The 142,968-nt window shown below is 39.9% G+C and overlaps 6 protein-coding genes across 10 annotated transcripts in view; 3 read left to right on the top strand and 3 right to left on the bottom strand.

Annotated features, from left to right (window-relative positions):
* The window catches only part of LOC135477604 (probable proline iminopeptidase), a 19,278-nt gene extending 6,714 nt beyond the window's left edge, over nucleotides 1-12,564 (top strand). For both annotated transcript variants that reach the window (XM_064757769.1, XM_064757768.1), the window contains 2 exons: nucleotides 955-1,099; nucleotides 10,630-12,564. In XM_064757769.1, coding sequence (XP_064613839.1) covers nucleotides 955-1,099; nucleotides 10,630-10,740 — 256 coding nt within the window. In that variant the 3' untranslated portion in view covers nucleotides 10,741-12,564. The remainder of the gene's footprint in view (nucleotides 1-954; nucleotides 1,100-10,629) is intronic.
* A 5,151-nt stretch (nucleotides 12,565-17,715) lies between these two features.
* Nucleotides 17,716-31,233, bottom strand: LOC135477742 (3-keto-steroid reductase/17-beta-hydroxysteroid dehydrogenase 7-like). Its single transcript, XM_064757937.1, has 10 exons — nucleotides 31,193-31,233; nucleotides 28,876-29,079; nucleotides 27,702-27,794; nucleotides 26,824-26,938; nucleotides 25,828-25,952; nucleotides 23,122-23,197; nucleotides 22,011-22,115; nucleotides 21,142-21,198; nucleotides 20,180-20,278; nucleotides 17,716-19,457 (listed from the first exon to the last, which is right to left on the bottom strand). The coding sequence occupies exons 1-10, from the start codon at nucleotides 31,231-31,233 to the stop codon at nucleotides 19,362-19,364; spliced, it is 1,011 nt and encodes a 336-aa protein (XP_064614007.1). The 3' UTR covers nucleotides 17,716-19,361.
* A 667-nt stretch (nucleotides 31,234-31,900) lies between these two features.
* Nucleotides 31,901-90,519, top strand: LOC135477490 (natural resistance-associated macrophage protein 2-like). 4 transcript variants are annotated; one of them, XM_064757609.1, is made up of 16 exons: nucleotides 31,901-32,367; nucleotides 57,587-57,723; nucleotides 67,104-67,226; nucleotides 69,049-69,214; nucleotides 69,876-69,936; nucleotides 71,374-71,512; nucleotides 72,035-72,190; nucleotides 74,285-74,443; nucleotides 77,058-77,105; nucleotides 77,521-77,553; nucleotides 80,618-80,737; nucleotides 81,138-81,361; nucleotides 82,075-82,231; nucleotides 85,899-85,949; nucleotides 88,163-88,192; nucleotides 89,621-90,519. In XM_064757609.1, exons 1-16 carry the CDS (start codon nucleotides 32,319-32,321, stop codon nucleotides 89,708-89,710), a joined length of 1,743 nt encoding a protein of 580 aa, XP_064613679.1. In that variant the 5' UTR covers nucleotides 31,901-32,318; the 3' UTR covers nucleotides 89,711-90,519. The 4 variants fall into 4 exon arrangements, with proteins under 4 accessions (XP_064613679.1, XP_064613677.1, XP_064613680.1 ...); XM_064757607.1 differs by lacking the exon at nucleotides 31,901-32,367 and adding an exon at nucleotides 51,616-51,717; XM_064757610.1 differs by lacking the exons at nucleotides 31,901-32,367; nucleotides 88,163-88,192 and adding an exon at nucleotides 51,616-51,717.
* Nucleotides 90,520-101,296: 10,777 nt separating this feature from the next.
* Nucleotides 101,297-106,249, bottom strand: LOC135477743 (uncharacterized). Its single transcript, XM_064757938.1, has 6 exons — nucleotides 106,234-106,249; nucleotides 105,854-105,978; nucleotides 104,925-105,005; nucleotides 104,113-104,419; nucleotides 103,221-103,330; nucleotides 101,297-101,396 (listed from the first exon to the last, which is right to left on the bottom strand). Exons 1-6 carry the CDS (start codon nucleotides 106,247-106,249, stop codon nucleotides 101,313-101,315), a joined length of 723 nt encoding a protein of 240 aa, XP_064614008.1. The 3' UTR covers nucleotides 101,297-101,312.
* Nucleotides 106,210-123,784, bottom strand: LOC135477744 (testis-expressed protein 10-like). The gene is made up of 13 exons (XM_064757939.1): nucleotides 123,663-123,784; nucleotides 122,654-122,866; nucleotides 121,405-122,087; nucleotides 119,730-119,878; nucleotides 118,676-118,779; nucleotides 117,544-117,669; nucleotides 112,319-112,840; nucleotides 111,794-112,150; nucleotides 111,072-111,282; nucleotides 110,667-110,805; nucleotides 109,332-109,489; nucleotides 108,714-108,891; nucleotides 106,210-106,425 (listed from the first exon to the last, which is right to left on the bottom strand). The coding sequence occupies exons 2-13, from the start codon at nucleotides 122,840-122,842 to the stop codon at nucleotides 106,299-106,301; spliced, it is 2,943 nt and encodes a 980-aa protein (XP_064614009.1). The 5' UTR covers nucleotides 122,843-122,866; nucleotides 123,663-123,784; the 3' UTR covers nucleotides 106,210-106,298.
* A 1,849-nt stretch (nucleotides 123,785-125,633) lies between these two features.
* Nucleotides 125,634-134,357, top strand: LOC135478000 (sugar transporter SWEET1-like). Its single transcript, XM_064758247.1, has 6 exons — nucleotides 125,634-125,781; nucleotides 127,802-127,879; nucleotides 128,656-128,779; nucleotides 130,346-130,507; nucleotides 132,259-132,378; nucleotides 133,117-134,357. Exons 1-6 carry the CDS (start codon nucleotides 125,711-125,713, stop codon nucleotides 133,219-133,221), a joined length of 660 nt encoding a protein of 219 aa, XP_064614317.1. The 5' UTR covers nucleotides 125,634-125,710; the 3' UTR covers nucleotides 133,222-134,357.
* Nucleotides 134,358-142,968: the final 8,611 nt, after the last annotated feature.

Genomic DNA, 142,968 nt, shown 5'->3' on the forward strand with positions numbered 1-142,968 from the left:
CGGGAAATATGTTCAGTCCTATGCGAATAAAAAAAACGGGCATATCGATTTGCCAGCTTTTATGACTTTCATCAGTTGTGCTAAAACAAATGTTGGCGCATTTTTCGGGTGTGTACTTCACAGATCCTACTTTGTGGAGGATGGGTCTTTGGTTCAGCGCTTAACTGGTCAATCCTGTGTGCCGAGTGACAGCTGTCTCGATACGCTGCCCAGTGAAGAGAACATCCGAATACCCCCACGGAAATACTGCTTTATGCAGTGTGCAAACATTCACAATGAAAACGACAGGCGGTATGTTTTTTCGGATGCAGTCATTGACTCATGGAAATGGACCACTGATGTCAGTGTGTGTATAAGCGTGTGTCTATATTGGGTTACGGATGTCGGCGTACTTTTCAGTTGCGCACTTTGTAGATCGGCGGCTTTGAAGGACATCGACAGTTGAGTGTTTTACTCGTTGATCATGTATACAGCGGTTACACTGTTGTATTTTTTGGGGTGACAGTGTACCGATGAAGTAACAGCGGTAATACTGCTGTATTTTTGGTTGTGACAGTACACCGATGAAGTAACAGCGGTAATACTGCTGTATTTTTGGGTGTGACAGTGTACCGATGAAGTAACAGCAGTAATACTGCTGTATTTTTGGGCGTGACAGTACACCGATGATGCTCGGCTCATGCATGTGGCTGTTTGTGCAGTATAACATTCGTTTGAAGGCCAACAGTATGGCATGCACACATGTATTTGTAAATCACATGTGTGAAAGTTACTCAGTCACTTGCCGAAGGTCGGTGGTTTACAGCAGGCACATCAGTTTCCTCCACCCATAAAACTGATGGTCTTTGTAGAAGTAAAATCTTTTGTGTATTACATTTAACAGCAATAAATTAATAAGAAATATGAAATATGAAACAGAGAATAGCTTCTTAGCAATTTCTTATTTCTGTGCAGCCACTATTTTATACATGGAGGATGGCTGAGGTCGGACACACAGCTTTTGGATGATGTGGTCAAGATTCGTCATCTGCCAGGAATCATTATTCAGGGTCGTTATGACATTATCTGTCCCATGAGGACAGCCTGGGCTCTGCATAAGGTAACTCCAGTATAGTACAGGTGTGTGGGTCGTTATGACATGGTCGGTCCCATGAGGACAGCCTGGGCTTTGCATCAGGTAACTCCAGTATAGTACAGGTGTGTGGGTCGTTATGACATGGCCTGTCACATGAGGACAGCCTGGGCTCTGCATAAGGTAACTCCAGTATAGTACAAGTGTGTGGGTCGTTATGACATTATCTGTCTCATGAGGACAGCCAGGGCTCTGCATAAGGTAACTACAGTATAGTACAGGTGTGTGGGTCGTTATGACATGGTCTGTCCCATGAGGACAGCCTGGGCTCTGCATAAGGTAACTACAGTATAGTACATGTGTGTGGGTCGTTATGACATTATCTGTCCCATGAGGACAGCCTGGGCTCTGCATAAGGTAATTACAATGTAGTACAGGTGTGTGGGTCGTTATGACATGGTCTGTCCCATGAGGACAGCCTGAGCTCTGCATAAGGTAACTACAGTATAGTACAGGTGTGTGGGTCTTTATGACATTATCTGTCCCGTGAGGACAGCCTGGGCTCTGCATAAGGTAACTACAGTATAGTACAGGTGTGTGGGTCGTTATGACATGGTCTGTCCCATGAGGACAGCCTGGGCTCTGCATAAGGTAATTACAGTATAGTACAAGTGTGTGGGTCGTTATGGACATTATCTGTCCCATGAGGACAGCCTGGGCTCTGCATAAGGTAACTCCAGTATAGTACAGGTGTGTGGGTCGTTATGACATGGTCTATCCCATGAGGACAGCCTGGGCTTTGCATAAGGTAACTTCAGTATAGTACAGGTGTGTGGGTCGTTATGACATGGTCTGTCCCATAAGGACAGCCTGGGCTCTGCATAAGGTAACTCCAGTATAGTACAGGTGTGTGGGTCGTTATGACATGGTCTGTCCCATGAGGACAGCCTGGGCTTTGCATAATTTAACTCCAGTATAGTACAGGTGTGTCGGTTGTTATGATATGGTCTGTCCCATGAGGACAGCCTGGGCTCTGCATAAGGTAACTCCAGTATAGTACAAGTGTGTGGGTCGTTATGACATGGTCTGTCCCATGAGGAGAGCCTGAGCTCTGCATAAGGTAACTACAGTATAGTACAGGTGTGTGGGTCGTTATGACATGGTCTGTCCCATGAGGACAGCCTGGGCTCTGCATAAGGTAACTACAGTATAGTACAGGTGTGTGGGTCGTTATAACATGGTTTCTCCCATGAGGACAGCCTGGGCTCTGCATAAGGTAACTACAGTATAGTACTGGTGTGTGGGTCGTTATGACATGGCCTGTCACATGAGGACAGCCTGGGCTCTGCATAAGGTAACTACAGTATAGTACAGGTGTGTGGGTCTTTATGACATTATCTGTCCCGTGAGGACAGCCTGGGCTCTGCATAAGGTAACTACAGTATAGTACAGGTGTGTGGGTCGTTATGACATGGTCTGTCCCATGAGGACAGCCTGGGCTCTGCATAAGGTAATTACAGTATAGTACAAGTGTGTGGGTCGTTATGACATTATCTGTCCCATGAGGACAGCCTGGGCTCTGCATAAGGTAACTCCAGTATAGTACAGGTGTGTGGGTCGTTATGACATGGTCTATCCCATGAGGACAGCCTGGGCTTTGCATAAGGTAACTTCAGTATAGTACAGGTGTGTGGGTCGTTATGACATGGTCTGTCCCATAAGGACAGCCTGGGCTCTGCATAAGGTAACTCCAGTATAGTACAGGTGTGTGGGTCGTTATGACATGGTCTGTCCCATGAGGACAGCCTGGGCTTTGCATAATTTAACTCCAGTATAGTACAGGTGTGTCGGTCGTTATGATATGGTCTGTCCCATGAGGACAGCCTGGGCTCTGCATAAGGTAACTCCAGTATAGTACAAGTGTGTGGGTCGTTATGACATGGTCTGTCCCATGAGGAGAGCCTGAGCTCTGCATAAGGTAACTACAGTATAGTACAGGTGTGTGGGTCGTTATGACATGGTCTGTCCCATGAGGACAGCCTGGGCTCTGCATAAGGTAACTACAGTATAGTACAGGTGTGTGGGTCGTTATAACATGGTTTCTCCCATGAGGACAGCCTGGGCTCTGCATAAGGTAACTACAGTATAGTACTGGTGTGTGGGTCGTTATGACATGGCCTGTCACATGAGCACAGCCTGGGCTCTGCATAAGGTAACTACAGTATAGTACAGGTGTGTGGGTCGTTATAACATAGTCTGTCCCATGAGGACAGCCTGGGCTCTGCATAAGGTAACTACAGTATAGTACAGGTGTGTGGGTTTTTATGACATGGTCTGTCCCAAGAGGGCAGCCTGAGCTCTACATAAGGTAACTACAATGTAGTACAGGTGTGTGGGTCGTTATGACATGGTCTGTACCATGAGGACAGCCTGGGCTCTGCATAAGGTAACTACAGTATAGTACTGGTGTGTGGGTCGTTATGACATGGTCTGTCCCATGAGGACAGCCTGGGCTCTGCATAAGGTAACTAAAGTATAGTACAGGTGTGTGGGTCGTTATGACATGGTCTGTCACATGAGGACAGCCTAGGCTCTGCATAAAGTAACTACAGTATAGTACAGGTGTGTGGGTCGTTATGACATGGTCTGTCACATGAGGACAGCCTGGGCTCTGCATAAGGTAACTACAGTATAGTACAGGTGTGTGGGTCGTTATGACATGGTCTATCCCATGAGGACAGCCTGGGCTCTGCATAAGGTAATTACAATGTAGTACAGGTGTGTGGGTCGTTATGACATGGTCTGTCACATGAGGACAGCCTGGGCTCTGCATAAGGTAACTACAGTATAGTACAGGTGTGTGGGTCTTTATGACATGGTCTGTCCCATGAGGACAGCCTGGGCTCTGCATAAGGTAACTTCAGTATAGTACAGGTGTGTAGGTCGTTATGACATGGTCTGTCCCATGAGGACAGCCTGGGCTCTGCATAAGGTAACTACAGTATAGTACAAGTGTGTGGGTCGTTATGACATGGTCTGTCCCATGAGGACAGCCTAGGCTCTGCAAAAGGTAACTACAGTATAGTACAGGTGTGTGTGAGGTTATGACATGGTCTGTCCCATGAGGGCAGCCTGGGCTCTGCATAAGGTAACTCCAGTATAGTACAGGTGTGTGGGTCGTTATGACATGGTCTGTCCCATGAGGACAGCCTGGGCTCTGCATAAGGTAACTAAAGTATAGTACACGTCTGTGGGTCTTTATGACATGGTCTGTCCCATGAGGACAGCCTGAGCTCTACATAAGGTAACTACAGTATAGTACAGGTGTGTGTGACATTATGACATGGTCTGTCCCATGAGGACAGCCTGAGCTCTACATAAGGTAACTACAATGTAGTACAGGTGTGTGTGACGTTATGACGTGGTCTGTCCCATGAGGACAGCCTGGGCTCTGCATAAGGTAATTACAATGTAGTACAGGTGTGTGGGTCGTTATGACATGGCCTGTCCCCATGAGGACAGCCTAGGTTCTGCATAAGGTAACTACAGTATATTACAGGTGTGTGGGACGTTATGACATGGTCTGTCTCATGAGGACAGTCTGGGCTCTGCATAAGGTAACTACAGTATAGTACAGGTGTGTGGGACTTTATGACATGGTCTGTCCCATGAGGACAGCCTGGGCTCTGCATAAGGTAATTACAATGTAGTACAGGTGTGTGGGTTGTTATAACATGGTCTGTCCCATGAGGACAGCCTGGGCTCTGCATAAGGTAACTACAGTATAGTACAGGTGTGTGTGACGTTATGACATGGTCTGTCCCATGAGGACAGCCTGGGCTCTGCATAAGGTAACTCCAGTATAGTACAGGTGTGTGGATCGTTATCACATGGTCTGTCCCATGAGGACAGCCTGAGCTCTACATAAGGTAACTACAGTATAGTACAAGTGTGTGGGTTGTTATGACATGGTGTGTCTCATGAGGACAGCCTGGGCTCTGCATAAGGTAACTACAGTATAGTACAGGTGAGTGTGACGTTATGACATGGTCTGTCCCATGAGGGCAGCCTGGGATAGGCATAAGGTAATTACAGTATAGTACAGGTGTGTGGGTCGTTATGACATGGTCTGTCCCATAAGGACAGCCTGGGCTCTGCATAAGGTAACTACAGTATAGTACAGGTGTGTGGGACGTTATAACATGGCTGTCCCATGAGGACAGCCTGGGCTCTGCATAAGGTAACTACAGTATAGTACAGGTGTGTGGGTCGTTATGACATGGTCTGTCCCATGAGGACAGCCTGAGCTCTACATAAGGTAACTACAATGTAGTACAGGTGTGTGTGTGACGTTATGACGTGGTCTGTCCCATGAGGACAGCCTGGGCTCTGCATAAGGTAATTACAATGTAGTACAGGTGTGTGGGTCGTTATGACATGGCCTGTCCCATGAGGACAGCCTAGGTTCTGCATAAGGTAACTACAGTATAGTACAGGTGTGTGGGACGTTATGACATGGTCTGTCTCATGAGGACAGTCTGGGCTCTGCATAAGGTAACTACAGTATAGTACAGGTGTGTGGGACGTTATGACATGGCTGTCCCATGAGGACAGTCTGGGCTCTGCATAAGGTAACTCCAGTATAGTACAGGTGTGTGGGACTTTATGACATGGTCTGTCCCATGAGGACAGCCTGGGCTCTGCATAAGGTAATTACAATGTAGTACAGGTGTGTGGGTTGTTATGACATGGTCTGTCCCATGAGGACAGCCTGGGCTCTGCATAAGGTAACTACAGTATAGTACAGGTGTGTGTGACGTTATGACATGGTCTGTCCTATGAGGACAGCCTGGGCTCTGCATAAGGTAACTCCAGTATAGTACAGGTGTGTGGATCGTTATCACATGGTCTGTCCCATGAGGACAGCCTGAGCTCTACATAAGGTAACTACAGTATAGTACAAGTGTGTGGGTTGTTATGACATGGTGTGTCTCATGAGGGCAGCCTGGGCTCTGCATAAGGTAACTACAGTATAGTACAGGTGAGTGTGACGTTATGACATGGTCTGTCCCATGAGGGCAGCCTGGGCTAGGCATAAGGTAACTACAGTATAGTACAGGTGTGTGGGTCGTTATGACATGGTCTGTCCCATAAGGACAGCCTGGGCTCTGCATAAGGTAACTACAGTATAGTACAGGTGTGTGGGACGTTATAACATGGCTGTCCCATGAGGACAGCCTGGGCTCTGCATAAGGTAACTACAGTATAGTACAGGTGTGTGGGTCGTTATGACATGGTCTGTCCCATGAGGACAGCCTGGGCTCTGCATAAGGTAACTCCAGTATAGTACAGGTGTGTGGGTCGTTATGACATGGTCTGTCCCATGAGGACAGCCTGGGCTCTGCATAAGGTAACTCCAGTATAGTACAGGTGTGTGGGACGTTATGACATTGGTCTGTCCCATGAGGACAGCCTAGGCTCTGCATAAGGTAACTTCAGTATAGTACAGGTGTGTGGGACGTTATGACATGGTCTGTCCCATGAGGACAGTTTGGGCTCTGCATAAGGTAACTACAGTATAGTACAGGTGTGTGGGTTTTTATGACATGGTCTGTCCCATGAGGACAGCCTGGGCTCTGCATAAGGTAACTACGGTATACTACAGGTGTGTGGGTCGTTATGACATGGTCTGTCCCACGAGGACAGCCTGGGCTCTGCATAAGGTAACTACAGTATAGTACAGCTGTGTGGGACGTTATGACATGGTCTGTCCCATGAGGACAGCCTGGACTCTGCATAAGGTAATTACAATGTAGTACAGGTGTGTTGGACGTTATGACATGGTCTGTCCCATGAGGACAGCCTGGGCTCTGCATAAGGTAATTACAATGTAGTACAGGTGTGTGTGAGGTTATGACATGGTCTGTCCCATGAGGACAGCCTGGGCTCTGCATAAGGTAACTACAGTATAGTACAGATGTGTGGGTCGTTATGACATGGTCTGTCCCATGAGGACATAAGGTAACTACAGTATAGTACAAGTGTGTGGGTTGTTATGACATGGTCTGTGCCATGAGGACAGCCTGGGCTCTGCATAAGGTAACTACAGTATAGTACAGGTGTGTGGGATGTTATGACATGGTCTGTCCCATGAGGACAGCCTGGGTTCTGCATAAGGTAACTACAGTATAGTACAGGTGTGTGGGTCGTTATGACATGGTCTCTCCCATGAGGACATAAGGTAACTACAGTATAGTACAAGTGTGTGGGTTGTTATGACATGGTCTGTCCCATGAGGACAGCCTGGGCTCTGCATAAGGTAACTACAGTATAGTACAGGTGTGTGGGACGTTATGACATGGTCTGTCCCATGAGGACAGCCTGGGCTCTGCATAAGGTAACTACAGTATAGTACAGGTGTGTGGGTCGTTATGACATGGTCTGTCACATGAGGACATAAGGTAACTACAGTATAGTACAGGTGTGTGGGTCGTTATGACATGGTCTGTCCCATGAGGACAGCCTAGGCTCTGCATAAGGTAACTACAGTATAGTACAGGTGTGTGGGTCTTTATGACATGGTCTGTCCCACGAGGACAGCCTGGGCTCTGCATAAGGTAATTACAATGTGGTACAGGTGTGTGGGTCGTTATGACATGGTCTGTCCCATGAGGACAGTCTGGGCTCTGCATAAGGTAACTGCAGTATAGTACAGGTGTTTGTGACGTTATGACATGGTCTGTCCCATGAGGACAGCCTGGGCTCTGCATAAGGTAACTACAGTATAGTACAGTTGTGTGGGACGTTATGACATGGTCTGTCCCATGAGGACAGCCTGGGCTCTGCATAAGGTAACTACAGTATAGTACAGGTGTGTGGGTCGTTATGACATGGTCTGTCCCATGAGGACAGTCTGGGCTCTGCATAAGGTAACTACAGTATAGTACAGGTGTGTGTGAGGTTATGACATGGTCTGTCCCATGAGGACAGCCTGGGCTCTGCATAAGGTAACTACAGTATAGTACAGGTGTGTGGGACGTTATGACATGGTCTGTCCCATGAGGACAGTCTGGGCTCTGCATAAGGTAACTACAGTATAGTACAGTTGTGTGGGTCGTTATGACATGGTCTGTCCCATGAGGACAGCCTGGGCTCTGCATAAGGTAACTCCAGTATAGTACAGGTGTGTGGGTCGTTATGACATGGTCTGTCCCATGAGGACAGCCTGGGCTCTGCATAAGGTAACTCCAGTATAGTACAGGTGTGTGGGACGTTATGACATTGGTCTGTCCCATGAGGACAGCCTAGGCTCTGCATAAGGTAACTTCAGTATAGTACAGGTGTGTGGGACGTTATGACATGGTCTGTCCCATGAGGACAGTTTGGGCTCTGCATAAGGTAACTACAGTATAGTACAGGTGTGTGGGTTTTTATGACATGGTCTGTCCCATGAGGACAGCCTGGGCTCTGCATAAGGTAACTACGGTATACTACAGGTGTGTGGGTCGTTATGACATGGTCTGTCCCACGAGGACAGCCTGGGCTCTGCATAAGGTAACTACAGTATAGTACAGCTGTGTGGGACGTTATGACATGGTCTGTCCCATGAGGACAGCCTGGACTCTGCATAAGGTAATTACAATGTAGTACAGGTGTGTTGGACGTTATGACATGGTCTGTCCCATGAGGACAGCCTGGGCTCTGCATAAGGTAATTACAATGTAGTACAGGTGTGTGTGAGGTTATGACATGGTCTGTCCCATGAGGACAGCCTGGGCTCTGCATAAGGTAACTACAGTATAGTACAGATGTGTGGGTCGTTATGACATGGTCTGTCCCATGAGGACATAAGGTAACTACAGTATAGTACAAGTGTGTGGGTTGTTATGACATGGTCTGTGCCATGAGGACAGCCTGGGCTCTGCATAAGGTAACTACAGTATAGTACAGGTGTGTGGGATGTTATGACATGGTCTGTCCCCATGAGGACAGCCTGGGTTCTGCATAAGGTAACTACAGTATAGTACAGGTGTGTGGGTCGTTATGACATGGTCTCTCCCATGAGGACATAAGGTAACTACAGTATAGTACAAGTGTGTGGGTTGTTATGACATGGTCTGTCCCATGAGGACAGCCTGGGCTCTGCATAAGGTAACTACAGTATAGTACAGGTGTGTGGGACGTTATGACATGGTCTGTCCCATGAGGACAGCCTGGGCTCTGCATAAGGTAACTACAGTATAGTACAGGTGTGTGGGTCGTTATGACATGGTCTGTCACATGAGGACATAAGGTAACTACAGTATAGTACAGGTGTGTGGGTCGTTATGACATGGTCTGTCCCATGAGGACAGCCTAGGCTCTGCATAAGGTAACTACAGTATAGTACAGGTGTGTGGGTCTTTATGACATGGTCTGTCCCACGAGGACAGCCTGGGCTCTGCATAAGGTAATTACAATGTGGTACAGGTGTGTGGGTCGTTATGACATGGTCTGTCCCATGAGGACAGTCTGGGCTCTGCATAAGGTAACTGCAGTATAGTACAGGTGTTTGTGACGTTATGACATGGTCTGTCCCATGAGGACAGCCTGGGCTCTGCATAAGGTAACTACAGTATAGTACAGTTGTGTGGGACGTTATGACATGGTCTGTCCCATGAGGACAGCCTGGGCTCTGCATAAGGTAACTACAGTATAGTACAGGTGTGTGGGTCGTTATGACATGGTCTGTCCCATGAGGACAGTCTGGGCTCTGCATAAGGTAACTACAGTATAGTACAGGTGTGTGTGAGGTTATGACATGGTCTGTCCCATGAGGACAGCCTGGGCTCTGCATAAGGTAACTACAGTATAGTACAGGTGTGTGGGACGTTATGACATGGTCTGTCCCATGAGGACAGTCTGGGCTCTGCATAAGGTAACTACAGTATAGTACAGTTGTGTGGGACGTTATGACATGGTCTGTCCCATGAGGGCAGCCTGGGCTTTGCATAATAACTACTAACATCTAAGTGAGGTGGAGTTTACATATAGATTGCCCTGCTGCTCTGGCATTTGGTTTGGGGAGTGGAGACAATACCAGTAATGAGGCAGTCTTGCACTTTTACAGCCATTTGCGTTCGTTTCACAAATATGATTTGTATATCTTTTCTGGTTTATAATGTTTGAATGGGTTCCTCATTACCTGTACTTCCAGCACTATGCTTTTCTCCACCCATAAAACTGACTGGCATCGTATTAGTGAAAAATTCTTGAGTGTGACATTATAGACAACAATCAGTGAATGAATTCTTCATTGAATTAAGTTCGTAAAGTTAAATTTAATTGAATGGTGTTTTATATTGTACTCAAGAATATTTGGCTTATATGATGGTGGCCAGCATTATGCTCAGACAGAGCTCGGGAGGGAACCCATGACATTCCGCAGGTTGCTGCCAGGCCTTCCCGTGTATGCGTACAGTTACGCTGTCACATGACAGCATGACCTATGTAACCAGTGTTCTTATCCTAGCCAGACCACTTTCTGATGTCCTGTCCTGTGTGTATTTGTTTTGCAGCGTTGGCCTGAGGCAGACTTCCATATCGTCCCAGATGGCGGACACACCTCACGGGAACCAGGCGTGGGGCAGAAACTTTTGGAGGCTGCCGAAAAGTTCAAAACACTCTGACCATAGCACAGTTAAGCCATGACTGTTCTTCCTTATTAAAACTTTAGAATGTTTCTGTACGTGTAAAAATACACATAAAGGCCTTAAACTATACTTTGGGTGACTACATACCAGTTTTTCTGATAAGAAATCAATAAAACATTACAAAAGCTCTTAAGTGACCCAATACAGTGGATGAATTAATCAGAATCCAGCAAAATGAAAATTTTAACAGCGACATGTAGTGTATATAAATAAGTTATTTATTCATCTCCTAATTATGCTGTATGGTTTACTGATTCATCTCCTAATTATACACTGTGGTTTACTGATTCATCTTCTAATGTATGCTGTATGGTTTACTGATTCATCTCTTAATTCTACTGTGTGGTTTACTGATTCATCTTCTAATTATACTGTCATTTACTGAGTCATCTCGTAATTATACTGTGTGGTTTACTGATTCATCTCCTAATTATACTGTCATTTACTGATTCATCTCCTAATTATACTGTGTGGTTTACTGATTCATCTTCTAATTATACTGTCATTTACTGATTTATCTTCTAATTATACTGTGTCATTTACTGATTCATCTTCTAATTATACTGTGTGGTTTACTGATTCATCTCCTAATTATACTGTCATTTACTGATTCATCTCCTAATTATACTGTGTGGTTTACTGGTTCATCTTCTAATTATACTGTCATTTACTGATTCATCTCGTAATTATGCTGTATGGTTTGCTGATTCATCTCCTAATTATACTGTCATTTACTGATTCATCTTCTAATTATACTGTCATTTACTGATTCATCTCCTAATTATACTGTGTGGTTTACTGATTCATCTCCTAATTATACTGTCATTTACTGATTCATCTTCTAATTATACTGTCATTTACTGATTCATCTCCTAATTATACTGTGTGGTTTACTGATTCATCTCCTAATTATACTGTGTGGTTTACTGATTCATCTTCTAATTATACTGTCATTTACTGATTCATCTCGTAATTATGCTGTATGGTTTACTGATTCATCTCCTAATTACACTGTCATTTACTGATTCATCTTCTAATTATACTGTCATTTACTGATTCATCTCCTAATTATACTGTGTGGTTTACTGATTCATCTCCTAATTATACTGTCATTTACTGATTAATTTTCGAGCTATACTGTCATTTACTGAATCACCTCCTACTTATACTGTGATTTAGTGATTGATCTCGTAATTTTACTGTGTGATTTACTGATTTGTCTCCTGATTGCATGTACACTGACATTTACTGATGCCTATAATAGTTGTGGTTAATGGATTTGTTTGCCATGATGTTGTCATCTACTGGTTCATCACCTAATTTTATTAATGTATTTATGTATTTGCATGATTGACGTTCAGCCTTTCAGCCTGGATCAGGACATAACTAGCAAATTATTCAGCCAGTACCCACTTTAATTATTAGAGAATTCCAGTCTTGTAATATGTCAGCTCAGTTTAGTCCTGACTGGAGTCAGAACTGGAGAACATGGAATTTAATTCGTGATCATGATAAGACAGTCAGTTTAGCCCTGTACCAAACAGTTGGCCCTTGTCAAAATAATACTTGCATCGTTGCAAGACCTTCTTCTTGCCCTGCTGTTTAATTGTTAAACAGGGCTGATATTCTGCAGTTCAGAGTTTGTACTTGCACAAAGCGATTGTAGGTAAGTTGATCGTAACTTAGGCTATGATTGCTCTGTGCATGAGGCCCCAGTAATAGACTTCTCTATCATAATGTGTAATACATAATAGTTACAGAGTAATTACTACAATTACACTATTACAGATAATGATCATAGTTGTGTCTCAGTCGTGTGTATAATATTTAGAAGTACATGTATGTACCCTATTTCGTCTAATTTTTGAAACACCTGGTCTGCTCATTTTATCCAGTATATATGTAATTGTAGCAGTACAATTAATTTGTATAGCTTATGTACGACAAGAAGAACCGCATCACAATTTATCAATTTACTTGATTCCCCGCTTGGACTTTTATGTTTTAACTTGAAAATATTTCACTTATACGATGGTGGTCAGCATTATGGTGGGAGGAAACCAGGCAGAAACCCACGACCATCCAAAGGTTGTTGGCAGACTAACACTAAAAAGCTGACGTTTGTAGTTTGCTTAAAGCACCATGGCTAGTTCTCCACACACCTGAAACTTCAAAATCACCATTTACAGCTGTTTATTTGTCAGGCAGTTTGTCATGTACCTGAAAATTTATGGTAATTTTCTCTGGGATCCATCTGGAGGGCTGAATGATTGATTGATTGATTGATTGATGTTCAACAGCGTAATCGAAAACTTTTCACTTTATGAATGTATTACGGCTGTTATGGATGGAGACCAGAAACAAGAGTTCATGGAGTAACCATGCAGTGCCCTTCAAAACAAGAGTTCATGGAGTAACCATGCAGTGCCCTTCAAAACAAGAGTTCATAGAATAACCATGCAATGCCCTTCAAAACAAGAGTTCATAGAGTAACCATGCAGTGCCCTTCAAAACAAGAGTTCATGGAGTAACCATGCAGTGCCCTTCAAAACAAGAGTTCATGGAGTAACCATGCAGTGCCCTTCAAAACAAGAGTTCATAGAATAACCATGCAGTGCCCTTCAAAACAAGAGTTCATGGAGTAACCATGCAGTGCCCTTCAAAACAAGAGTTCATGGAGTAACCATGCAGTGCCCTTCAAAACGAGTTCATGGAGTAACCATGCCGTGCCCTTCAAAACAAGAGTTCATAGAACAACCATGCAGTGCCCTTCAAAACAAGAGTTCATAGAATAACCATGCAGTGCCCTTCAAAACAAGAGTTCATGGAATAACCATGCAGTGCCCTTCAAAACAAGAGTTCATAGAGCAACCAATCAGTGCCGTTCAAAACGAGATTAATAGAGTAATCATGCAGTGCACTTCAAAAGGTACTTCAACAACCTCCTGATTTTAGGCCTTGCATTTGCTTCCAGTGATTTATATTTGCAGTGGTTTACATGGGTGTGAAATATCCATGAAAGGTGTAATCATGCTTCAGGGAGAGTTTTGCCTGTCACCATGAGGACAGACTTCACTTGCTCAAAACTGTGAGACCTAGAATCAAATCCAGGTTGTGGCATACCAAAGACTTCAAAAAGGACACGGCTTTCACCATATGGTAAATGATTTCAAATTTTGTCGCCAAAAAGAGCATGTTTAAAGACCAATACATTTTAATAAATACTTTTGATGTACGCCTACTGATCACCATCTTACTTTAAAACAAAACACATTTTTAAGATCAGATGTGAAACACAGTAATGGGGTGAAATTTTAAGTATTTTTCCGTATTGTAAGAATGAACCAATAGACCACGACGTTAATTTCATCTTGATTTATTATATTTTTCATAGAAATGTGGCATACCAGATATTCTTCCAAAGAAGTTTCTTAAGTTTTTCAGCAACATAGTACAAGCTGTCCTTAAGTGTGACTGGTCATGTGACTACCTCTTTGGAAATAGCTTTAATAGCTAATCACAAGATTTGTTCAAGTAATCCAGCTCTGGGATTCCAAAAGGCAAGTCCTGAATTAAACACAAATGTGTTGTATCAACAATCTTAAAATCATCATCACAGAAATACCACAAGCATCTGTGTACACATACACTGTAACTCAGGCAACTACATAACCAATAGTACACTTGTAGCAGACAACCAGCTCACTTAAAGCAGGCCAATAGCTTGCCACTGGCGCATCACTTGTAGCAATTCACTAGCACACCACACATGCCACAAGTGTGGCCACAAGCACACTTGTACCATCTGGGATGCGGAGTTACGTGCATGTATGTTATGGTCTGGATAGGGAGGCCTAAACTCATTTGGAATTAATATTCCATAATAATTCCACAGGCAAACTAGCAGCAAGCTAGTGACTCACTACAGGCAAGTTATCAACAAGCTAGTGGTTTACCACAGGCAAGCTTGTGACTCACCATAGTCAAGCTAGTCCCTCAAAACAGGCAGGCTGGTGGCACACCGCTGGCAAACTACAGGGAAGCCAGTGCCTCACCACAGGCTAGCTTGTGGCTCACCATAGTCAAGCTAGTCCCTCAAAACAGGCAGGCTGGTGGCACACCTCTGGCAAACCACAGGCAAGCTTGTGGCTCACCATAGTCAAGCTAGTCCCTCAAAACAGGCAGGCTGGTGGCACACTGCTGGCAAACTACAGGGAAGCCAGTGCCTCACCACAGGCTAGCTTGTGGCTCACCATAGTCAAGCTAGTCCCTCAAAACAGGCAGGCTGGTGGCACACCGCTGGCAAACTACAGGGAAGCCAGTGCCTCACCACAGGCTAGCTTGGGGCTCACCATAGTCAAGCTAGTCCCTCAAAACAGGCAGGCTGGTGGCACACCGCTGGCAATCTACAGGCAAGCCAGTGCCTCACCACAGGCTAGCTTGTGACTCACCATAGTCAAGCTAGTCCCTCAAAACAGGCAGGCTGGTGGCACACCGCTGGCAAACTACAGGCAAGCCAGTGCCTCACCACAGGCTAGCTTGTGGCTCACCATAGTCAAGCTAGTCCCTCAAAACAGGCAGGCTGGTGGCAAACCTCTGGCAAACCACAGGCAAGCTTGTGGCTCACCATAGTCAAGCTAGTCCCTCAAAACAGGCAAGCTGGTGGCACACTGCTGGCAAACCACAGGTAATCCAGTGCCTCACCATAGTCAAGCTAGTCCCTAAAAACAGGCAGGCTGGTAGCTCACCTGTGGCAAACTACAGATAAGCCAGTGCCTCACCACAGGCAAGCTTGTGATTCGCCACAGTCAAGCTAGTCCCTCAAAACAGGCAGGCTGGTGGCACAACGCTGGCAAACCACAGGTGATCAAGTGCCTCACCACAGGCAAGCCTGTGGCTTGCAATAGCTGTAGAACATTTGCAGCCTGCTTATACAGTATTCAAATTAAGGAAGCTACACAATTACCATGTGAAAATATCAAAATCACATCCGTAAATCACTTTTCTTCTTACACCATTAGATATACTTTTAACATACGCGCAATAATGTGTCTGTTAAGTTTTACATTGTACAGTACAGACTGGACGTGAAACCGAATGTGACAATGTCAGATGCTTTTCTTTGGCAAGGACAGTGAACCTGTAACGAAACTTGTACAAAAATAGAGCTACATAATCACTCCGTATCCACATTTGTTTAAAATAGTCTCCATAAGTACATAAGAATACATATCACTTCACTAAAATACAAGCAATGCGCTTCAAACAACATTTCTAAAATCTACTTTTATTTAGTTTAAATATGTGCCATTTGGACTGAACTGGAATGCTTGGGTACCAACCTTGACCCTATATCTCATAATTTACATGTATATAAATTATTACAGAAATTAACACACCTTATGTGTTAGCCCTTAAATACTAATAAACTTAAAAAAATAAAGATATTATAAGTAATGGAAGATTAAAAGTTTTCTGATTTGATCAAAAGAAAAAACCTTCTCGTGACCGAATACCAGACAAATCTTGTGACAAAGTCAAGTTTAAACAAACGTCATTTGAACCTCGGAATTAGTGATGCACAAATCATTAGGTAAAACAGTTCCGCTTATCACTGGTGTAGGAACAATTCAAAACAAGAAATTCATCCACTAGTTTTTCATAACAAATCATGGGTTCAAAACACCTCAAATTTTCTTGATCATCGAAAACAGGCATGTTGATGAATTTAATTTCATGCAAGTTTATTTATTTCTTCTCGCTGTTTAAGCAATACTATGCTTATTGAGTTTTCTACAATGGCTGACAGCTTCATGGGTGGGGGAATTAAACCTCAGGTGTAAACAACTGTCCTTGACAAACTTTCCCAGGTGTATAATAAATTATCCACACATAAACTTGCATACTGTACTAATGGGATTCAATACCCAGTAACGGCCCATGGCCAAGATATGCACATAGCTCTCAGTAATGGCCCATGGCCAAGATATGCATATAGCTCTCAGTAACGGCCCATGGCCAAAAGATATGCATATAGCTCTCAGTAATGGCCCATGACCAAGATAGCGCATAGCGCCATCTGGGTATTGTCTAAGGAAGAATAACACAGAGGTTTAACTCTATGGGCAATATCACTGAGCAATGAACTATATCACAGAGTTATCTTCTCTTTAATGGACAACACCAGATGGCGCTATGCCTCCCTTGATCAGGTAGCATAACTGAATAACCTAATGGCTCAATAACCATAATTATTCTGGATGACGGCCCAGAAGCTGAAGATCACACGATCGCTGTAGTGTGGGCGAAAAGACAATGGTCAGCCCATTATGAAGCATGGGAAAAAGGGTCCATGTTTACCACTAGTTCAGTGACCAATAACCCCTGGTTGTACAAACAGAATCTGCATGTAAGCTCTACAGGAATACTCAGACTGATACATACTTCATTTTAGTGTTTTCTATGCCCTTAATGGTCTTTCACCTGATACATAATTCATTTTAGTGTTTTCTATGCCCTTAATGATCTTTCATCCAATACATACTTCATTTTAGTGTTTTCTCTGCCCTTAATGGTCTTTCACCTGATACATAATTCATTTTAGTGTTTTCTATGCCCTTAATGATCTTTCATCTCATACATACTTCATTTCAGTGTTTTCTATGCCCTTAATGGCCTTTCATCCGATACATACTTCATTTTAGTGTTTTCTATGCCTTTCATGGTCTTTCACCTGATTCATACTTCATTTTAGTGTTTTCCTTGCTATTCACACTGCCTCCATCTGCAGAGATCAGTAAAGTTCAGTAAATTGATAAAAGTTTTGTGTCTTTAAGTCTGACATTGAGTATTTCTCTAAAAAATTTAAGCCAAAAACAACGCAAGCATAGTATTATGCCGCTTAAGGAAAACACATTTGCCTGCTGAGCCCCCCCCCCCCACCCACCCACCCACCAAAAAAATCAATAAGTTTTGTGAAACTGCGCCTTGTTCTGTTAAATTCTTAATTTAAGAGTTCTACAAACATTTCACACTCACACCAGAGTCGAGCTTCAGACAGACAAGTAGCTCACTTCTAGACAATTTGTTAGAGAACTTGTAAGCTTGGCCGGTAACCTGTACCTGTAGAACATTGCCACATGTAAGACGACACCCATCTTTCCTGGTTTACTTGTATTCCAGTTTATCAGTCATGAAAGAAAATGTTTTTTAAAAACACTTAAAGAGCTACTTCAGTCGAGACCTGTGGGTCTTAAAAGCAGGGTAAAATGATAAGAATCGAGATGGTATAAATTGTTTTCATATATCTTCAAAAAAATTATATGTGTTAAAACCACTATTCTTAGTTTCAGAGACTTCAATTTTACCTGGTGTGATGTCATGCAGGAACACTTGGCGTCATCCATCACACAAATGACGCCATACTTTCAAACATGCATGCTATCATTCCAGCGTAACTGCCTTCCTTCACCTCATATCTGTCTGATTTATCATCATATCAGGAATATTATCACGTCACAAGATGAAAATTTTACGGAAACTGGTGAAGATTTTGAGGACTCATTTCTAGGGTTAAACAGAGTTACTCACCTAAAATCTTTTTGAACTATGGAGTTAGCTCTGCTCTATAGATTATCCTTCAAATCATTTTTATATTTCCGCAGTGGTTTTTCTTGGGAATTAAGTAGCATTTTAAAATTTTATGGTTTCCAGCACTTTCATGGAAAATTTAAGTTCAAACAATGGCAGCTTATTTAAAGGACAAGACCTCTAAAACTTGAAGTAGGCATCACTTAAATTATGCGTAAACATACTTCTATTCATTTTTTTCGATTTTTGTGAAAAGAGTTAGAGGTCTTCAAATATTGGAATTTTAGGGTGGGCTTTATGGACAATACTATCAGCTGTTAGGAACTCTGATGTCAGAGGAAGATTATCCCGCTCTAATCATGACACTCAATGTTGTCATAACTCTTTCTACCCATGAGTAAAAGATTACTGAAATAATGTTCCCGAAAACTGTTTCCTTCTGGTGAACATCTGGAAATTAGGTGATGTGACGCCAGAGTTCCTAGATACCATCGGTATGGCTCATAAAGCCCACCATAGTATTCAAATATTTGAATGCCTGTCAACACTCAAAAAAGTCTAAACAAATAAATGAAAGTATTTTTACGTATAGTTTTCAGTTGTCTATACGATTAACCTTACTTCTTATTTTAGCTTATTTAAAAAAATAATTAATACAATACATCTGAATGTAACAATGAAAAGTCCTAGCCTAATATTCCAAAATAAAGTCTTTTTCCAAGACTTTTAAAACATTTCAAACAAAATTCAAGTACTTTAGTGTGCCCGTGGAAAGCCTGTATCTACTAAAACATACACGTTCCATCGTTCAACAATTTATACTGCAATATCAACAAGACCCAGGGATGGTTTCATGAAGCTGACTTCGTGTTGTCACCCTTGGCTAAGTGCACTTTATATTTCTACGCCATATGTTGTCATGATACTTAGGGCTTACTTAGTTAAGTGAGCTTCATGAAACCTGCCCCAGGGCCATATAACCAGGAATGTACATAGTCAAGTGATCGCTAACTGGATGACTGACTATACCTTGACCTATATTCGTTCTCTAAATCTGACAATTTTTTATAAGTGTCCTTTGCTGAGGCTCTTGTAAGGTCCATCTGAAATTCAAGAAAAAAACTTTATCAATTACAGATGTTTCAAATATATGAAAATAGTATTTGTCATATGACAAATCTATTAGGCCCTTCACCATCATGACTGAAGGGGTTGACCGTACTGGACATAAGGGGATTTACCTGTAAAGGGTCACATGCAGTTAGCTTTCATACCTTTAATGGACGTCCAAATTAGAACCAAAGGCCAAAAAAAAAAATCATGTGCATATTTTGATTAATTTGATGTTAAAAATATGTGAGTTCGTATTATTACTTACTCAATCAATATCCATATTATCTGTTTGCATATTTAGCCTATTAGTAGACATTAAAATTTTCTAAATTTTATGCCAAAGATGAGGCCCAAGGAGGGCGGGAGCCTACCTGAATTCCTCAAACATTCTGCATGTTAAAGAACGACTTTTGGTGCAATTTATGCACCTTTATAATTTGATTTTAAAAATAAAACTACATTTGTTATGGTTTTTTTTTTTTGGTTTTTTTTTTCAAAGTAGCCCCTTGACTGCCAGTAAATTCTTCATTTAAAAGTGGAGAAAGCCATATTTATTTGATGCACAGCCCAGAGGAAACAATCAAACAATGAAGGCCTTCAATCCATGACCAAACAAAGTTACATGGCTGTCTTAAATACCCTCAGTGTTCTGACTGTCCCACAATCAGACTCTCTGTGTACAATGTATCTATAGCACTGTTACCATAGTTACCTTAACAGCTTCCACGTATCTGTTCCCCAGTATTGACACTCTACTGTGATATTTCATTAATGGATCTAAACTTTCGGGTTCCTGTAGAGACAACCAGAGCTGAAATGGAAAAAAAAAAACAAAAAAAAAAGAACAAATGTGTTATTATTACAGAGGTTCTCTTCAGTTTATGTGCCCTTTATTCAAATTTTGTAAGCTTGCTTTCACCGCCAGCAGACAAGTGAATAAAATAGTTCAAAATTTCTAGCAGTAATTTAAAAATATTACTACAGCGACTTTCTCACAGACATGACAGACTGAAAAGATCATTTTATGTTGGAAAGTCTAAATTACACATGTACACTGTAATAAAATTGAAAACATTGTAAATTTAAATAACTTAATTTACTTGAACAAATGAACCTCTTAATGCTGTTTCAACAATATTGCAGTCACATCAAAGGAAACTTTGCTCAACCACAAAAGTGTAAACACTGAGGAACCTGGAATCTCACTGGTTGAAGACTAGCCTAGGGGACTTTGGGCAGTCCTAACAGCGCATGCACCGCTCTCTACATTAGCTTCACAGCACTGCCACTATTAGCAAAATCTGTACATGCCAAGGTCCCTGGGGTCACAGTGTGACCCAGGAAGAGATATCCGAAAATACAAAAACTCTGTCTAACTCTGTGACAACATTTGTTTCCAATAATATTTTATACACATACATTCTCTAAAGTAGTCACATGAATCTATCCAAAACCTGAACATTTTTTCTGCTGAATGCTGATTATACTTTCCTGCACGAGGAGCCTAAGCCTAAAGAAGCCCAAGTGCATCTCCACAGGTCAAGCCAGTTTACCCACGGCAGTGATGAAAAGCGAGCAGAGAGCAGCATTTGCGCTGTAAGGAGTATGTTTTTCCTGAATATTTATTTGTTTTTTTTTTAAGTGTTTCATAATAACCGTGTATTTGAAACTCACCAGAGCCTCGCTGCCGTTGTAGGGAGACTGTGTCATGCTGCCCGTGAACAGCCGTAACTGTATGACAAAGACAGAATCTAAGTAAAACTACCTCTACGTTCTCACCTGTGTGATACATAATCTGATTGGTTCAGTAAAAGTACATCTGCAAATGGCAGGGACATACTTACATACCTACAGTCAATTTGGTTCTGAAAACAGTGGGGCTCCCAAACTAAACAAGCTGTATTAAAACTAACAAGTAAATTAAACAAAAATATGATGGTTTACCAATAAACAGTTAAGTTTTCGTATAAATTTCTTTAATTCACAGACTCAGAAAGCATCATTCTTTTATTCATTAAATTTATAAAATTTCTTTATGCAAAGTCACAGTCAATGTCACCATTAAAGTTTGGGGTCAGAGCCTTTTAATGTTTTACTAGATATGGCCCTAAAGGAAAGGCTGCCATTAAAACATTCATTCACAAAATAATAGCTGCATAAATTGATTTACCTTTTTTTTTTTGGCAACATGTTTTTGGAGGAAGCTAGATCTCTTCATGATAACACTAACTGTACTCTTTTCCTATTAAACCTGCCCCAATTCCTCAACCTTTCCGCACAAACAGCAACTTTCAGAACAATTTATGTACATATATAATTTTGTTTTGGAGACAAAACTACAGTGGATTGGATTGGCCATTTTCAGGGCTTCACAAAAAGTATAATTTTATAAATCTACTCAGAATAATGCCTTCATAATATGTTTGAATAAACACCTTGCAAACATACCAAAAGGTTGAAGAATTACCATAAATGCAAATATGACTGTTGTAGACAATATCTGCTTAAGTGAGACGAACACATTTAACCATTATATTACTCACCAGCCACAAGAGAGGTAGGACCAGGTACCAAAACCATGACGGTAAAATTCCATACGTCAGATTGGTCATCACTAAGCCTGGGCACGTCGTGTGCGAATATATATGCTACAAGGAAAATAGAAACAAAAATAGAAAAAAAAAAAAACACTGTTCAGTATTTTTGTTGCAGTAGATATTTAGACCACAGCCCACTTCAACAAAATTTTGTAAACCATTTTTTCCTAACTTCGTAATTTGATATTTCTCAACAACCTTCTATTTTATGCATATTTCCTGCCAGTGGTCAGAATTATTTGAAAATAATGTCATCAGTGAATATAGTAAGAAGACGGCCTAGACTAGCTTAGCTCGCCCAATTTGGGCTTTTGACAGCTATCAACAGCAACGTCACCACTTAACTTCCAAACTCACCACTTGGGCCTTAAAAAAGCTGTACTTTGAAGCTATTTATAAACGCCAAGAAGAAAGCTGAGAACCTTTCCTGTGCTTTTATACGTTAATCATATCCTAAACCCAACATTAACAAATAAGACCTAAATTTTCCAAGTATCCTTTGAAGTGAAAGAAAGCTGAAATAGGAAGTAAGCTTCATCATACAGACAACTGAAAACTATAAGCAAAAATATTTTTTTTTAAGAAGTATTGAAAGAGACTCAAATATTGAAATACTATGGTTGGTATTATGAGCCACACTGTATCCAGGAACTCGGACGTCACATCACCCTTTTTTCCTGATGGTAGAGGAGGGAATATTTTACTCATCAGAAAAAAGTAGTTATTCCAACATTCAATGTCGTGATTAGAGTTGGATTCAATTCCTGCTTTGTCAGAGTTCCTAACCTCTGATTGTATGGTTAATACAACCTACGAACTCAAATATATGAGCGCCTTTAACTCTTTTCACAAAAATCTAAAAAATGAAAGCATGTTAATGCATAGTATGCTGTGGTTTATTTAGTGATGTGATATTTAGATGTCTTTCCCTTTAAGCTTTTTCCAGAACATTTTTTTCGGAACAAAATGTGTACACAGAACAAAAAAGGAGATAGTCCCATGCCAGAATCCACCAGTGTCATGTCCTTCCCATAATTTCTGCGCTCCTGTCACTTACTTTATGGTTGAGTCTATCATTAATGGCCACACTGACAAGGTCTGAGGCGTATTTGGAAGAACTGTAGGGCTCTGACCTGTCAAGGGAAACATCAAATGACAGTTAAATACATGCAAGTCAGTGAATCTTCTTAAAGTCAAACTATGATTTAATGTAGGTATACAAGCCGAAGTTTTCACTGTCCTGGCCAGAGGTTGACTCCGCACTGGCCTGCTGGATCACCCAGCAATGTCTTGGTATTGACATGTGCTGTTGGTGCCTGACTCAGCCGCCTGCTGGATCACCCAGCAATCTCTTGGTATTGACATGTGCTGTTGGTGCCTGACTCAGCCGCCTGCTGGATCACCCAGTAATCTCTTGGTATTGACATGTGCCGTTGGTGTCTGACTCAGCCGCCTGCTGGATCACCCAGCAATGTCTTGGTATTGACATGTGCTGTTGTTGCCTGACTCCACACCCGCCTGCTGGATCACCCAGCAATGTCTTGGTATTGACATATGCTGTTGGTGCCTGACTCCACACTCGCCTGCTGGATCACCCAGCAATCTCTTGGTATTGACATGTGCTGTTGGTGCCTGACTCAGCCGCCTGCTGAATCACCCAGCAATGTCTTGGTATTGACATGTGCTGTTGGTGTCTGACTCAGCCGCCTGCTGGATCACCCAGCAATGTCTTGGTACTGACATGTGCTGTTGGTGCCTGACTCAGCCGCCTGCTGGATCACCCAGCAATCTCTTGGTATTGACATGTGCTGTTGGTGTCTGACTCAGCCGCCTGCTGGATCACTCAGCAATGTCTTGGTATTGACATGTGCTGTTGGTGCCTGACTCAGCCGCCTGCTGGATCACCCAGCAATGTCTTGGTACTGACATGTGCTGTTGGTGCCTGACTCAGCCGCCTGCTGGATCACCCAGCAATGTCTTGGTATTGACATGTGCTGTTGGTGTCTGACTCAGCCGCCTGCTGGATCACCCAGCAATGTCTTGGTATTGATATGTGCTGTTGGTGTCTGACTCAGCTGCCTGCTGGATCACCCAGCAATGTCTTGGTATTGACATGCGCTGTTGGTGCCTGACTCAGCCGCCTGCTGGATCACCCAGCAATCTCTTGGTGAGTGAGTGAGTGCTTGGGGTTTAACGTCGTACTCAACAATTTTTCAGTCATATGACGACGAAGGAATCATTAGGGTGCATGCACGTGTAATGTGCCTCCTTGTTGCAGGACGGATTTCCACCGCTCTTTTATTTAGTGCTGCATCACTGAGACGACTTACCGAAGGCAAGTAAGCCGTCCCGCCCGAGCCATTATACTGATACGGGTCAACCAGTCGTTGCACTATCCCCTTCATGCTGAACGCCAAGCGAGGAAGTTACAACTTCCTCTTTTAAAGTCTTAGGTGTGACTCGACCAAGGATTGATCCTGGATCTACCGCTCCCGAAGCGGACGCTCTACCAACTGTGCTATCCGGGCCGGTACAATCTCTTGGTATTGACATGTGCTGTTGGTGCCTGACTCAGCCGCCTGCTGGATCACCCAGCAATGTCTTGGTACTGACATGTGCTGTTGGTGCCTGACTCAGCCGCCTGCTGGATCACCCAACAATGTCTTGGTATTGACATGTGCTGTTGGTGCCTGACTCCACACCCGCCTGCTGGATCACCCAGCAATCTCTTGGTATTGACATGTGCTGTTGGTGCTTGACTCCGCACCGGCCTGCTGGATCACCCAGCAATGTCTTGGTATTGACATGTGCTGTTGGTGCCTGACTCAGTCGCCTGCTGGATCACCCAGCAATGTCTTGGTATTGACATGTGCTGTTGGTGCCTGACTCAGCCGCCTGCTGGATCACCCAGCAATGTCTTGGTATTGACATGTGCTGTTGGTGCCTGACTCAGCCGCCTGCTGGATCTCTCAGCAATGTCTTGGTACTGACATGTGCTGTTGGTGCCTGACTCAGCCTCCTGCTGGATCACCCAGCAATGTCTTGGTATTGACATGTGCTGTTGGTGTCTGACTCAGCCGCCTGCTGGATCACCCAGCAATGTCTTGGTACTGACATGTGCTGTTGGTGCCTGACTCAGCCGCCTGTCGGATCACCCAGCAATGTCTTGGTACTGACATGTGCTGTTGGTGCCTGACTCAGCCGCCTGCTGGATCACCCAGCAATGTCTTGGTATTGACATGTGCTGTTGGTGCCTGACTCAGCCGCCTGCTAGATCACCCAGCAATCTCTTGGTATTGACATGTGCTGTTGGTACTTTTGGCTCCCGGATCATGAAGCGATCTTAGACTTAAGTAAAAATTTCAATCAACTTACCCAGAATTTATGTGAAGCAATATTTTGCCCTTGTTATGCAAGAAATAACAAATTTAAAGTGATATGAAATTTTGACTTGAGTCTAAGGTTGCTTCGTGATCCTAGAGCCAGACCCATTTCTGTGCGAACAAAAAACAAACAAAACAGGTGACACAGGTGAGTCCTAAGACTCCTGTGTTCGATTCTGGGTTAATGAAGCTTCAATCAAAAAAATGATCTTAAACATAGAGCAATAACTGACCCTATACTCAATTGTCTTAATGTTCTACACTATATTCCCACTTTACTCCAGACATCATCACTTAAGCATACAAAGTCACTCTTATGATTAAAATCTCTTTGAGCATCCAGTTAGATTCAAGATTTAATTCAATTCTCTTCAGCTCACCCATGTTGATGTTGAATATCATTTGCATCAAATGACCCCTTCTTGGCGTTGCTGGACGATGTCCAGATGATTTGCGTAGACTGCTGCTCACTGTTTCCTCCCATGATTCCCTCAAGCTCTTTTATCTGATACACAAACATGTAAATGTGAAACAAACAAACAACCATTATCTGAAAAAGCACCGACAAATTATGAACTCCATTTCTTCCATTTGGTCACTGGTCTCACTAGGAACCTTCTTGTGTCAAACCTGCAATCATCATTCTTACCAAGAACCTTCTTATGTCAAACCAACAATCAGTAGTCTGACCAAGAACCTTCTTATGTCAAACCAGCAATCATTACTCTGACCAAGAACATCCACATATCAAACCAGCAATCATTAGTCTGACCAAGAACCTTCTTATGTCAAACCAGCAATCATTAGTCTGAAAAACAACCTTCTCGTGTCAAACCAGCAAGCATTAGTCTGTCTAAGAATTTTTTTGTGTCAAACCAGCAGTCATTAGTCTGGCTAAGAGTCTTCTTGTGTCAAACCAGTGATCAGTAGTCTGACTAAAGTTGCTTCTTCATAACCAGTCAGGCCAATTATAGAACCTGCGCAAAACTTCAATACACATGTTCGCAATATAAAACAATGACATCAGTTTACTCCTTAAACAAAATGTATTACATATACAAACTGACGCTCAATAAATAAAAGTGACTATCAAAAAAAAAATTCAATAATTTCCGAATACTGTGAATTCACGCTTACATTTCACATTGTTGTTAGGTTGAAGCTACGTGTAGAAGTCAAATGTGGCATACTCTTTCATGTATTATGCATTAACTGAAAAGTGACACTTGTCATTACCAAAAATACATTAGTTAAATACATTAATTATCTTAAGAAATTTTATAGATTATGGTCATAACTTCCTTGCCTTACACTAAGCTTACTTTTTTCACTCAGCCAAAACTTCATTATCATGACTGCGCAGTTACCGTACTCACAAGTATGAAATGGCCAAAGAGATTTGTTGCAAAGATTTTGGTCAATCCATCAGGACTCGTCCCATCTACCTGTCTTAATAAGCCTTCTCCAGTTGCGAACATATGGATGCATTTCCTGTTGGGAAAAATACACAATAACATCATAAATTTATTTTTACTTATTTATTCAGCTATTTATTTGTCAAAAATTAAGCTGCCTATTTGGACCAATGCTCCTATTTTACTTCATTTAAATATCTGTCAGGTTGCTGGCTACTTTTCCAGGGGTAGTCTTCTAAAAAGATAACTTACGCCCTTCTTATACATGTGCACGATGAGAGTTAGTTTTTGGGTGAAAGGTTTGTAAAATATATTTTATCTCGATACAGACTCCAAATTGGTCTATACATTTTTTCTGAACTCAATTTGATAACAAAGTCAATTTTTGAGTTTTGGTCTGTAAAATTTGGGCTTCTTTAAATCCCTGAACACATGGTTAAGTTCACCAGTGACTTGCCAAAAGCCAGTGGTATACACCAGTAATGTTTTCCTCCACCAATGACAACGAATGATTATGACTTGATGCCACATCAGCAATTATCCAGCCATGTCGAGGAGACCAATAAAAATGACTTGTCCTGAATATTAAGTGAAATAATACTGAGTATAGCAAAATGCAACAACCACTAAAAAGCCAATTCAAATTCTTGCGTCTAGACACTTATTAATGGCTTTAAACTTACAACCTACGATTTGGATTTATATCCTGCCTGATGTATGATTCAAGCCAGTACATTACTACTGTAATCCATCTTCCCACTAACTAATGACAATACAGAATGATCAAAACTTGAAGTAAGGGAGGAACATTTTGGTGATATATAGTGACATGGTTTTACCTTGAGAAGAGATCCTGCCAGAAGTTGGACCAGTTCACCGTAGACACGGGCATTATACCAGCGTTGAGGTAAACATAGTCTAAATGTTCGTACCTGAAGCAGACAGGTATAGCAATTAAATATAGACTGTATATCTCTTGATTCTTTCTTATACATCACTATACAATATACATACCTGTCTTGGCAAAACCCGGACCTCTAATACATGTATAGACTGTGGTTCAAATAAATGCTTACTTGTTCTGAACACAAGCATAGGAAATGTGGTCACTGTGAGTTCAAGTCCAGCTCATGCTGGCATCCTCTCCAGCTATACGTGTGAAGTTCTGCCAGCAACCTGCGGATGGCTACGGCTTTGCCCAGTGTCCTCCCATCATAATGTTGGCCGCCGTCTGACATTTCAGACAAATAAAACTTCCTTGAGTACACCAATCAAATAAATAAATCAGTATAGGAAAGAGCAAAATGTATTCTATGACACTGGAGGTGAGGAATATCCATAATATTTTACTTTTTTGTGTCATCTGGAAATCAGTCTAAACAGTAAAATGACAACATTTCTAAATACAGATCTAAAAGACAAAAGCAAAGATGTTAATCGCTAAATCGTTTCTAATTTTTTTTGTTACCTCAGAATATAATTCTGAACTAATCAAAGAGTGCAGAAAATGAATTTGTTACAATTTTTGGCCCCTCACCGGTTCAGTCACCACAGCGCTTCACCATTAAACTGCAGAAAATAAGCCATAGGCCTTTTCCCTATGTCTGGAGTCAATCTGTTTGAAATGCTAAAGCTTTCATTCATTTTGTTTGACTCGATCTGCACAGCAACCTAATGACCATAATATCCTTACGACTATGGAAAATCCCCAAATCAAAATACAAGTGCATTATGAAAGGTCACCATATTCACTTCCAGGAATTACCATTTACATGTAGTCTAGTGGTTGAAACGTGGACTCCTAACCCAGAGATCTCTGGCTCAAATCCCTAGCTCGTAAGCCCTGTCAGACCTATGTACACAAATCTACATGTATTTCAACTCTGAAATTCTGATGTATCACTCACAGTTTTTCGCCACAATATGGCTGAAAATGCCCATGTGGTGTTAAACCACATTAGTGATTCATTTTCAGCTTCTTACCACATCAATATTAAAGGAAAAATAACATACTTTCCTCTGATCTCAACGGCAGCCTTGTGCACTGACTGTAAACAGCTGGTGTCCAGGATGACTAGGCTGATGTCCGAGCCAGGGTGCGACAGTCGCAGTGCAGACACTGCCGCTTCACCACGTACCTTGCTGCGACAGGCCAGACACAGGCGTAGGTTAGCATGTGTTGTCAACAGCCTCACACACAAAGTCAGGCCTATGCCTCTGTAACACAAATAACCAACAGAACTTATGCTGCGCACAGTACCCAAAAATTTTCCCACAAGAGTTAACATAATCCACCTCCTCCTCCCGCCAATGAAAAAAATGACTAAATTTATAAAAACAATACGAGTACTGAGAGTTATTTTATTTACTTATTTGATACGTGTTTTACGCCATACTCAAGAATATTTCACTTATACGATGACGGCCAGCATTATGGTGGGTGGAAACCGGGCACAGCTAAATAGCATATGCAGGTACACATGATTTTCCTCGACAACACTTCTCTCCCTAACATCGCAGCTAAATGACTTGCTATTAAAATCCTTAAATTCACTATTTCCAAAGTTTGATTTAAATGGATACAGAGCTGACACTGACTGGCTGACAATGGCAGTTTTAAAAAGCATACTCTATATTTTTGTGATGTGCAACATCACAAGAAATTCAAAGTAAGCCAAACCACACACACTGGGAAACTCAAAAGCACTGCCATGTTGTCAATTTTAAGTAATCAGACTTTGTTTCTATAACCCAGCAACGCAGCTGTTTCCGCTTGTATGTGCTTAGCCTTGGGGTATTAGTGACATGACATAATGTTTCCTGATGCTCTGACATCGCACATGTCATGGTCTCATAGGAATTCCTGATTAAATGCTGCTTTATACAAACAATTTATACAAACATGTCAAAAAAAAAGTGTCTGTGCCCGTTAAAGTGAGCATAAAGCCTGCCACTATGTACACATCGAAAAAATGATATAGGACACAGTTATCACAGAAAAATATGTAAAAACTTCTATAAAGTTTTAAAAGCCGAAGAGATGAAGTTAAGTCTTGGGGATATGGCACTGCCTGACAATTCATTCTGAGTAGCAATGTTGTAGAAGCCCTTATGAGCTTGGCCAATCACTAACAATGAAAGCGTCACGTGATAATTGGCTATCACATCAAAAAACCTATTGGCTCTCGATTGTCAGTGTTGTTTCTTACAATGGATAGAAAGATGTGGATACAATAAATTGGATTTTGCGGTTAAACTGATGAATTCTGGACCACACATTTATCAGTAGGGAACTGATAAACTGATGTCACAATGCGTACACGATGGGCAGGATACTGCAGTAACTTGTCGGGCTAAAGTGGCAAAAAATCTGCCTCAGGAGAGTCATTGCTGGAAGAAAATTGTTGTGACTTTGCATTATTTTTCCTTATCAAAAGTCAGTTTTATTACAAAAATATCCTCCCAAAATCTGAATGAAAGAGTCCGTTATCAGTCAGAAGGTCCTGCTATGTTTGGTAAATTACCTTAAGTCAATACAGCCAGTTTGGCAAAATGCTTACATCTATGTGGGACGAGGATTGGCAGAGCTGCTAACACAATAACATCGCCCAGACCCGCAATCGAAATTTCAATTTTTTTTATGCATTCTGCTGTATTTCGAGCCGCTGTTTCAGAATCTGCTTTTATTTTTTGCCTATCTTTGCAACATTGTTGCCCAAGTCATGCTCTTCTCATAATATGCCAAGAACATCTGAGCTAAGATCAATAGTTTCCTCACTGGACGCGTTTAAATGACAACACCGCTTTTTAAAAATTTTTTATAAGACATAGATGTTAATCCCACTGCTTTAATATGGAGTTAGATGGCAACTGCACTAGGTTTATGGTATTAGACTTAATGCTTTCTGCTGCACTGTCTGGGATTTCCCAAAACGGTTGTGCGATTACACATAGGGGCCTACATGTAGCTATGCTGTCTTCTATTTGATAGCATTGAATGATAACTACAACAACAAACGACGTGGACCCCAGCCGAAACTTCTTTGCAGTTCTATTTTAATTATTTCTCTACCTTGTGTTTACCTTCAAATTTGAAGTTTACGATTTATGTCGCTATCAACTCTATGGGACTAGAAACAAGACGCACACTCAACAGAGCTATGCATGTTGTTGTTGTCATGGACGGCGGGTGTCAACAACTGATGACTAAACTGATCTGTTTACACTCCACTGATAATGATATACAACAACTGTAGAGGGAGGTAGATCGTGAGAAGACGAATGGATCAACGTCGACATTTTTACATACAGCACCAAGATTTTAACTCACGCATTTCCCCCTGTCACCAAAGCTACTTTCTCCACCGCCATGCTTGCCGAATGGTGTGATATTCTAAAAATAGACCCCGACACTTTAAACGGATTTGATTGGACGGAATAGAAGCGCGCCTGTTGGTACGGTATGGAAGCTCGTTGGCAACAATTTTTATTCACATAATTCAAGTCAGAGCCTCTAAAACAGCTGCCAACCTCGCTGCTCTAATAAACACGCGGCGGCGTACGGCAGGTGTAATTATAGTCCGAAAACCTGACGCTAAGGACAACATAGTGTTCTTGTTGGGGTTGTGACAATAATATATGTTGCCCGTGGACTAGTAAATGGCCTAAAGTTTCGTCCCAAAGAGTGTATTTTAGAGGCAAATACGTGTCATCAAACACATTACCTAATTTACTGTTTTGTGCCAGTGGGAATACAATGTTGTCGGTCATATGTCTGGATTTTTTTTTTTTTTTGATTGGTGTTTTACGCCGTACTCAAGAATATTTCACTTATACGACGGCGGCCAGCATTATGGTGGGTGGAAACCGGGCAGAGCCCGGAGGAAACCCACGACCATCCGCAGGTTGCTGGCAGACCTTCCCACTTACGGCCGGAGAGAAAGCCAGCATGACATATGTCTGGAGGCTGGGATTTGGATATGTTACATGTACATTACTTGTATCACTATTCATACAGCATTAAGGACTTGTTAGAAAATCAAAGCTACTCTAAATTAGCCAAATAAAACTGTTGACAGGCAAATACACAATCAGTTCCTTTTCTTTTTCTTTTTTCTCCTTTTGGTTGACCTAGCTAACCGTAGTTTTTGTAATTACTTTTCGTGACCTTTAACCTCGCACGTTCTCCCGTATTTACACTCGTACCTTACTGTGTACTAATACTGTAGCCATGCTGAATCAAGATACGAGTGAGGACACGTTGTTGACAGTTCTGTGTTATGTGTGTGTTCGTCGCGGTGTTCACTTTAAAACTTGTAGTTAATTTTAGTTGTTTGCACAAAATGGGGACGTGATTACGGTGTGCGATGCGCACAAGTCTTCCTTCTTAGCTTGTTGAGATTAGAGGAAAGCTTTTTTTCAGATATGGGGGAAACGTAGCGAAAGAAACTGTGAAAATGATGTCCGACACGGATCGGCTGCGGCTGGCGGACAATATTGACCTGGGTGAGATATGTTTGAAAAAAAATCTTGACGTTTTGTGATTGTTTTGACAGACTTCTCAGACATATGGTTGGGTGATACGCTAGTATGTGGCTGGTGTTGACGAATATGACTATGATTACGGTGCAGACCTGTGGGTTAGAGTAATAATTTTTATATAATTTTCTCTGTTACGATTAAAATGTATACATGTATGCGTGTACCATCCATGTGTGTGTTGTGTGTATGTATGCTTGGGGTTTAACGTCAACAGTTGTTTTACATAACAATTTTTCACCCATGTGACGACGAGGAGTCATTAGATGTGTGTACATATATTGTGTCTTCTTGTGACAGGGGAAATCCTAGCCCTGAATGGCTGTGAACACGTATACTATCACAGCCATTCAGGGCTAGGATTCGCCCTTATGTCTTGTTTCATAAGCTTACCTGGAACAGTACCTCTGTACTTCCCTTGCTGGCTTCAGTATGCTACTACAGCACACCAGATAATTTCTCAGCCCGTATGCATTCGAACATGGCGGTTGGGGTCGGAATTTATCCAGTTTCCACTATAGTGTTATGCTTATGTGGGTTTACTAGTGATGACACATGGGAACACCTACCTGGAATTGATAGCTGTGACGACTGTGACAACAGACAGACAAATTATTTGGTGCCCCAGCAGTAGTACACTGAACCAGTTAGGGAAGTACAGAGGTGTTCAAGGTAACCTTATGGAACAAGACAAGGCTGTGGTAGTATACGTAAGCACAGCCCTACAGAGCTACGCAAGGCCATAAACTTAAAGGGCGGATATCCAGATCTTCTGAGCATATTATAAATGTGAACATTGAAGTTTACATGTAATGTAGAATTAAGCAGTCTTTGGGTGATCATGCAAGTGTCACATCGTGAGCTATGTAATTGGTTAAATACCGGTACTTCTACATCAATGTTCAGGTATATAATTTGTTGATTAGGATAATGACAGTAACAAATTATGTTTGTTACGAATTATTGTTAAGTCGCATGTGAAAAAGGAGGTCAACATTTCTACTGACTGAGTAGGGCCTTGATACATTTGACTTTTGTCATTTATGTTCTCAGGGATGCACAGGTTGACTGTTGACTAAAACAGTTTATACCCAGTGTTTTATTGATGTTTAGGTTTGTTAATTTGAGGCTATGGAACTCTGAATATGACAGTCTGATATGATAGTACTCCATTAGTTTTATGCCCTGTAGAAGCAGATACATGAAAAGTAGGGTTTGAAGAAAAATGAAGAAACATGTGCCAAAAAACGAGGCATATTTTATATTTGTTAATAACCTCTCTATTTTATGTATATATGCCCTCAATACTAAGCCTTAAATATTCAGATATGATGACACACTGTGAACGCAGAAGACGCTGAACACCGCCATGACCAGTGACAGCAGGCTAATTAATTTCCATACTGACCACTGGGGCCTTAAAAAACTGTATTTAAAAGGCATTTTGAAACCACAAGAATAAAACTGAGAAGCATTTGGGTGCTTCAGTATGTAAAAATAAATAAATACCGGTAAATGTAAACATGTTCTGTACACAGTATACAAATACACCATATACTGGTATATACACGTACTGGTTATGGCATTGTGTCTACAGTATTAACACAGAGACAGAAGTTTCGAAAAGTCTTCATGACCAGATGGTGCATATTTATAATGAAGTTATATATAGATTAAAACTACAATGTATGTATTGTATCCATACGTGTGAAATATTTATTGATGTTTTCTGTCAAGCTCATGCCGACACATGGCTTCATGCGGCGTGCTTGTTGTGTGAATTGTAGGGGCTGGAATATGTCAACGTACTAGATACAGCTGAGGTGTATTCTGGATCCCAGAATACATGTAGATAAGAGAATGGTTTTATATAGGTATAGAATTCCTATAGTGTAGACATGTACATGAAACATTGATTCTTACGTCTCTAATGACGTACAAGAAAAACAAAGAACTGTGACTTAATCATATAGTGTCTCGGTGTTACCTTAATTCCTGAACCTTTTCACATATGAAAAAGCAGCTTCCAGTGCAGTTTTTACAAATTTTAGTTTTGTTTTGTTGACATTAACTACACTGATTGGAGTAGCCAGTTTTCGGGCTTCACAAAAAGTATAATTTTTTCAGTCTACATGCAAAACTGCAGTCAGAATATGCTTGAATAAACACCTTGCAAATATGTGAAAAACTTGAAGAATTACAGTAATTTTTCTATAAAATTCCTTTTTTTTAAATCTTCAGTAGCCAGAATAAAAAAAAAAATTAACTGACCTACCCTGTTTTTTGTGACAGGTTTACATACAATTGTTTTCACACACACCAAAAATCATTGCCCCATATGATGTTGAAACAGGGGAGACAACAAGGGTGTGCAAAATAGTTACTGGTTTATGCCCAGCAGTATAGGTATGTCCAGGGCTAATGGAAGAAAATAACAGTAAAAAAAAAAAAAACTATCCATTCTATTGTACAGGTAGGAATTTTAATTAGAGATGGTCCTCAGAGGAACTGAGGTTTGAGTGAGTGAGTGCTTGGGATTATTCAGAGGAACTAAGGTTTGAGTGAGTGAGTGAGTGAGTGAGTGAGTGCTTGGGATTATTCAGAGGAACTGAGGTTAAACCTCAGCTGTGTATTACATAATACACAGGTTTTACTGCCTAGGCAGGGCCAATCTGCCAATTTTAACATGGGATGATGTATAGAAAACAGAAGACTAATTAAAAACTATTGGGTTTCTGAATAATGTTCTCAGGTGGGATTGGGCTCTTAATGTTGCAAAAGTAATGGTGTTCTGCAGTTAGTTTGATCTGGACACCTTCACCGGACATCATGTTACAAGAAGCAAGTAGCCTTAAGATGATACAAAGTGGCAACATCTGTCACTTTGTTTTCTGTCTTTCGTAAATCGAAAACTGCTGTTTCAATTATTTACATGTTGTACTTCTTGAATTATGACTTCTTGTCATAATTACATGTAGCTGTAAAGGAAAATAATCGTACAACATTGACTAAAATGTGTGGCTTTCTTTTTCTTATTTATTTCTTGGATTGGTGTTTTACGCTGTACTCAAGAATATTTCACTTGTGTGACAGCGACCAGCATTATGGTGGGAGGAAACCGGGCAGAGCCCAGGGGAACCCACGACCATCCGCATGCTACTGGCAGACGCTCCCACATACAGCCTGAGAGGAAGCCAGTATGGGAGGCTCCTGGTTTATTGCGCTGCTGTGTGTCCAAAGATAATTTTTGACAGCTTTGTTTTATTTGCTCTGAAGGGGCTAGAATGCATATCTACAGCTAAGATGCAGCTGGCTTCAAAGGTTGCCTTTATACATGTATTCCATGGACAGTTTAGATGGCTTTTTTTTCTCTCTCTCTCTCTCTCTTTCTCACTGCTCAAGGGCAGATAAGTGTGTACCAATTTATATCACAATGTGACGGTAGCAATTAGAGTCATCTTCCTTTGTATTTAGGAACATTGACATGTGAACCTTTTTCGTAGAAAACGTTCAATGTTCCAATATTCACCTCCTAGGATAACAAAAAAGATTTCTTGAACTTGATGAAACTGCTGAGTATTTGTTTTTTTCAGCAAACCTTTTGCTGGTTGAGGTTTGTTGATGTCATAATACTCAGAGATTGACATACCATACATCGTCACTTGATGGGAGCGTTCAGTCACTCTGAAAATCCATATCATTGGTTTCTGACTTTCCGTCTTCTGTTCTTTCAACCCATACCAGTTTCCTCAGTGTTTTTTCTCCTATCTCTCCCATGTTAAAGGTGCTGAAAACATGTTGTCCAAATATATGTTGTATTTCACCCTTGGACAGCTAATCCTATATGCTGCACAATTATCGTCAGACTTATTCGACAGTATGACCTCTGATTAGGCCTACTGTACTCTAATTCCTCAAACTTTTCACACATAGGAAAGAGCAGCGTCCTCAGGGATTTATGCACCTTTGGTTTCAATGCTTCGACGCCTGAGATAAAACTGCATTGGTTGGGTTAAGGCCAATTTCAGGGCTATCAGTTGTAACGGTGTATCAAGCAAGTAACAGCATGCTTTCAAACCTATTGTATTAAGTACTAACGCTTTGCCCTTCAACATGTGCCTCAAATTGTGCGCTTTGCTTAGATTTTAAAATGACACTTTTACAGTCTTCTTAATATTAGAGCTTTGTGCGGGTAGATTTATTTATTTATTTGATTGGTGTTTTACGCCGTACTCAAGAATATTTCACTTATACGACGGCGGCCAGCATTATGGTGGGAGGAAGCCCGGGGGAAACCTTATGCAGGTAGACACACCCATTTTAAGACTTTACTGTCAAATTATAAAGCATCGAGGTGTTTACAAATTTTCACAGCATTTATCTTACATGATATCAACGTCTAGCTCTGACTCAACGGTGCATGAGTGGTCAGTTGTCAGTGGGTGCAGTGTGTACTGGTCAATGTTCAGTTTACAGTAGCCTGTGGTCACTGAGTCACTTGATTGCATGCTCCCCTGGCCATGACAGATTCCTTTATAGGACAGGGCCTTGTGACTGGTCAGCTAGCTAACAGAGTGACATTTCTATATGGGCACCCTGCTATAAAAGACTAAACTGGACTGTTGCCTTGATATTAACCAGCAGATTACATACTTGGGTAAGTATACGTACATATACGGGGGAGTACAAGAATTGGTTACCAGCTACCTGTGGCCTGCTAAATGCATGTATGTAGGAAAATAGCCACCTTAGCTTTGACCAGTGCTTTTATTTACATGTAACTCAGGTAGGTAGCTTGCTACTTTCTACAGGGTACCCTTAATTCTGCTCCAAAAGATATGGCACAGAGGTAGAAACAAGTGCTTTGAGCCAGACTCTTTCTACATTTTAATTTACAACTGATTATGGGATTGTAATACAGGGATTTGTGTGCCAAAAGCAAGCCCTCCTGTACAATGGGCAACTCCTTCCCGCCTGTATCAAGAAGGCCCAGAGGTGTAAACTCTTTAGTTCTTTCCTTTATTACGTCACAATTATCGGTGTAATTGTGCTCATAAAACATATATGAAATACGCAAGCCCTGCAATGTTACAGAAGAAAACGATGCGTTCTGCTGTCATTTTGGACCTCCTGTATAGCTAGTCCTCGACTCTCCTATTAGTGCATTAAGACAATTTCATTCAATCGATCATATGTGAGTTTAACTTAGCTGTTTCACGAAGTCTGCATTTTGTCTTAGTGTAAGTTAGATAGAGTGATTTTACTTACATGCATAAAGGTACATTGTATTGTATTTTACGATGTGTTTTTTGACAGACCAAGTTTTGACAGACTGCGTACATATACTTCAGTTTTTCCTATACATGTATAAAAGGTACCTTGTTTTAGTGCAAGATGTCACAATTAAGAGTCATCTTAAAATAAAGTTGGCCGCTATCGCCTTTGTTGAGAATGTCAATCTCACCATTTTGCAATCATATTGCCGTCTTTTTTGGGACAGGGTATAATACCAGTTAGGGATTTGAACCAGCGATCTTTATATTTCTAATCCACTTTTGTTAGATCACCAAATCAAAGGGAAATTTTCCAGCTGGTATAAATCCCTGTTACATGTACATGCTGTAGCGAGCTGGCTTCACAAGCAAAACCCAATCCACCAAGCCATCTATACAGGTACATGTACATGTGTCTTCAGTTTGGGGTGAATTTGCCCTTCAGTATAATGGTCTAGTTGTCATGTTGGCAGAGACATGGATTGAAATCCAGATATGGCTGGTTCAAATCCACAGCTGGTAAGCCTAGTCACATTATTTTCCCATGCACATATCTATGAGGTAGCCTCACGTGGTAAGAGGGATATGAAATTCTCCATGAGTTCAAATTGAAATGTTTCTATCCTGTATTTTATTGGACATATGGTAAATGAGCTGGTGAAAGCTAGAACCAGTGACGCGAATGAATATACATTTGCTTGCTGCCTGAAAATAAAACCAGTTTGTACTCGGTGTTTCAGAGAAAACGCAATAGAAAGTTTAGCCAAATATCATGTATTGACCATATATTAACCATGCATATTGATCACTTACAACTGACAAATTACCATAGGAAGTTTAGTTTTGTAATAATAGCCACTGATGTTTAATTTGAGACTGAAGGAGTGTTAACTGTGATATGATCAAGTTGATTAATGTTTTCTTAGGTCACTTTTAATTGACTGATAACCTAAAGACCATTTTCTCAAAATCAGGAACGGCACAAATCATAATTATCATGCAGTTTCTTTGCCAAAATAATTGTTTTTTTTTTGTTAAACTTATTCTAAACCCTAGTGATTTATAAATGACAAATTATGCTGTATTTCTTACATGAAAATTTATGCAGCAGCTTTGTTGTTGTTTTTTTTTTTTTTTGTTCTTGTTTTTTTGTTTTCTGAAAACATCAATAATTAACAGACATGCTATTAAATTATTTGCCACAAAAGTATACATCAGGGAGGGTCATGAGAAGCAAACAAAGAAACAATTGTAGGTGGCCTTATTTCAGACAAAAATGTACTCGATCAAGGTGAAAACTGTGCTAAGCATCTCAATAACTGACCTGGTGAACTGTCCTGTAGATATAGGATTACAGATGCTTTTGTAGTGCAGATAGGTCAAACTATAAACCTGTATATTTAACTGTATACATCTGCATGAGTAATGCAATTGTAAGTGTTAAATAGTTTACCCTAAGGAAAATATTAAAATGGTTTTGACACACACAGTTCCATCGCAGGTTTCTGTAAACTTTCTCATCCTTGTGTTTTCATTGTTTGTGGTAATAATGAAGTTCTGGTGGAGTGACTTAGGGATTGAATGTCTGCCTTCCACCAGTTGTAATTATTAAAACATTTGTTTTTTAAAGAATTTTTTCAGTCAAGTGAAATGCATCAGAATCACTGGATTCTACGGTGGCCCTTTCTGAGCATTAATTGTGACCGACAGTGGCCCTTTCTGAGCATTAATTGTGACCGACAGTGGCCCTTTCTGAGCATTAATTGTGAGTGACAGTGGCCCTTTCTGAGCATTAATTGTGACCTGACGCAGGCATTCTGACTTCACAGCAGATACAATTTACCATGTGGAACACGCAGACTTCACATCAGATACAATTTGCCACATGGAACACGCAGACTTTATATCAGGTACAATTTGCCACGTGGAACAGGCAGACTTTATATCAGATACAATTTGCCACGTGGAACAGGCAGACTTTATATCAGATACAATTTGCCACTTGGAACACACAGACTCTAGATCAGGTACAATTTGCCACGTGGAACAGGCAGACTCTATATCAGATACAATTTGCCACTTGGAACATGCAGACTTTATGTCAAGTACAGTTTGCCATGTGGAACACGCAGGCTTTATATCACGCAGATTATTATCAGGTACAATTTGCCGCTTGGAACACGCAGAGTTTATATCAGGTACAATTTGCGATGTGGAACACGCAGACTTTATATCAGGTACAATTTGCCATGTGGAACACGCAGACTTTATGTCAAGTACAATTTGCCATGTGGAACACGCAGACTTTATATCAGGTACATTTTGCCACGTGGAACACGCAGACTATATCAGATACAATTTGCCACGTGAAACACGCAGACTTCATATCAGGTACAATTTGCCACGTGAAACACACAGACTCTATATCAGATACAATTTGCCACGTGGAACAGGCAGACTTTATATCAGATACAATTTGCCACGTGGAACACGCAGACTTTATATCAGATACAATTTGCCACATGGAACACGCAGACTTTATATCAGATACAATTTGCCACGTGGAACACGCAGACTTTATATCAGATACAATTTGCCACGTGGAACACGCAGACTATATCAGATACAATTTGCCACGTGAAACACGCAGACTTCATATCAGGTACAATTTGCCACGTGGAACACACAGACTTTATATCTTATACAATTTGCCACGTGGAACAGGCAGACTTTATATCAGGTACAATTTGCCACGTGGAACACGCAGACTTTATATCAGATACAATTTGCCACGTGAAACACGCAGACTTCAAATCAGATACAATTTGCCACGTGAAACACACAGACTTTATATCAGCTACAATTTGCCACGTGGAACACGCAGACTTTATATCAGATACAATTTGCCACGTGGAACACACAGACTTTATATCAGGTACAATTTGCCACGTGGAACACGCAGACTATATCAGATACAATTTGCCACGTGAAACACGCAGACTTCATATCAGGTACAATTTGCCACGTGAAACACGCAGACTCTATATCAGATACAATTTGCCACGTGGAACAGGCAGACTTTATATCAGATACAATTTGCCATGTGGAACACGCAGACTTTATATCAGATACAATTTGCCACGTGGAACACGCAGACTTTATATCAGGTACAATTTGCCACGTGGAACACGCAGACTATATCAGATACAATTTGCCACGTGAAACACGCAGACTTCATATCAGGTACAATTTGCCACGTGGAACACACAGACTTTATATCAGATACAATTTGCCACGTGGAACAGGCAGACTTTATATCAGATACAATTTGCCACGTGGAACAGGCAGACTTTATATCAGGTACAATTTGCCACGTGGAACACGCAGACTATATCAGATACAATTTGCCACATGAAACACGCAGACTTTATATCAGATACAATTTGCCACGTTGAACACACAGACTTTATATCAGATACAATTTGCCACGTGGAACACGCAGACTATATCAGGTACAATTTGCCACGTGGAACACACAGACTATATCAGATACAATTTGCCACGTGAAACACGCAGACTTCATATCAGGTACAATTTGCCACGTGAAACACACAGACTCTATATCAGGTACAATTTGCCACGTGGAACACGCAGACTATATCAGATACAATTTGCCACATGAAACACGCAGACTTTATATCAGATACAATTTGCCATGTGGAACAGGCAGACTTTATATCAGATACAATTTGCCACGTGGAACACGCAGACTTTATATCAGGTACAATTTGCCACAGGGAACACGCAGACTATATCAGATACAATTTGCCACGTGAAACATGCAGACTTCATATCATGTACAATTTGCCACGTGGAACACGCAGACTCTATATCAGGTACAATTTGCCACTTGGAACATGCACACTTCTGCACTTCTCTATTCAAATAACTAAGGCACATACATCTTGTATACTCATTTTTAACATTTGCATTTGAATAGTCCTTAAAACAAAGTATTTGAAGCAAAACATATGGTTGTGACATCAATTAGCCAGTGGATTTTAATGACGAAGTTGTAAATAAATCTGTGGTATGATGTGCTGGGCTTTTTGATATATATTATCACGTATGTTGTGTTTGTATAGTGATACATGCTGCAATGAGGCTCGGTGGAGTTATGCATGTTGTATCTATGATGCCATGATCATAATAGTTAGGGAGAAAGGTGTACAGTTATAGATTGTTTCAGATATTAACCGTGGTCAAATGATTAATGCATGTATATTTGTGAAGCATGTACATGGTACTGTAAGGATGTCGGGAAGCTCTTCAAAGGTTCTGCTCGGTGTTATCAGAGTATAATGCAAATTTGGGCACATTATCTGTAGACATGAAAGACGGCAAGTTTCAAGAGAGTTTAAGGTGATCGAGTGATTAACCTGTCGGTAATCCATTGTTTGATGATGAAGACCAGTCGGCGTTTTAATGCTCTTTACCTGTCGTATGCCCATTGATCCCCAGTGGAGATAACAAATATTGAGATAATAAATTGATTACAATGTTTTGTGGGCCCAGTAAAATAGTCATAAAAATTTGTAGGCACAATACATGTTTCAGTATTATCGCGCCACCCTAGAACATATTGCATTAACAAGGTTTTAATTGAAAATAGTAAATAGCTCTGTATGTGAATAACCCAGATTTTAAAACTATGGACAGATTAAATTCACGTGTACACCCCGCATGCAAATCCTTTTAAAAAGTTTTGTGGTTATTTTTTTGTTGTCCTATTAATGACCAGAATTACCACATTTAATGTTGACTGAACCTGGTGTGTGTCTCTCAGCTAATATCAGTTGTACAGGTTCATTGTAAGCTCAGTGGACAGATTTACCTGTAGCTGGGCTGCAGACTGGAATTAAGCCGAGACATTTCACACCTGATCAGACACCTGTTCATACGGATTTATACTGGGTATAGCTTTTTTAAAAACAGATTGTGTGATTGTGACCACTGAGGACACTATGCCTGCTCAAAAAGTCAAAAAAGGTAAGCTTAATTCACAGGAAATGAAGCATTTGTATTTATGAATCTTTTATTTATAAATCGACTTTTTTATAATTAACATTGGGTGTGTAATTTGCATGCATGTATGTGATGTATAGTGAAAAGTTGGCTTTCTTGTGACGGGTACTACAGGTCTTATGATGGGTGCTACATGTCTTAGGACGGGTGCTACAGCTCTTGTGATGGGTGCTACATGTCTTGTGATGGGTGCTACAGGTCTTGTGATGGGTGCTACAGGTCTTGTGATGGGTGCTACATGTCTTAGGATGGGTACTGCAGGTCTTGTGATGGGTGCTACATGTCTTAGGACGGGTGCTACAGGTCTTGTGATGGGTGCTACATGTCTTAGGATGGGTGCTACATGTCTTAGGATGGGTACTACAGATCTTGTGACAGATGCTACTGGTCTTGTGATGTGACAGATGCTACTGACCTTGTGATGTCTTGTGATGGGTGCTACAGGTCTTGTGATGGGTGCTACAGATCTTGTGATGGGTGCTACAGGTCTTGTGATGGGTGCTACAGATCTTGTGATGGGTACTACAGATTTTGTGACGGGTGCTACAGGTCTTGTGATGTCTTGTGATGGGTACTACAGATTTTGTGACGGGTGCTACAGGTCTTGTGATGTCTTGTGATGGGTACTACAGGTCTTGTGATGGGTACTACAGGTCTTGTGATGGGTACTACAGATCTTGTGACAGATGCTACTGGTCTTGTGATGTGACAGATGCTACTGGCCTTGTGATGTCTTGTGATGGGTGCTACAGGTCTTGTGATGGGTGCTACAGATCTTGTGATGGGTACTACAGATTTTGTGACGGGTGCTACAGGTCTTGTGATGTCTTGTGATGGGTACTACAGATTTTGTGACGGGTGCTACAGGTCTTGTGATGTCTTGTGATGGGTACTACAGGTCTTGTGATGGGTACTACAGGTCTTGTGATGGGTGCTACATGTCTTAGGATGGGTGCTACATGTCTTAGGACGGGTGCTACAGGTCTTGTGACGGGTGCTACATGTCTTAGGATGGGTACTACAGGTCTTGTGATGGGTACTACAGATCTTGTGACGGGTACTACAGGTCTTGTGATGGGTGCTACAGGTCTTGTGACGGGTACTACAGGTCTTGTGATGGGTGCTACAGGTCTTGTGATGGGTGCTACAGATCTTGTGATGGGTGCTACAGGTCTTGTGATGGGTGCTACAGATCTTGTGATGGGTGCTACAGGTCTTGTGATGGGTGCTACAGGTCTTGTGATGGGTGCTACATGTCTTAGGATGGGTACTACAGATCTTGTGATGGGTACTACAGGTCTTGTGACGGGTACTACAGATCTTGTGACGGGTGCTACATGCTTCAAATTGTGCCATTTAAGTTTATTTTAAAAGCTAAAGAAGACATCCATAGAGCAGATTTATAGATCAAATGACCTTGTTTCAATGAACAGCATGAATCTACCTTATTTTTAAATAATATCTTCATTTTGGGTGATCATGTTGGTTGCCTGAACTGTTGTAGTCTGCCACCCTGTGTGTGAACGTTTGTTGTGCCATAATATATGTACCTGAGTGTCGTCTGACAATTAGTGTACCTGTACAGTCATCCTTGTATCATTACAGTCTGCCACTGTGTCTTTCCCACCTTGTGTGTGAATGTTTGTTATGCCATAATATGTGTACCTGAGTGTCGTCTGACAATTACGGTGTACCTGTACAGTCATCCTTGTATCATTACAGTCTGCCACTGTGTCTTTCCCACCTTTTGTGTGAATGTTTGTTATGCCATAATATACATGTATGTACCTGAGTGTCATCTGACAATTACAGTGTACCTGTACAGTCATCCTTGTATCATTACAGTCTGCCACTGTGTCTTTCCCACCTTTTGTGTGAATGTTTGTTATGCCATAATATACATGTATGTACCTGAGTGTCATCTGACAATTACGGTGTACCTGTACAGTCATCCTTGTATCATTACAGTCTGCCACTGTGTCTTTCCCACCTTGTGTGTGAATGTTTGTTATGCCATAATATATGTACCTGAGTGTCGTCTGACAATTACGGTGTACCTGTACAGTCATCCTTGTATCATTACAGTCTGCCACTGTGTCTTTCCCACCTTGTGTGTGAATGTTTGTTATGCCATAATATATGTACCTGAGAGTCATCTCACAATTACAGTGTACCTGTACAGTCATCCTTGTATCATTACAGTCTGCCACTGTGTCTTTCCCACCTTGTGTGTGAATGTTTGTTATGCCATAATATGTGTACCTGAGTGTCGTTTGACAATTACAGTGTACCTGTACAATCATCCTTGTATCATTACAGTCTGCCACTTTGTCTTCCTCACCCTGTGTGTGAATGTTTGTTATGCCATAATAACTGTGCAGTCATCCTTGAAAAATTTTTTGTTAGGCTTAACACTAGCCCAGAAGAAATAGGGTCAGCAGGTATTGAAATGCTGGCTAATGAAAGTCGTAGGGATGTCAAAGAAATGAACATTTAAAGAAACTCCATCAGAAGGCTAAAGAAAAACTTTAGAGTATGGCCCATTATTGGAGGATAGGTTGGGCTCCCCCACCCCCCAAGCATATTCTTTATAATGACATAGTTGTGCCTATAACTAATAAATGGCTCGGGTGTTCATATCGAAGTTGGTGTGAAGTTTTTAGTCACTGACTAAACAGAGTGCGACGTGCTGAAATCGCGCGAAATCCAAGGGTTTAGCGAATAGGAGCACTTAATGCATTAGGAATACCAATAACTTTACATTATGTTAGAATGGATCTGATTATTGTTTATATTCATGCTTAACAAGTCATTTCTGCTTTAAAATTCATCACAACTTTAGAAGACACATGAAAGGAAGGCAGGTTAACATTCCAATATCAATTCATAATTACTGAGTACGCTTAAACTGAGTCAAACCGAGAAATTCAGTGTGCCTGTATAGCAACATGCCTTTCTACAATCTGTTGTCCCTGCTTCCAAAACCCTGTGGCTCTCGTCAAATTTCCTAGAAAGCTGAATACAGCTTATTGCAATCTTCTACATATTTGTGGCTGTCAGATTTGCTTGTGCGGAGCAATCTGTTCTTTTCATATACTGGTATCATTAAACCTGATCGAATACACATAGGTACTGTATGTTTTTCTTACTTGAAAACTGTTCTAAAAACTTGTCTTTACTGTCTTGTTTACATTTAAATTTCCGACTAATGATGGATAGTTTCCTTTAATGCCACCACCAAGGCCTAAATCAGTCAATACAGTCTACGTGTAGAAAGCAAATCATGAATTTCTTTTTGAAGGGAGAACTCAGACTGATGTATGTCGTCCAACTATAAAAATTGCACTGAAGGTAATGAGATGTTCAGAATGCAGACTAAATGCGTTCTGAATTGCGAATTGCAACAAGTAATATTTTTATGGTGCTGTTAATATTTACAGTAAATTCTGATTTGCTTCTTATGGCATGGGCAGACAGAACAGAACAGAAGATGTGGTCTGGGACAGATTATTCTTATGCCATGGGCAGACAGAACAGGACAGTAGATGTGGTCTGGGACAGATAATTTTTATGCCATGGGCAGACAGAACAGGACAGACCATGTGATCTGTGACAGGTTATTCTTATGCCACGGACAGACAGAGCAGGACAGAAGATGTGGTCTGGGACAGGTTATTCTTATGCCATGAGCAGACAGAACAGGACAGACCATGTGATCTGTGACAAATTATTCTTATGGCCTGGGCAGACAGAACAAGACAGACCATGTGATCTGTGACAGGTTATTCTTATGCCATGGGCAGACAGAACAAGACAGACCATGTGATCTGTGACAGGTTATTCTTATGCCATGGGCAGACAGAACAAGACAGACCATGTGATCTGTGACAGGTTATTCTTATGCCATGGGCAGACAGAACAGGAAAGACCATGACAGGTTATTCTTATGCCATGGGCAGACAGAACAAGACAGACGATGTGATCTGTGACAGGTTATTCTTATGCCATGGGCAGACAAAGCAGGGCAGACCATGGGATTTGTGACAGGTTATTCTTATGCCATGGGCAGACAGAACAAGACAGACCATGTGATCTGTGACAGATTATTCTTATGCCATGGGCAGACAAAACAGGGCAGACCATGTGATCTGTGACAGGTTATTCTTATGCCATGGGCAGACAGAACAGGGCAGACCATGTGATCTGTGACAGGTTATTCTTATGACATGGGCAGACAGAACAGACCAGACCATGTGATCTGTGACAGGTTATTCTTATGCCATGGGCAGACAAAACAGGGCAGACCATGTGATCTGTGACAAATTATTCTTATGCCATGGGCAGACAGAACAGACCAGACCATGTGATCTGTGACAGGTTATTCTTATGACATGGGCAGACAGAACAGGGCAGACCATGTGATCTGTGACAGGTTATTCTTATGCCATGGGCAGACAGAACAGACCAGACCATGTGATCTGTGACTGATTATTCTTATGACATGGGCAGACAGAACAGGGCAGACCATGTGATCTGTGACAGGTTATTCTTATGCCATGGGCAGACAGAACAGACCAGACCATGTGATCTGTGACAGGTTATTCTTATGACATGGGCAGACAGAACAGGGCAGACCATGTGATCTGTGACAGGTTATTCTTATGACATGGGCAGACAGAACAGGGCAGACCATGTGATCTGTGACAGGTTATTCTTATGCCATGGGCAGACAGAACAGACCAGACCATGTGATCTGTGACAGGTTATTCTTATGACATGGGCAGACAGAACAGACCAGACCATGTGATCTGTGACAGGTTATTCTTATGCCATGGGCAGACAGAACAGACCAGACCATGTGATCTGTGACTGATTAAATGTTATTGAAGGTATTAAAGCAGCAAATGATTACATTTAGATTTATTTGTACCTTTATTTACATTGGTACACTCACTGTTGAAATAAACAATGGTTTCCTTTAATGACACCAGCCAGGCCTGAATGAGGTAATACTTAAAATTTTGCACTTAATTGTACTAATTGTGGTGGGAGCTACTTATTGTGATGTAGCACTTGTCATGCTAATTAGCCATTTTAATTAACAAAAATTAGAAAAATAACTCCATAGTGTTAATGTTTTCTGCATGTTGACATAAGAAAACAAAGAGAAATATTTTCATATATGTCTGTTTTTTATGAAATTAAAAAAATTTATCGAAATTGAGACAGGTGCTACATAATAATTTAGAAATTTTAATTATAAAATTCAAAAACTAAACTGAAATTCATTCAATTTTTCTGTATATTTTCAAAACACTTGACCAAGGAGACTGAAAACAGATAAACAAATGTTTGGAAATACATGTATACGCACAAGTGTCAAATATCTGGTGTTTGAATTTTAAGGAATTTCTTGAAAACAGTACTCCCATAATCAGTTCTCATAGGTGGCGCCACTTTTGAATTATTTTTAGAACATTCCTGGATCAGTTAAGTGAACTTCAGTATGCAATTTATGCCAATTTAAGAATTAGCAGAAGTGAACAAGTCACATGGAAATGACCACATATAGGTATCACCTACAGAACAAATCACCCATCAGTGTACATCTACAGTGTAAGTAATATGCTTTCTTTTCATTAATTCTAAAATTATTGTATTTTTATATCCATGGAAGAGCTGTTTACTAAGAAATGTACGTAGCTCTGCATGTATGCACCAGGTGGATGTATAAACATAATGTGACTGTGCGATGTCACCTATTATAGGGCATAAAATTACTGTCAGTAATTTGATGGTAGGCCTGCATCAAAAATGTACAAAGATGGTCGCCTTTTTGATAAAATGTTCCATCATGTTGCAGGTGTTGCTCTTAAAATCAAAAAAGATTGCAGGGCAGAAGAATTTATAAAAGTAGGAAGCATTAATGGTTTCTGAGACTGGAGACAGACATCTTAAATACAAGCACATACTGTTATTTAATTACTCTATGTCTAGCGTGCACATTTACATTAGGGAGATTTTATAGCCATGAAGCTGCATGTTTAATTACTCCACAAATTTCACACATTGCAGGTTTTTATGGGGCAAAGGCCACAGGAAGCGTGGTAGCTAGGGGAGGAGGGTGCTCTGTGTATATGGGGGTTCAGTGATCATAAGGGATTGGCTGAGCTATAGCAGGGGTGCTGGTGTCAAGGGGCTAGTGTGTTATGATTCAGCTGCCACAATGATGCTGCTGACAAGCATACACGCACCTACATCTACATGTCATCACGTCATATTTCAATATACTAAGCCCTGTTTGACAGTGTTCTGAATTTGTGTAGGTTGAATTGACCGACACCAGATGTGTTGGGACGAAAAAAAAAAAAGAAAACAGAAAGAATTTCACATGACATTTAGAAATCCAGCAGTAAACTCATAATCGCTGTGTTATGTTCCTAGCCGAGGATAGGCAGTTTACATACTTACAGGTAGGCCTATATCCAACTTTATACAGAGCGTAATAGATGTGTCTGTAATCATTAGTACAAACAAGGTCTCCTGTATGTATGATTTCTAATTTCTGATTAAGATATACATGGACTTATTTAACACATGAAAATTAATTTTATTGGCAGGGAAAAAAAATTTGTTTTACATGTAAAATGTTTGCTTTTGTGTGCTTTTTAATTTCTTAATTTAATTCAGATTTTAATATTGTACTTTACAAGTCATCCTTACAATCTAAATGTACAGTATTAAATCTCCATGGAAACGTCATATATAATTTGTATTTAGAGTTTACCACAACTTTCAAGGATTCATTAGAGCTATATTAACTGCATGTAGGGGGCCTCCGTGGCTTAGGGGCTTAGCACGCCCGCAGGGTACAACGACCCAGAAGCCTCCCACCAATACAGCCACTGTGAGTTCAAGTTCAGCTCATGGTGTCTTCCTCTCCATATGTGGAAAGGTACTACCTGTTGGTGGTCATGAGTTTCCCCTACGCTATACCACCCAGCTGAATGCTTGCTGTTGTCATCTTAGTGAAATATACTTGAGAACCAGTCAAATAAATAAATAAATAAATAAATAAATGCCGGCACATACATGTACGTCAGACCCTCCAAAAAAGGCCCAAAATTTTAGTTGGATTTTTGTGAATTCTTTTTTTATTATAAATTTGGTAATTTTGTTTAAAATTTACCTCTTTTTCAATCATAAGCCAGATAAGCTTGGATCTAACAGATAGAAGGTTGAATACAGGGTTCAAATCCAGTTCTCGCTGGGTCATAATTGCCTGTACCACTTCTCATTCTTTTCCCCGTAGAATCTAATACAGGTATACATAGGGGCCTACATTGTACATGTAGACTAGTGTACTCAGTAAAGTCACTGTACAATCACGCATGCCTCTAAGCCTACCCCTATTCTTCAGTCTTTTCAACTGCCTCAGTGCGACCAATATTTTGAGGCATTCCGAAATAACTATATGGGTGTACAGAACTAACACTTTCACGAAGCTTGCACCTTCAATGCCACAAACAAGTCATTTTGGCTTCATTTTCAAAAATTCTACTGAAAGTCATTCAGATGTCGAAAAAGTTAAAGATTTACAGTATCAAGTACTACATCTTAATTTCAGCAGAAAAGCTAGGTTTAAATTACAGGTACAGGTAGATCATTCAGGAGGTGGAAATGTGACACTAGTAAATGTATTGTGCCTGTAAACTTCCAGCTCTGTTTACCTGTATAACTGATATAGCAGGGATAACGTTTTTAACCGGCCTCACCCTGGATCTGTGTATGTACAGTGTACGTATAGGGAGTTGTCATGCAAAATTCAGGGTCATGCATGCATTGCCTTAACTCAAGGATTCAAATCAAGGAGCCAAGTCCAGATGTTGCAAATAATTCAAGGTGTGCATATACACTGGACTATGATTTTGTATGGAGGCGTCGTGGAAACCTCACATTGCTAAAATCAGTATTCAGCCCAACTCTACTGTGGATCAGCATTTTACATTGTTCATGGAAGATTAAGGTGTCTGTTAGCTTGTCTGTAGAGTGGATCAGAATATTAGACCTTCTGTAGCACACAGCTGCATGTTGAACTGACGTTGGGTTACCTGTCTATGTATGTATGTATGTATGTATACGCGTGCAGGCTATAGGCTTCACAAACTGCTGACAGGGCTCTGTCAGCTTACCAAAGTGTGCAGTTTCATTGGTGATCTTTCCTGGGGTTTCCAGGAATGCCAGATGTAAATATTAAGATGTCTGGCTTTGGGTTATAGGCCTATACATATACATCTTGTGGACATACTTCATCGTACATCTGGATTGGTTACCTGTGATGGATTGGATGGATTGGATGGATTGGTTACCTGTTATGGATTGGTTACCTGTGATGGATTGGTTACCGGTGATGGATTGGTTACCTGTAATGTGGTTTCATGGTTATTATTAAACTCCTGCATATCAGCATATAACTTTATTTCAAGACTGTGACTTCAAAGACTATGAGATCAAGAGATAAATAATTAGACTACACGGACTCAAAGGTGACTTTGGACGCGGGTTAATTCCGTGGTGTGTATTATGCGGCCTGTGGACATAAGGATACAGACCATGAACATGGGCATGTGTAGGACAGCACATGCATGCCGATTCACAACTGTGACATTAATGGCTGTACTCAGGACTGGGAGTTAATTAACCCTTGTCCCTGAGCCCCATAACATTTCAAATCTACTGTTACATGTATATTAAGAGCCACTGTACTTGCATTGAAAAATGTATACCCTGGACTGAAGGACCACATACAGGGACATCTGCATACTGTGAGAATATACATGTATAAATAGACATAGTCACCAAAATCTTTGTAAACAAACTCGGAATACAGGTGTGCGTGTTATGACCATGGAGTCTGTGACAGAAGAACCTCCGAGGGCTTTGGTCAGTCTGACAGCTGGTACGTCCGTTAATTCATGTTTGTACTACTTTATCAGTATACAATTTATTTATTACTGGAGGTTAACGAAATATTTCATTTTATGATGACAGACAGTGTTTTGGTGGGAGAAACCCACAACCACCCGCAGGTAGCTCGCAGACCAGCATGAGCTGGACTGGAACTCACAGCGATCACATTGATGGGTCAACTGCATCAGCATTCTAACCACTAAGCCATGGAGGCCCCATATATACATGTATTTATATATATATATATATATATATATATATATATATATATATATATGAACAAGTTTCTGTATTATTTTGTTGTACAAAGGAACTTGAAGCACCTCACCTGGTAGTAAGTATGAACAATTATAAAGCTATAAGGAACTGGAAAATAATGTTGAACAATAATGTTGCCTCTTAGAATCCTGTTAGCTGGTGTTTTGACTTTCTCTTCGACTTATGCAGATTGTCCACAGAGGTTTGTATGAGAGACCATATCAGTGTACACAATATTACTGTATTATTGTCCATCAGCTGGTATTCTGACCTTCTCTGGGCAGATTGTCCATGGAGGATTATATGAGAGACCATATCTGTGGACACAGTATTACTGTATTATTGTCCATCAGGTGGTATTCTGACCTTCTCTGGGCAGATTGTCCATGGAGGATTATATGAGAGACCATATCAGTGTACATAGTATTACTGTATTATTGTCCATCAGGTGGTATTCTGACCTTCTCTGGGCAGATTGTCTATGGAGGATTATATGATAGACCATATCTGTGTACACAGTATTACTGTATTATTGTCCATCAGCTGGTATTCTGACCTTCCCTGGGCAGATTGTCCATGGAGGATTATATGATAGACCATATCTGTGGACACAGTATTACTGTATTATTGTCCATCAGGTGGTATTCTGACCTTCTCTGGGCAGATTGTCCATGGAGGATTATATGACAGACCATATCAGTGTACATAGTATTACTGTATTATTGTCCATCAGGTGGTATTCTGACCTTCTCTGGGCAGATTGTCCATGGAGGATTATATGAGAGACCATATCAGTGTACATAGTATTACTGTATTATTGTCCATCAGGTGGTATTCTGACCTTCTCTGGGCAGATTGTCTATGGAGGATTATATGATAGACCATATCAGTGTACTCAATATTACTGTATTATTGTCCATCAGCTGGTATTCTGACCTTCTCTGGGCAGATTGTCCAGGGAGGATTATATGATAGACCATATCTGTGGACACAGTATTACTGTATTATTGTCCATCAGCTGGTATTCTGATCTTCTCTGGGCAGATTGTCCATGGAGGATTATATGATAGACCATATCAGTGTACACAGTATTACTGTATTATTGTCCATCAGCTGGTATTCTGACCTTCCCTGGGCAGATTGTCCATGGAGGATTATATGATAGACCATATCTGTGGACACAGTATTACTGTATTATTGTCCATCAGCTGGTATTCTGACCTTCTCTGGGCAGATTGTCCATGGAGGATTATATGAGAGACCATATCTGTGGACACAGTATTACTGTATTATTATCCATCAGCTGGTATTCTGACCTTCTCTGGGCAGATTGTCCAGGGAGGATTATATGAGAGACCATATCAGTGTACACAGTATTACTGTATTATTTTTCCATCAGCTGGTATTCTGACCTTCTCTGGGCAGATTGTCTATGGAGGATTATATGATAGACCATATCTGTGGACACAGTATTACTGTATTATTGTCCATCAGGTGGTATTCTGACCTTCTCTGGGCAGATTGTCCATGGAGGATTATATGAGAGACCATATCAATGTACACAGTATTACTGTATTATTGTCCATCAGCTGGTATTCTGACCTTCTCTGGGCAGATTGTCCATGGAGGATTATATGAGAGACCATATCTGTGGACACAGTATTACTGTATTATTGTCCATCAGCTGGTATTCTGACCTTCTCTGGGCAGATTGTCCATGGAGGATTATATGAGAGACCATATCTGTGGACACAGTATTACTGTATTATTGTCCATCAGCTGGTATTCTGACCTTCTCTGGGCAGATTGTCCATGGAGGATTATATGAGAGACCATATCTGTGGACACAGTATTACTGTATTATTGTCCATCAGCTGGTATTCTGACCTTCTCTGGGCAGATTGTCCATGGAGGATTATATGAGAGACCATATCAATGTACACAGCATTACTGTATTATTGTCCATCAGCTGGTATTCTGACCTTCTCTGGGCAGATTGTCCATGGAGGATTATATGAGAGACCATATCTGTGGACACAGTATTACTGTATTATTGTCCATCAGCTGGTATTCTGACCTTCTCTGGGCAGATTGTCCATGGAGGATTATATGAGAGACCATATCTGTGGACACAGTATTACTGTATTATTGTCCATCAGCTGGTATTCTGACCTTCTCTGGGCAGATTGTCCATGGAGGATTATATGAGAGACCATATCTGTGGACACAGTATTACTGTATTATTGTCCATCAGCTGGTATTCTGACCTTCTCTGGGCAGATTGTCCATGGAGGATTATATGAGAGACCATATCTGTGTACACAGTATTACTGTATTATTGTCCATCAGCTGGTATTCTGACCTTCTCTGGGCAGATTGTCCATGGAGGATTATATGAGAGACCATATCTGTGTACACAGTATTACTGTATTATTGTCCATCAGCTGGTATTCTGACCTTCTCTGGGCAGATTGTCCATGGAGGATTATATGACAAACCATATCTGTGTACATAGTATTACTGTATTATTGTCCATCAGGTGGTATTCTGACCTCCTCTGGGCAGATTGTCCATGGAGGATTATATGAGAGACCATATCTGTGTACACAGTATTACTGTATTATTGTCCATTAGGTGGTATTCTGACCTTCTCTGGGCAGATTGTCCATGGAGGATTATATGACAGACCATATCTGTGTACACAGTATTACTGTATTATTGTCCATCAGCTGGTATTCTGACCTTCTCTGGGCAGATTGTCCATGGAGGATTATATGAGAGACCATATCTGTGTACACAGTATTACTGTATTATTGTCCATCAGCTGGTATTCTGACCTTCTCTGGGCAGATTGTCCATGGAGGATTATATGAGAGACCATATCTGTGGACACAGTATTACTGTATTATTGACCATCAGCTGGTATTCTGACCTTCCCTGGGCAGGTTGTCACTGGAGGATTATATGATAGACCATATCTGTGGACACAGTATTACTGTATTATTGACCATCAGCTGGTATTCTGACCTTCCCTGGGCAGGTTGTCACTGGAGGATTATATGATAGACCATATCTGTGGACACAGTATTACTGTATTATTGTCCATCAGCTGGCATTCTGACCTTCTCTGGGCAGATTGTCCCTGGAGGATTATATGAGAGACCATATCTGTGTACACAGTATTACTGTATTATTGTCCATCAGCTGGTATTCTGACCTTCCCTGGGCAGATTGTCCATGGAGGATTATATGAGAGACCATATCTGTGGACACAGTATTACTGTATTATTGTCCATCAGCTGGTATTCTGACCTTCCCTGGGCAGATTGTCCATGGAGGATTATATGAGAGACCATATCTGTGTACACAGTATTACTGTATTATTGTCCATCAGCTGGTATTCTGACCTTCCCTGGGCAGATTGTCCATGGAGGATTATATGAGAGACCATATCTGTGGACACAATATTACTGTATTTTTAGTGGCAGATAGACATGGGGAAGAATTCCAGGCCAATGATTACATAGCCTGTGATAGATGTACCAGGCAAATTTTTGGCAACAGTATATGATATCTGCAGCTGTTCTGTCTTGAACCAGTGATATTTACCCCAGCCTGCTTGTAACCCGAGGTACACCAGTGGATGTTCCATGTGTACACATAATGTAATAATGTGTATACAGTGTATACCCTGGTGTACCATTTGCGTGTTACAACACCTGAGTAGCTCTGTACAGCCTCTGTGAATGCATGTATGTGCTGAGGTATTATATTTGTGTATCTGCATGGGTGTGTATAAGTTGTTCCTGTTAGAAGACATCCTAGCACAGGATGGGATTATAGTTCATGTGTTGGTCTTGTATGCATATGTAAACAGGATGGTTTAATTATGGCTCTGAAGTGAGTGGCACACACTGACAGACTGCCGCTGCACAGTATTGCAATCAGTGATCGGGATGTAGCGCATTGGTAACTAGATGGTTACATGAATGTTTGGCTACAAACACTCATTACTGACCACTTAAAGAAATATATGTAACCATGCAACCAGTTGCCAGCAGGTATCATTGGATGTGGAACTGTTCAGTATTACACCAATTTGTGCATGCTAGTTTAATTATTAGTGATGTGAGAATGATTGGTTTAATACCAACCAACGCCTAACCGTACATGGTTTAATACCAACCAACGCCTAACCGTACCTGGTTTATTACCAACCAACGCCTAACCGTACATGGTTTATTACCATCCAACGCCTAACCGTACATGGTTTAATACCAGCCAACGCCTAGCCGTACATGGTTTAATACCAGCCAACGCCTAGCCGTACATGGTTTAATACCAGCCAACGCCTAACCGTACATGGTTTAATACCAACCAACGCCTAACCGTACATGGTTTAATACCAGCCAACGCCTAGCCATACATGGTTTAATACCAGCCAACGCCTAGCCGTACATGGTTTAATACCAGCCAACGCCTAGCCATAAATGGTTTATTACCAGCCAACGCCTAACCGTACATGGTTTATTACCAACCAATGCCTAACCGCACATGGTTTATTACTAGCCAACGCCTAACCGTACATGGTTTAATACCAACCAACGCCTAACCGTACATGGTTTAATACCAACCAATGCCTAACCGCACATGGTTTAATACCAACCAACGCCTAACCGTACATGAAACTCTAACTCAAATAAGTATGTACATGGAGATGTAACCATACTGCCTCGCTTGGCACTCAGCACTGAGAGGTTTGAGCAAGGAAACAGGGCTGGTTGGCCCGGTGTCAGTATAACGTGGGATGTCATGCCTGGTGTCTTTGGCATAATAGCACTTTTGCCTGCCACAAGGAAACACAGCATATTGACTGCTCGTCGTCATTTGACAGAAAACGTGTTCACTGTGATGTACTTACCTTTACATGTTTTTACCTGTACACGTACCTACCTTTACATGTTTTTACCTGTACACGTACTTACCTGTATGCGTACGTACCTGTACACTTACGTACCTTTATGCGTACTTACCTGTACTCGTACATACCTGTACACTTTTGTCCCTTTATGCATACTTACCTGTACACGTACGTACCTGTACACTTACGTACCTGTACGCGTACTTACCAGTACTTATATACAGATGGTACTACAAGAACTGGCCAAGCTTGTAGGAAGCTCAAGTTATCAAGTTATGATGGCTATATATATATATATACATATATATATATATATATATATATATATATATATATATATCTATATATATATATTTAACATTTACTCCTCATCTACAGTACATGTACATGTAGACAGCACCTACAGTGTGTATTGTTCTCATGCCCGGTTCTTTTTAAACTGTTGTCTTGTTCCGACTTTGCTGCATGTTCAGGTTTTCAGATTGTTCTGGGATATACATGTTTACATCATATTGGAGAATAAAGGAGAATAATGTAGTCTTCAGTGTACTTAAACAGCCACAAACTCTCGCCAATTCATGGTGCCTCCTTTATTTGTATATGTGGACATGTTTGATGTTATTTCATTGAATAGATATTCAAAACGTCATGTACAACTGGTCTCTGTTATTGTTGACAGAAGAAAACAGCTTGGAGATGAGCGCCTCTGGTGAGCACGAGGTCCGAGTGGAACAAGAAGACATCGATGCCGCTCTAAACAAGGAGATCGACACTTACTATGAAGATCAGTTGGTGGATATTCCAGACGCGGACAATGTGAGTAAATCTTCTACGATGAACGGATTAATCTCTCTGTTAAATATAATCAATTAAGTCAGATTCACATGCATGGTATCCTAATTCTAAAGAGCAACTTTCAGAGCAGTTTTCGTGTATGTTTTAATTGGAATATCCGGACATTTTGTACAGGATTGGGTTGGCCAATGTAAGGGCTTTCACATATGGTATGAGGTAGTCAGTCTACACAACTAGCCTTCGGAATATGCATGAGTGAACACCTTGCAGACATGCAATAAGGTGGAAGAATTACACTTAAAACAGACCTGATACTGTCAATTAACACAGCTAAACTGGAATTAAAAGAGTTCTTAAACCCTTCTTTAGTTCACACAGCTGAAATCTTGGTGCGAAGCAAGAATAAATGATAAAGTCTGTACAAGTAGCAGCTATTAGATGAGACTTCAGTGAGTTTGTGGTTCTAAGTGGGTGGTGCAGTATGCATAGTAGTTTAATCTGGCTTGCTCAAAAAAGTTTTCAAAAATTTAAGATAATTTTGTAAAATTTATATAATTTTTATATAAGTGTTGACATTTTAAGGTTTTGTTAATCTTTAATCTAAGGTTTTTTGTAAGTCTTAATGTTAACATGCTTGTGAAAGTGCATTGACACACCAAACAGTAGTTTTGCATACATTGTGCATGTACACTGCATGCAGCGTGAGATGTATTGGATATCTCAGAATTTTGCTTGTTTTCCTCTCAGTTTTATCACTAGTGCATAAAGTTAATTTGCTTTTTTTATATCTTTTGATCTTAGCTCTCTCTCTATTATTGGTGGTTGACACGGTTATTGGACACACAGATATGATATCACTTCAGTGATGGTCAACACTTTAAAATGTGAACAGCCCATCCATTGAAACATTATCATAAAACAATTGACAAGAAATGACTATCATCCATCCAGTACTAAACTATTAAATGTAAGATTAAATAGCCCTTCTCATATTCCCATGACTTCACTGACATGACTGTGACCAGGACCCTATTGCTAGCTTTCAGACAGATAGACTTCAGACAGGGTTCAGTCTTAAAAATTGTTGGATAATCCATGAATTATTCCATAATTCTATAAATTTTCCCATGAAATATTCCATAATCCTCTGGCTGCGATAACCCATGGGTTATTTCATAATTCTGTGCAGTTCCTTCTTGGAATATTCCATAATGACCTGGGATAATCCATGGACTATGCCATAATCCTTTGCATTTCCTCAGTTGGAATATTCCATAATCCAGTGGGATAATCCATGGATTATTCTATAATCCTCTGTAGATCCTCCATGAACTATTGTATAATCCAGTGGGATAATGTGTGGATCCATAATCTTGTGCATTTTCTCCATGGACTATGACATAACCCCGTGGGAAAATCTATTTACTATTCCATAACCCTGTTGGAAAATCTATTTACCATTCCATAACCCTGTGGGAAAATCTATTTACTATTCCATAAACCTGTGGGAAAATCTGTTTACTATTCCATAACCCTGTGGGAAAATCTATTTACTATTCCATAACCCTGTGGGAAAATCTATTTACTATTCCATAACCCTGTGGGAAAATCTATTTACTATTCCATATCCCTGTGGGAAAACCTAGTTACTATTCCATAACCCTGTGGGAAAATCTATTTACTATTCCATTAATCATAGGCATATGATTAATGTCAATCTGGTATAAAGCACTACATAATAAATATATGATTAATGTCAATCTGGTATGAAGCACTACATAATAGATATATGATTAATTTCAGTCTGGTATAAAGCACTACATAATAGATATATGATTAATTTCAGTCTGGTATAAAGCACTACATAATAGGTATATGATTAATGTCAATCTGGTATAATGCACTACATAATAGATATATGAATAATGTCAATCTGGTATAAAGCACTACATAATAGATATGTGATTAATGTCAGTCTGGTATAAAGCACTACATAATAGATATGTGATTAATGTCAGTCTGGTATAAAGCGCTACATAATAGATATATGATTAATGTCAATCTGGTATAAAGCACTACATAATAGATATATGATTAATGTCAATCTGGTATAAAGCACTGCATAATAGATATATGATTAATGTCAATCTGGTATAAAGCACCACATAATAGGTATATGATTAATGTCAGTCTGGTATAAAGCACTACATAACAGGTATATGATTAATGTCAATCTGGTATAAAGCGCTACATAATAGGCATATGATTAATGTCAATCTGGTATAAAGCACTACATAACAGATATATGAATAATGTCAATCTGGTATAATGCACTACATAATAGATATATGATTAATGTCTGCCTGGTATAAAGCACTACATAATAGGTATATGATTAATGTCAATCTGGTATAAAGCACTACATAACAGATATATGATTAATGTCAATCTGGTATAATGCACTACATAATAGATATATGATTAATGTCAATCTGGTATAAAGCACTACATAATAGATATATGATTAATTTCAGTCTGGTATAAAGCACTACATAATAGGTGTGTGATTAATGTCAATCTGGTATAAAGCACTACATAATGGATATATGATTAGTGTCAATCTGGTATAAAGCACTACATAATAGGTATATGATTAATGTCAATCTGGTATAAAGCACTACATAACAGATATATGATTAATGTCAATCTGGTATAAAGCACTACATAATAGATATATGATTAATTTCTGTCTGGTATAATGCACTACATAATAGGCATATGATTAATGTCAATCTGGTATAAAGCGCTACATAATAGGTATATGATTAATGTCTGCCTGGTATAAAGCACTACATAATAGGTATATGATTAATGTCAATCTGGTATAAAGCGTTACATAATAGGCATATGATTAATGTCAATCTGGTATAAAGCACTACATAACAGATATATGAATAATGTCAATCTGGTATAATGCACTACATAATAGATATATGATTAATGTCTGCCTGGTATAAAGCACTACATAATAGGTATATGATTAATGTCAATCTGGTATAAAGCACTACATAACAGATATATGATTAATGTCAATCTGGTATAATGCACTACATAATAGATATATGATTAATGTCAATCTGGTATAAAGCACTACATAATAGATATATGATTAATTTCTGTCTGGTATAATGCACTACATAATAGGTGTGTGATTAATGTCAATCTGGTATAAAGCACTACATAATGGATATATGATTAGTGTCAATCTGGTATAAAGCACTACATAATAGGTATATGATTAATGTCAATCTGGTATAAAGCACTACATAATAGGTATATGATTAATGTCAATCTGGTATAAAGCATTACATAATAGGCATATGATTAATGTCAATCTGGTATGAAGCACTACATAACAGATATATGAATAATGTCAATCTGGTATAATGCACTACATAATAGATATATGATTAATGTCTGCCTGGTATAAAGCACTACATAATAGGTATATGATTAATGTCAATCTGGTATAAAGCACTACATAACAGATATATGATTAATGTCAATCTGGTATAATGCACTGCATAATAGATATATGATTAATGTCAATCTGGTATAAAGCACTACATAATAGATATATGATTAATTTCTGTCTGGTATAATGCACTACATAATAGGTATATAATTAATGTCAATCTGGTATAAAGCGCTACATAATAGGTATATGATTAATGTCTGCCTGGTATAAAGCACTACATAATAGGTATATGATTAATGTCAATCTGGTATAAAGCGTTACATAATAGGCATATGATTAATGTCAATCTGGTATAAAGCACTACATAACAGATATATGAATAATGTCAATCTGGTATAATGCACTACATAATAGATATATGATTAATGTCTGCCTGGTATAAAGCACTACATAATAGGTATATGATTAATGTCAATCTGGTATAAAGCACTACATAACAGATATATGATTAATGTCAATCTGGTATAATGCACTACATAATAGATATATGATTAATTTCTGTCTGGTATAATGCACTACATAATAGGTGTGTGATTAATGTCAATCTGGTATAAAGCACTACATAATGGATATATGATTAATGTCTGCCTGGTATAAAGCACTACATAATGGATATATGATTAATGTCTGCCTGGTATAAAGCACTACATAATGGATATATTATTAGTGTCAGTCTGGTATAAAGCACTACATAATAGGTATATGATTAATGTCAATCTGGTATAAAGCACTACATAATAGGTATATGATTAATGTCAATCTGGTATAAAGCACTACATAATAGATATATGATTAATGTCAGTCTGGTATAAAGCACTACATAATAGGTAAATGATTAATGTCAATCTGGTATAAAGCAATACATAACAGGTATATGATTAATGTCAATCTGGTATAAAGCACTACATAATAGATATATGATTAATGTCAATCTGGTATAAAGCACTACATAATAGATATATGATTAATTTCTGTCTGGTATAAAGCACTACATAATAGGTATATGATTAATGTCTGCCTGGTATAAAGCACTACATAATAGATATGTGATTAATGTCAGTCTGGTATAAAGCGCTACATAATAGATATATGATTAATGTCAATCTGGTATAAAGCACTACATAATAGATATATGATTAATGTCAATCTGGTATAAAGCACTGCATAATAGATATATGATTAATGTCAATCTGGTATAAAGCACCACATAATAGGTATATGATTAATGTCAGTCTGGTATAAAGCACTACATAACAGGTATATGATTAATGTCAATCTGGTATAAAGCGCTACATAATAGGCATATGATTAATGTCAATCTGGTATAAAGCACTACATAACAGATATATGAATAATGTCAATCTGGTATAATGCACTACATAATAGATATATGATTAATGTCTGCCTGGTATAAAGCACTACATAATAGGTATATGATTAATGTCAATCTGGTATAAAGCACTACATAACAGATATATGATTAATGTCAATCTGGTATAATGCACTACATAATAGATATATGATTAATGTCAATCTGGTATAAAGCACTACATAATAGATATATGATTAATTTCAGTCTGGTATAAAGCACTACATAATAGGTGTGTGATTAATGTCAATCTGGTATAAAGCACTACATAATGGATATATGATTAGTGTCAATCTGGTATAAAGCACTACATAATAGGTATATGATTAATGTCAATCTGGTATAAAGCACTACATAACAGATATATGATTAATGTCAATCTGGTATAAAGCACTACATAATAGATATATGATTAATTTCTGTCTGGTATAATGCACTACATAATAGGCATATGATTAATGTCAATCTGGTATAAAGCGCTACATAATAGGTATATGATTAATGTCTGCCTGGTATAAAGCACTACATAATAGGTATATGATTAATGTCAATCTGGTATAAAGCGTTACATAATAGGCATATGATTAATGTCAATCTGGTATAAAGCACTACATAACAGATATATGAATAATGTCAATCTGGTATAATGCACTACATAATAGATATATGATTAATGTCTGCCTGGTATAAAGCACTACATAATAGGTATATGATTAATGTCAATCTGGTATAAAGCACTACATAACAGATATATGATTAATGTCAATCTGGTATAATGCACTACATAATAGATATATGATTAATGTCAATCTGGTATAAAGCACTACATAATAGATATATGATTAATTTCTGTCTGGTATAATGCACTACATAATAGGTGTGTGATTAATGTCAATCTGGTATAAAGCACTACATAATGGATATATGATTAGTGTCAATCTGGTATAAAGCACTACATAATAGGTATATGATTAATGTCAATCTGGTATAAAGCACTACATAATAGGTATATGATTAATGTCAATCTGGTATAAAGCATTACATAATAGGCATATGATTAATGTCAATCTGGTATGAAGCACTACATAACAGATATATGAATAATGTCAATCTGGTATAATGCACTACATAATAGATATATGATTAATGTCTGCCTGGTATAAAGCACTACATAATAGGTATATGATTAATGTCAATCTGGTATAAAGCACTACATAACAGATATATGATTAATGTCAATCTGGTATAATGCACTGCATAATAGATATATGATTAATGTCAATCTGGTATAAAGCACTACATAATAGATATATGATTAATTTCTGTCTGGTATAATGCACTACATAATAGGTATATAATTAATGTCAATCTGGTATAAAGCGCTACATAATAGGTATATGATTAATGTCTGCCTGGTATAAAGCACTACATAATAGGTATATGATTAATGTCAATCTGGTATAAAGCGTTACATAATAGGCATATGATTAATGTCAATCTGGTATAAAGCACTACATAACAGATATATGAATAATGTCAATCTGGTATAATGCACTACATAATAGATATATGATTAATGTCTGCCTGGTATAAAGCACTACATAATAGGTATATGATTAATGTCAATCTGGTATAAAGCACTACATAACAGATATATGATTAATGTCAATCTGGTATAATGCACTACATAATAGATATATGATTAATTTCTGTCTGGTATAATGCACTACATAATAGGTGTGTGATTAATGTCAATCTGGTATAAAGCACTACATAATGGATATATGATTAATGTCTGCCTGGTATAAAGCACTACATAATGGATATATGATTAATGTCTGCCTGGTATAAAGCACTACATAATGGATATATTATTAGTGTCAGTCTGGTATAAAGCACTACATAATAGGTATATGATTAATGTCAATCTGGTATAAAGCACTACATAATAGGTATATGATTAATGTCAATCTGGTATAAAGCACTACATAATAGATATATGATTAATGTCAGTCTGGTATAAAGCACTACATAATAGGTAAATGATTAATGTCAATCTGGTATAAAGCAATACATAACAGGTATATGATTAATGTCAATCTGGTATAAAGCACTACATAATAGATATATGATTAATGTCAATCTGGTATAAAGCACTACATAATAGATATATGATTAATTTCTGTCTGGTATAAAGCACTACATAATAGGTATATGATTAATGTCTGCCTGGTATAAAGCACTACATAATAGATATATGATTAATGTCTGCCTGGTATAAAGCACTACATAATGGATATATTATTAGTGTCAATCTGGTATAAAGCACTACATAATAGGTATATGATTAATGTCAATCTGGTATAAAGCACTACATAACAGATATATGATTAATGTCAATCTGGTATAAAGCACTACATAATAGATATATGATTAATTTCTGTCTGGTATAATGCACTACATAATAGGCATATGATTAATGTCAATCTGGTATAAAGCGCTACATAATAGGTATATGATTAATGTCTGCCTGGTATAAAGCACTACATAATAGGTATATGATTAATGTCAATCTGGTATAAAGCGTTACATAATAGGCATATGATTAATGTCAATCTGGTATAAAGCACTACATAACAGATATATGAATAATGTCAATCTGGTATAATGCACTACATAATAGATATATGATTAATGTCTGCCTGGTATAAAGCACTACATAATAGGTATATGATTAATGTCAATCTGGTATAAAGCACTACATAACAGATATATGAATAATGTCAATCTGGTATAAAGCACTACATAACAGATATATGATTAATGTCTGCCTGGTATAAAGCACTATATAATGGATATATTATTAGTGTCAATCTGGTATAAAGCACTACATAATAGGTATATGATTAATGTCTGTCTGGTATAAAGCGCTACATAATAGATATATGATTAATGTCTGCCTGGTATAAAGCACTACATAATGGATATATTATTAGTGTCAATCTGGTATAAAGCACTACATAATAGGTATATGATTAATGTCAATCTGGTATAAAGCACTACATAATAGGTATATGATTAATGTCAATCTGGTATAAAGCACTACATAATAGATATATGATTAATGTCAGTCTGGTATAAAGCACTACATAATAGGTAAATGATTAATGTCAAGCTGGTATAAAGCAATACATAACAGGTATATGATTAATGTCAATCTGGTATAAAGCACTACATAATAGATATATGATTAATGTCTGCCTGGTATAAAGCACTACATAATAGGTATATGATTAATGTCAATCTGGTATAAAGCACTACATAATAGATATATGATTAATGTCTGCCTGGTATAAAGCACTACATAATAGGCATATGATTAATGTCAATCTGGTATAAAGCACTACATAATAGGTATATGATTAATGTCAGTCTGGTATAAAGCACTACATAATAGATATATGATTAATGTCAATCTGGTATAAAGCACTACATAATAGATATGTGTTTAATGTCAGTCTGGTATGATGCACTATATAATAGATATATGATTAATGTCAATCTGGTATAAAGCACTACACAACACATATATTTTATTGTTATTTCACACCATACATTAGTATTCTGAAATTTGTGACTGAGGTGAGTTTTATGGGTAGGGGAAGTGGTAAGGCCCAGGGGTGACATTTGGCAAGTTACTGACACAGTTTCCAGCATGTCATGCATGGGATACTCAGACCTACATTCCATCCAGGTGGAAGACTACATGTGTTTATGTATTTATTTAATTGGTGTTTTACACCGTACTCGAGAATTTATCACTTATACAATGGTGGCCAACATTATGGTTGGAGGAAACCCACGACCATCCGCAGGTTCCTGTCAGACCTTCCCATGTACTGCCTGAGAGGAAGCTAGCATGAGCTGGACTTGAACTCACAGCGACGGCATTGGTAAGACTGCACGTAGTGAGACTGTGGTAATGACCTACATGTGTGAGCGCTGTTGCCCAATTGTTGTCACAGATTGCCGTGAAAAGGAAGTGGGGGAATGTAGTAATTCCCTGTCCAATGCCAGATTTGAACTCACACCTCATGTGCACTTCACCACTGAGCCACATTCTTTTTTTTTCAGTTTTTTTGTTTTTTGTATGATTGAATGATTGATTATCAGAACCCTAGGTAGAAATCAAAAGGGGCTGAGTGCACATTCCTCAAAAAAGGGGCAGAGCTTCAATTTCTACTGCCTTGTACCACATATTAAAGTGACACTGTGCAGCACCCTTCTAAACAAGGTTAGCTGGGAAGGGGGGGGGGGGCATGATTATGATGGATGTTAATATACTCTTCCTTGATAGAAGGATATAGATGTAGAAAAGCTGGCTCTGCATTACAAACTCCTCTGATTCAATAGACCTAGATGTGCACTAACCTCAGCCTACATCATCTAATCTGGTATATGTATTGTCTTCTTCTTGTTTTTTCTTTTTCCCAGACAAAGTTCAGTTTCCGTAAGCTGTGGGCATTCACAGGTCCTGGGTTTCTGATGAGCATTGCTTACCTGGATCCAGGTAACATTGAGTCTGATCTGCAATCCGGAGCTGTGGCCAATTTCAAGGTGAGACTTTGTCTCATTTGGCATACACACAACATTGTTTTATACCACAGGTGCTGTTTTTATACATACACTGTATATATCTACTTGTAAATTCACATGTGCTTTTGCAATAAATTCCTGTGACGATCATAGAAAAACTCAGTGAGGGATGTTTTGCGTGGTCAAACAAATTCGATGGGGAATTTTTCCTGATCAGTGAGTGAGTGAGTGAGTACTTGGGGTTTAACGTTGTACTTAACAATGTTTCAGTCATATGAAGATGAAGGAGCCAGTAGTGTGCATGTAATGTGCCTTTTTGTTGCACGATGGATTTGCACAGCTCTTTTATCTAGTGCTGCTTCAAAGGCAAGTAAGCCGCCCGGCCCGAGTCATTACATTGATACGGGTCAACCAGTCGTTGCACTATCCCCTCTATGCTGAACGCCAAGTGAGGAAGTTACAACTTCTCCTTTAAAAGTGTTAAGTGTGACTCGACCCGGGATTGACCCTGGATCTATCACTCCCGAAGCAGACGCTCTACCAGCTGTGCTATTGGGGCCGTTTTTTTTCCTGATGAAGACACCCAAGCTAGCATCCTCCTTACAGCACGTGCGTTGCTCTCTACTTCTCACTTGATACTGTACACAAATCTTGAACAACACTTTATACGCATGCATTCTCTGTGTCCGGGGTATGTACAACATGATTCTGATCATAACTTAAGACCATTTGATTGATGAATGCTGACTAAATAGTTCCGCGGGAGGACACAAGTGATGAGGCTAAGCCTTGACAAACCAACATTCGTCTTACTGACTCCAAAGGTCAAGCCTGTCTAGTGGTGGCTGTGATGTAAAGCGAATTAAAGGTAGAGAGCGTGGCATGTGCTATAACAAGCACATGGTGTAGGATCTTCGCACGACAATGTCAAACTGGCAGAGTAGCACTGGATCCAGTCTTTGAAGTGGCAAAGAATTTCTTCATAACAGAGAAAAACCAACAACCATGGAACGCAATCGGATTCAATCATTGATTGGCAAAGAATTTTCCCACCCCTGTTTATGTGAAAATGGGACCATTGATCAATGATCATTTCTCATATACTAAATCAGTTGACTCAAGGAAAACCGGAGAAAATGTGATGAGAATCGGTGAGGAGAGTTTCACATTAAGACAAATACTTGAAGTCAGACTATTGAAATTTAATGAAGACAAAATGAGCGTACTTTCCCGTGTTCAAGATGGGAATTTGCGTCCCCGACGGACCTGCCAGCTTGGTAAAATTACACCTTCATGTAAACCATGCAATACTGAGATCTTAACCGTAAGATAGCGCAGACTTCCCTATCTAGTCACCTGGTCTAGCTCAGACTGGTTTCTTCCTGCCCCACCATATAGTGTCTGATTTGCTGTCATAGAGTATAAGTGAAATGTTTGATATACATGTAAGATGGCCAGGAAAAAAGATAAAATAAGCACAGTATATAACTCGTCGATGTATAAAGGTGCAGGTTAGTTTTTTTTTTACCTACTTTAATACTACCGTACTTTACTTGAAATTGACCTGAACTTTCACCATTGACTAAGTCATTTTTGACCAAGACATTTTTCATCCTGAGATTTGTGTTGATCTTAGAAAGCTGATTTTATGTTTGTTTGCAAGGTGGGATGATATCCTGTCAGAAAAATGTAAGTTTCAGCACCAAAGATAATATTTTATGACATTCATGTATCTCTGAAACTGTAATTCTTGGCCTGAAACTGTAGGATATGTTTTCAACAATTCAACAATTGAAGAGACGAAACGTTAATAATTATGACTCTCTGGTTTTTGTATTTCTAGCTGCTGTGGGTACTACTGGCAGCCACAATCTTGGGTCTACTCATGCAGCGATTGGCTGCAAGACTTGGTGTTGTCACGGGGATGCATTTGGCCGAAGTCTGCAACAAACGCTACCCGAAGTGGCCCCGAATATTCTTGTTCATAATGGTGGAAATTGCAATTATTGGTGAGTTTCCCTTTATGCTGCGCATAGTTTAGCCTGTGCATGACATGGCTAGGTGAACACTTTTTGGACACTTTGATTTATTGAAAAGTGGACAACAGCTGCATTGTCCAAGTTATGGCTAATGTAGAAATTAGCCAGAACAAAAATGAACTACATTGTTCCCTTCTTATTCTGATAGGGCAAGGTTGCACCAAACAAAGAATCTTTTAAGAATGGCCTGAGCCTGGTCTACACTGACAAAATCTGACAGCTGTGATCTTAGTCAAATGTTCAATTTTTAGAGCATAAAGCCATCATTCATTATACAAACATAATATAAGCTACCCAAATTCTTCAACATTTTCGCATATGAACAAGCAACTTTCAGTGCAGCTTTCAGTACAGTTAATGCACATTTTATTTTGATTTTGGATACAAAACTACATTGGTTGGATTGGCCAATTCCAGACCTTCACTAAAAAGTTGTAACAGAATAATGCCTTCAGAATATGCTTGAATAAACTCCTGGCAAACATGCGGAAAGGCTGAAGAAATCAGACAATAAATGGCTGCATGCTTCCTGCCTACAAGTCCTTACAGCCATTTAACTTCACAAGACTGTCACTAGAAATGACTTTAATAATGAAATATTGTTGATGTTGTTGTTGTTGTTTACACACAGGATCTGACATGCAAGAAGTGATAGGAACGGCTATTGCATTTTATCTTTTATCCAATGGAAAGTAAGTTGATTGTCAAACTGACAAAAAAGTTTGTGTGTTGAGTGCTGTACTCCATGATGATTTGAACATCACATGTCTATTGTAGATCACAGATGCGTGTTTATACATTCATCTGATATGGAATGGTTACAAATTATAAAAGTTACAAAAGTTTATTAATGATTTATTTGCTCTAAACATGTCGAGCTCATGCTGGTTTTCTCTCCTGAGGCTGTCATACGTAGGAATGTCTGGCGGCTACCTGCAGATGGTTGTGGGTTTCCACCGGTCTCTGCCTGGTTTAATTCATGTCATTAATTATTTTGATAAATTGAAATGGAGAACCCTGAATATATCAATTTATGACTGAATGCTACATAGTTTTCATAGCCTAAGATTACAATTATAGGGGTTAATTACAGGACTGAAGCTTTTCGTAGCCTAAGATTACATGTACATGTAGGGGTTAATTGCAGAACAGAAGCTTTTTGTAGCCTAAGATTACATGTACATGTAGGGGTTAATTGCAGAACAGAAGCTTTTTGTAGCCTAAGATTACATGTAGGGGTTAATTACAGAACAGAAGCTTTTTGTAGCCTAAGATTACATGTAGGGGTTAATTACAGAACAGAAACTAGCCTAAGATTACATGTAGGGCTTAATTACAGAACAGAAACTAGCCTAAGATTGCATGTAGTGGTTAATTAGATATCAGAAGCTTTTTGTAGCCTAAGATTACATGTAGGGGTTAATTACAGAACAGAAGCTTTTTGTAGCCTAAGATTACATGTAGGGGTTAATTACAGAACAGAAGCTTTTTGTAGCCTAAGATTACATGTAGGGGTTAATTACAGAACAGAAACTAGCCTAAGATTACATGTAGGGCTTAATTACAGAACAGAAACTAACCTAAGATTGCATGTAGTGGTTAATTAGATATCAGAAGCTTTTTGTAGCCTAAGATTACATGTAGGGCTTAATTACAGACAACACAATCATAAATTGCACTGAAAATTGATCTTTTATATGCGAAATGGTTGAGGAACTAGGGTATTGTAATATTTATTTGTTTATTATTTTATTTATTTTTTTGTTTGTGTCGCAGAAGCTTTTTGTAGCCTAAGATTACATGTACATGTAGGGGTTAATTATGGAACAGAAGCTTTTTGTTTTAACAGAATAAACAGGAGAGTATTGTTTTAGCAAGGGTTTGTTTACGCATATATTGATTTTAGAAAATTGGTTCTATGCAGTGTGGCACTTAATTTGCATAATCACATATTCATCATCAGTAACAGCATATATATGTATATATATATATATGTCTTTAAAAGACAGATGTTTAATTTTATCATATGTCATTTATATGCGAAATGGTTGAGGAACGAGGTATTGGTATATGTTTTTTTGTTTATTTATTATTATTATTTTTTTATTTTTTTTTTTTTTGTCTTGCAGAATCCCACTGTACGGCGGTGTCATAATCACAATAGCAGATACGTTTACATTTTTATTGCTGGACAAATACGGTCTGCGGAAACTCGAAGCTTTCTTTGCCGTGCTCATCACTATAATGGCCGTCACATTCGGATATGAGGTCTGTCAGCAACCTGCATATGGTCGTGGGTTTTTCCAGGGCTCTGTCCAGTTTCCTCCCATCACAACGCTGGCCGGCGTCGTATAAGTGAAATATTCTTGCCTACCATAAACTGTTTTTATGTGTGTTTCTTTCCTCTTCTAAGAAAAATCGAAAAGAATTATTGAACGCCACATAATACAAGTAAAGTTTTGTGCTCTTTCATCTGAACTTATGTAATTTTTAGGTTTTCTCAACGTATAAATTGCTCAGTGCACTGCTATGTATATGGGAAGGAATGGAAGCTCAGGAATGGAAGCTCAGCTGGGCAAGCTGCTTGCTAAGACGGACAGCATAATGAGGTCATTTTACATAGCTTTGAGCTTGATTATACAGTGTAGAATATAGAGTCCATGAAGGCTGAAATATTTGAAGTTTTGGGCCTCGTAGAGCCTTGAAAAAGACTGGAAATTTGAAATCTGTGGAATTATGCGAACCAGGTTATATTGTAATGCTAAATTCTCTGCTGCTTTCACCTTTCAGTATATCGTGGTTGCTCCCAGCCAGACCGAGGTAATGAAGGGGCTGTTTTTCCCGTACTGTGAAGACTGCGGAGCCCCCCAGCTCCTCCAGGCCGTCGCCATCATCGGTGCCGTCATCATGCCTCATAACATTTACCTGCATTCAGCTCTGGTTAAGGTACGCTCAGGTGGAGTGTTTGCCCTGTGGGATTTTGTTTTCTATACACCTAAGAATGCAGGCTCTTTGTTACCACAGTCGTCATAGCATAGACTGTTAAAGCCCCATTCACATGATGCAACATGTTGTACGCCCTCGCTTACATTAAGTAGTGGAACCAAAATGGCAGAAGTGTTGTTTTATACTGATTCTTATTCACATGGTGCAGCGTGTCGCATTTCACAAGTTGTATGAAATACTAATTGCTCTGTAATTACTAGTTCACCTGTACAAATTACAGGTGTAGCTTGTGTCTTACCCTGAGTGTCTGCATCCAGTTATAGAAAAAGCAATGTTAAACAAAATGTTAGGGGTGGTAGCTTAAAAAGTAGTGCCAAGTTCAGGGTTTGCACACATGTAGAGCAGAATAACACAGGGAGGATATTCAGTCGTTGATTCCGTGTGTATGTACTGAATACCATAAAGTATTGAATCCCTGACTTAGTCTGTTGTGTATAAGTATCAATGTTGAACAAAATGTTAGGGGTGGTAGCTTAAAAAATAGTGCCAAGTTCAGGGTTTGCACACATGTAGAGCAGAATAACACAGGGAGGATATTCAGTCGTTGATTCCGTGTGTATGTACTGAATACCATAAAGTATTGAATCCCTGACTAAGTCTGTTGTGTATAAGTATCAATGTTGAACAAAATGTTAGGGGTGGTAGCTTAAAAAATAGTGCCAAGTTCAGGGTTTGCACACATGTAGAGCAGAATAACACAGGGAGGATATTCAGTCGTTGATTCCGTGTGTATGTACTGAATACCATAAAGTATTGAATCCCTGACTTAGTCTGTTGTGTATAAGTATCAGTGTTAAACAAATTGTGAGGGGTGGTACTGTAATTGCCTTTTTATTTGCGTGGCATTAACATTCTCGGATTTTGCGACAAACACTTTTCCACGAATATAAAACCCATGTAATTTATTAATGTAGCATGCGTTACAGTTAAAAATTTGTTAACAACCGCTAAAGTTCTAATACTTTTTCAAAAACATTAATTAGAATTATAAAATTAGAATGTATTCCGGCTTTCACAAATCCAGCTGAATTGATCGTCAGTTAATCTGGCTGTCTTTTAAGGAGGCTTAACTCCGTCTGAGTATCGCCACAATGCGACATTGTTGTGGTTGTTCATTTATTGCCGCAGTTTGAGACATACAAATCAATAAGTTGCACTGGGCGTGTGAACGTGATACGATATACGTACGATGAGAGAAGCTGTTTTTTTATTGACTGTGCTTGCCTTACAATCAGATCACCTTTCCGACGCACACGATACATCGCTCAAGGGTTTCCCCTCTTCAAACTTTCTTTTGATAATGATGATTTCTGAGAAATTTACTCAAATCTGTCACAGTTCAAACGAAGTTTCACTCACACTGCTGATGCATGAGAATTAAACAGTGGGATTTATGTATATAACATTTAATTCTTCCTCGTCTCCCGGAGTGAGTGACACAAATATTTGCTTATAAACAGGTAAGGGGTTTGTCTTGTAAAGATTAACAGTCATCAAAAGATTAAAAGCTGAGGAAGATTAACTTCCTTTGTATGGTCAAGTAACTGTATTGTGTAGAATTTTTGTCACATTTTACAGGTACAAACAAGTTTAAATCATAACATTGTTACTTGAATGCTTGAGTTGTTTCATAACTTGATGTTTTTGTATTGAAGTTTGATTTTCGTTTATCAGTTGTCCAAAAATTCGGTTAACATCCACGTAAGTTGATTCCCGCAAATGTGTCTTTTTACCAAATTCGCGAAAGTTTATGCCCATGAATGAAAAGGCATTTACAGTATCTCAGAAAGTACAGCATGCATTGACCTGAAGCTGTACGTGCAGATAAGGCACATTGAAATGAGGGGGATGTTCCATCACTGATGCTCGGGGTGCATATTAATTACCATAAATTATCAAATTCACGACTTAGGACTTCATCTGAACTTTTGCATTCATGTGTCTCCTCTAGGTTAGTGTAGTTATCCTGCAAATTTACGGGTGGAGTATTTCAATATAGATGTCTAATGCTTATTCATCTTCTGGCCGTTTCAGTCGCGTAAGATCGATCGCTCAAAACGAGGGCAGGTTCGAGAAGCAAACATGTATTTTTTCATTGAGGCTGCCATTGCTCTGTTCGTCTCATTCGTCATCAACGTCTTTGTAGTATCTGTGTTTGCTGAGGGCTTTTATGGAAGAAATTCAACTGAAATAGTGAGTATATTATTTATTTTCACCTTAGTACCGGCTATACTAAAACTGAAAACAAATGGCATGCATAAGTTCAAAGACATTCCTAGCACAGGTGTATTCTGGTGTGAATTCCATTCGCCAATCTGACCACCACTGGTGGCAGATTCAGTGGCTGCCAGTGGCAGATTCACTGGACTGACATGCCAGTCTTAAGTCGTATGAGTCAAGACGCTGCTGACTGAGTCAGACTGAGTCTTATCCCATGGCCAATCGAACGACATTTGAGTGGCCACTACCTCCTCCTGAAACCAGTGTAACGAACCCCAGCTGTGCATATTCAGAAGGTATTATCAATATTACTCCTCAAAACTCGGGATATATACATGTACTTTAGTTGTGTTTTTTAAACATATATAACCAACCCATCCTTTCCCCATCTTGATCAGATGTGTTGATCAGCCCATGTGCGAATGTTGGCACCATCGTAATCGCATCTCGTGCCAGTCATGATGGGCCCATGCGCAGATGTTGGCACCTTCCTAATCACATCTCATGCCAGTCTTGATGGGCCCATGCTTGGATGTTACCACCATCCTAATCACATCTCATGCTAGTCTTGATGGGCCCATGCTTGGATGTTACCACCATTCTGATCACATCTCATGCCAGTCTTGATGGGCCCATGCGCATATGTTGGGAACATGCTAATGGCATCTAATGCCAGTCTGGATAGGCCCTTGCACAGATGTTGGCACCATCCTAATCACATCTCATGCCAGTCTTGATGGGCTCATGCGTGGATGTTGGCACTATCCTAATCACATCTCATGCCAGTCTTGATGGGCCCATGCGTGGATATTGGCACCATCCTAATTGCATCTAATACCAGTCTGGATAGGCCCTTGCACAGATGTTGGCACCATCCTAATCGCATCTTATGCCAGTCTTGATGGGCTCATGCGTGGATGTTGGCACCATCCTAATCACATCTCATGCTAGTCTTGATGGGCCCATGCTTGGATGTTACCACCATCCTAATCACATCTCATACCAGTCTTGATGGGCCCATGCGCAGATATTGGCACCATCCTAATTGCATCTAATACCAGTCTGGATAGGCCCTTGCACAGATGTTGGCACCATCCTAATCGCATCTTATGCCAGTCTTGATGGGCCCTTGTGTGGATGTTGGCATCATCCTAATGGCATCTCATGCCAGTGTTGATGGGCCCATGCACGGATGTTGGGACCATCTTAATCACATCTCATGCCAGTCTTGATGGGCCCATGTGCGGATATTGGCACCATCCTAATCACATCTCATGCCAGTCTTGATTGGCCCATGCGCAGATGTTTGCACCATCTTAATCACATCTCATGCCAGTCTTGATGGGCCCATGCACGGATGTTGGCACCATCTTAATCACATCTCATGCCAGTGTTGATGGGCCCATGCATGGATATTGGCACCATCCTAATTGCATCTAATACCAGTCTTGATAGGCCCTTGCACAGATGTTGGCACCATCTTAATCACATCTCATGCCAGTCTTGAAGAGCCCATGCACGGATATTGGCACCATCCTAATCACATCTCATACCAGTCTTGATGGGCCCATGCACGGATATTGGCACCATTCTAATAGCATCTAATACCAGTCTTGATGGGCCCATGCAGGGATGTTGGCACCATCTTAATCACATCTCATGCCAGTCTTGATGGGCCCATGCACGGATGTTGGCACCATCCTAATGGCATCTCATGCCAATGTTGATGGGCTGATAGAGGTGTGGTTTCATTTAGACCATTTTACGGAATTACTGAATGGTCTACTATTATCATGTTTTAAATGGTGTTTTACACCATACTCAAGAATATTTGACTTATACGGCAGGAGGAAGCGAGTGGTGTACCAGGCTAATTGATGGTGAGATTCTATGCCCACCATGCACATATCTTGGCCGTATCCCGGTCGTTGAGGTTCAGCGTTATTAACGCATGGCATGAGAATTGTTTATCTCTCAAGGATTGTTACCGTGTTGTAACCGCCAGCAAATTCTGCACACACCTCGGTGCTGAGCCACATGAAATGGTGGTCACATGACTCGCACGAGTGTATGGTCACGTTTTCCCAAAAGAGCATGCTGTGTGCACCCTGAATGGATCACCACAGTTGCAATGGTCAGATGTGTCCCTTTAGACCTGGCCATTACGATATTCACCATTATTAATTGCTTGTATACCCATTTTCAATATACCGTAATTCATTTCTCTGTTGTAAACTTTCTTTTTTTTTTTTGACTGTGTTCGGAATATAAACCAGGTGGATTTTAAAGTCAGGAAGTTTGTCAGGTGCTGGGAGAAGGGCAGGGATCTAATTAAGGTGGCCTGGTTTGTCGGGTGCTGGGAGTAGGTCAGGGATCTACTCTGAGTGGCCTGGTTTGTCATGTGCTGGGAGTAGGTCAGGGATCTACTCTGAGTGGCCTGGTTTGTCAGGTGCTGGGAGTAGGTCAGGGATCTACTCCAGGTTTTTTCAGCCAACCATGAACTTGTCCTCCGATACAATGATGAGATCTTCATGAGTGTGGTGGTATAAACCTGAATCAAATGAGTTTCTCTTTTTGTTGTTTTCAGTATGACCAGTGTTTGGAAGCAGACAATCCACATGCTGATGTTTTTAACGTGAGTAACTTTGGTATTGCCTTCCTGCGCACAACGAGCAATGCCAGTTTGAAGCCCTGTTAGTTTTTGGTTTCTTCAAAGATTAATCCTAAGCCTAACCCATTACAAATACAAACAAATACATGTAGTAGGTGGTGACTTTGTATTAAAATCAGAAAGCTTGTTGGGTAAAGCGCAGTGTATATATACCCACTGTACTATGTGAAACAAACAAATAATTACACATACATGAAAATATGGTTAAATATGGAAAAAAATCTTTCAAATTTGGCAACATTGCAATCATATCCATGTACATCCCCGGTATATTATTAGACTCACTGTATCTGCATTTACAGTGTAGGCAAAAATATGAATGAAAATATGAAATTAATTTGTTTTGGAAAAATTTGAATAGAATTCTCTTTGTTTTCAGACCACTGAAACAGCTGTAGATCTCTTTAGAGGGGTGAGTTGGACAGTTTATTTTTTTAATTTGTTTTTGGACAAAGCCTCTCTACAAGTCTGCTACAAGTCACTTTTATGTATCTATAGCAGCTTTATTATGATATATCTACATGTATCTTACAGAGATCTACAATATCTACATGTATCTTACACAGGTCTACAATATCTACATGTATCTTACACAGGTCTACAATATCTACATGTATCTTACACAGGTCTACAATATCTACATGTATCTTACACAGGTCTACAGTATTTACATGTATCTTACACAGGTCTACAATATTTACATGTATCTTACACAGGTCTACAGTATCTACATGTATCTTACACAGGTCTACAATATCTACATGTATTTTACACAGGTCTACAATATGTACATGTATCTTACACAGGTCTACAACATTTACATGTATCTTACACAGGTCTACAACATCTACATGTATCTTACAGAGGTCTACAATATCTACATGTATCTTACACAGGTCTACAATATCTACATGTATCTTACACAGGTCTACAGTATCTACATGTATCTTACACAGGTCAACAATATCTACATGTAGCTTGCACAGGTCTACAATATCTACATGTATCTTACACAGGTCTACAACATCTACATGTATCTTACACAGGTCTACAACATCTACATGTATCTTACACAGGTCTACAATATCTACATGTATCTTACACAGGTCTACAACATCTGCATGTATCTTACACAGGTCTACCATATCTACATGTATCTTACACAGGTCTACAATATCTACATGTATCTTGTACAGGTCTACAGTATCTACATGTAGCTTGCACAGGTCTACAATATCTACATGTATTTTACACAGGTCTACAATATCTACATGTATCTTACAGAGGTCTACAACATCTGCATGTATCTTACACAGGTCTACCATATCTACATGTATCTTACACAGGTCTACAACATCTACATCTATCTTACACAGGTCAACAATATCTACATGTATCTTACACAGGTCTACAACATCTACATGTATCTTACAGAAGTCTACAATATCTACATGTATCTTACAGAGGCCTACAATTAATTTTTTTCATCCATTCAAATAACCTTACCTTGAAGAGAACTTTCCTTGTTAGCTTAGAGCAGTGTATGGATTGTTACCAAAGTCTGCCAATGGGGTGTAATCAGAATCATGGTGATGATGGTGGCCTTAAGTCAGGCAGTTTGTCAGGTGAGAAGGTTTCCCCAGGTCTTACAGGTCCAGTTTCCACCTGGCTTTGTACTGTTTCCTACTGTGTACTTGTACGTAAACCCGAGTCCCCTCACACAAGTTTAGAATCGTTGAGTGCATATACCTTGTAAAACATCAGGGAAATACATGTAACTACGAATTTAAGGGGAGAAAGAGCAGTAACTACCAGCTGGGAATGGGGTGTGGCAGAGTGGTAAAGGTAGTTTGCCTTTCAGTCGCTGGAACTCAGGAGGTGCAGGTTCAACCATGGCCCTAGACATGCTGTTATACATTCCACCACTGTTATACATTCCACCTTTCCACCACTGTTATACATTCCACCTTTCCACCACTGTTATACATTCCACCCCTGTTATACATTCCTGTTATACATTCAACCCCTGTTATACATTCCACCCGTTATACATTCCACCCCTGTTATACATTCCACCTTTCCACCGCTGTTATACATTGCACCCCTGTTATACATTGCACCCCTGTTATACAATCCACCTTTCCACCCCTATTGTACATTCCTCCCGTTATACATTCCTCCCGTTATACATTCCACCCGTTATACATTCCACCTTTCCACCGCTGTTATACATACCACCCCTGTTAAACATTCCACCTTTCCACCGCTGTTGTACATTCCACCCCTGTTATACATTCCACCTTTCCACCCCTGTTATACATTCCACCCCTGTTATACATTCCACCACTGTTATACATTCCATCCCTGTTATACATTCCACCACTGTGATACATTCCACCACTGTTATACATTCCACCCCTATTATACAGTCCACCCGTTATACATTCCACCACTGTTATACATTCCACCCGTTATACATTCCACCACTGTTATACATTCCACCCCTGTTATACATTCCACCCATGTTATACATTCCACCACTGTTATACATTCCACCCATGTTATACATTCCACCCGTTATACATTCCACCACTGTTATACATTCCACCCCTGTTATACATTCCACCTTTCCACCGCTGTTATACATTCCACCCCTGTTATACATTCCACCACTGTTATACATTCCACCTCAGTTATACATTCCACCCCTGTAATACATTCCACCCGTGTTATACATTCCACCCCTGTTATACATTCCACCCCTGTTATACATTCCACCACTGCTATACATTCCACCCCTGTTATACATTCCACCGCTGTTATACATTCCACCACTGTTATACATTCCACCCCTGTTATACATTCCACCCGTTATACATTCCACCACTGTTATACATTCCACCCGTTATACATTCCACCGCTGTTATACATTCCACCCCTCTTATACATTCCACCCCTGTTATACATTCCACCTTTCCACCACTGTTATACATTCCACCACTGTTATACATTCCACCCCTGTTATACATTCCACTGCTGTTATACATTCCACCCCTGTTATACATTCCACCACTGTTATACATTCCACCCCTCTCACTGTCTATTAGAATATAAGTGTATCCGACGACAACGACCGTGTGGCCATTTGCACAACCTAACGTATGTTCACCAATATCTACTTCACGTGGGAAATTTTGACAGTAACATGCCAAAGGTCGCTGGTGCCAAAGGTCGCTGGTGCCAAAGGATGCTGGTGCCAAAGGTCGCTGGTGCCTCATGTAGGCCCTCCAGCTTCCTCCACCATTTAAGCTGACAGTTTTTATAAATGAAGACTCTTGAGTATGGCATTTAGCATCTCAGGAAACAATAAAGAAATGGAGTGACCACAGCCTTCATGTATTTGTATACACCAGTTTTCAATACAACATAAAACTGACTAACTTTCTAGCTCTGCCCACTTTCCTTTCCCTGTACAGGGCGTATTCCTGGGCTGTCAGTTCGGTATTGCAGCTATGTATGTGTGGGCTGTGGGCATTTTAGCCGCAGGTCAAAGTTCAACCATGACAGGGACCTACACTGGGCAGTTTGCAATGGAGGTGAGTTTGCATTAGAGTGGAATCCATGAAAAGCAAAACAATACGACTGAAACCTCACCCATGAGTAGAGTGCATTTTTCCTGACTTAACACTTCTACTTGAGGTTGATTGGTTGATTAGGTAAGGAAAATCTTCCTGAAAAAATGTTCAGTATCAAAAGGATTATTGTAGGACATTCATTTGCCCCTATGTACACAATTTTTTTGCCGAAATTTGGGGTCATTTACATATATACTATAAGATTTTAAAGATTTTAATTTTTTTTAATCTGCTTAACGTCTTATGCAGAAATGAAACAAAAAATTTAATAAGCTAAATTAAAGCTAATTAAAACTTTGTGACTTCTGACATTTTGGAAATGTTGTACGTTTTGGAAACGTTGGATATATGACCATTTCAGGGTTTCTTGGACTTGAAATGGAAAAAGTGGCAGGTGGTTCTGGTGACCCGGTCTGTTGCCATTTTACCTACGGTGTTTGTGGCAGTGTACCGCGGCATCACCGACCTTACAGGGATGAACGACCTACTGAATGTACTCATGAGTCTACAGCTGCCATTTGCACTCATTCCCATCCTCACTTTTACCAGTTCTCCCTCCGTCATGAAAGAGTTCTCTAATGGGAGGTAAGTCCATCATAGCAACCATCCAGGGCCCACTTTCACAAAACTCCAGAATTCAGATTCTCCAATTTTTTTAGCAGATCACTTCATCGACAGATAAAAGCACTGCACATATAAAGGCATCATGATTTACACTGAGTACAAGTGATGATAAAAATGAATGTACAATGTTATTGTACAAGGTTGTTGTTACAGATATTGTAAAGTTAATATAAGACCATTAGAGTTACATAAAGTTGTACATACTGTAATTCTTCAGCCTTTTTGCATGTTTGCAAAGTGTTTGTTCAAGCATTTTCTGTGTACACTGATAAATATATATTTTTTGCGAAACCCTGAAATTTGGGCATAAATTGTATAAAAGTTCTGTTTCACATATGAAAAGGGTGAGGAGTTAGGGTATGTAATAAATACTACTCTCATTAAAAATAGTGATAAGTAATAGTGTTATTAAATGAATATTAACTTATTTACATGGAGCTTGTTAAGCAGTCATTTTTTCTTAGGTACAATTACTACCATGGCATATTAAAGATTATAGGTGTGTGAAGTAAGTAGAGCGGTTTTGCTATACATATGATGAGACCTATGAAAACATATGATGTCAAACCAGCTGGGTAAGGGGCACTGTGTATTTACGCCTGTATTGATTTAATTACACAAGAATGTGTCACAGATTATGTACAACGAGGGTAAATATTGTTTTTACTTGACAGGGTGATGAAAGCCGTGGCGAGTATACTGGCCTTGGTTGTCATAGGGATTAATCTGTACTTCGCTGCCATCTACATACCAGAGTTACCTCCCCATTGGTGGATGTACCTCATCATTGGCATCATCATTTTTGTATATTTGGCATTTTTGAGCTATCTGGTAAGTATTAGTCAGTTCACAACTTCTCAGTCTGTGTCACTTCTCCGCCTGTGTCACTTCTCAGCCTGTGTCACTTCACAGCCTGTGTCACTTCTCAGCCTGTGTCACTTCACAGCCTTTGTCACTTCTCAGTCTGTGTCACTTCACAGCCTGTGTCACTTCTCAGCCTGTGTCACTTCACAGCCTTTGTCACTTCTCCGCATGTGTCACTTCTCAGCATGTGTCACTTCTCGGCCTGTGTCAGTTCTCAGCCTGTGTCACTTCTCAGCCTGTGTCACTTCACAGCCTGTGTCACTTCTCAGCCTTTGTCACTTCTCAGCTTGTGTCCCTTCTCTGCCTGTGTCACTTCTCAGCCTGTGTCACTTCACAGCCTGTGTCACTTCTCAGCCTGTTTCACTTCTCCGCCTGTGTCACTTCTCAGTCTGTGTCACTTCACAGCCTGTGTCACTTCTCAGTCTGTGTCGCTTCACAGCCTGTGTCACTTCACAGCCTGTGTCACTTCTCAGCCTGTGTCACTTCTCAGTCTGTGTCACTTCACAGCCTTTGTCACTTCTCAGTCTGTGTCACTTCACAGCCTTTGTCACTTCTCAGCCTGTGTCACTTCACAGCCTTTGTCACTTCTCCGCCTGTGTCACTTCTCAGCCTGTGTCACTTCACAGCCTTTGTCACTTCTCCGCATGTGTCACTTCTCAGCATGTGTCACTTCTCCGTCTGTGTCACTTCTCAGCCTGTGTCACTTCTCTGCCTGTGTCACTTCTCCGCCTGTGTCACTTCTCAGCTTGTGTCACTTCTCTGCCTGTGTCACTTCTCAGCCTGTGTCACTTCACAGCCTGTGTCACTTCTCAGCCTGTGTCACTTCACAGTCTGTGTCACTTCACAGCCTTTGTCACTTCTCAGCCTTTGTCACTTCTCAGCCTGTGTCACTTCTCAGCCTGTGTCACTTCACAGCCTTTGTCACTTCTCAGTCTGTGTCACTTCACAGCCTTTGTCACTTCTCCGCCTGTGTCACTTCTCCGCCTGTGTCACTTCTCAGCCTGTGTCACTTCTCAACCTGTGTCACTTCACAGCCTTTGTCACTTCTCAGTCTGTGTCACTTCACAGCCTTTGTCACTTCACAGCCTTTGTCACTTCTCAGCCTGTGTCACTTCTCTGCCTGTGTCACTTAACAGCCTTTGTCACTTCTCAGCATGTGTCACTTCTCAGCCTTTGTCGCTTCTCAGCCTGTGTCACTTCACAGCCTTTGTCACTTCTCAGTCTGTGTCACTTCACAGCCTGTGTCACTTCACAGCCTTTGTCACTTCTCAGCTTGTGTCACTTCTCAGGATTGTTGAACAATGAGTTTTGGTTGGGCAAAGTGTGAATATTTTCTATATAACTGCATTGTGGTGACATTATGGATTGTGGTGGCATTATGGGTTGTAGTGAAATTAAGACATTATGGATTCTGGTAACATTATGGGTTGTAGTGAAATTATGACATTATGGATTGTGGTAACATTATGGATTGTAGTGACATTATGGATTGTAGTGACATTATGGATTGTAGTGACATTATGGATTGTGGTGACATTATAACATTATGGATTGTGGTGACATTATGACATTATGGATTGTGGTGACATTATGGATTGTAGGGACGTTATGGATTGTGGTGACATTATGATATTATGGATTGTGGTGACATTATGGATTGTGGTGACATTGTGGATTGTGGTGACATCATGGATTGTGGTGACATTATGACATTATGGATTGTGGTGACATTGTGGATTGTGGTGACATTATGGATTGTGGTGACTTTATGACATTATGGATTATGGTGACATTATGACATTATGGATTGTGGTGACATTATGGATTGTGGTAACATTATGGATTATGGTGACATTGTGGATTGTGGTAACATTATGGATTGTGGTGACATTATGGATTGTGGTGACATTGTGGATTGTGGTGACATTATGGATTGTGGTGACATTATGGATTGTGGTGACATTATGGATTGTGGTGACATTGTGGATTGTGGTGACATTATGACGTTATGGATTGTGGTGACATTATGGATTGTGGTGACATTATGACGTTTGTGGTAACATTATGGATTGTGGTGACATTATGGATTGTGGTGACATTATGGATTATGGATTGTGGTGACATTATGGATTATGGATTGTGGTGACATTATGGATTGTGGTGACATTGTGGATTGTGGTGACATTATGACGTTATGGATTGTGGTGACATTATGGATTGTGGTGTCGTGGATTGTGGTGACATTATGACGTTATGGATTGTGGTGACATTATGGATTGTGGTGACATTATGGATTGTGGTGACATTATGACGTTTGTGGTAACATTATGGATTGTGGTGACATTATGGATTGTGGTGACATTGTGGATTGTGGTGGCATTATGACATTATGGATTGTGGTGACATTATGGATTGTGGTGACATTGTGGATTGTGGTGACATTATGACGTTATGGATTGTGGTGACATTATGGATTGTGGTGACATTATGGATTATGGATTGTGGTGACATTATGGATTATGGATTGTGGTGACATTGTGGATTGTGGTGACATTGTGGATTGTGGTGACATTGTGGATTGTGGTGACATTATGATGTTATGGATTGTGGTGACATTATGGATTGTGGTGACATTATGACGTTTGTGGTGACATTATGGATTGTGGTGACATTATGGATTGTGGTGACATTATGACATTATGGTGACATTATGGATTGTGGTGACATTATGGATTGTGGTGACATTGTGGATTGTGGTGACATGGATTATGGTGACATTAACGTATTCGACGATTATGCAAGGTCTTGAGCCCAGTTTAAATTCTTGTCATTTGATTGGGCTAGCACCTTGAAACTGGTGCGGTCAGTCTCACGCCTCGGGTCCACATAAATTACAGTGAGAATCCATTATTTTACGTGCTTTTCTTTGTCTTTTTTTCCAGTGTGTTTTACATTTACTTTTCTTTTGAGCAAACAAAATATATCAAATGGAAATTAACAGGGTTATGTATAAATTGGTATGGTCCAAGACCCTAGTCACTGACAAACAAGTCACAGGTTCATACCCAGCCTTGGGCAGAGAATTTCTGAACATCCTACCTTGTTCATGGATCCATGCATGGTGACAGTACTTGGTAGACGATTCTTGTGGTATCACCACACATGGCGCTCAGAGCTGAGAGGTTAGAGCAAGGAAACAGGACTCGTTGGCTCAGTATTTGTAAAATGTGATTGGGTGGGGTGTCATGTCTGGTGTCTTTGGCACGATACTTCAGTGGAGGCAGCATTTTGGTGACATGGACATGGACATGCCACAGACGCAGTATATGCCCAATTTACGCACACCTAAGGACTCCTTGTCATCAAAAGAATGAACACTCAAGTACAACGCAAAACTCCGCGCACACATTCTGGGGGTGCCTTTAATTGTACATGCAGTCTCTCATTTGTTAAACACCACTTTGTCAGCTTATGTCAAGCACCTCGGTTTCTGTCGCCCATATAAAACTGACATTCCTCATATTGATGAAAACGGTGTTAGTGTGGCATTCCACAGCATTTAAAGAAATAAATGACATATAAATGTCAAGATTGACAAATGGCCCCTGACATGTTGTTTTTGCTTTCTTTCTAGGCATGGTTTGCCCTGGTTGCTATGGGCTTCCCCTTTGTGGGAAAATGTGCTGTAAGTAATACACAATGTTTTTTCCATTGTTTTTTTTTTTTTTTCCAATTTTTGTTAATTTGTTGATTTAATTCTAGTGTCTTGAAATTTATCCTAATACAAAATGTGAGCATGGTAAATGTACATGTACTTTTGGGGGAGGGGGACATGACAACAATAACAGAAATACATACTCTTCTCTTCTCGGTTCAGATCTTGTCATTGTTTTAAAGTGGAACACTTTTCATACATTATATGATTGTAACTACGTGTATTTATTCAGGAAAAAATCACTTTTCACAGTGTAATCTGTTTAGAGTTTTAACACAAAAATGGCCCGGAAAAAGCAAGAATGATGTAATTTTTTCTTGACAATTTGCATTCTTATGAACATTACCACGCTAATTTTGTATGTGATTATCTGTGGTGAGCTGTAAAATGATGACACTGTACAATCCTGAGACACAGTTCTGTTGGTGTAGAGTCTAAACTATCATTAACACAAACCAGAGGAGATAGGGTTCATCTTTCCATGCTCACATTTCACAGATTTTAAATGGAAAGAAGGAACCCCCCCCCCCCAAATAATAATAATTAAATAAATGAAAATTAACTGAAGTGTACAACCAAAGAATTCAAGCTTGTTAATTTGTTTAAGTCACAGAAGATAAGTCTCTCAAAATAAATGCTGTAATTAATGTTAAAGTGTAGTTTATTTAAAACACAATTTTAAAGTGATCTCATCATGTGATCTCCTCAAGTGATCTCATCATGTGATCTTCTCAAGTGATTTTATCATGTGATCTCATCATGCTTTTCTGTTTTGGTGTAATTTCACTTTCTTTAAAAAGAAGATAAATACCTTTGTCTTCCCTGTACTTGTGCGTGTAAGCTAACAGACAGTTTTAACAATGTTTGGTTTACACGTATATAGCATGTGTTTTGTGATATTCTAATTTGTTTGGATCAAACATGCCAAACACCATTAACTTGATTTTACTTCTAATATTCGTACTGTTTGTTTGTTGTTTTCCTTTTAACCTTATGATATTTACATTCAATTTTTCACATGATGTAATTTTGGTTTTGATATGACAGTGATATCATAACGACTTATCTGATGTTTGATGTCATCATGGGTTATAATGTGAGGGCAGTGTTTGGAGATCACAGATGAGAACCGAACGGTTTTACAGTTCTATAATCTTTACCGTCTTAATTTACATATTTAGATAAATGTTTGAAGCAATTTTCAGTGTGGTAGATTGCTGCTATGAAGCTTGGAATATGGCCTGTCCATCCAGTGAAGGTCATGAAGGTGCTTCAGGTCACAGTGTACGCTGCACTGGTCAGAAAAAAGAAACGAATCCAATTTTTGTTTTGTACAGAATTAAAATGTTTTCACAAAATTAGAGGGCATGTAGGTGTAGGACCACCGATAATATCTGGTGTGTAAGTAGGCATGGTAGGGCAGAAAATGTCTTCCTGTTAAACTAACGTACATATAATGGGTTAACAACACCCAGGTTAAGGACTTTCTACATATACTGTAGATGTGGCATATACTTTGTTTTTTAACTTAATATGTCATCTTTTTAGTAAAATGGAAAAGTGGAATATTGCTGTCATTAAGTCATTACTGCCCCACCCATTAATTATCTCCCAGATAACACCCCAAATCTTTAACTGACCCACCATTTCATTCATGGCTAATTTATTTGTTTAGCCTCATTCTGAGACCTCCGTTGAGCTTAGAAAGGTGATTTGATGAAAGTTTAGCTGGAAAGTTTGCAATATGATATCCTACTGAAAAATGGAAAAAGTTGCAGCTTCAGAAGTATAATGCATTTATTCGCTTGTAAAAATGCGCCTTTTAAAAGACGAAATCTTAGGTCATTTAAAGTAATTGACATCCATAACTTGTGATCCCACACAAATATTTCGAAAACTTTTCCCAATTGCTAGTAATTAAATGTGATCAGTAATAGTTGCCTAACATTTTGGACAGGTCACATGATACAATTGTAGACTTCTTTACCTTTAGTGATAAAAAAGTTTGAACTCTCAACTCCCCTATTGTGGGGAGCACCACAGACAATCCTGTGGCAGGCTCGTGGCAGACTACTGGCTTGCCCATTGAGAATTTCTGCATGGCCTGCATGTATATACTGTGTTAAGTTAATTTAACATTTTAATGCTGATGTATAATTTGATGTGTGCATGTTGGGTTTTAGGAAAAATATGATTTAGCAGGTGATGTAGACGTAAGTATATGTATTAAAATCCTTTATCGATCACAAGTTGCTTGTCTGCACAATCTGCTGTTGATGCTAGAATTCATAGAGTGTCAAAAGATAAGCTTCTGTGATACATGTTAGATTTAATAGTGCTTCATGCCATGTACTACCCTAGTTCTTCTCAAATTTGGGACAGATATTAGTAGTGTTGAAAGTAGAATATTACATTTCTTTTTGGAAAAGTAAAGATATGTGTATTTCCACATAGGGTAAAACTGAATGGTTTACCCCGAGCACTCCAATTTCCACATACCCAAGAACTGACAGCCATTATACGAGTGAAAAAGTTTAGGAATTTGTGTAAAAGCTAAAAGCTGGCCTATCAGATATTGAACCTGACCATCAATGTGACCCCCAAGGCTTGTAGTTTCTTTCAGTCTGTCTGCTTACCTCCAGTACCTATCCACTTTCTGCCAGACTGCTTTTCCTATGGCTCTGTCTGGTTTCTTCCAGGCTTTTGTTGGTTTCTTCCTGTCTCAATCTTTTCTCCTCCAGACTGTTTGGTTTCTTCCAGCCTCTTTCTGGTTTCTTCCAATCTCATTCTGATTTCTTTCAGTGTTCGTCTGTTTTCCCCCTGGCTGTCTAGTTTCTTCCAGCCTCTTTCTGGGTTCTTCCAGTGTCTATCAGTTTTCCCCCAGGCTGTCTGTTTTTTTCCAGCCTCTTTCTGGTCTCTTCAAATCTCTCTGATTTCCTTCAACCTCTTTCCTTTAGGCTCTGGTTTCTTCCTGTCTCTTTCTGGTTTCTTCCAATCTCTCTGGTTCCTTCAAATCTCTCTCTGATTTCCTCCAGCCTCTTTCCTTCATGCTCTGGTTCCCTTCAGGCTCTGTGGTTTCTCCCAGGCTGTGTTAGGTTTCCTACACTCATAAACCTGACTGCTATAGCTTTTTTGAAAATGGCAAATCAAGTAAGTAAATAGAAAATAATTAAATTGGATGATACAGTAATTGTAAACCATTTTAAGCAGTCACACTTCTCTGCTTTGGTGTTTAAAATTTTGTTCAGGTCATTATTAACCAAACAAATAGGCCTGGAGAATGGACCTAATTGTGCAGACATATTGAAGCCATACATGCAAGCCTTAAAATGTCTACTGGAGGATGTTAACTGTATATTCAAAAGGCTGTTTTCCCTTTAATGGACTCTTTGTTAATTTAAACTGAAATTTTTTGTAGTGTTTCCTGTCCTGCCAGGCCCTTTATTCTTCATTCTTTAGTGTTGGTACTGGTAATGAATTTGTTATTAGTACTTTCAGCCACATTCAAAAGCACAGTTTCGCTTTCAGCAGCACCGATCACCGCTTCAGGCATCTACTTAAAACATCTCTCTTCAGTTTACCCAGATCACATTTGTCGCTGGATGCACAGTCTCTTTTTTTTATGTTTCCTTGTCTTCCAGTTTTTAAACGAAATGGGCCTCATGAGCGAGTTCCAAGATGATCATCCCACCACGGCTTACCAACCGCTTCTCTCCGATGAAAACACCTGAAGTTACCTCCCTTGCTCAACCTTCCCTGACCTCTGAACCTATAACCCCAAACCTCCAGGTTGGCGATCGCCTATGACTGTCGTTTGTTCACGTCCTACAGCTGCAGCCTTGATATGGCTCAGATGACATCTCACCTGCATTCTGACTGGTCGATTTTTTCAGGATCACAAAACCGGCTATTCGTTGGACAGTTCGATCAGTGCATCAGATGGGAGTTCGATCAATGCACAGAATGGAAAATCATACTCATCCACAGAGACAATTTTACGAGAGAAGTAGAGATTGGGGTGGTTGTATGTTGTTTTATTATTATATTTATTTTATAAAGAGGTTAATGTCAAACACATTATTAATCTGCTAGTCATCATGGTTAATCATGCTTGAAAGCATTTGGACTGAATGCTTGCTTGCTGTCATGATACGTGAAAGTTCTTTGTTTTATGTGGAATTAACCTTCCTGGAGCAGATTTACATGCATCTACGTATTAATTAACATACCTTTATTTACACAATTCTTTACTAATAAGGCATTTAATTTTCACAATGTATATTTACTTGTCCTTGTTTCCATCTACAAGAATCAAGGATGTTTGTAGTAATTGACATGCATTTGTACGCATGTGGCACACCTGGACATGCATGTGACACACCTGGACATGCATGTGAAACACCTGAATGTGCATGTGACACACCTGGACATACATGTGACACACCTGGACGTGCATGTGGCACACCTGGCATGTGGCACACCTGGACATGCATGTGACACACCTGGACATGCATGTGGCACACCTGGACATACATGTGACACACCTGGACATGCATGTGGTGCACCTGGACATGCATGTGATGCACCTGGACGTGCATGTGGCGCACCTGGACATGCATGTGGTACACCTGGACGTGCATGTGATGCACCTGGACGTGCATGTGGCACACCTGGATGTGCATGTGACGCACCTGGATGTGCATGTGCCATACGTTGACATGCTTGTGACGCACCTGGTCATGCATGTGATGCACCTGGTCATGCATGTGACACACCTGGTCATGCATGTGACACACCTGGTCATGCATGTGACGCACCTGGTCATGCATGTGATGCACCTGGTCATGCATGTGACGCTCCTGGACGTGTATGTGTCGCACACAACATCTCACCTCAACATATCACTAAGGCATTTTTCAGTCCCTATGAACATTTGGTGTGAAGGTTGCCTGTATCACATTTTGTGGCATCCAGTGGAGAGTCTCATAGCATTGCCTTCTGAAACCACAATGGAAGAGATCAAAAATCTTCCAGAAGACTTTCTCCTATCCCAGAAGCTGCAAATTGAGGCAGTATTAAGTTTTGCCTGACCAAAGCCTGTCAGGCCTTGTACTGAAGTGACAGACTGAAAACAACAAACTGATCATCGGGCAAGATTTGAACCGGACATTCTGTAGCATGGTCATGGGCTGACTGCTTTTTTGAGCAACACTTTGACCAAATTGGGCAACCTAAACCCCACTTTGTTCAAGAATGGTTACGTGGTGACGGTGATTGCTATGGTTTCTGGGGGCTGGAATTATTTCCTCATATCCGTTACATAACAAGCCTCTTATCTGACAGGATTTCTATTTGGTTGAATAAGTATGAAAATGTATTTTGGATGAGGGTCATAATTACAGGACTGTGTACAAGTGTGGAAATATATTTGGCGTCAGGCATGCATGTACTCTGTAGAGCAAAATAAGGTCAAAACTTAAACAGAAGCCTAATTCCTCAACAGTTTTGCAGATGATAAATCAGCTTTAAGCACGATTTATACACCTTTGTAATTAGCAGAATTTTCAGCGATACATTTTTCTTGATTCTGATCGATTCACTCGCCTTATAGTGCCGCATAAAAGATTTTTTACGAAATTTGATCAATTGCTTATCAGAAAGAATTTTGGCATGGAAAGTGCCATTTTAAGGCCTTAATGTACTTCTGACTGCAGTTCTACATACCCTATTTCTTCTCATTTTTAGGAAAGATATAAGACAATGAATTATATTTCTCTCTGTTTTTCGGGGAAGTAAAGATATGAATATGTTGGTCATTAGATGTACTAACCCTGTGCAAAAAGAAACTAAATATTCCTGCTACAATTACATATATATTGGTTAGGTGTCACAAAAATTAGAAGAGTTAGGGTACTAAACTTCAGGTGAAGTACAATGTTTTGATTTTGGAGACAAAACAAAGCACGTAGTGTTATCATTCCTTCCCAGAATAACGCCTATGGAATATGCTGGAAACAAACATCTTACAAACACTTACGAAAAAGGTTGAGGTGTTCCCGTGTACAGTATTCCCACTGTGATATTTGGATATTCTGGGCCTTTGAGAATTGTGTTACCTTATGTTACACAGGTGTATGTGTAGTATGTTGTTAACGAGGGTGCATGGTAAGCACAGGTATACTTTTTAACAGATATTGTAATCATTATACGTGTATCTACAGAAGAAATTATCTATATGTATGTTGAACAAATGCTTCTTTTTTTTTATCTGAGGGTGAGGGGCCTCAGTGGCTCAGTTGGTTAGCGCTCTAGCGCAGCATAATGACCAAGGAGCCTTTCACCAATGCGGTCACTGTGAGTTCAAGTCCAGCTCATGCTGGCCTCCTCTCTGGCCATAAGTGGGAAGGTCTGTCAGCAACCTGTGGATGGTCGTGGGTTTCCCCCGGCCTCTGCCCGGTTTCATCCGACCATAATGCTGGCCGCCGTCATATAAGTAAAATATTCTTGAGTACGGCGTAAAACACCAATGAATTAAATAAATAAATAAATAAATGTCTGAGACTGAGAAATCCATTAACTGTAGACAGGATTGTGTAACTCAGTTTCGCCTGATAAACAAAACTTTGGGGTCAGTGACGTGATGTATTGATCTCTGCCTTTTCGAGCTGGCCTGATTATTATTGAATGTTAGGCTTTGTGGCATGATACATACAAGGTAGATATACTGTAATAGCAATGGATTATTAGTCAGTGGTTAAAAAAAAAAAAAAAGTGAACCAAAAAAATGCATGCTTTGAAGTATTAATGCAGGACTTTACAGATGGCAGACAAAATAAAACTTTGATTTAATAGTAATTAATAGTGGATAACTTTAGTTTTCATCAAGGTATTAAAATTAATGGTGTACAAGTTTGGTTTTGATGATGTCATTAACGGTACTCAGGTACTACACACGTGTGCGCATTTCCTTGTTGCTCCTCCCAATTTAGTAAGCATCAGCTAGAAACTGTATGAATTTACTTACTTGATTACCTCCAAGACAGTGCAAATTAGAAAATGTGTATCACTTAATGTTTAATTATGCTCCACACTAGAAAGTAGTACATAAAAATCATCTGCATGTAGAGAATAAGTAAAAATCAGGGCCCATGTTTTGGAAATGATGTGCATTCAAAAACCCACCTTCATAGAAAATAATTCTTACTGTGCCTTTCCTCGGTAAGAAAAAACATGTAAAACAACATCTCTTGACAGATTAAATTTGAGGATCATTAGCTTACTATTTGGGCTAAACTGTGGACATGGTACGGAAAGTCCATTTTCAACAGAATTTTAACTTTTCAGAGGATTTAATACTGTTCAGAACTGTGCAGGTATTAAGTATAGTGTTCTTTGGTATGTCTGATGACAGTGAGCTCATGTATTTTATTTGTATCAGAAATTCTTCTCGTTTTAGAATTTCTTTCATCTTAGTCTCTTGATTTTGCATGTACATGAAGCTTAAATATGCCTAAAATTTACCTCCATTTTTAGAGGCAAAAATCATAAACATTACTTTTGGTGCTGAAGCTGAAAACTCCACAAACCTCGAAACACCATAAAATATGCTATAGCTGAACACCCATCCTTTGACAGTTCAGCTATAGTTGAACACCTATCCTTTGACAGTTCAGTTATAGTTGAACACCCATCCTTTGACAGTTCAGCCATAACTGAACACCCATTCTTTGACAGTTCTTCTCTATAGTAGATATTTATAACTTTCTTTTGTACATATACAAATTTTATGATTTTGAAAATGATGAGATTACCCAGATTTTCTGTTACCATGTATTTTAATTATGATACTCATTTTATTATCACCTGTTTGGGTTTGAGGGTATTAAACATAGATGGAAATGTTATATAGCACACATATCATGTTCATCAACCCACGGAAATATATATGCTGTTCGTATACACCCTCTTATTGAATAAGACTTCAGATGAGCCCAGTATGAGGATTACTGACACCATATATTTCTGTATCCTGCAATGAATCTAGCTTGCAAAAGAGCCATCAATTCAGAGCAGTAGCCTAGACCAATGTACATATACATGGTTGAATTGCTTCAGCAATGTGACCATCCATGGGTGGCTTGAACAAAACAAAGGGAGATAACCTAGTCGACACACATTTGACATCGGTTGCAGGATACAGAAATATACACTTCCCCATGTGACGACTGCTGTCCAATGTCTGGTGCGACATAACATGAAATCGATGATCACATCACTGAAGCAGTTCACAGTCACACCACTGAAGCATTTCACCCATACATCAGTATGCTGCTCGGAATTTATGGCTCTTTTTGTGGAATACACGTGTTACGTGGTTACTCTAAGTGACATGATACGGAAATATATGGTGTCACTAACCTTCATGTTGGACACGACGATTAATAACACCATACATATTATTTCAATGCCTTGTAAACAAGTATCTGTGTAACAAATAATGGTACATGTAGTTACTATGTAGTTACTAGATAAAACAATCTGTGTGTCTGTTTTTTGGGAGGGGGGGGGGTTTGTCTCTTTTAACATGATTCCTTATATGGAAGCCCTAAACCAACTGTTGTAATAATGCTATTCACAAGTAAGATATACATGTACTTAAGCATTTTAATTGTGAATGTATTCAATGTAAATATGGCACAAATTAATTGAATTTACTGACTTCATACACAATATCTTATTTTTTTCTTTTGTTTTTAGCCAAAAAATTGGAAAAGCTGGGTATATGTACGATCCATGTACAAAAACATATACATGAATATGCTGATGTGAGAGCTGATTTCCATATATTATATAATGTCTTTATTTTGTACTTAATAAACTAGGATTTGTAGCATTTTCAAATATTCATGGCAGGGGTTATCATATTCAAACATTCCATATTCAGGTCATATATAAAATAGATCATGTTACCATGGTTATGAAAACTGAGACTTAAATCATTATATCATGTCCTTGACTCTCAGGCAGAATAAAACACATTTCCAGAACATACTTTGTACCAATAATTTGTTAGTCATGAAAATAAAGTATATTTAACTGCTTATCTCTGACATGCCTGAGTTTATTTTCATATAAATTTAGCCCACTGTTGGCCAAGTCTGCTAACGATTTGACCTTTTCTCTACAGACTCAACTCCATCTTTTATAGCTCCAGGCTGTAAGTCACCATAAAGAGGTTTGTCACGTGCTTGACAAAGGTCAGTAGTTTACATCAGGCACTTCCATCCATAAACCTTTGCACCCACATATATATGAAACATTCTTGAGTAATGCGTTGAACACTGATCATGCCAAATATAATTTGCAAGCAACTTACTGGGGCCTCTCTTAAACAAAGCTATTGTTATTTACCATGATCACAGACACATGGTACAGCAGATCTGTCAACACCTGTTTATCTATCACACCACACACCTGCTTCTGGGCTGTTCTGTGTTATCTGCCTCCTGCTGTGATCACAGACACATGGTACAGCAGATCTGTCAACACCTGTTCATCTATCACACCACACACCTGCTTCTGGGCTGTTCTGTGTTATCTGCCTCCTGCTGTGATCACAGACACATGGTGCAGCAGATCTGTCAACACCTGTTTATCTATCACACCACACACCTGCTTCTGGGCTGTTCTGTGTTATCTGCCTCCTGCAGTGATCTCAGACACATGGTACAGCAGATATGTCAACACCTGTTCATCTATCACACCACACACCTGCTTCTGGGCTGCTCTGTGTTATCTGCCCCCTGCTGTGATCACAGACACATGGTGCAGCAGATCTGTCAACACCTGTTCATCTATCACACCACACACCTGCTTCTGGGCTGTTCTGTGTTATCTACCGCCTGCTGTGATCACAGACACATGGTACAGCAGATCTGTCAACACCTGTTCATCTATCACACCACACACCTGGTTCTGGGCTGCTCTGTGTTATCTGCCTCCTGCTGTGATCACAGACACATGGTACAGCAGATCTGTCAACACCTGTTTATCTATCACACCACACACCTGCTTCTGGTCTGTTCTGTGTTATCTGCCTCCTGCGGTGATCACAGACACATGGTACAGCAGATCTGTCAACACTTGTTCATCTATCACACCACACACCTGCTTCTGGTCTGTTCTGTGTTATCTGCCTCCTGCTGTGATCACAGACACATGGTACAGCAGATCTGTCAACACCTGTTCATCTATCACACCACACACCTGCTTCTGGGCTGTTCTGTGTTATCTGCCTCCTGCTGTGATCACAGACACATGGTGCAGCAGATCTGTCAACACCTGTTCATCTATCACACCACACACCTGCTTCTGGTCTGTTCTGTGTTATCTACCTCCTGCGGTGATCACAGACACATGGTACAGCAGATCTGTCAACACCTGTTTATCTATCACACCACACACCTGCTTCTGGGCTGTTCTGTGTTATCTACCTCCTGCTGTGATCACAGACACATGGTACAGCAGATCTGTCAACACCTGTTCATCTATCACACCACACACCTGCTTCTGGGCTGTTCTGTGTTATCTGCCTCCTGCTGTGATCACAGACACATGGTGCAGCAGATCTGTCAAGACCTGTTTATCTATCACACCACACACCTGCTTCTGGGCTGCTCTGTGTTATCTACCTCCTGCGGTGATCTCAGACACATGGTGCAGCAGATCTGTCAACACCTGTTTATCTATCACACCACACACCTGCTTCTGGGCTGTTCTGTGTTATCTGCCTCCCACCGTGATCACAGACACATGGTGCAGCAGATCTGTCAACACCTGTTTATCTATCACACCACACACCTGCTTCTGGGCTGCTCTGTGTTATCTACCTCCTGCGGTGATCTCAGACACATGGTGCAGCAGATCTGTCAACACCTGTTTATCTATCACACCACACACCTGCTTCTGGGCTGTTCTGTGTTATCTGCCTCCCACCGTGATCACAGACACATGGTACAGCAGATATGTCAACACCTGTTCATCTATCACACCACACACCTGCTTCTGGGCTGTTCTGTGTTATCTGCCTCCTGCTGTGATCACAGACACATGGTGCAGCAGATCTGTCAACACCTGTTTATCTATCACACCACACACCTGCTTCTGGGCTGTTCTGTGTTATCTGCCTCCTGCAGTGATCTCAGACACATGGTACAGCAGATATGTCAACACCTGTTCATCTATCACACCACACACCTGCTTCTGGTCTGTTCTGTGTTATCTACCTCCTGCTGTGATCACAGACACATGGTACAGCAGATCTGTCAACACTTGTTCATCTATCACACCACACCTGCTTCTGGGCTGCTCTGTGTTATCTGCCCCCTGCTGTGATCACAGACACATGGTGCAGCAGATCTGTCAACACCTGTTCATCTATCACACCACACACCTGCTTCTGGGCTGTTCTGTGTTATCTGCCTCCTGCTGTGATCACAGACACATGGTGCAGCAGATCTGTCAACACTTGTTCATCTATCACACCACACACCTGCTTCTGGGCTGCTCTGTGTTATCTGCCTCCTGCTGTGATCACAGACACATGGTACAGCAGATCTGTCAACACTTGTTCATCTATCACACCACACACCTGCTTCTGGGCTGCTCTGTGTTATCTACCTCCTGCTGTGATCACAGACACATGGTACAGCAGATCTGTCAACACTTGTTCATCTATCACACCACACACCTGCTTCTGGGCTGCTCTGTGTTATCTGCCTCCTGCTGTGATCACAGACACATGGTACAGCAGATCTGTCAACACCTGTTCATCTATCACACCACACACCTGGTTCTGGGCTGCTCTGTGTTATCTGCCTCCTGCTGTGATCACAGACACATGGTACAGCAGATCTGTCAACACCTGTTTATCTATCACACCACACACCTGCTTCTGGTCTGTTCTGTGTTATCTGCCTCCTGCTGTGATCTCAGACACATGGTACAGCAGATCTGTCAACACTTGTTCATCTATCACACCACACACCTGCTTCTGGGCTGTTCTGTGTTATCTACCTCCCACCGTGATCACAGACACATGGTACAGCAGATCTGTCAGCACCTGTTCATCTATCACACCACACACCTGCTTCTGGGCTGTTCTGTGTTATCTGCCTCCCACCGTGATCACAGACACATGGTACAGCAGATCTGTCAACACCTGTTCATCTATCACACCACACACCTGCTTCTGGGCTGTTCTGTGTTATCTACCCCCTGCAGTGATCACAGACACATGGTACAGCAGATCTGTCAACACTTGTTTCATCTATCACACCACACACCTGCTTCTGGTCTGTTCTGTGTTATCTGCCTCCTGCTGTGATCACAGACACATGGTGCAGCAGATCTGTCAACACCTGTTTATCTATCACACCACACACCTGCTTCTGGGCTGTTCTGTGTTATCTACCTCCTGCTGTGATCTCAGACACACGGTGCAGCAGATATGTCAACACCTGTTCATCTATCACACCACACACCTGGTTCTGGGCTGCTCTGTGTTATCTGCCTCCTGCTGTGGTCACAGACACACGGTGCAGCAGATCTGTCAACACCTGCTCATCTATCACACCACACACCTGCTTCTGGGCTGCTCTGTGTTATCTGCCTCCTGCTGTGATCACAGACACATGGTACAGCAGATCTGTCAGCACCTGTTCATCTATCACACCACACACCTGCTTCTGGGCTGTTCTGTGTTATCTGCCTCCTGCTGTGATCACAGACACATGGTACAGCAGATCTGTCAACACCTGTTCATCTATCACACCACACACCTGCTTCTGGGCTGCTCTGTGTTATCTACCTCCTGCGGTGATCACAGACACATGGTACAGCAGATCTGTCAGCACCTGTTCATCTATCACACCACACACCTGCTTCTGGTCTGTTCTGTGTTATCTGCCTCCTGCTGTGATCACAGACACATGGTGCAGCAGATCTGTCAAAACCTGTTTATCTATCACACCACACACCTGCTTCTGGGCTGTTCTGTGTTATCTACCTCCTGCTGTGATCTCAGACACATGGTACAGCAGATCTGTCAACACTTGTTCATCTATCACACCACACACCTGCTTCTGGGCTGCTCTGTGTTATCTGCCTCCTGCTGTGATCACAGACACATGGTGCAGCAGATCTGTCAACACCTGTTTATCTATCACACCACACACCTGCTTCTGGGCTGTTCTGTGTTATCTACCTCCTGCTGTGATCTCAGACACATGGTACAGCAGATCTGTCAGCACCTGTTCATCTATCACACCACACACCTGCTTCTGGGCTGTTCTGTGTTATCTGCCTCCTGCTGTGATCACAGACACATGGTACAGCAGATCTGTCAGCACCTGTTCATCTATCACACCACACACCTGCTTCTGGGCTGTTCTGTGTTATCTACCTCCTGCTGTGATCACAGACACATGGTACAGCAGATCTGTCTACACCTGTTCATCTATCACACCACACACCTGTTTCTGGTCTGTTCTGTGTTATCTGCCTCCTGCTGTGATCACAGACACATGGTACAGCAGATCTGTCAATACCTGTTCATCTATCACACCACACACCTGCTTCTGGGCTGCTCTGTGTTATCTGCCTCCTGCTGTGATCACAGACACATGGTGCAGCAGATCTGTCAACACCTGTTTATCTATCACACCACACACCTGCTTCTGGGCTGTTCTGTGTTATCTACCTCCTGCGGTGATCACAGACACATGGTGCAGCAGATCTGTCAACACTTGTTCATCTATCACACCACACACCTGCTTCTGGGCTGCTCTGTGTTATCTACCTCCTGCGGTGATCACAGACACATGGTGCAGCAGATCTGTCAACACCTGTTTATCTATCACACCACACACCTGCTTCTGGGCTGCTCTGTGTTATCTGCCTCCTGCTGTGATCACAGACACATGGTACAGCAGATCTGTCAACACTTGTTCATCTATCACACCACACACCTGCTTCTGGGCTGCTCTGTGTTATCTACCTCCTGCTGTGATCACAGACACATGGTACAGCAGATCTGTCAACACTTGTTCATCTATCACACCACACACCTGCTTCTGGGCTGCTCTGTGTTATCTGCCTCCTGCTGTGATCACAGACACATGGTACAGCAGATCTGTCAACACCTGTTCATCTATCACACCACACACCTGCTTCTGGGCTGCTCTGTGTTATCTGCCTCCTGCTGTGATCTCAGACACACGGTACAGCAGATCTGTCAACACCTGTTTATCTATCACACCACACACCTGCTTCTGGGCTGTTCTGTGTTATCTACCTCCTGCGGTGATCTCAGACACATGGTACAGCAGATTTGTCAACACTTGTTCATCTATCACACCACACACCTGCTTCTGGGCTGTTCTGTGTTATCTACCTCCTGCTGTGATCTCAGACACACGGTACAGCAGATCTGTCAACACCTGTTTATCTATCACACCACACACCTGCTTCTGGGCTGTTCTGTGTTATCTACCTCCTGCAGTGATCACAGACACATGGTACAGCAGATTTGTCAACACTTGTTCATCTATCACACCACACACCTGCTTCTGGGCTGCTCTGTGTTATCTGCCTCCTGCTGTGATCACAGACACATGGTACAGCAGATCTGTCAACACCTGTTCATCTATCACACCACACACCTGCTTCTGGGCTGTTCTGTGTTATCTACCTCCTGCTGTGATCTCAGACACACGGTACAGCAGATCTGTCAACACCTGTTTATCTATCACACCACACACCTGCTTCTGGGCTGTTCTGTGTTATCTACCTCCTGCGGTGATCTCAGACACATGGTACAGCAGATTTGTCAACACTTGTTCATCTATCACACCACACACCTGCTTCTGGGCTGCTCTGTGTTATCTGCCTCCTGCTGTGATCACAGACACATGGTGCAGCAGATCTGTCAACACCTGTTCATCTATCACACCACACACCTGCTTCTGGGCTGCTCTGTGTTATCTGCCTCCTGCTGTGATCACAGACACATGGTGCAGCAGATCTGTCAACACCTGTTTATCTATCACACCACACACCTGCTTCTGGGCTGTTCTGTGTTATCTACCTCCTGCGGTGATCTCAGACACATGGTGCAGCAGTTCTGTCAACACCTGTTTATCTATCACACCACACCTGCTTCTGGGCTGTTCTGTGTTATCTGCCTCCTGCTGTGATCACAGACACATGGTACAGCAGATCTGTCAATACCTGCTCATCTATCACACCACACACCTGCTTCTGGGCTGTTCTGTGTTATCTACCGCCTGCTGTGATCACAGACACATGGTACAGCAGATCTGTCAACACCTGTTCATCTATCACACCACACACCTGCTTCTGCCAAAACAGAAAAACAACCCAGATTTACCTGTAAGCAGATATTGTCTAATTGATAAGCTCATCTAGTACATGTACACCATGTGCAGTTTTGGATTGCAGGAGCTCTAATATACTAATTGGCCAATTTAGTTTTTAAAAATAAATATATTTATAGCTTATTGAATGAATATGGTTTGATTGAGCAGAGAAGAGCTCCTGTGATTTAGATCCAAGAATGTCAATTTTTGTTTTAGAAGACTTATATTAAGAAGAAGATTAACATCTAGGAGCCCACTGCATTTGATTTTTTAACGGTTCATCGCTTAAAAAAGGAGCAAAAATCAAAATTTTATGGCAGACTACAGAACTTCCTCAAACTTTCGGAACCAACAAGACTCTGTATCCAACCCTCCATACTCAGATTATGTCAGCTACATGACATTTGTGGGTCAGGCAAACTTGGCAGAAAAAGGGGGATATAGACACCTCTTAAACAGGAGGTCAATCTGCCGATAAATGGCAACGAGATAAATGGCAGCCAGATAAATGGACACAGTGCCATGTACGTGAATGAAGAAATGAAAGCTTGGTTATACACAATTTATACAATTCTCCAACTTTTCGATTACCTCAGGAAGCAATATTTTGAAACATATTGAGAGAACTATGACGTGTAGAGAAGTAAGTTGGATAGTTTTATAAAGCTCCATCTTTAGCGACACCAACAAATCAATTTTCATAATAACTGTTGATAAATTTCACTGAAAAAACTGCTGTAGACGTCGAAAAGGTTGAAGGTTTCAAGTGCATGTATACAATTCCATTTTTTAAAAATGTAAAAACAGTCAATAATACATCACTACATACATCCGCTGAAATCATGAAGACATGTTCCCATTTACAGGTGAAATATTTCTTCACGTAGCATAAGATAACACTTAAAAACATAAAATGATGGTGATGTTTTGATTTGGCATTCTAAACTGTTCCATGTCCACCACTGTAAAACTTTATATAATAGTTAGAGTTGTGCTTATCAGTATGAAGGTGGTAAACAGTTGATCTAAGAATCACAAACTGACATTCACAGTCTACTTCTAATAATTTCAGCTGCTCTTTTTTTTAAAGCTTACATAATCTGCCTGTTGAATAAGCCTATTCTTTACTTAGGCCATACAATTAAAACTGTTGTTTCATGGGTGAAAAAAATAGAAGATATTGCACAGTGAAGGTTGAATATCATAAATATTTTTTTAGTGAGAAATGAAATGATAACCCGAGAAGCGTCAAGTGTATTATCATTTCAAATTTCATGAGGTGGCATGTATTGTTGTGTCCTCCAGAAGTGCAGTGACCACTAAAATGTGCCACCAGAGGCTGTCAGCTTGACGAATGGAACACACCCCAAATGTTGTGACAAGAATTTTTCGTGTATATGTTTGTTGTAAGTGATATATATGAGTGGAAGAAACTAAAGTGGTTGGAGTAAACCCGCAACCGTCAGCAAGGTACTGACAAACTTTCCAATGCATGCCACAATGATGGAGGACAAGTTGTCTTCACAGAGAAGCGACCGTGCCAACAGCCTTACAGCACCCGCTCCACTACAGTGATGTAATACACGCAAACGGTTTTAAACTGGGCTCGAGATCAACACACCTGGATATGACTGGATGCTTAAAGTCGCAGAAAGGTAAACTCTGCTCAGAATCAGCTTTCACTTACTTCTCGATGCTGCAAGACACTTGAGTTGCCAAAAATGCTCCGAGACCCATTGTCGACCAGGCCTCCAATCTGGAGAATGGAGTTACACGTTAAACAGCAGCAGTGATGAAGAGTTACCTGAATGGTGTCTGTGATAGTCTGTAATTTCTGAAGGTCAACTTGTAAGTTGATCATCAGGTCTGGCGTCTTCACAATGTGGGTCAGCATCATGACAGCAGTATGAGCACCTGAACAGGAACCATGAATCAATCACACAAGTTGACATTTATTTCTCATACATGTGTATGCATATACAGGCCACACAATAATACACTGTTTGAATGAAGCCATTCCAAATAACTGATGATATATTACAATGTAAAAAAAATTGCATCGATTCAATAAAATTCACCAAATTTTGGCCAAGTAAAGTAACAGCGCTATCTCCCCTGAGTGTGCCTCCCGGTTTAAAGTTATCTCCCCTGATACTTTAAGGTAAACAATACTTTCACTGATTTATTAAGTTTTTAGCGAAATTAAAAGGATTCAGATATTTTGATTTCTATTCTAAGGCCATACTCATAGTACTGTGTGCTGCCAACATCACTAAAGCTTCTCTTTCTTTGGCTTCAAACAAGATGTGGGTGAAATATTCTTTAGCAGGGCATAAATACCCATCAAATAAATAAATATTTATTTGATTGATCTTTTACGCCGTACTCAAGAATATTTCACTTAGAGGACGGCGGCCAGCATTATGGTGGTCAGATACCGGGCAGAGCCCGGGGGAAACCCATGACCATCCGCAGGTTGCTGATAGACCTTCCCACTTGGGCGCGCTAACCAACTGAGCCACGGAGGCCCCTAATAAATAAATAAATAAATATTTTGCTAACATAAGGAAAATATCAAGGCCAGAAGTCTTTCTAACATAACACCAAATCTAAATAGGGTCTATTCCATTCTAAGAAAATTTTATTATTATCGTTTTATTTCATGTTTTTAATATTTCCTTCGAAAGTTATATTACCTGGGCAGTTTGGAGAAAGAACACTTTCCTGAAATTTATCCAGAAAGGTGACTAATTTTGGGTCTAGAATGGCCAAGCAGCCAATCACAGCCTTCCATACACTATCACGGTAAGTTAACCAATCCACTTCTTCCTCTGATTTGGAGTCATCAACTGTCATGGCAACCACAGAATGTATCAATGACAGGCTTAGTTTGATGACACAGTTTCTAAGGCTGTCTCCTATTGGACATCCAGAAGTGTATAGCCTATTAATGATCACAATCACTGACCAGCACGTCATGTAGCTCAAGGTCGTGTGATGAGTCTGGAAAGGTCAAGCAGATCAGAATCTCTGTCAGTATAAAGCAAACAAATTTCAATGAGCAAAAATTGCAAATACTGTTTATCTTTTTACTGTTAACATCAAATACATCAACAAATGGTAGTGCTGACAAATCAGTTTCAGTCCTAAAGAATTAGTTCTATAAAATATATCTACCATTTATGTACATGTATTTGACTGGTCTTTAAGGAAGTACTCAAGACATGGGAGGAAACTGACACACATTCCCATGCAGTAGAGCAGAGGAAGCCAGCATGAGCTGGACTTGAACTCACAACTGCATTGGTGGGAGGCTGCTGAAGATTTCTATATGTTTATTATTTTCGTGAAGCACATACAAATGTATGGATGAACTTTTTTTCGTGTAAATATGCTAAAATCAGCATAATCATATACACAGCAATATTAAACTAATACGCCAAAACACACTTTCATTAAAAAGGCAAAAACATGATAAAATCAAAAACGAAAACAGAAAGGGGCTTACCAATAAATGATCCAAGAATGAAGACACTGCTAGCCATAAACATTGATCCTGAGAGAGTTGTGACATCAGACACACAGTCACCTGTAAGTAAGTAAACAATCCATCAAAGGTTATAAATATCAAAGTGAGCTGTCCCACACCAAACACCCACCCACCTGCACCCACACACACACACGCACACACACACACACACACAGGCACGCACGTGCGTACTAAGCTAAGGAAATGAGTTCTCATGATATATTATTAATTTCAGTAGCCACATTGTACAACAATGATGCACTGCCACAGAAAATTGCCTCTGTTTATGACCCGGGAAGGCTTATTCACAAAGACCATGTATTTATCCATTTATTGATTTATTTGATTGATTGGTGTTTTACACCATACTCAAGAATATTACACTTCTACAACAGCAGCCAGCATTGTGGTGGGAGGAAACCAGGCATAGCCCTACGAAAACCCCCTTACCATCTGTAGATTGCTGGCAGAGACGATGTTTTAAAACTCAGGCTGGAATTGGTCTGTATGATCTATTTGGCTTACGCGTAATACTTGACAATTTTTCAGTCAGATGACGACGAGGAGTCATTAGGCGTATGTACATATACTGTGTGCTCTTGTGGCAGGGCATGCTCATGCTGCCAAAGTGCTACCACCACTGAAGACACCAGACATGACACCCCACACAGTCACATTATACTGACACTGGGTTAAACCAGTCCTGTTTCCTTGCTCTAACCTCTCAATGCTGAGCACCAAGCGAGGCCACAAAAAGTCTTTGATATCAGGTGGATTTTATCTCAGGTCTCCTGCCTTTGTGGCAGACACTTTAATCATTATGACACCAAAGGAGTTACCTATTTGCGTGAAATGTGAGCTTCCCATGATCTAGCTAGGTATTTCATAGGTATGTTTAGTGTGCTTACCTCAGTGACAGCTTTATGGCGGTTCCATGTTGGCGAATCATCAGCTGTTCTCAAGGGGAGGTAACCCCCCACATAGGGACCGGGCTCATGTGTCGAGATGGACGACAACTCTGCTTGATTTATTCCTACGCAACAAAAAAAAACACAAGAGCAGTTGCAAAGGCCTACTTCCTTGACCAGTATTGTTATTCTCTCTCTACTGTATTAGCCGGCTGAGAATTGTTTAAGAATTTGCTGTATTTAGGCCTTACAAATTTTAATTACTGGGCGGAATAAATCCCTTTTCAACGTTGGAGGAAAGTATGAAAGTAGAAATAAAACTCAAAAATCATGTACCAGCCATGAGGAAACTGAGAAATGTGTCCAGTGTGCACACTTACCCAATGCCACAGTCATGAGGAAACTGAGAAATGTGTCCAGTGTGCACACTTACCCAATGCCACAGTCATGAGGAAACTGAGAAATGTGTCCAGTGTGCACACTTACCCAATGCCACAGTCATGAGGAAACTGAGAAATGTGTCCAATGTGCAGAAAGTTTTCCCAGATGGCTTTGTGTCACAGCTGACAAACCTGTCAGGACATATCAAATGACATATGAAGAGAAATACATGTACAAGTAACAAATTCATTAAACACTTCATCAAACCAAATATTATATTTGACCATAGTATGTATTTGATCCACAAGAAACATATTATTCCAGGTTTCTAGAGTTCTATCGATGTTAGAAAAGAGGTCTTGAAAGTTAAGAAGATACATGTAGTATAATAGTCTATTGGAACAGTAATCTTTTATCTCCTCCGTTTGCCTTTAATAATGCAATTTTTCGGCCGTATTTAAGGTGGAATACAGTGTCAATCTGTTTATCCTCTCCCTGAATTTAGTGGTAGATTTGTCAACTTTCTACCCAGAAATATACATGAATATACATGTGTAATTCTAAGTTGTTTAACTTACACCATGCCCCTGAAGTTCAAATACATGTAACAATGTCAAACTTACAGCACTAGTCAGGCAAACCTGATTTATTCACCTTAAGTTTAGAATATTTCAAATGACACATTTTGCTTGATTCGGATTGATTCATCCACCTTGTGAGGCCACCTAAGAGTCTGGTCAGAGGTTAGATTAATTTCTTATCTGAAAAACTCAGGTGTTAGCATCAAAAGTCTCATTTCTTATCTGAAAACTTAGGTGTTAGCATCAAAAGCCTCATTTCTTATCTGAAAAATTCTGGTGTTAGCTTCAAAAGTCTCATTTCTTATCTGAAAAACTCAGGTGTTAGCATCAAAAGCCTCATTTCTTATCTGAAAAACTCAGGTGTTAGCATCAAAAGCCTCATTTCTTATCTGAAAAACTGAAGTGTTAGCATCAAAAGTCTCATTTCTTATCTGAAAAACTCTGGTGTTAGCTTCAAAAGCCTCATTTCTTATCTGAAAAACTGAAGTGTTAGCATCAAAAGTCTCATTTCTTATCTGAAAAACTCAGGTGTTATCATCAAAAGTCTCATTTCTTATCTGAAAAACTCAGGTGTTAGCATCAAAAGTCTCATTTCTTATCTGAAAAACTCTGGTGTTAGCTTCAAAAGTCTCATTTCTTATCTAAAAAAACTCAGGTGTTAGCATCAAATGCCTCATTTCTTATTTCAAAACCTCAGGTGTTAGCATCAAAAGCCAAATTTATCTCAAAAACTCAGGTGTTAGCATCAAAAGTCATTTTAAGGCCTTCATGTACTGCTGATAGTTCATGTTTACATACAAATTTTTAGGTGAAGAATGGTATTTTTTTGTGAAGCATGGCATTTATTTGTGAAATATGGTATTTATTTGTGAAGTATGGTACTTATTTGTGAAGTATTGTAGATATTTGTGAAGTACAGTATTTATTTATTTGATTGTCACTTAATGCCATACTCATGAATGGTTCACTTTATGCCATGACGGTCAGATGCAATGACGGACAGATGCCATGACGGTCAGATGCCATGACGGTCAGATGCAATGACGGTCAGATGCAATGACGGTCAGATGCAATGACGGTCAGATGCGATGACAGTCAGATGCCATGACGGTCAGATGCCATGACGGTCAGATGCGATGGCGGTCAGATGCAATGACAGTCAGATGCCATGACAGTCAGATGCGATGATGGTCAGATGCCATGACAGTCAGATGCGATGGCGGTCAGATGCAATGACAGTCAGATGCCATGACCCGTCAGATGCCATGACAGTCAGATGCGATGACGGTCAGATGCCATGACAGTCAGATGCCATGACAGTCAGATGCGATGATGGTCAGATGCCATGAGAGTCAGATGCGATGATGGTCAGATGCCATGACAGTCAGATGCGATGATGGTCAGATGCCATGACAGTCAGATGCGATGATGGTCAGATGCCATGACAGTCAGATGCGATGATGGTCAGATGCCATGACAGTCAGATGCCATGACGGTCAGATGCCATGACTGTCAGATGCGATGGCGGTCAGATGCAATGACAGTCAGATGCCATGACAGTCAGATGCGATGATGGTCAGATGCCATGACAGTCAGATGCGATGGCGGTCAGATGCAATGACAGTCAGATGCCATGACCCGTCAGATGCCATGACAGTCAGATGCGATGACGGTCAGATGCCATGACAGTCAGATGCGATAACAGTCAGATGGGATGACGGTCAGATGCGATGACAGTCAGATGCGATGAGGGTCAGATGCGATGACAGATGTCAGTTTTATGGATGGTGGAACAATGATGATTTATACAGTAGTTATATGTAACTGGATATAAACATACACACTTTTGACATGTCTTTCTTATAGGGGAAATCTCAAAACTGCACAAAGTAACATACCTGTTAAAGAGCACCTCCACAAAATAGCAGGATAGCTCTTCTGTGATGGAGGAAGACTTGATGATTTTGGCAATGTTCCTGAAATGATCCTTGTCAAGGGTATGGACATAAAACATCATATCCACGATCAACCTCTGGTTACTGCAGGACAATGACACAAAGATGCCCTCATTCGCAGCTGTGCAAGACAAGATTCACATTATAAATTCACTCAATTTAAATCAGCTCTTGGATGATTACAATGAAAATAAGCATTCAAGGACTCATTTGCTTGAAAAGAAAATACTGAAAAAGTCACTCTTAACCTAGACCATACTTTTTTAACTAGGATATTGTCTTATAGAATGAAATGCTTCTTCTGATAGTAAATGCAATATATACAATGGTCTTTGAACATAAACAAGTAGGTAAGAAAAAGGACTATCACATATGCTCTTTTCTTAACTAAAAATTCTGTTTTCCTCATGGAACATTTGAAAAAAAGTTGTTTGTTTCCGTTATCAGTTAGACATTTACAAGGGTACACACTCCAGACAGGCAGTATAAAAGTATGAAAGAGAAATTACAAAAGACAAAAGCTACAAGAAACAGCTTGTGACCATGATAAAGGTTCCAAACCTAAAATATCTTCCAAGTGAGCAGAAGACAGAGAAAGTTTATTCTGTATCAGTCCTGCTTTCATGACAGCCAGTACCAGTGCTGCCATCTGGGAGTGAGTGGAAGCAACTTCCTTCAGCAAGGCAGGTAACTCTTGGTGGAAATCCCTAAAGATGTGGCTGGAGAAAATAAATCCAATAAACATTGCCCATAACCTCATTTAAAGCTTAACGGGTACACATATACGTAAAAATGTCTGCAAGAAACAAGTGAAACCAGACACTCAAAACCAATTCAAAACTCATTTATTTATTGCCTTTGCTCAACTGTTGCTAAATATCATACTTTTCACTTACACAACAGCAGCCAGTTTACAAGTCTTGCAAATTAGCCTGCTGCAAACATATTTTCAGCCTACAGTACAGTGTGTACGTTGTCTAGAAACTTGCAATGTGAATGTGAATGGCAAGGTACAAGGCATGCATGCTCTGAGTTTTGTTTCCTGGACATTAGTAGCCGGTCTTTTTGAGCCGAAAAATACAAAACAAAATGACTGATCGACTGACAGACTGACTGGTGTTAAACAACGTGTTCAAGAACTTTATTCATTTATTTCATTGGGTGTTTTATGTCGTACTGATGAATATTTATCCGATGACGGACAGCATTATGGTGGGAGGAAACCGAGCAGAGCCCAGGGGAAACCCATCAAGAACTTTAAACTCTTATCTGACAGTGGTCAGAATTATGGTGGGAGGAAACCGAGCAGAGCCCAGGGGAAACCCATCAATAACTTCAAACTCTTATCTGACAGTGGTCAGCATTATGGTGGAAGGAAACCGAGCAGAGCCCAGGGGAAACCCATCAAGAACTTCAAACTCTTATCTGACAGTGGTCAGCATTATGGTGGGAGGAAACCGAGCAGAGCCCAGGGGAAACCCATCACGAACTTCAAACTCTTATCTGACAGTGGTCAGCTTTATGGTGGGAGGAAACCCAGCAGAGCCCAGGGGAAACTCATCAAGAATACCTGAATAACCAGAGTAAACCACTGACCCTTGTCAGGTAACTGGCCAGCCTCTTGACGTACAAGCGCAGACAAGTAAGTGAGAGCTGGATTTAAACATGTGACCTCATTGGTTAATAGACTGTAGTACAAAACAATACGAAGACAAAAGTCTTCATTATACTCACATCGGGCCAACCAGTTCAGATTCCTTGCTCTAACCTCTCAGTGCTGAATGCCAAGAGAGGCAGCAAATAAGTACCACTTCTAAATTCGCTGGTATGACCCAATCCGTGTGCATGCAACTTCTACAGTCGATTACATGTACCTTTGAACTCTGAAGTACCCACCTGTGACATGTCACACCTGACCACCAGGGTCTCTGTGACAGATCTGAGAAGAAGTCCAACAGGATACGTTTTACATAGGATAGCGTGTGAGCCTGGGTGTAGAGCTGATAGCACGCCTCCAGCATCTGCTCGACTGTACCTGTGCATGAGGGAAAAACGTGAAAGAATTGAGACACTTTCTCATATGGCAGGGGTAATTAGACTCTTTGTACCTTTAGTGATAAAAAGAGTTTGATTACAAGAGACCTGTATACCTACCCTAACTGCATACTGTACAGACGGAACTAATAATATTAAAAACTAAGTATCAATAAGCAGACAGATTCTATTATTACATGTAGGTCTATTATTTACACACCAATTCACCACTATGCTTTGCCTATTTCATAACACAACAGTTCTCACCTTTGCCTATGTTAGACCTCAAGATTTGTCTGATAACACTGATCAGGCATCTTAGGTCTTCTTGGGAAAGTCTTTCAGCCTGAAGGGCTGACAGAACATACTTTGTGACTGGTGAAAACAGGTGCTTGTGTGCTTCCTTCTCATTGGTCAGATCAGACAGGAAGTAACACATGATGTCACACACTGACAAGTTCAAAGACAATCCAGATGTCTACAATGGAAAAAAAAAAAGATTTTTTATTGTACTTTATTTTTAATTTTGTTATAAAATACTCAAGAATTTTTCACTTATGCAGCAAAAATCAACCATCCTTTGACAATGCCATCTGAAAATCCAGATTGTAGTGATACTATCCTGTACCAGGATAAAAACTACACAGAATCAAACCTTTCTTAGAAAATAGAATGTTACGTACTGCATTCACAAAGACATGTACACTGCTCTATCACCTCATCTAATTTGATCAAACGAAAACAGAGCCAGCTGGATTTCCAAAGCGATTGTTATGAAAAAAACTGTTCTAGTTTTATTAATTTGAATTCAATGAGTCAATATAACAAATAGCAATGTGTGAATGTGGCTCATGCTATAAGAACTCTTGGATGAAAGCATCCAGTTCTATGTAGGGCAATGTGGCAATTCACCAGTAACAAGGCTTTCCTCTACAAAGACACAGTCTGAAGCTGATCTGTGGAAGACAAGTAGGCTTTCTGTGGATGACAAGCAGGCGTTCTCCAGACACAGTCTGGAGCTGTCCTGCGGACGACAAGCAGGCTTTCTCCAGACGCAGTCTGGACCCGTTCTGTGAACGACAAGCAGGCTTTCTCCAGACGCAGCCTGGAGCCGTTCTGCAGAAGACAAGCAGGCTTTCCCCAGATGCAGTCTGGTGCCGTTCTGTGGACAACAAGCAGGCTTTCTCCAGACGCAGCCTGGAGCCGTTCTGCAGACGACAAGCAGGTTTTCCCCAGACGCAGTCTGGTGCCGTTCTGCGGACGACAATCTGGCTTTCTCCAGACGCAGCTTGGAGCCATTCTGCGGACGACAAGCAGGCTTTCTCCAGACGCAGCTTGGAGTCATTCTGCGGACGACAAGCAGGCTTTCTTCAGACAAAGCTTGGAGCCGTTCTGCGGACGACAAGCAGGCTTTCTCCAGATGCAGCATGGAGCCGTTCTGCGGACGACAAGCAGGCTTTCTTCAGACGCGGTCTAGAGCTTTTCTGCGGACGACAAGCAGGCTTTCTCCAGACACAGTCTGGAGCCGTTCCGTGGATGACATACAGGCTTTCTCCAGACACAGTCTGGAGCCGTTCTGCGGACGACAAGCAGGCTTTCTCCAGACGCAGTCTGGAGCCGTTCTGCAGAAGACAACCAGGCTTTCTCCAGACACAGTCTGGAACCGTTCTGTAGACGACAAGCAGGCTTTCTCCAGACGCAGTCTGGACCCGTTCTGCAGAAGACAAGCAGGCTTTATCCAGACGCAGTCTGGAGCTGTTCTGCAGATGACAAGCAGGCTTTCTCCAGATGCAGCCTGGAGCCGTTCTGTGGACGATAAGCAGGCTTTCCCCAGACGCAGCCTGGAGCCATTCTGCGGACGACAAGCAGGCTTTCCCCAGACGCGGTCTGGAGCCGTTCTGTGGACGACAAGCAGGCTTTCTCCAGATGCAGTCTGGTGCTGTTCTGTGGACGACAAGCAGGCTTTCCCCAGACACAGCCTTGAGCCGTTCTGAGGACGACAAGCAGGCTTTCTCCAGACGCAGTCTGGAGCCGTTCTGTGGGCGACAAGCAGGCTTTCTCCAGACTTGTCCTTCTTGCATCTCATTTCAATGACAGTAATGTGTACATGTTATAAATGTCGATGTCTCTTGTCTGTCATCACAATGTGATGTGTTACATGTTTATTGACAGTTGTGTGTACATGTTATAAATGTTGATGTCTCCTGTCCGTCATCACCAAACGATGTGTTACATGTTTATTGCCAGTTGTGTGTACATGTTATAAATGTTGATGTCTCCTGTCTGTCATCACGATGTGATATGTTACATGTTTGTTGACAGTTGTGTGTCCTGTCTGTCATCATGAAATGTTGTTACATGTTTATTGACAGTTGTGTGTACATGTTATAAATGCCGATGTCTCCTGTCCGTCATCACCAAGTGATGTGTTACATGTTTATTGACAGTTGTGTGTACATGTTATAAATGTTGATGTCTCCTGTCCGTCATCACCAAGTGATGTGTTACATGTTTATTGACAGTTGTGTGTACATGTTATAAATGTTGATGTCTCCTGTCCGTCATCACGATGTGATGTGTTACATGTTTATTGACAGTTGTGTGTACATGTTATAAATGTCGATGTCTCCTGTCCGTCATCACGATGTGATGTGTTACATGTTTATTGACAGTTGTGTGTACATGTTATAAATGCCGATGTCTCCTGTCCGTCATCATGATGTGATATGTTACATGTTTGTTGACAGTTGTGTGTCCTGTCCGTCATCACGATGTGATGTGCTACATGTTTGTTGACAGTTGTGTGTACATGTTATAAATGTTGATGTCTCCTGTCCGTCATCACCAAGTGATGTGTTACATGTTTATTGACAGTTGTGTGTACATGTTATAAATGTTGATGTCTCTTGTCTGTCATCACGATGTCATGTGTTACATGTTTATTGACAGTTGTGTGTACACGTTATAAATGTTGATGTCTCCTGTCTGTCATCACGATGCGATGTGTTACATGTTTGTTGACAGTTGTGTGTACATGTTATAAGTGTTGATGTCTCCTGTCCGTCATCACCAAGTGATGTGTTACATGTTTATTGACAGTTGTGTGTACATGTTATAAATGTCGATGTCTCCTGTCCGTCATCACCAAGTGATATGTTACATGTTTGTTGACAGTTGTGTGTACATGTTATAAATGTTGATGTCTCCTGTCCGTCATCACCAAGTGATGTGTTACATGTTTATTGACAGTTGTGTGTACATGTTATAAATGTTGATGTCTCCTGTCCGTCATCACGATGTGATGTGTTACATGTTTATTGACAGTTGTGTGTACATGTTATAAACGTCGATGTCTCCTGTCCGTCATCACGATGTGATGTGTTACATGTTTATTGACAGTTGTGTGTACATGTTATAAATGCCGATGTCTCCTGTCAGTCATCATGATGTGATATGTTACATGTTTGTTGACAGTTGTGTGTCCTGTCCGTCATCACGATGTGATGTGTTCCATGTTTATTGACAGTTGTGTGTACATGTTATAAATGTTGATGTCTCCTGTCTGTCATCACCAAGTGATGTGTTACATGTTTATTGACAGTTGTGTGTACATGTTATAAATGTTGATGTCTCTTGTCTGTCATCACGATGTCATGTGTTACATGTTTATTGACAGTTGTGTGTACACGTTATAAATGTTGATGTCTCCTGTCTGTCATCACGATGCGATGTGTTACATGTTTGTTGACAGTTGTGTGTACATGTTATAAATGTCGATGTCTCCTGTCCGTCATCACCAAGTGATGTGTTACATGTTTATTGACAGTTGTGTGTACATGTTATAAATGTCGATGTCTCCTGTCCGTCATCACCAAGTGATATGTTACATGTTTGTTGACAGTTGTGTGTACATGTTATAAATGTCGATGTCTCCTGTCCGTCATCACCAAGTGATGTGTTACATGTTTATTGACAGTTGTGTGTACATGTTATAAATGTTGATGTCTCCTGTCCGTCATCACGATGTGATGTGTTACATGTTTATTGACAGTTGTGTGTACATGTTATAAATGTCGATGTCTCCTGTCCGTCATCACGATGTGATGTGTTACATGTTTATTGACAGTTGTGTGTACATGTTATAAATGCCGATGTCTCCTGTCCGTCATCATGATGTGATATGTTACATGTTTGTTGACAGTTGTGTGTCCTGTCCGTCATCACGATGTGATGTGTTACATGTTTATTGACAGTTGTGTGTACATGTTATAAATGTTGATGTCTCTTGTCTGTCATCACGATGTCATGTGTTACATGTTTATTGACAGTTGTGTGTACACATTATAAATGTTGATGTCTCCTGTCTGTCATCACGATGCGATGTGTTACTTGTTTATTGACAGTTGTGTGTACACGTTATAAATGTCGATGTCTCCTGTCCGTCATCACCAAGTGATGTGTTACATGTTTATTGACAGTTGTGTGTACATGTTATAAATGTCGATGTCTCCTGTCCGTCATCACAATGTGATGTGTTACATGTTTGTTGACAGTTGTGTGTACATGTTATAAATGTTGATGTCTCCTGTCTGTCATCACCAAGTGATGTGTTACATGTTTATTGACAGTTGTGTGTACGTCATCAATGTCGATGTCTCCTGTCCGTCATCACCAAGTGATGTGTTACTTGTTTATTGACAGTTGTGTGTACACGTTATAAATGTTGATGTCTCCTGTCTGTCATCACGATGCGATGTGTTACATGTTTATTGACAGTTGTGTGTACATGTTATAAGTGTCGATGTCTCCTGTCCGTCATCACGATGTGATGTGTTACATGTTTGTTGACAGTTGTGTGTACATGTTATAAATGTTGATGTCTCCTGTCTGTCATCACCAAGTGATATGTTACATGTTTATTGACAGTTGTGTGTACATGTTATAAATGCCGATGTCTCCTGTCTGTCATCACCAAATGATGTGTTACTTGTTTATTGACAGTTGTGTGTACATGTTATAAGTGTTGATGTCTCCTGTCCGTCATCACCAAGTGATGTGTTACATGTTTATTGACAGTTGTGTGTACATGTTATAAATGTCGATGTCTCTTGTCTGTCATCACGATGTGATATGTTACATGTTTATTGACAGTTGTGTGTACATGTTATAAATGTTGATGTCTCCTGTCCGTCATCACCAAGTGATATGTTACATGTTTATTGACAGTTGTGTGTACATGTTATAAATGTTGATGTCTCCTGTCCGTCATCACCAAGTGATATGTTACATGTTTATTGACAGTTGTGTGTACATGTTATAAATGTTGATGTCTCCTGTCCGTCATCATCAAGTGATATGTTACATGTTTATTGACAGTTGTGTGTACATGTTATAAATGTTGATGTCTCCTGTCCGTCATCACCAAGTGATGTGTTACATGTTTATTGACAGTTGTGTGTACATGTTATAAATGTTGATGTCTCCTGTCCGTCATCACCAAGTGATATGTTACATGTTTATTGACAGTTGTGTGTACATGTTATAAATGTTGATGTCTCCTGTCCGTCATCACCAAGTCATGTGTTACTTGTTTATTGACAGTTGTGTGTACATGTTATAAGTGTTGATGTCTCCTGTCCGTCATCACCAAGTGATGTGTTACATGTTTATTGACAGTTGTGTGTACATGTTATAAATGTTGATGTCTCCTGTCCGTCATCACCAAGTGATATGTTACATGTTTATTGACAGTTGTGTGTACATGTTATAAGTGTTGATGTCTCCTGTCCGTCATCACCAAGTGATGTGTTACATGTTTATTGACAGTTGTGTACGTCATCAATGTCGATGTCTCCTGTCCGTCATTACCAAGTGATGTGTTACATGTTTATTGACAGTTGTGTGTACATGTTATAAATGCCGATGTCTCCTGTCTGTCATCACCAAGTGATGTGTTACATGTTTGTTGACAGTTGTGTGTACATGTTATAAATGTTGATGTCTCCTGTCATCACCAAGTGATGTGTTACTTGTTTATTGACAGTTGTGTGTACATGTTATAAATGTTGATGTCTCCTGTCAGTCATCATGATGTGATATGTTACATGTTTATTGACAGTTGTGTGTACATGTTATAAATGTTGATGTCTCCTGTCTGTCATCACCAAATGATGTGTTACATGTTTATTGACAGTTGTGTGTACATGTTATAAATGTTGATGTCTCCTGTCCGTCATCACAATGTGATGTGTTACATGTTTATTGACAGTTGTGTGTACATGTTATAAATGTTGATGTCTCCTGTCAGTCATCATGATGTGATATGTTACATGTTTATTGACAGTTGTGTGTACATGTTATAAATGTTGATGTCTCCTGTCAGTCATCACAATGTGATATGTTACATGTTTATTGACAGTTGTGTGTACATGGTATAAATGTTGATGTCTCCTGTCTGTCATCACCAAGTGATGTGTTACTTGTTTGTTGATAGTTGTGTGTACATGTTATAAATGTCGATGTCTCCTGTCCGTCACCAACAAGTGATTACATGTTTGTACGTTCATGAGCCATGGATTAAATGCAATAATAAACTATTAGATACATATTTTGGGAAATCAGTATACATATATTATGTTGTAATTAGTAAAAGACATATTTTATCTGGAAATCCACTCCGCGGCTCCCAATAGGTACATGTAGTGTGTGAAATTCCTTCCTCTTAATGTACAGTACTCACCACGCTTTTGTCAGAAGGTATCAATTTCTTGTCTTTCCGTCTAGGGGCTTCATGCACAGAATAAGGGAAATAACTCATGACGTGTTTGATAAAATCTTTCCTGTATTCACTGGGTACCCAGTCTGACTGTATAAGGTGCGGGAGATGAAACATAAAAACACAGATTTTATAAGCAGATATTTTATCATTATATTCTGTTTTAAAATCTGTTTGCATGTCTGATTAATTTCAGAAGCCAGACTACAATGAAAACAATAAAATATATCTGATTTTATGAATTGCTGACACTTATTTGGTGCTAAGCAGTAATCCCATATATAAGACTGCCTGGAATAAACCACTGACCTTCAGCAGGTATCTGACAAACCTCCTGACATAGGTCTGCAAGAGCTGGACAATTCCATTAGTCAGAAATTGATCGGCATCAGTGAGTACAACATCAGCAGTCTGAGCAAGACAGGATGCTCGTGTTCCGACTAATATCGTATTGCTTCACTATAAACAACTTTCAATATTAATAATGCACAGGGCAGTGTGATGTTTGAACAGATACACAATTCATACTGATTGACTGACAGTGGAGATAGGATTTCTTGGGTTAAATCCTGCAGCCTTAGTCGTGCATGAACGAATGTACCATACCCACCGTTCAGCTTAGGCTCGGCATAGCACAGACTTTGCCCCTCACACTAGCCAATCAGTGAAGATTCTTCATCCCTTTAATCACTTAAAGTTACCCTACATTCTTGGCACAGTAAAGTATAACTTTAGAGACATTTTGAAAACAAAATTCATCACATTTTGAGGCGTAAAATATGATGTTTGGGTAGAGACACATATAAGTATGAACACATCATAAGTTATAAACTTGGCCGTCCAGAGCAGGTAACATTCCCCTAATATGCCAACCCTGTGTGTGATCGAATTTGCTGTGGATTCAGGGTACATGTAAATAAAGCCTAACAATGTACTGCAGTAACACATATCTGGATTGATGTTAAAAACTGCTGGTACATGATGACCACTGACATCAACAACAAAGTTGTAAAAAAAATACGTCCATCGCACTTCCTTTTTGCTACCTTAAACAATATTTACCATTAAAATTTGAAACAAAAAACAAAAAACTTACATTTCCTTCCTCTGATGAAATGCTCCTGACATATCTCCATAGCAACTTAATCACGTTGACAACGTTCACCATGACAACCAGAGAGTCGGGTGAGACAAGCCCATCTAAAAACAAGCTGTTCAAATGTAAATTTCATAATCATGGGGAACCTGGTAAGCTATGTCCAAAAACGATGGCACCCGATAAAAAACTTTAGCATTTGGAAAACTACTGCTTTCACACTGCTTTTGCATGTCCCCTTAACATGGCTTGAGCAATCAGAATAATAGCTACATCAAGGCCTTCATCAAACATAACAAAAACAGCCATATTATTCATGTCAAAAAGGCATAAAACAGCTCATAACTCGGTGATCAGTGACTTGTCTTGGTGAATTAAATTCCGAATTGTTTTGGGGAAAAAAGTCTGTTAAACTGATTCAAGATTGACTGGCGGACAGATGGACGAACGAACGAACTATGGAACAGACACACACGTTGCAAACCTATATTCTAATTGGCCAGTGTGCTGGCTGCTGAACAAACAAGTGTGTAAAGACAAATCCCTCAAGAAATAAGCTCTGACCTTGATCGCGATTAACTACAATAGAGTGTAAGAATAGGACTGTTATAAACTCCATTTACAATGTACAAACAGACCAGGCTCCTAGGGTTTAATAATGGAATAAACGTCTAACCCGACCTACGCAAACAGATAACTTCCCACGAGCTCACAATACCTCGGCTTACTTGCAACATTGAGCTAACACTGGGTATGTTACAATTACAAACAGTACAAATGCAAATGTTTATGATGTTATTTGAGCAAGTCTATGTGCCAATTTGCAATAGATAAGACATCTTGCAAAAAGGCGAATACATAGGGCTTTCTTCTTACCTTGCTCTCAGGCCACTCGCCTAGTAATATGCCAGTGTTAGGAGGTACAAAATACTTTAGCCAGTAGACAGAGCCAATTTAATCTAGTGCTGCTTGTTGCAGCAAACAGACAGCATATCCAACTTCACCAGGTCAAAACAAGAAACAGTGGTTGTTGTGAAATGACAAATGTCTTTACCAACTGAAGATGATTTCTTCTTGTCAATGGCTGTAGCCTCTACCCAGCATTCCAAGAGGAGAGGAAGTAAGCTTTTGACGAACATCTCACAGCTGACATCGGAACGATCCAATCTTGGCTTGTTGTCAGTGTTCACTAGTGACTTGGCCCTGTTTAGGTAGCAACAAATACTGGTGAGTAGCAGCAAATACTGATGAACAGCAGCAAATACTGATGAATAGCAGCAAATACAGGTGAGTAGCAACAAATACTGGTGAGCAGCAACAAATACTAATGAATAGCAGCAAATACAGGTGAGTAGCAGCAAATACAGGTTAGTAGCAGCAAATATTGGTGAGTAGCAGCACTTACTGTCAGTAGCAACAAATACAGGTGAGTACCAGCAAACACTGCTGAGTACCAGCAAATACTGGTGAGTAGCACCAAACACAGGTGAGTAGCAACAAATACTAGTGAGTAGAAACAAATACTGGTGAGTAGCAGCACATATTGTGAGTAGCAACAAATACTGGTGAGTAGCAGCTAATACAGGTGAGTAGCAGCACATACTGTGAGTAGCAACAAATACAGGTGTGTAGCAGCAAACACTGCTGAGTAGCAGCAAATACTAGTGAGTAGCAACAAATACTGGCGAGTAGCAGCAAATACTGGTGAGTAGCAGTAAATACTGGTGAGTAGCAACAAATACAGAGGAGTAGCAGCAAATACTGGTGAGGAGCAGCAGCAAATACTGGTGAGTAGCAACATATACTGGTGAGTAGCAGCAAATACTGGTGAGTAGCAGCAAATACAGGTGAGCAGCAACACATACTGGTGATGTAGTAACATATACTGATGTGTAGCAGCAAATGCTTGTGTGTAGCAACAAATAGCAACAAACACTTGTGAGCAGAAACAAACACTAGTCAAGTACTGCATATAAGTAACCAAGTGCATGTACTTGACAAACCTCCTTGCTTACATTATAGTACAGAAAATCACCTGTCAGTAACCGTCAGTGTAAAGACTACATTTACGAAGGCATATTTAGAATTGAATAAATCTGAAAAATCTGGAATTTAGGTACTACATGTACATTTGGTGCCAATGATGCCCAATTTTTTTCTCCATCTCAAACACTGTATTAAGGGAAAGTATTGGAGTTTTTTCTATGTACATAAATACGATCATGCAAACATCAGACATACTACAGAGCATGTTTTTTACGGGACGCATGAAGGTAGTGTGTTATACGAGCTAACAGTTTCTCTACAGCAGACAGCTATAATGTAAAGCACTATCCTACTTTGTCATGCCTGTCACATGGTGATCCAATATATTACAGCAAATCAACATGCCAGGTTGCAACAGATTTACTTATTTAAATATCTGATTGGTGTTTTTCCCCGTACTCAAGAATATTTCAATTATACCACGCGGCCATCATTATGGTGGGAGGAACCGGGCCAACCCCCTGGGAAACGGGGTTGGCCTCTACAGCAGGAGAGGAAGCATGGGCTGGACTTTAACTCAATCGTGTGCCTACCTACAAAATCCACAAATTCTCTGCCCATGGCCGGATTTGAAGGTGACATTTGTATTTTCGTAAATAACAGATTTATCACAGAATTTAAACAAACTACAGATCACCCAAAAAGTGCTTTATATATATATAAGAATAACAGAAGCCTCTCACCCCAGAATATAGCTGTAACTAGTCCACATTCGTTTGCACACAGGGGCAAACTCTTGAGCATGTGCTGCCATCTGGTGAAAGGAAATGACATTTTCTTCAGGATTTGATGAATCTGACTGATTAGTGCAGCTAGATGTATGCTCTCTGGAGGAATTCTGTGTCAATGCAGTGAGGAATTTTTGCAGTCTCTCCAGAACTTTCACTCTCCACTTGAGCGTAGATAGTCTGCTGGTGGGGTTGACACTAAGAGATTGCTCTGCTTGAGAGCGACCTGATGCTGCAATGCGCGTCGAAATCTGCTCGACAAAATTCAGCAGTATCTGCGTAGAATTGTTGGTGACAAGGCCGGGAAAGCTGTCCAAGAAAACATCCATGACAAAGAGCGAGTCCATGCGGATTTCTTCATAGATATGAGTCATGGCACAGCATAGGTGAGCACTCACCATTGGGAAGAATGGCCCGATCTGATTGGCTGAAAGCTGAGGCAGGACTACCCTCATTAGACGAATCACAGCCTGTCTTACAACCGGGTCCTTGTCTGTGAAGAGCTCTGAAGTTCTTCCCACAATCATGGGCAAATGAGAATAAAGCAGCGCTGAGTCTCGCCCGATCAGCTCCCGCAGTCCCGTAACAGCTGAACATCGCACAGAGACGTTATAATGCTGAAGTTGAGACAGAAGTTCCTAAGAAAAAAAAAACATATTACATGTAGTTTAACTGATCAGTCACTTCACCTTTTGGTACTGGGTATGTAAATTTCCCAGGAATGTACCTAGCACTAATTGCTGAAGGGTTTAGGCCAGTCGTTTGGTCACACCTCTCAAAAATTAACAAGTAAGACTAGCGCATCATGATGGCTTTTCACAAAAAATGTGAAAGCCTTTAAAAGATTTTTTTTTAATCACACGAATCACATAATTCTTCCTCAAAAGTTATCTCACCAGAATTTTGATTGACAAAGGTATACGATGCTTTAATCCTTTTAATGCAAACAAAAAAAATTACTGTCCAAGAACAGGACTGAACTTCTTTTTTATAGGGCAACCCAATGACTGAATGGCAAGCGTTTCGATCATTCGACCTTGAGGCAAGTGTTACTCCCTATACATATCCTATTAAAAAAGAGAATTTTGACAAAAGTGTCTTCTTCATTTGCGTAAATTCATTAAAATCCCTACCTCTTTCATTAGAGAGAAGAAAAAATTATGGCTTGAGAAACTGTTAATATCTGTAACAAGTGTTTACATACCGTGAGGCTGAGCTTCCTGTGAGTGGTGGGTTCTCCACCCTCAGTCCTTCCTCTAAGCTGCTCAGGCACCTGGATTGTACGAGCTTTGAAGCTGGTCCTTGTCTCATTGTCAGCTTTCGGTAGACGTTTCCCAACCTTCAACTTCACCTTTTGAAAATCCTTGTTTTTCTTCTTCTTACCTTTTGGCATTTTCGAAAGGAAGACCTGAAAATCCTACAAGAAAAAGGTCAAATACAATTTGAATAAGCACACTGAAATTAGTCTGAGTATTCGCGATTGCTCAGATATTGGGCTAAGTAAGATTTTGTTCTGCATCGATCTGCATTGCTGGCAGACCTTCCCGCTCATGACCAGAGAGGGAGCCTGCATAAGCTGAACTCTGTGAGTTGGGTCATTGGGTCATTGTGCTGTGCTAGCACACTAAATCACCAAGTCACAGAGGAGACAAGAAAAGGTAAGGAACATCTTTGTCCAACTAGATGGACTCAGTGTGCTATTTTAAAATTGTGACATTCATCGTAAACACGAGTCTATCTCTGCCTCTGAAAAAAATCGGCACATGTTTCCAAATTCCAACAGGTGTCCAACACGATGGATCCGATTTCAATGAAGTCCGTGCTGACGACACCCAAACTTACCTGCACTAATAGTACAAGTCCTTTTTTAGGCCTTTCTGGGTTGAACTAAGAAGATTAAAGTTGTTCTTACAATGAAAATTATTTACATAGGCCTAATAGTTCTTTGGAGAATTTCAGTGCCAGTGATCAGTTACATTTCAAACCCAGAAGTAGGTCATGTGATCCTTCAAAATGGCTGTCGACAGAGACATACTTGCAGAAAGGATTTGGTACCGTCCATGCTATAGCAGTCAATGTGACCACAAGGCAGAGAGTCAATTAGTTTCATTAGTCTTCGACAGTTGTTCGAGGAAAACAAAACCGATGTCAACAACAACCGCACTCGAGCTAACTGACTAGACTGGCATAAAGACAAACACAAAATTATTTACCTTGAAAACGTAGTGCCTTCCTCGACCTCAACTATGCTTGACACAGTTGCAAGTGTTTGAGATATTTTAAAGAAAAGTTGTCATTATTTGTTACAATCTTATAATGTTCACACGTTTGTCACATGGGCGCCGCCATATCATAAATACAAAGTGTGGCTAAATGTACAACTAAAGAAGAAAACGAAGAAGGTTACTGCCTCAAATTGATTTATTACGTACAATAAATTTATTCTCATCACACCAGTTTTATTTTGCTATGTTTTCTGGATATATGAACTCATGTACGATGAACTGAGGCAAGTCTTTCCTTTCGAAGCTGTCTTATTTTTTAGGTGACTTTCCGGAACATTAATTTTTACAATTACCCAGTTCGAGATCTCGCGTTATCAAAACGTCGTACACGTGTCTCTGGAAAGCGTAAGTGTTGACGTTTAAAGCAGAAGTAGCACGAACAGCTGTTGGATCATCAATTCCGGGTAAGTTGTGTAAACGTGTGTCTGTCATATGTTTTACTCTGTGGGTTGTAAATAAACCTTAGATGGTGTAGTCCTCAGTTTAGGTGGGTAATACGTGTTAGATTTTCTCTGGAATTTGAAAAAATCACTGGCCTAATCACAGCTTTACATACATGTATCACTCACTATCTGTTGCCTTTTTTTTATTTCTGGTGTCAAATTAAACCTTATGCCACTCAGCATGACTATAATGTTTGGCTGGTAAGAAGAGAACTGAACTATGGGGTTGAATGAATTGAAATGTGGATGTATTTTTTTTTTAATGTACACAACAGTTGACAAAGTAACTTATCACAGGTCTGTGGTTTATCCCAGACACTGAGTTTCCAGGCACTGAGTTTCCATCACGTGTAAAACATGAATTGCTCACATTCGTGTGATAAAGTGAAAAAGTAGGGTGGTAAGCAACACAGTGAATGAATGAATGAATGAATGAATAAATAAATAAGTATAAAAGAAATGAATAAATATACTGTCCATTAATCTTCAAATGAAGGTTTTTACTTCAATTGAATGGTCCTTCACGTTGTTGGAAAAACTTTGGATATTATATCCTGGACATTGTTGGAAAAACGTAGGAAATTAGTTCGTTGACAGTGCAGGAAAAACATAGGAGATTAGGTCCTTGACAGTGCTGGAAAAATGTAGGGAATTAGAACCTTGTCAGTTCTGGAAAAACTTAGGATATTAGGCCCTCAACGATGCTGGAAAAACATAGGATCTTAGATCCTTGTCAGTGATGGAAAAACTTAGGATATTAGGTCCTTTGTGGTGTTGAAAATACTAAGGATATTCGGTCCTTGTCGGTACTGAAAAAAGAACTTAGGAAATTTTATTGTTGACGGTGCTGAAAAAACTTAGGAGATTAGGACCTTGACAGTGCTGGAAAAGAGTCCTAGGGAATTAGGACCTTGTCGGTGCTAGAAAAACTTAGAAAATTAGGTGCTCTGTCGGTGCTGCAAAAAGAACTTAGGAAATTTGATCCTTGACGGTGCTGGAAAAAATTAGGATATTAGGTCCTTGACAGTGCTGCAAAAACTTAGGATATTAGGTCCTTGATGGTGCTGGAAAAACTTAGGAAATTAGGTCCTTGACGGTGCTGCAAACCTTAGGATATTAAGTCCTTGAAAGCGGTGGGAGAACTTGTTGTATTAGGGTTTTCACAGATGATGGGAACCATGTATTTGTTAGAAAGAATGGTTGTATAATTACTTTACCTTGGCTAATTACTGTGTTTATGTAATATAATGAGGTTACATGGAGTTTTTTTGTTTTTTTTAGGCAGTCCTTTAAAAAGCACCAGACTTGGTCGAGAGGTGCCCAATAAACATAAATGCATTTTTGATGATTACCTTTTATGTATTGGGATATGTCACAAGATATGCGCTGTTCACATATTTCTTGTATTTTACCCTAAATTAATCTGTCATTAATGGGCAGGTTCTTACGCGACAGTAGGCAGATTGTGAACTGATTCGAACGGATGAGGGAAGCTCTAATTTGAACGGATGGGGGATGCTCTGATTTGAACGGATGGGGGATGCAAAGTTCATGTTGTCATGGATCACAGCCATTACATCGGTGGTGGTCCAAATGGTGGGAATGTAAGTAGAAATCTTAACATCCAGGAAAACAATCAAAAACCAGCTCTGGATGATAAGGCTCTGTGAAAACTGAATATTAATGAATGTTAATTCAATAGATCAAAAGATTTATTTATTTATTTAGTTGATTGGTGTTTTACGCCATACTCAAGAATATTTCACTTATACGACTGCGGCCAGCATTATGATGGGTGGAAATCCAGCACAGCCCAGGGGAAACCCCCGACCATCCGCAGGCTGCTGGCAGACCTTTCCACTTACGGCCGGAGAGGAAGCCAGCATGAGCTGGACTTGAACTCACAGCGACGACATTCGTGAGAGGCTCCTGGGTCATTAGGCTGCACTTGCACCCTAACCAACTAAGCCACGGAGGCCCCTAGGTCTAAGGAAAAAATTATATCAGTTGTACTATTGTTCAAGCAACAAAACTTAAATTTTCATCTCCCTCCAGCATGGTACATGATGTATACTCATCTGTCCGACACGCCTGGGGAAAGTTGATCAGTCAAGTGTTGTGTTTTACCCTAACTTTGTTTTACCCCTCCTAAAAAATGTCTGCTAGAGTACATGTTTGTAAATCCCAAATCCTCCACAAATTCAACCACAGACGTGGTGAAGTCCACATGTCAGCACCTAAACAACAGTTTAGTCTTTAAAATCTTATGAGTTGTCTTCAAATTGCATCTTAATTTATTTAAGTTTGGCATGCTGTTGTAATGAGAGTTATGAGAGGCATATGGATTTATGTGCCCTTCCCCAACCCTGCCACACACCACACACACACCACACACACACCACACACACACCACACACACACCCAGCCACGTCCTGGGGCAACCTCATGATATGTCGGGCAACAAAAACACCTTGTATGTGTATATGTGTAATTCCAGGCTGTCTATCGGTCTTGTGCTCAATTACTAAACTTATGGCAATCATTTACATGTAAACATATCACGACTAAATTTCAGTCTCTAAAATAATGAATAGTATTGTGTATTTTATGGTTTACTAGACACATACTTTGAAAAAAATCTTGTGAACGCATATTAAAGCATTGCCCTACCTACCTGAGTTTTCTGGTCATGCCCTGCCTACCTGAGTTTTCTGGTCACGACCTGCCTACCTGAGTTTTCTGGTCATGCCCTGCCTACCTGAGTTTTCTGGTCATGCCCTGCTTACCTGAGTTTTTCTGGTCACGACCTGCCTACCTGAGTTTTCTGGTCACGCCCTGCCTACCTGAGTTTTCTGGTCACGACCTGCCTACCTGAGTTTTCTGGTCATGCCCTGCCTACCTGAGTTTACTGGTCACGCCCTGCCTACCTGAGTTTTCTGGTCATGCCCTGCCTACCTGAGTTTACTGGTCACGCCCTGCCTACCTGAGTTTACTGGTCATGCCCTGCCTACCTGAGTTTACTGGTTATGCCCTGTCTACCTGAGTTTACTGGTCATGCCCTGCCTACCTGAGTTTACTGGTCATGCCCTGCCTACCTGAGTTTTCTGGTCATGCCCTGCCTACCTGAGTTTACTGGTCACGCCCTGCCTACCTGAGTTTCCTGGTCACGCCCTGTCTACCTGAGTTTTCTGGTCATGCCCTGCCTACCTGAGTTTTCTGGTCACGACCTGCCTATCTGAGTTTTCTGGTCACGACCTGCCTACCTGAGTTTACTGGTCACGCCCTGCCTACCTGAGTTTTCTGGTCACGCCCTGCCTACCTGAGTTTTCTGGTCACGACCTGCCTACCTGAGTTTTCTGGTCACGACCTGCCTACCTGAGTTTTCTGGTCACGCCCTGCCTACCTGAGTTTTCTGGTCATGCCCTGCCTACCTGAGTTTTCTGGTCAAGCCCTGCCTACCTGAGTTTTCTGGTCACGCCCTGCCTACCTGAGTTTTCTGAACATGCCCTGCCTACCTGAGTTTTCTGGTCATGCCCTGCCTACCTGAGTTTTCTGGTCACGACTCCATAGAGGCATGAGAGGAATAAGTCTATCATAATATTGTAATTGTAATTTTTCTTGCAGGCAGATATGTTTCAGAATTGTAAGGAAGGGCAGCACAGGTGACATGTCCAACATTCCCTTCCTCTCCTACTTCATCTGGTATGTATGCACTGGCATTAATTATAAATGTGAAAGGCCAAAGCAGATGATTTTCAAAATTACAAGAAATATTGACTACAAATCTGAAGTTTCATTTGAGGAAAGTTTTGATGCTTTTTTATAGAGGTGCCATAATGATGAAACATTAAAATTATGGTATGGCATTGTGTGTTCATCTTCTGTGACAGTTCTCGTGTCATTAGCACTTGGATATTGTCCTGTTTAAAGTTTGATTTAAGGATTCATGAGATGAATTGTTTGCATTTTGTAACATGCACTGTTTGTCAACATGTCTGACATGTCAAAGATTTCTCAGTCTTCCTCAGGAAGAGGGGGATAGGGTGCTAAGCTTGTCCTGCTAGACGTCATCAATGACGTCATTTCTAAAAATTTCCAACAATTGACAAGAAAATATTTTTCACAAATTCATTTATTAAGATTCTCTGATGTTCTTAGTTTCCATGTCAACAGGTTTTGCTGAGACGCCTTGTTGTCTCTAAGTGCTGTTTTGCCTGTCCTCCATACAGTTTACTGTTAACCTAAATTCTCAGCGTTTTCGCATATGACAAAGCAACTTTCAGTGCAATTTATGCACATTATTAATTTGATTTTGGAGGCAAAACTACATTGGTTGGGTTGGCCAAATTCAGGGCTTCACAAAGAGTATAATTTGATCAGTCTACATAAAATAATGCCTTCAGAATATGCTTGAATGAACACCTTTGCAAACATGCTAAAAGATTGAGGAATTACAGTACTCTTCATCTTGCTTACAGTGCATGTATCTGGCTACGGTATGGCCTCCTCACCCACATCCCGGCCGTGGTCCTGGTCAACCTTACTGCCGCCCTCCTACAGTTCTCCTACATGACAGTCTTCTATCTCTACTGTCTACAGAGAGTGAGTTGCATAACATCATTCCTAGGGACCAGAATCTGACAGGATCTTATTTGATTAGTTGCTTTGATTAATTGGCAATGAAAAGAAAAGAAAAACGCAGAAATTCCAGAAGCAGTGGCAACTTTTTCTGACTTTGATATGCCTCTAAAAATACCAGTACTATTTTGGGTGTGAAATTTCAGGTATTTGACAGTAGTGCACAAATAATGCTGGGGAGGTGTTACAGGCAGTGGTGCGCTTAAATCAGAACTGTTTTCTTATACTTTATTGGTTCAGGCAGTAAGACAACCTTACTTGTTTGAGAACATTTTTCTCATCCTTTTTTTTTTATTATTTTTTCTTGAGTCAGAGAATAGTTGTTTTCTGACTCCCAAGAAAAAGTGAGAAATTTTAAGAAATAAGAGAGGTTTTTTTTCCTTAAATAAGGAAGTTTTTTTACTGTGTGTTATCTCAGACATGTACAATGTATAAGCTATGCTGATAATTTGCTAAGATTACCGTTCGAAGGCTGCCATGATATCCCTGACTTTCACTATCTGTGTGGACTTGGTGACATCTACCTTTACCTGTAGCCGCCGACAATGCTCGTGTGGCTGTCAATTTATTGGGACTTCTAGTCCTCCACCAGTATGGTGTGCATATCTGTCCAACACATGTTTGAAAGATTTTCTGTAACTTGCCAGAGTTTGGTGGTTTACGCCAGGCGCAACATGGTTGCCATCACGTCAGTGAAAAATGCTGTTAAAAACAACAGTTTTAGCAGTTGCGGGCCATGTGCATATATACACACTAAATAGGCATGACCTTTCAAACAACATCGATTGTGCCTCGCAACACACTGGCCGGAATGTTTACCTCCTTGTATAATATCAGATTATGCTGCTCATTTCTACAAACAAAAGAATTTGAGTTCGTTTTCTTTTAGATTTGCTTTTGTGATTGATATAAAGATGAACTGTCAGAATTTCCTTCAGTGATAAAAGTGTTATTTCACACTTTATAGATAGTTTATAGATATCGCTTTGGTTTATACATTTTCATGTTTTACCCCCACGCCATGATGTTGAAAAAGAAACGTGTCAAGACATTCCAATCTGAGCTCAGCGGTATGATGTCATAATACATGTGAACTTTTACATTTCTACGTAACGCAACAATAAGACCCGACGTAATATATGGGCAACTTTGACGTATCTAGGCCAACTGCTATGGCTTAAACCTGTGGCTGATTGGTCTAAAATGCTTGAGGGAGTGAAAGAGAATAGCTACAAGAAATATGCAGTTTTGGCCCATTTTCTTCATTTTTTGGGGTAGAACGCTTTCATCTTGTCTTGTTTTTGTTGTTTGTTGTGTCACCTGATACCGCTGAACCTTGTTTTTGTGTCTCGTTAAATCCTTGCATGCTTGGGATTTGACTCAGTACGAAGAAAGGTTCAGGGGTACCGGGTGACACAACAAACACCAAGAGGATAGGGTTTATACCCTTAATCAAAATAATCAAATAAAGGATGCCATCATTAAAAGTGTTTACATTGGTCATCAGTCAACTGACCGTCTTGTTTTCAGACACATCTCTATCGCCAGTACATGATTGGCTGCTCTACGCTGTTTGGAATATTAGCATATATCAAGTATTTTGTGCCGGATGAAGCCACGGCAAAGGATCACTTGGGTTTACTAGGCTGCCTATTTACTGTCATTGGCTACGGTGCACCCCTAGCCACCCTGGTAAGTTATCTCCCCTAGTGTTGTTCTTTAGACTGTTGTATCTGATGGGAACATTGCATCTTGGGATGTCTACTGGAGTAAGATGCCAAGGTCAGATAAAAGCCGAAGCGGCATTTCAGGAGTCTTGAAAGTTCATGGAGGTCTAGACGAGATAAGGCCAGGGCTCTCGCAAACAAACAGGTGATTTTGCAGTAGCTTTTAACAACACCCTTGAGGTAACTGACCAGACCATGTGAGATATGTACCGTTTAGCAGTTACCCTAAAATCACGCATTTTTAGCTGTGTTAGTTGACGAGAGTCCCAGAACCTGCATGAACTGGCGAGACACCTGAAATGCTGATTTGGCCTATTACATAGAGTTGAATGACACTGTGCATGTAGTATTTATGTGTGTATAGACATTAATACTGGTTGCATGACACTGTGCATGTAGTATGTATCAGCATATAGACATTGATACCAGTTGAATGACACTGTGCATGTAGTATTTATGTGTGTATAGACATTAATACTGGTTGCATGACACTGTGCATGTAGTATTTATCTGTGTATAGTCATTGATACTAGTTGAATGACACTGTGCATGTAGTATTTGTCTGTGTATAGACATTAATACTGGTTGCATGACACTGTGCATGTAGTATTTGTCTATGTATAGACATTGATACTAGTTGAATGACACTGTGCATGTAGTATTTGTCTGTTTATAGACATTGATACTAGTTGAATGACACTGTGCATGTAGTATTTAGGTGTGTATAGACATTAATACTGGTTGCATGACACTGTGCATGTAGTATTTGTCTGTGTATAGACATTGATACTAGTTGAATGACACTGTGCATGTAGTATTTGTCTGTGTATAGACATTGATACTAGTTGAATGACCCTGTGCATGTAGTATTTGTCTGTGTGTAGACATTGATACTAGTTGCATGACACTGTGCATGTAGTATTTGTCTGTGTATAGACATTGATACTAGTTGAATGACACTGTGCATGTAGTATTTGTCTGTGTATAGACATTGATACTAGTTGAATGACACTGTGCATGTAGTATTTAGGTGTGTATAGACATTAATACTGGTTGCATGACACTGTGCATGTAGTATTTGTCTGTGTATAGACATTGATACTAGTTGCATGACACTGTGCATGTAGTATTTGTCTGTGTATAGACATTGATACTAGTTGAATGACCCTGTGCATGTAGTATTTGTCTGTGTATAGACATTGATACTAGTTGAATGACACTGTGCATGTAGTATTTGTCTGTGTATAGACATTGATACTGGGAACAAAAACTCATTAGTTATTTTTGTTTCATCTTTTTGTACTGATCATGTCACATATGGCAACATGAAAAACCCAGAAATCATCACTTCCAAAAAAATTATGAGCCAGTGGAGTTTCAAATTCTGTCTTGTGAAAGTATTTGGTGAATGTTTGTCAATTTTTTCATCAAGCAGGAATTCCACCGTTATGTCAGACAGCAATTTACAGATATGTTCTGTGTTGTATTTGGGGCAGTGCTGTGTATGCAATTTCATAATTATTGTGATGCTTACTTTGTCTCACCCCCAGTAAAATATGGACCTTCAGTTTGATACAAAGATATACTATCATTATTATTATTATTATTTCATTATCATTATGATTACATTATCATTATTATCACATCGTCATTATTATTACATTATCATTATTACTATCGCTATCCTCATGATCACTGTTATTATGTTTGTGACAGGCTGATGTTTTGCAAACAAAGAGCACAGAGTCTATGTCTTTCCTGATGTGCTTTGCCAATCTGGTTGTTGCCTTTGAATGGGGGTGGTATGGATATCTACTTAAAGACGCTTACATTGGAGTAAGTTGCATTTGTTGTCTTCATATTTTCATTTCAATTCTTTGATTTCAAGCTCTACGCCATACTCAAGAATATTTCACTTAAACGATGGAGTCCAGCATTATGGTGGGAGGAAACTCACGACCATCCGCCAGTTGCTTTCTAGACATGCTACAGCCCAGTTATAAGCTGCTTGGCGTTAAACTACAATGCGGTAGCTTTGAGTTCAAGTCCAGCTCATGTTGGCTTTCTCTTCAGCCATAAGTGGGATGGTTGTGGATTTTGCCCGGGCTCTGCCCAGTTTCCTCCCAAAATAATGCTGGCTGCCGTTGTATAAGTGAAATATTCTTGAGTTCACTGTAGAACACCAATCACATAAATAAATCCAAACTACAAAGTTCAGGTTCGAATTTGTAAGTCCCCACTCTAACATCGTACTAAGGAATTTTTCACTTATACCAAGGCAAATAATGTCTCTGTGGTAAACTCTGCAATTTTACCCATGTACACATATGAGGTAAGGGTTCAACCCTGGCTGTGGACAGCAAATTTGTAGATTTCTGAGTTCTTTTGTCATGGAGTTTTTGTGATAATAATATCAGTGATCCAGTCTTACATTTCTTGAAGACTGTTTGTTTTCCATCACATAAGGACAATATCAAGTCGATCAGTAACTTGTCCAAGCTTTCGGGTTTAATTTGCTGCTTTCTGATGAAGAAAAAAGGAAATATGAATGTTTTTTTTGTTTTTTTTTTGCAGGTACCAAACATCTTTGGTATTATACTGGGAGCGTTACAAATGTACCTGTTTATCAAATTCCCATCATCCAAAACTCGGTCTACTTCTAAGGCGCTTTTGGCATGATGGACAGTTATATCTCCACGTTGCCTTAACTGTAAATTTATTCTCCCGAAAATTTTATTTTTTAAGACGGAGTAAAAATATTTTCATTAGTGCGATGATGTTCAAGACATTAATGGATGTCTTCAGAAACACGGGCCATTGCATGTACGTGCAGATGACAAAAATGTCATTCTCACCTATATGGTTAATACGATTTAGTTATATTCAGGGACCACTTTCAGAAAACTTCATTAGTGATATTTCTCCTACCTTTTTTCCTGTTTAGGTTATATTGCCATAAGGCGACATCATTCTCGCGAACAGGGACGAAAAATTGATGTATGTGAAGTTGTGTGAAAGAAGCACCAGATTACTGAGAGTACAGATGTTATGAAAATGTTGTTCATTGATTTTATCTCGACATTCCTATGATACTAGATACAAAGGACACATCTTGGATAATCAAACAATAATTATATCAAGTGCTGTTCTCATTTGTCATTCTGTATTAATACGTGCATTATGTTCACATAGCTCTTCCATAACTCCATCAACACTCATTTGATTCATCCTAAACCATTTTCTCACCTTCCATATCGTTGCTGCAATAATGTCATGTGTTGTTCTGTCACGCAGTAATTATACTGATGTGTGTTGTTCTGTCACGCAGTAATCATACTGATATTGGGATTATCGCTGCGTGAGATTGTGTTTGTGTGCTGTTCCATCACTAAGTAATCATACTGATGTGTGTTGTTCCGTCACGCAGTAATCATACTGATGTGTGTTGTTCCGTCACGCAGTAATCATACTGATATTGGGATTATGACTGCGTGAGATTGTGTTCGTGTGTTGTTCTGTCACGCAGTAATCATACTGATATTGGGATTATGACTGCGTGAGATTGTGTTTGTGTGTTGTTCTGTCACGCAGTAATCATACTGATATTGGGATTATGACTGTGTGAGATTGTGTTTGTGTGTTGTTCTGTCACGCAGTAATCATACTGATATTGGGATTATGACTGCGTGAGATTGTGTTTGTGTGTTGTTCTGTCACGCAGTAATCATACTGATATTGGGATTATGACTGTGTGAGATTGTGTTTGTGTGTTGTTCTGTCACGTAGTAATCATACTGATATTGGGATTATGACTGTGTGAGATTGTGTTTGTGTGTTGTTCTGTCACGCAGTAATCATACTGATATTGGGATTATGACTGTGTGAGATTGTGTTTGTGTGTTGTTCCGTCACGCAGTAATCATACTGATATTGGGATAATGACTGCGTGAGATTGTGTTTGTGTGTTGTTCTGTCACGCAGTAATCATACTGATATTGGGATTATGAGTGCGTGAGATTGTGTTTGTGTGTTGTTCAGTAATCATACTGATGTGTGTTGTTCCGTCACACAGTAATCATACTGATGTGTGTTGTTCCGTCACGCAGTAATCATACTGATGTGTGTTGTTCCGTCACGCAGTAATCATACTGATATTAGGATTATGACTGCGTGAGATTGTGTTCGTGTGTTGTTCCGTCACGCAGTAATCATACTGATGTGTGTTGTTCCGTCACGCAGTAATCATACTGATATTGGGATTATGACTGCGTGAGATTGGGTTTGTGTGTTGTTCCATCACGCAGTAATCATACTGATGTGTGTTGTTCCGTCACGCAGTAATCATACTGATATTGGGATTATGGCTGCGCGAGATAGTGTTTATACGCTCTAACATCTATTGTAATACTGAGAGAATTTACATATGTACATCAATTTCTGTACAATTGTGGTGATCATATTTTTGAACTTTTTCTTTTTAACTAAAGTTTAGGCCTGTGTGTGTGTGCATTGAAGGGGATAAATGTGCAAGTATTTTATGACCTCTTCACCAATATTTCCCTGAGATTTTAATTTACATCCAAAATCTGTTATGAAAGTTACCAGGTATAAAATCCACCAACTTAGAGGGATACAGAATCAAGGCTGATTGTTTTATCTGGGTTAAATCTTGCAGCCTTTGTCATGCTTGAATAAATGTACCATACATGTATCTAAAAATTCAGTTTAGTCAAGGCACAGCCTGGACTTGCCATGTCTGTTATCATAACCCATTCAGAATCAATTCTGTATCCCTCTAATAGTTTTTTACATTTTCCATTCATATTATTGCTAGGAGATTATGGTATGTTTTCATTCTTAGCATTCGGCAGATCACAACAGCTATGTAGTCATTACCAGATGCATTCGGCAGATCACAATGGCTGCAGTGTCATTACCAGATGCATTCAGCAGATCACAGTGGCTGCAGTGTCATTACCGGATGCATTTGGCAGATCACAATGGCTGCATTGTCATTACCGGATGCATTGGGCAGATCACAATGGCTGCGGTGTCATTACCAGATGCATTGGGCAGATCACAATGGCTGCGGTGTCATTACCAGATGCATTCAGCAGATCACAGTGGCTGCAGTGTCATTACCAGATGCATTCAGCAGATCACAGTGGCTGCAGTGTCATTACCGGATGCATTTGGCAGATCACAATGGCTGCATTGTCATTACCGGATGCATTCGGCAGATCACAATGGCTGCGGTGTCATTACCAGATGCATTGGGCAGATCACAATGGCTGCGGTGTCATTACCAGATGCATTCGGCAGATCACAGTGGCTGCAGTGTCATTACCAGATGCATTCAGCAGATCACAGTGGCTGCAGTGTCATTACCGGATGCATTTGGCAGATCACAATGGCTGCATTGTCATTACCGGATGCATTGGGCAGATCACAATGGCTGCGGTGTCATTACCAGATGCATTCGGCAGATCACAATGGCTGCGGTGTCATTACCGGATGCATTGGGCAGATCACAGTGGCTGCGGTGTCATTACCGGATGCATTGGGCAGATCACAATGGCTGCATTGTCATTACCGGATGCATTGGGCAGATCACAATGGCTGCGGTGTCATCACCGGATGCATTGGGCAGATCACAGTGGCTGCGGTGTCATCACCGGATGCATTGGGCAGATCACAATGGCTGCGGTGTCATCACCGGATGCATTGGGCAGATCACAGTGGCTGCAGTGTCATTACCAGATGCATTCGGCAGACCACCATAGCTGCAGTGTCATTACCGGATGCATTCGGCAGACCACCATAGCTGCAGTGTCATTACCGGATGCATTCGGCAGACCACCATAGCTGCAGTGTCATTACCAGATAAAAATGTTATTAAAGCAAACTTGTTTGTAATCTACCCTAATTTTTCTAAGTTTTGGGACAGAAAGCAGAATATTACATATCTTTTCCAGCTTTTTGAAAAAGTAAGGATGCGAGTATGTTGTACATTAGATGGTCAAACCATGCGAGAAAAAAGAAACTCAATATTCCTGCTACAAACACATGTATACTGGCTTAAAAGAGCAGACCAAGTGTCCCAAAAATTAGAAGAAATAAGATAGTTTACAATATGCTATTAGTCTTGTATAACATGTGAAAGAGGTGAAAATGTTTGTATCAGTCTTAGTGTAAAGTTTTTTCCAGTAAGTTCTTTAGACGGAGATCTCAGATATTAAAAGATTTTGCTCGAGTGTTTATCTTCTTTGTAAAAGGTATATAGCAAATTGCAGTTTCCTCTCAACTGAAAATTCCTGTACTTGTTGAGGAATCGTTGAATTTTTCTGATTTTTCGTGGAATCTTCTCACATCTACGTATACAGGTACATAAAATAGCTTGAAAAATGTTAAAAGTGGAAATCTGTATAGGTAATAAACATTATCTGTAAGCATATGCTTTAATTCCTCAGTGAGCTGTGTGGACCATTTGGTAATGCTGAAAGATATCCTTGCAAATTTTGACATGTACATGAAATTGTGTTCACACAGGTTAGGTATTCTAACATTGGATATGACGTTTGGGAAGAAAACAAATGTGCAACATCAGTGAGTCATGCTAGTGGTCCACTAAAGTCATATTTAGGATTGAAACATTTGACTGTATCCAATTCAGTTCAAAGGAATCTGGAAAGATAATTAAAGATTTTGGATAGAGGATACCTATTATTGGTGTTTCTCATCGTCATGTGACTGAAAAATTGTTGAGTACGAGGTTAAACCCCAAGCACTCACTCACTCATTGGTGCTTCTATTGTTGTTTACTAATTTCCTATCAATGTCCTGTTTAAATCTGTAATTTATTGGAAATGACACATGTAATTGCTAATTGTATTCACTCTAAAAGAGACTAGGTCTCAATTGTGTTTTATTGTGCTTTTTTGTTTTCGTTTGAACTGATAATTTATGTTCATTATTTTTCATGTTTTTTTTTTTAAATTTTGAGGTTATAAATCTAGTCATTGGTTTTGTCATGATGAAAAATGTGGTAGTAATGCAATATTTTTTGTCTGTTCTCTTATGCCTGATCTCCAGTCAACAGGGCAAAGAATGTGTATGTTCAAATTCTAGCTTTTTTGGTCCAGTTCAGATTTATTTATCTCTTTTTTTTTTACCCAGCCTGAAACGCTACACAGTATTTCAGATAATCTCTCATAATTTGTGGAAAATGTGGATTATCTAGGCAGTTTTTCCTGTTGAAGACATATTTACATAATCCAAAATCCAAGAAACTTGAGGATTAGACAAGATAAAAGGGTGAATTATTCCATTTTTTGGTTTTTAAGAGTTAGCTCACCCGTGAAGCACACAGTAAATGTGATGTCGTCGAAACTGCTGTTTGAGAAACTACATTAGCCATAGTAAAAACTAATTGTAAGCTAAGTTTGCGAACATGAGGTTAACGCGTATTTCAAGGAATCAGTTGAGTTTTATTGATGAACGTGTATATGGAGTGGACATTGCTGACACTGGATTGACTAGAATTTGAAAAAAACTTTTAACTGGGTTTAGTATCAGGTGAAGTAAAGTTTCCAAATGGGAGTGGCTCATTTGTTGACTCGCAAAGACAGGTGACATTTTACTTTCCAGTCTCGTCCGAAATCGATCTTCTCTGTAGTTAGGACAATTATTTGTAGTGTGTGATCACAAGTGCTGGTTCAGTTGGATACTTGTAGGTTAAGGCTGATCTTCATCAGTACTGTATTTCACTTAAAATTTTCCTAGATTCTGATCGATTCATGCGTCCATTTAGGAGATTTTTGTGTATAGAATGATTAATGCCTGGTCACAAAAAAGCTGTGTTTTATCATCAGAAGCATCATTTTAAGGTTGTTGTGTGATTGTGAAGGTGCATTTGTATACACCAAACTTTAGGTTAAGGGCAGTGAGTATTTTTAATCCCTCTCCAACGTAGTTGCTGTGATTTAAAATGCAGTGAATACCAAATTACATGGTTGTGTATTTTTGGTAGAATTCCGAAGTGTTGTACAGATTTGCCTGTGGCGGAAACACACTGCCCTGCAGCATGGAGGCACATGCTGGCTGCTATGGTGATAAAATGTGTTGTGTTGTTGTTGAAATTTTTAAAAAAGAAACAACCTTATGAAGAGTGAAACCAGAGCATTGTGACATTAGACAAGTGGTCACAGGTAACCCGTTAAATCCATCCTCATACCTGTAAGACTTACTTCAGATCTGTTTATTCAGATTTCACCTGTAACCACAGGTATATGTAAATTGTTGCATAGCTTTTTTTTTTTGCACCCCTTAAATAAGATTATGCAAAACTTGTTATACTTAGTTTTGTCATTAATTCCATGTAACTGTGTCAGACTTGTTTTCAGATAATTTACTTCTTCTTAACTTCATTTTGGTCAAATTATTTGGTATCGCTTGAGATCAGTGAGATATTACTGAAGGATAATTTACTTTAATTAATTTACCATTTGCTACTTATTTGTTAGTTACTTAAAGTAAAAGAAAGCCAAAATGTGAACTAAGGTTTATCACATTGACAACTGAAAATTATGCGTAAAAGTACTTTCATTTTTTTTTTCAAATTTTTTAAGAGTGTTGAAAGGCATTCAAATATTTGAATAGTAAGGTGGGCTTTATGAGCCATATTGATGGTATCTAGGAACTCTGACATCACATCAGCTCTATGATGGGCTTTATGAGCCATATTGACAGTATCTAGGAACTCTGACATCACATCAGCTCTATGGTGGGCTTTATGAGCCATATTGACAGTATCTAGGAACTCTGACATCACATCAGCTCTATGGTGGGCTTTATGAGCCATATTGACAGTATCTAGGAACTCTGACATCACATCAGCTCTATGGTGGGCTTTATGAGCCATATTGACAGTATCTAGGAACTCTGACATCACATCAGCTCTATGGTGGACTTTATGAGCCATATTGACAGTATCTAGGAACTCTGACATCATATCACCTCTATGGTGGGCTTTATGAGCCATATTGACAGTATCTAGGAACTCTTCCGTCACATCCCCTTTTATCATGATGTTGGCCATAAGGAAGGAGTTCTTGGGAATCTTTTATCGGTAATCTTGTATTCATTCATGGGAAGATCTGCAAGGTTTCCTCCCACCTTAATGCTGTCTGACATCGTATAATTGAAACATTTTCAGCACCAATCAAATAAATAAATTTGAGAACAATTTGGTTTGTTATACCATTCGTGTATGTTTGGCGCGTAAAATCAACTGAGAGTTGTCAGCTTTTTAGGTAGATGACGGCACCTCACAAAGCATTAGACAACACAGTCTATTATAAAATTGTATTCGACAACACTATCTGTTATAAAACTGCAGCTAACCCATTGGAAACTAATTAAAATTTAATACCAGATCAGCGGACGAACGATGATAGATAGCCCTTGTAGATGTATGAGACCCGATTGGCTAGTTGTAATCTAATGCAAGACAGTACGGAAGATTCAACCAATGAGTGCCCAGGTAGATATGGACTCATGGCACGCGATTGGCTAGTTATAATCTAATGCAAGGCAGTACGGAAGATTCAACCAGTGAGTGCCCAGGTAGATATGGACTCATGGCACCTGATTGGCTAGTTGTAATCTAATGCAAGACAGTACGGAAGATTCAACCAATGAGTGGCCAGATAGATATGGACTCGTGACACCTGATTGGCTAGTTGTAATCTGATCTCAGCAGCCTAGATGATTCAACCAATGAGGGGCCCCTGTAGATGCACGGGACCTGATTGGTCAATTGTTATCTGATTCAATGCAGTCAAGAAGATTTAGATTCATGAGATCTGATTGGCCAGTTGTCATTTTATATTAATAAAATGACGTATGAAATTCATTTTGGTTGTGGAAATAACATACTTCACTAATATAAGGTGTAGTGATATTGTTGTACTGGAAGCTTACTGGACTGGACATTGTTTTTAAAGGAACAGGCTGAGACATTAAGAAGTAGTCTGTATTCACGTAGTTACCAAGCTTGCTGACCATTGTTACTGGAATGTTCTCCACATGAATATTTGTAATACGTAAGTACAAAGGAAACCTGCAGAAATCCTTTTTTTTTTTAAATGCTCATACATAAAGTAGTTACAAATGAAAATATCAGACATTTATGAAATGTTTTATTTATAGATATCATGACTTGACGTAGTTACGAAGGAAACTAGCAGAAACATTTATGAAATGTTCTATGCATATGTGTAGTTAAATAGTTAATCTAGAGAAACATTTATGAAATATTTTTTTCATAAATTAGGTACAAATGAGACCTGCAGAGACATTTATTACGTATTCATACACATAGTCAGCCTAGGGAAACATTATTAAAATATTTTATACATGACGATGATAAAACTGGCGGAGACATTCATGAAATGTTCCATTCATACATGTGGTTACAAAGTCAATCCAGTGAATTAATTATGAAACAGTTCATAAAGTAGTTACAATGAAAACTGGCAGAAAAGTTGTATTATATATGTGCAGTTAAAATAAAAACTTTGTTTTATTCGATTTTTATGAAATTTTCTATATGTACATGCACTTACAGTTATTTGTTTGTCAGTTTCCATGCATCACTGTTTTACGGCTGTTGTAACGTTCAAAATATTGTTGCCTATATAGTACCAAAGTGGACATTATAAGGTACTATTATGGAGAAGCTGTGATAGTTTTTCTACATGTACCCTGTGAGATGTTGATATAAGTATATTGTGTTACTCTCATGTGGAATCGGTGGTAATGTGATGGCACTGCCTTGTCCTGTTTTTTTTAACTGTAAGGGATGTCATGGTACTATGTGGAATATGGTACCGTATGGCCTTTCATGGTACAATATGGCCTTTTATGGAACAAAATGGCTTGTTATGGTACAATTTTGGCTCTGCCAAGTAGATTCTGTGGAGATTGTTCTATATGGCCTCTTATGGTACAACTTTACCTTTAACGGTACTGTATGGCCTCTTGTGGTACAACTTTACCTTTAATGGTACTGTATGGCCTCGTATGGTACAACTTTACATTTAACGGTACTGTATGGCGTCTTATGGTACTGCTTGGCGTCTTATGGTACTGCTTGGCCTATTATGTTACTGTCTGGCGTGTTATTGTGCATATACGAAGGTTATGGTACATATATGAAGGTTATGGTACATATATGAAGGTTATGGTACATATACTAATGTTATGGCACTGTTAAGTACTTCCTATGGAAATTATTAAACTGTACGTATATGGGATGTTATAGAGCTGAATATGAGCTGTCATGATGTAATACATTTGATGGTACTATTTCTGATGTAAACTGTAATATAACATCATAGGGTACTATCTTAGATGTTATGGTGTAATATATCATATGATACTATCTTGGATGTTATGGTGTAATATGATATGCTATCTTGGATGTTATGGCGGCGTAATATAATATCATATGATGCTATCTTGGATGTTATGGCGGCGTAATATAATATCATATGATGCTGTCTTGGATGTTATGGCGGCGTAATATAATATCATATGATGTTATCTTGGATGTTATGGTGTAATACACATATGATGCTATCTTGGATGTTATGGTGTAATATGATATTTGAAGGTGCTACATATGTATATATGTGGAATATGATGGTACAGTATGGCATGGTATGGTGCGGTGTGACAAGGTATGATGCGGTGTGACAGTGTACAAACATGGTACCAGAAGGTGCCACTACATGTAAATAGCAGATGTTATAGTGTACTTAGGATCGATGACGATTAAAATGGCATCATACGTGATATATTCTGTTATAACGTCACAGTAAAAAATCCATAGTTCGAATTTGCTTCCTTTTTTGTTGTTGCTGGGTTTTCATTAGAATTATTATTATTATTATTATTATTATTATATATTTTTCTGTCGTTTTCTTGTTGCTGATCGTCTTTGTGGAGAATTGTCAACTTCACGAGAAAAGATTTGAAAATATTGTAACACTTTGTCCGAATCAAAATAACGTCCCTCATCAAATTAAACAGCATTCTTCTCCATATCTCAGAGAATGCTCAGATCGTTTTCTGTGCGACAACATCTAGTTAATTTAATGGGTACTTGTTTGTACGTACGCCACATTGCTAACTGAGGACTTTTCAGCTGTCCTCTAATATTCCATTGGCTGTGGTACTAAGAAAGCGGGATTGTCGAGTACCTCAGCTAAAGGGCTCTCCGTGGCCAAAGGGACTAGTACGCCACCACAGCGCAATTCCCCGGGAGCCTCGCACCAATGCGGTTGCTGTAAGTTCAAGTCCAGGTCATGCTTGCTTCCTCTCCGGCTGTAAGTGGGATGGTCTTCCAACAACCTGTTGATATTC

This window comes from Liolophura sinensis, chromosome 11 (assembly GCF_032854445.1).
Source record: "Liolophura sinensis isolate JHLJ2023 chromosome 11, CUHK_Ljap_v2, whole genome shotgun sequence".
NCBI lineage: Eukaryota > Metazoa > Mollusca > Polyplacophora > Chitonida > Chitonidae > Liolophura > Liolophura sinensis.

Bases quoted from the DNA above. Each gene is read 5' to 3' on its own strand.
- LOC135477742 (XM_064757937.1), bottom strand. From the start codon at position 31,233: ATGGCGGTGGAGAAAGTAGCTTTGGTGACAGGGGGAAATGC. The intron at 27,795-28,875 runs GTATGTTATTTT...TGTCTGCTTCAG, and splicing joins GCCGTTGAGATCAGAGGAAA to GTACGAACATTTAGACTATG. The intron at 20,279-21,141 runs GTGAGTTTCAAA...TTTCCATTTCAG, and splicing joins ACAACGGCAGCGAGGCTCTG to CTCTGGTTGTCTCTACAGGA.
- LOC135477490 (XM_064757607.1), top strand. From the start codon at position 51,660: ATGACCATGGAGTCTGTGACAGAAGAACCTCCGAGGGCTTTGGTCAGT. The intron at 57,724-67,103 runs GTGAGTAAATCT...TCTTTTTCCCAG, and splicing joins ATATTCCAGACGCGGACAAT to ACAAAGTTCAGTTTCCGTAA. The intron at 72,191-74,284 runs GTACGCTCAGGT...TGGCCGTTTCAG, and splicing joins TGCATTCAGCTCTGGTTAAG to TCGCGTAAGATCGATCGCTC.
- LOC135477743 (XM_064757938.1), bottom strand. The intron at 104,420-104,924 runs GTAAGCCCCTTT...TGACCTTTCCAG, and splicing joins CATTCTTGGATCATTTATTG to ACTCATCACACGACCTTGAG. The intron at 103,331-104,112 runs GTAATATAACTT...GTTCCTGTTCAG, and splicing joins TCTTTCTCCAAACTGCCCAG to GTGCTCATACTGCTGTCATG.
- LOC135477744 (XM_064757939.1), bottom strand. From the start codon at position 122,842: ATGCCAAAAGGTAAGAAGAAGAAAAACAAGGATTTTCAAAAGGTGAAG. The intron at 119,879-121,404 runs GTGAGAGGCTTC...CTACCTAAACAG, and splicing joins AGTTACAGCTATATTCTGGG to GGCCAAGTCACTAGTGAACA. The intron at 112,151-112,318 runs GTCTGGAGAAAG...TGTCGTCCGCAG, and splicing joins ACGGAACGGCTCCAGACTGT to AATGACTCCAAGCTGCGTCT.
- LOC135478000 (XM_064758247.1), top strand. From the start codon at position 125,711: ATGGGGGATGCAAAGTTCATGTTGTCATGGATCACAGCCATTACATCG. The intron at 127,880-128,655 runs GTATGTATGCAC...TCTTGCTTACAG, and splicing joins TTCCTCTCCTACTTCATCTG to TGCATGTATCTGGCTACGGT. The intron at 130,508-132,258 runs GTAAGTTATCTC...TGTTTGTGACAG, and splicing joins GTGCACCCCTAGCCACCCTG to GCTGATGTTTTGCAAACAAA.